This window comes from Suncus etruscus, chromosome 7, assembly GCF_024139225.1.
Source record: "Suncus etruscus isolate mSunEtr1 chromosome 7, mSunEtr1.pri.cur, whole genome shotgun sequence".
NCBI lineage: Eukaryota > Metazoa > Chordata > Mammalia > Eulipotyphla > Soricidae > Suncus > Suncus etruscus.
Window position 1 is genome coordinate 121,788,912 of NC_064854.1, and position 118,717 is coordinate 121,907,628.

Genomic DNA, 118,717 nt, shown 5'->3' on the forward strand with positions numbered 1-118,717 from the left:
GTGAAAAATACTTAGGGGCTACTCCCGACTGTCCTTTTTTGGGATGCTCTGGCAGTGCTTGGAGGATATGCAGGGCTAGGGATCAATCTGGACCTCCTGCATACAATGCAGGTATTCAGCCTGTGGAGCTATCTAGCCTCCATTCGGATTAAAAATTTTTTTATTTGGCTACTTCCAGTGAATCACAGGTCTTACTTCTGTTTTCTGGAATAACTCGGTGATGCTCAGAGGATCATATTGGGTGCCAGGGATTTAACCCAGGTCAGTCATGTGCAAAACAAGCCCTTATTCACTGTTCTATCTTTCTGGCTCCACTGTGGGTTTTTTCCTTTTTTCTTTTTCTTTTTTTTTTGGTGTGTATGAGTGCATACCAGGCAATGCTCAAGGGTTATTCCTGGCTCTGCACTTAGGAATGTCTTGATGGTTCTTGGGGGACAATATTATATGCCAGAGACCAACCACTGGTCAACCATGTGTAAGGCAAACAACCTACATGCTGGGCTATTGCTCTGGACCCCATCTGAGTGTTTTTGTGTTCACTAATTACTTGGTCCTTTTGAATCGCCAGTTATTCTGCTCAAATAAAGACAAGATCAAACTGAAATGTGATTTTACAGTAGAATGAGTGTCTTTATTTAGTTTTTGGGACACACCTGGCAGTGCTCAGGATTTACTTCTGGTTCTGTGCTCAGAAATCGCTCCTGGTAATCTCGGGGGACCATATGGGATGTCGGGATTTGAACCGGGGTCTGTCCTCCTGTGTTGGCTGTGTGCAAGGCACCCTGTGTGTCTTACCACTGTGCTATTGCTCGGGCCTCAGAACGAGTGTCTTAAAAAATATTTTTTGTTTTGGTTTTTGGGCCACATCCGTTTGACACTCAGGGGTTAGTTACTCCTGGCTATGCGCTCAGAAATCGCTCCTGACTTGGGGGGACCATATGGGACACGGGGGGATCAAACTGCGGTCCGTCCTATGCTAGCGCCACCTTCCCGGCCCCTAAAAAAGATTTTTAATTGAATCACCATGAAATAGCTACAAAATTGTTCATGACTGATTTTCAGTCAATGTACAGGGCCTTTCACCAGCATACATTCCTGCCACCAATGTCCCGTTTCCCTCCTGTTCCCCCATCCTCTTCCTGCCTGCCTTGTGGCCAACATATTCTTTTTATTTCTTTTCCCATTTAGACACTGTGGTTTGCAATATTGTTACTGAAGGGGTATCATTGCATATCACTTTATCTTCTTTCAGCACCCAGTTCTTGTCCAGAGCAATTATTTCCAACTGTCATTGTCACAGTCCCTTCTCTGCTCTAACTGCAGTTCCCTATTTGAGGCATGCTTCCTACTCTTGGCCTTGTCTCTATTGTCTCTGGATATTAATACTATCATTTTTTTCAATATCCTAGAGAGAGTGCTCTTTGTGAAAAATAAAATCATGCTGTCACAGAATGACTGCTAGCTCTGATTATAGCCATGTTAGAGGGGTCAGTAATATTGCCAGACTGAAGATGTTCCCCACTGGGTCTCATTAGTAAGAGTAATTTTCCCTGGCAAGGGATATTTTGTACGTCATTGCATATCATTCCCAACAATTTAAATACTGTTCTATGATGATTAATTTATGTGCCAACTTGACTGGGCCAAAGTGTCTCTAGATATTTGGCCAAACATTATTCTGGTAGTTTTTGTGATAATATTTTTCTTTTTTACTTTTCATGTTTCTGGGCAACATGTGGCAGTGCTCTGGCCTTACTCTTGGCTCTGTGCTCAGATATCATTCCTGGCAGGCTCTAGAGATCATATCACAAGCTGGGGATAGAACCAAGTGCCCATCCTGCTGTACTCTCTCCAGCCCCTCTGTGAGGGTATTTTTAGGTAAGATTAATATTTAAATCAATGGACTGAGTAAACTGAGTAAAGTAGATTGCCTTCCCTAATGTGGATGGGCCCCTTCCACTCAGCTGAAGCCTAAATAGAATAAAAAGCCTCTCCTGGGGCCGGAGAGATAGCATGGAGGTAAGGCGTTTGCCTTTCATGCAGAAGGTCATCAGTTCGAATCCTGGCGTCCCATATGGTCCCCCGTGCCTGCCAGGAGCAATTTCTGAGCATGGAGCCAGGAGTAACCCCTGAGCACTGCCGGGTGTGACCCAAAAACCACAAAAAAAAAAAAAAAAAAAAAAAAAAAAAAAAAAAAAAAAGCCTATCCTCCAAAGAATTCTCCTGCTTAATTGTCTGTCCTCACTGGGATACTGCTTTTCCTGGTTGAGCCTTCTAGATGGGATCTCTGTCAACTCTATGGTACTCAAGCTTTTTTTTTTTTTTTTTTTTTGTTTTGTTTTTTTGAGTCACACCCAGGGCTCTCTGGGGTTACTCCTAGCTTTGTGCTCAGAAATTGCTCCTGGCAGACACGGGGGACCATATGGGGTGCTGGGATTCAAACCACTATCTAGATCTGCTGAGTGCAAGGCAAATGCCTTACCAACTGTGGTATCTCTCTGGCCCAGTACTCAAGCTTCTGATCAAACTAAAACTAAACTATCAGCTCTCCTGGTTATTCATCTTGCCAAATTTCTTTTGCCCATCTCCATAATTATATGACCCAATTCCTTATTGAATCTCTATACACACATAAACTCAGTATTTTTTCTTTTCTTTCTGGAGAATATTTACACACATACCCAGGCTTCCTTTCTTTTCTTTTCTCCCATTTTTTTGACCACACCCAGTGATGCTCAGGGGTTACTCCTGGCTATGCGCTCAGAAGTCACTCCTGGCTTGGGGGACCATATAGGATGCCAGGGGATCAAACTGCGGTCAGTCCTAGGTTAGCTTGTGCAAGGCAGATGCCCTACTGCCTGCGCCAACACTCAGGCCCCTGGCTACCTTTCTCATTTTTAAATTCTCATACCTTAACTACAACAACTTATTATCTTCCAGATGAGTGCTATGATGGCCAGGTATCCTGAATTAAGAGAAACACAACACAAGGCAGCAGCAGAAAATTAGACATGATTTGTCAGCCTTTATTAATCAAGTGTGAAGCCGAGCCCTAGAGTTTCCTTTAAAAAAAAACCCAACCTTATGCAAACAGTGACTTATGTTCAATACTACAGAGTAAGAATTGATCACTTTCAAATCACTTGTTCTTTTAAGATTAAAACGTAAGTGTAAAATGGGTTAAAATAAAATTCTCCCCAATGATTTAAAAAAATGATTCCAAATTGAAAGACATTGCAAACACTATGTATAGGACTCAGGACAAAAAGAAGAAAGAAAAACCCATAAAATATGTTTACCTTTGAGGTAGCACAATAATGCTAAATTAGATTTCTTTATTACAATGATTTAAGAAAAGAATGAATAATCTCTCTTTTGCTCAAGGTGGGCTAAATGGATCTGAAAATCCCCCATGAGGTTAGTGACAATATGCTTTTTTAAATTTTTTTTTCTTTTTTAAGTATAAAGATAGCCCTGCAGTGTGTAAAAGGAAACCCACAGGAAGGCTGCTTCCCATAAAATAGACATTATAATCACTGAGGAACGTCAGCAGTCAAGACAGAAGGAACAAGAGGTAATTTCAGTGAAGAAAGACAGACCCCGAAAACAAAAAACAAAAACCCAAAACAACTTGTTATCTTGGCAAGATTCGTTTACAAGTGCATGTCAAGAACAAAAATCCAATACCAGTTGACTGAAAACAAAAGATAGAAGATGACATTCATGGATCTTTTACTCAGGGTGTGGCTGGGCACCAGTGGTACCTCTCATCGACTACTCTGAGCAAAGAATCTGGGCAATAAAAGGATGAACATAACTTCGTCTGGCTGGAGTACCGTTTCCTGCCATTTTGATGCTGAGGTGGCTTACTTATTAAAACAGAAAAGCTCTAAGAAAACTTTACCTTGATGTCTGATTCTCTAGCAAAGATATATATGTAATAAAAACTAGGGAGTATAGAAACCACAAGGATAGAGCACATGAAAGTTTCCTTCACACAACTGAGAGGAGAGTGGGGAGCATAAACTGGGGGCCAGAGGAAGGATAATACTGCAGGATGAACCTCAAGGCTCTTAGAACATTCTCTTTTATTTAAAATCAATAGCAAAGCCAGAAAAAGTAAAAGAAAAAGGGGCAAGAAACTCTAATCTGAAGAGAACAATAGAAAACAAAGGGATCTCTTCTTGATACACTCATTCCTAGTTAGCATCAGTGCAGGGCATGTTGACGCCACAGCCCTAAGTTGGATCTGGGCTGCCATCTCTGCTTCCCCAGGCTGAGAAGAGTATCAGACACTAATATTTCTGGCGATTTGTCCATGGCTGTGTCCTATTTTTCTCAGGCTGCTTCCTTTTAAAAGATTCCCTTCTGCAAACTAAACCCGAGAGGCTCGTGAATGCATTTGGAACCTATGTTGGTGATCTGATAACCCACAGGTTAAGCTCTAGTTATGGCAGGAAGACAAATTTGGATGAATTTTATGTAAAACAGAAACTTGCTCCGAGTCGGGATTATCAAAAGAGGTCTTAGTGAAAAGGAAGGCTGAAAAGGTTTATTCATACAAAAGGGAATGTTGAAAAGGCCCATTCCTAATAGCCTCGAGGACTGAATCTGCTTGAAGTTCATAGTTAGCCTAAGCAATGCTGGTATGGGGACTGCCTATGGGCAGCTGTTCAGTGTTCAAACAGGATCTTCTGGATCTGGGGCTGTACCTCTGTGCCATTCCTCAAGTCCACTGTACATAGCTTTTCAAGAAATAAGTATAGTTCTTATCTTCTAAAGCACAAGGTCTACTTTCTTTGATATTAAAATAACACCATAGAGGGGCCGGAGAGATAGCATGGAGGTAAGGCGTTTGCCTTTCATGCAGGAGGCCATCGGTTCAAATCCCGGCGCCTCATATGGTCCCCCGTGCCTGCCAGGAGCAATTTCTGAGCCTGGAGCCAGGAATAACCCTGAGCACTGCCGGGTGTGACCCAAAAACCACCAAAAAAAAAACAAAAACAAAAAAACAAAAACAAGAAAAAACACCATAGAGACAAAAGAGCCATGGAAAATCATGGGGGAAAACATGGGATTTCACAGTGCTAGTTGCCTGTTTTGGAATATTTGTTCCAATCTTTTATATTTCTGAGACTTGCAATTCAAGTTACCTAAAGCAGCTCAGAACAAAGTCCTGCTTTTGCTTCCTGGACTCAACAAAAACAAAAAACTAGTAAAGGTTCTTGTAGATTATCAGTTTGGAATTCTTTGTTTTGGGAGTTGGTGGTGGTTCTGGGGATCGAATGCAAGGCCTCATTTCATGTACGACAAGCCCTCTACTGTTGAGCTACATCCACAGGTCTCAGAATAGAAATCTCTTGACCACAATGTCCATGGCAAAAGCAAAAGCCCCTTTCTTTAGAGAACAGTGGAAGATGACCATGTAGGATCCATCATTATCCATAACAGGAATGCCTCCAGGTCCAGCATGTCATCACTGAGTTAAGTTAAAAACATCTAAAAACACATAAACACACACACATCTCATCAGAAAGGATCTCGTGTGTGTGTGTGTGTGTGTGTGTGTGTGTGTCCCCACATTCAGCAATGCACAGCGGTTACTCTAGCCCTGCCTCAGGAATTACTCCTGGCTAGCTCAGGGGACCCTGTGGAGTGCTTGGGATTGAACCTGGGTCAGTCATGTGCAAGGCAAAAGCTCTACCTGCTGACTATACTCTTGCTCTGCCCTAGTTTACTTTTTAAAAACTAACAAAAGGAGCTGTTCTTTAGGGTGAATGTCTGTACCAGCTGGCAAACTCCAAATATCTGAATACGTCCAAGGGAAATTTCTGAGAGAAAAAAACTTATTGTTTGTTTTTGGGCCACATTCTGGCACTTCTGGACCATGTGGGTTGCTAAAGATTTGAAACACACGTAAGTCAAGTGCCCTATCACTGTATTATCATTCAAGCTTGAGGGGGAAAAATTTTAATTAAAACCTGCTTCTTTTAAGAGTTTAAAAACTGGTGGTTCAACAGCAAAGCTGTGCAGGTCTGGAGTAGAAGGAAAGGGTTCTCCAAATAGACTCTTGCTGGCACACAGCTGGCAGGGTAACTTGAAGCAAGAGATGGCAAGAGCTGCCCAAGAAAGTATTGGGTGAGAGAAAAATGATGCCCCTTAGACCCTGGCTCCTTATAAATGGTTAACAGCTCATTCATGCAAACTGCACAGCAAGAGAGTAAACAAAATAACACCCAATCCCACCCCGAACCCAGAAAATATTCCCTAACTCTTTGCTACCTGACAAGTGTGCTGAATCCAAATTTTCTGTCTAATGTGGGTCCAGGAGTGAAACAGTGTGCTTTGGAGAACTGAAAGGCTGGGCCCTGATATGTTTTCCCTAAACATCACTGTGAGTTTGGAGAGAGCTGTAATGTGTGCAGGAAACAGATGGTATAATAAGATGGTACGACAATGCCACAAAAATCACAGACCTCCCTTGCATCTGCCACCATTTCCCCACCATAAAACCGAAGGCTACAAATGAGAACAAATGTGGACTTTCTTAGGAGACAAATGAGGGGGATCAAAGGCTAAAATATGCCCTCCCTTGAGAAAGGTCGTGGGCGGGTATCTACAATTACACAGTAGATTTGTACAGATCTGTGGTGTCTTCCAAATGCAACAGTAGCAGCAAGAGATGAAAGGAACATGTTTACACTTTGGACTTTTGTATCAGGCACTTAAATTGTTGGAGCGACATGCCATTTTGAACCAAAGATGTAAAAACGGGGTGGGTGTCATCATGACAAATGGTCTAATAATGAACTTTCAGAAGCATTGTGGAGGTGTGGGTGGAACCTCTGACCATCCTTTAGTGCTGACTTTCAAGTTTTATAAATGCCCACAGCCATAACTCTGGCAGTGGTGGTGGCAACAGCAGGAACAGTTCTGTTGTGTGTGTTCTGTGGCTGACTAGAAGGTTTTGGTGTCACACTGAGAAGGCTCTGAGGTGTGGCACGCCTATTGGCCAGGATCAGTCAGATCCATGCTGGAGCCAAACATTTTCACCAGCTGTTCCTCGTAGTTTGAGATGTTTCTCTTCATGATGTCCATGCAGGGCCCGAGAAGCCTCTCAAATGCTTGTACATCCATAACTGCAATGTTAAAGAGGAAGGAATAGAATGAATTCTATGCAACAATAAACTTACTCTTATGTAAAACCTTTTTCTTTTTTTTCTTTTTTTGGTTTTTGGGCCACACCCGGCGTTGCTCAGGGGTTACTCCTGGCTGTCTGCTCAGAAATAGCTCCTGGCAGGCACGGGGGACCATATGGGACACTGGGATTCGAACCAACCACCTTTGGTCCTGGATCGGCTGCTTGCAAGGCAAACGCCGCTGTGCTATCTCTCCGGGCCTAAAACCTTTTTCTTTTTTATATCTGGACCATACTAGGTGTCGCTCAGGTGAATTAGTCAGTTCCAGGAATAGAACTGAGAACTTCCAGATGCAAACTATATGCTCCAGTCTTTTCAGCTACCTTCCAGTTCAAAACTTTTCTTTTTTCACCTTTTCTTTTTTTTTGGTTTTTGGGCCACACCTGGTGACACTCAAGGGTAAGTTACTCCTAGCTATGCACTCAGAAGTGATTCCTGGCTTGGAGGACCATATGGGACGCTGGGAGACAGAATCTCAGTCTGTCCTAGGCTAGCGTGAGCAAGGCAGATGCCTTACTGCTTGTGCCTTACTGCTCCGGCCCCTCAAAACCTTATTTTTTCTTCTTTTGGTTTTTGTGTCACACCCAAGCAGCGCTCAGGGGTCACTCCTGGCTCTATGCTCAGAAATCACCCCTGGCAGGCACAGGGGACCATATGGGATGCTGGGATTCAAACCACCGTCCTTCTGCATGAAAGGCAAACGCCTTACCTCCATGCTATCTCTCCGGCCCCGCAAAACCTTTCTTATACATATCCACTCATTCATGTTCTAAGGGATTTGATTTTGGAATATGGGGCACTTGGAGATAGAAGGATACTTCTGCATGAATGTATTAGGACCATATTACCAAGCTGCAGCACTTATTTATGTAGCTTGAACTTGCCTCTATTATTTCTCTTTTCATACTTCCAGGGAGTCACTTCTTATTTGGGGCTCATAATCAGTACTCAGTAATGTTTTGTTTTTTTTTTTTTAATTTTTATTGTGACCAAAGTGCATTACAAATCTTTCACTGCATTATTTATGGTACACAGTGACAATGAATGAGGGGCATTCCCACCACCATTGCTGTCCTCCCTCCACCCCTGTTCCCAGGATGTATTCCTTTATCTCCCTCCTTTACCCCCCAGAATGCTAGTGCAACTGGTCTCTACTTTACAGCTTGTTGTAGATTGAACATCCATTCCACCGTCATTGGAGATAAATAGGATAAAAAAAAAAGGGGAGAAAAAATTTGGTAACAACTTGTGGCCCCACCCCTCATTCTAACCAGGTAACTTGATCTTACCTGCTATAACCCTCCCATTTCTTGGGAGGGGTCTTGGAAAGGTTATATAAGACCTTTGACCCAGGGCCCGGAGAGATAGCACAGTGGTGTTTGCCTTGCAAGCAGCTGATACAGGACCAAAGGTGGTTGGTTTGAATCCCGGTATCCCATATGGTCCCCCGTGCCTGCCAGGAGCTATTTCTGAGCAGACAGCCAGGAGTGACCCCTGAGCAACACTGGGTGTGGCTCAAAAACAAACAAAAAACAAACAAACAAACAAACAAACAAAAGACCTTTGACCCAGGGGATTAAGGTCTTTTTGGTCTTATGCCAGGATGGAGGTTGGAGGTGACATGGATGAAAGAAGTTAAGATGCAGGGCTAGGGCCCGGAGAGATAGCACAGCAGCCAGGAGTAACCCCTGAGCAACGCTGGGTGTGGCCCAAAAACCAAAAAAAAAAAAAAAAAAAAAAAAAAAAAAGATGCAGGGCTAGCTAAGAATAGCATGAGTAAATGGTTAGCAGCCACATTGGTTGGCCAGGGCAATAAAGATGTTCTCTCTCTGGAAGCCTGCCTGTGAGTAGTTCAATACCCGTAGCTTTCCTGGACCCAGACCCACAGGTGAATGGGGGATGGAGCCACGTGGCCTGGGATGGCAGAGAAAGGCCCCTCCCTCCATGCATCCACCATTCAGCTCCATCCTAAGAACTGTTTTGCAACAAACTACCAAAAAAAGAAAGAAGAAAGAAAAAAAAAAAGAGAAAAATAAAAGAAAAAATAAAAAAGCACTCGGCAAATAAAAATAAATCATCATATAATAACCACAGGAGTGAAAAAGAAAGAGAAAAGTGGAAGAAAAAAGAGAAGGAAAATAAAGTCAAAAATTACCAAACCAAAACAAGAAAAAGTAGGGGTGCTGGAGTGGGAGGGTTTGGCGTTCCCCCCACTTTTTTTTTTTTTGCATAGGCACAGTAAGCATTGGGGAAGAAAGGGAATTCCCATGGCCTAGGAGATTCAGGGTTTCTCCATCCCTGAAGCATACCATCATGGGATCAACCCCTGGCTTCATATATGCTCATTACACCATCCCAAAGGCTTTTTAGTCAGTAATGTTTTTTAAAAGAATATTTTTGTGGGCCCGGAGAGATAGCGCAGCGGTGTTTGCCTTGCAAGCAGCCGATCCAGGACCAAAGGTGGTTGGTTTGAATCCCGGTGTCCCATATGGTCCCTCGTGCCTGCCAGAAGCTATTTCTCAGTAGACAGCCAGGAGTAACCCCTGAGCATCGCCGAGTGTGGCCCAAAAACCAAAAAAAAAAAAAAAAAGAATATTTTTGTTTCTGTGCTATACCTGGTGGTACTCAGGACTTACACCTGGGAGGCTCAGTAGACCATATGAGATGCTGGGGATCAAAATCAGGTCAGGTTTGATCAGGCAAGTGCCCTGTCCACTATACTACTGCTCAATGCCCAGGTAAAAGAATACTTTAACCTAGACCATGGACTGTGACTCAGTGGAAGGGTGCTTGACTTGGGGCATGACATCACAAGTTTTAATCCTTGGTACCACCCCACAAGCCAAGCACAATTACACACACGCGCGCACACACACACACACACACACACACACACACACACACACACACACTTTCACGCACAGAAAATTGTAATCTCCAATACATTGCAAATAGGTATGTGAGAAAACTGCAACTAAGTGTGAGGTTCTTGTGAGTACTGTAATTAAAACTGCAAACAGGGCCAATGACGTGGGTCAAGTGGCAGATTACAGGTTCTAAATGGGCAAGGCCCTAAGTTTGATCCCTAGCACTGCTAGATATAAGCCCCACAACAACAATGACCTAGTTACCCATTTCTTTTTTTTGGTTTTTGGGTCACACCCGGCAGCGCTCAGGGGTTACTCCTGACTCTATGCTCAGAAATCACTCCTGGCAGGCTTGAAGGACCATATGTATGCTGGGATTCGAACCAGTGTCCTTCTGCATGCAAGGCAAATGCCCTACCTCCATGCTATCTCTCCGGCCCAAAAGTTACCCATTTCTTATTGCCTAGATGTCAGTTTATTTTTGGCAGGAAAGAAGTCCAGGCTTCTCTCAATAGGAAAAGAATACTGCACATTAAGGGCTTGGGAGGTAATTCAAATGATAGAGCACATGCTTAGCAAATATGAGACCCTGAATTCAATTCCTGAGCAACGTTGGATATTGCACTGACTACTGCAAGCACAGTTGGGAATGAGCACAGAATCATCAGGCCACACATCACTGTCCTGACTGTAGTCCCTAATAAAAAAAAATGACTAAGGACTCAGAGAGGTAAGTACAAGCAGGGAAGGCATTTGCCTTTCACGTAGATAACCCAAGTTTGATCCCTGGCACTGCATATGGTCCCTCAAATTCTACTAAGAGTGTAGAACTCGGAGTATGCCCTGAACACAACTAAATATGTCCCTAAGCCAACAAAACTGGCTGAAATATTTATCCCACTTAGCCACTAAGGATAAGAAATGTGAAGAACAGCGGCGTTTGCCTTGCAAGCAGCCGATCCAGGACCAAAGGTGGTTGGTTCGAATCCCGGTTCGAATCCCATATGGTCCCCCGTGCCTGCCAGGACCTATTTCTGAGCAGACAGCCAGGAGTAACCCGTGAGCAACGCCGGGTGTGGCCCAAAAACCAAAAAAAAAAAAAAAGAAATGTGAAGAAGGGCCCGGAGAGATAGCATAGCGGCATTTGCCTTGTAAGCAGCCGATCCAGGACCAAAGGTGGTTAGTTCGAATCCCAGTGTCCCATATGGTCTCCTGTGCCTGCCAGGAGCTATTTCTGAGCAGACAGCCAGGAGTAACCCCTGAGCACTGCCGGGTGTGGCCCAAAAACCAAAAAAACAAAACAAAACAAAAGAAAAAGAAATGTGAAGAAACAATGTTCATGAAACACTTTCTTTCCCCAAGGAAACACTTTTAAAGGGTTGATATATACATAAAAGTACAGCCACCTAGGAAAAAAGTCTTAATGCATACAAGCTTTTTCTTACCTAAGCATTTGACATTTCCTACTGCATAAGCTGAAGCAGCTCTGGGCTTGTTGGTGACTAGTGCAAGCTCTCCGAAGTATTGCCCCTTATGGCAGCGGGCAATTTCCACCTCCTGGTTTGAATCTTCTTTGTTTGCTTTAGTCTAGAAAAGGTAGAGAACAAGAAATAGGTTGATTCCAGATTCATAGATGGGATGTTCATTAGCAAAAAGGCTTGCATCTCTTTTTCAGTACATTTAGCACAAATATCGAGAACCATAATCTGCAAACACTAAAATGTATAATGCAAACTGCATGGCTTAGTCTCAGTGGTTTGGTTCAGAGGAGTTGGTTTTTACATGGGGCTTTATTTGCATCCTAATTCCTCTCAGGAAATTACTAAATATCCAGAGGTAATATTCAGATCATTTTCTTTGGAAGATTTATATGTACACATTTCACATTTCCCATTCTGGAGATTGCCTAAATGGGGTTGCTTAACGTGAGATGTGTAACTCCTTTCGTTTACGCAGAGCTCTTTTCCCTCTAGAGAAGTCCACAAACACTCTTGAATAAAAATCTCTCTTCCTTTTTTTTTTTTTTTTTGGGTCACACCTGGCAGTGCTCAGGGGTTACTCCTGGCTCTATGCTCAGAAATCGCTCCTGGCAGGCTTGGGGGCCCATATAGGATGCTGGGATTCGAACCACCATCCTTCTGCATGCAAGGCAAACCCTTACCTCCATGCTATCTCTCCGGCCCCTCTCTTCCTCTTTATGTTACCATAAATAAAGCTATTTTACTTTATGCATACACAAAACATTTGTATGTATTCAATACCATGGACAATACATTAGAATGTTAATATAGTAACGTGATATACTTCTATATTTTTATGTATTATAAATACGTGATGCTTTTTTTAAGTAGATGTTGACTTATGAGGCACAAAATAAAAGACAAGGTCTTTGCTAAGTGTGTGTGTGTGTGTGTGTGTGTGTGTGTGTGGGCGGACAGGGGTGAGTGAGTTGGGACCACATCTGGTGGTGCTCAGTGGTTACTTCCAACTCTGTGCTTTGGTTCTCTCCTAATGATGCTCAGGAGACCATGTAGTGCTAAGGGATTGAACTCAGGCAAGCAAGGCAAGCATCTTAATCCCTACACTATGCTCTATGTTTCCCAGTTCAAATTCTTTTGAATTAATGAAATTATCTTTCTTATGTAAGGAGTTACAATCCTGGGCTGCTTCTCTTTATTTTGATTGATTGTACCTTTCTTCAACAATAATTTATAGAAAAAAATTCATTTTAGTGTCTCCTGTATTTTTTTTTTAATTTTTGGGTTACGCTAGAGGGAGAGAGAGAGATGCAGAAAAGTCTCACTCATCTATATCTTTGCGTTTTAAGAAAAATAAAAGACATTCTTGCAATAATTTTCAGAGACAGAAGAGAGGATTGCTGGAAGTTCTGCTCACTTCGTGAAGCTCACCACAAAAAGTGATGAGTGCAGATAGAGAAATAACTACATTTCATTCTTAGAACTATGAACCACTAAAGATGTTCTGTAAAAGACTTCACTATTAAGTAGGCCAATTTAGTATTAATTCATTATTATTCTTTCGGGAGGGGGCCCACACCCAAGAGTACTCCCAATTGTGAGCTAAGAGATCACTCTTGGCAGTGTTTAGAAAACCATATGGGGTGCCAGAGGTTGAACCCAGATATGCCATAGGCAAGGCAAGTACCCTACCTGTTATTCCTGGCAGGCTCAGGGACCATATGAGATGCGGGAATTGAACCCAGATCTCCCCTGGATTGGCCGCATGCAAGGCAAACACCCTACTGCTGTGCTCTCTGCCCACACCGCCATTCCTTTTTAAAAGATATTTATATATTCCTTTTGTGTATGGATTGGTGTAGGGTGTTGTTTGGGCCACACCTAGAATGCTCAGTAGTGACTCCCAGCTCTGTACTTAGGGGCTGTCCCAGCAGTGCTCAGTACGTGCCTTAAGCACTTGTATTATCTTTCTGGTCTTCTGTTTTCTCTTTATTTATTTATCTTTTGTTTTGTTTTTTTGGGCTACACCTGGCAGCGCTCAGGGGTTACTCCTGGCTCTATGCTCAGAAATCGCTCCTGGCAGGCTCAGCGGACCATATAGGATGCCGGGAATTGAACCCAGGTCTGTCCTGAATTGGCCGCATGCAAGGCAAACACCTTACCTCCATGCTATCTCTCGGGCCCCTTCTCTTTATTTATTTATTTGTTTGTTTGTTTATTTTGTTTTTGTCACACCCGGCAGTACTCAGGGGTTATTCCTGGCTCCAGGCTCAGAAATTGCTTCTGGCAGGCACGGGGGACCATATGGGGTGCCAGGATTCGAACAGATGACCTCCTGCATTAAAGGCAAATGCCTTTCCTCCATGCTATCTCTCGGGCCCCTTCTCTATTTTTTAGAGGGGGCACTAGGTATCAAATTCTGGGTATCAAATGTCTTCTACCAGTGAACTATACCCCAATTCCATATCTATATCTATATTTTTTGGTGAGGCTACCTCTTACAGTGCTCCAGGCTTACTCAGGAGAGTTCAGGGGAGCATATACGGTGCTAGGACTGAAACCAGAGTTCGCTTCATGCAAGTAAGCACTTTAATCCCTGTGGCATCTCTAAAGTCCCAAATTCTATTCTTTTTTTTTTTTTGGTTCTTAGGTCACACCTGGCAGTGTTCAAGGGTTACTGCTGGCTCCATGCTCAGAATTCACCCCTGGCAGACACAGGGGACCATATGGGATGGCGGGATTCGAACCACCATCCCTCTGCATCAAAAGCAAACACCTTATCTCCATGCTATTTCTCCGGCCCTCTAAATTCTATTCTTAAAAAAAATTTATGGGGTCAGAGCAGTGGCACAAGTGGTAGGGCGTTTGCCTTGCATGTGTTAACCTAGGACAAACGGGTTCCAATCCCCTGGCATCCCATATGGTCCCCCAAGCCAGGAGCAATTTCTGAGCACATAGCTAGGAGTAACCCCTGAACGTCACTGGGTATGGCCAAAACTTTTAAAGATGGAACTATGGTTATGATGAATTCATGGAGATAATTTTTCCTTCCATCACCAGGTCATCAGTTTTCTGTGTTTCCAACCATCAAGTGATTATAATAGTAACTGTTTTATGGATTCCACTGCTTTTGTTTTGCTTAGTTTGATTTGTTTTTGGTCACACCCAGCAGTGTTCAGGTCTTACAGCTTTGCGCTCAGGATCACTCAGTAGAGCTCTAGGGAGCATGTGCTGTGCCAGGAATTGAACTGGGGTCAGCTGTAAGTAAGGCAATCATCTTAACTCCCTGTACTATTCTTCAGGACCTCAACTTCAGAGCTTTAAAAGAAAGGTTTTTTTGTTTTTTATTTTTATTTATTTATTTATTTATTTATTTATTTATTTATTTATTTATTTAGTTTTTTGGGCTACACCCATTTGATGCTCAGGGGTTACTCCTGGCTAAGCGCTCAGAAATTGCCCCTGGCTTGGGGGGACCATATGGGACGCCGGGGGATCGAGCCGTGGTCATTCCTTGGCTAGCGCTTGCAAGGCAGACACTTTACCTCTAGCGCCACCTCGCCGGCCCCTGGTTTTTATTTATTTATTTTTTTGCCTTATCTCCATGCTATCTCTCCAGCCCCAAGAAAGTTTTTTTGTTTTTTTTTTTTTTAGTGTATATGTGGGAGATTTGGGTCACATCTGGCGGTGCTCAGGGGACCATCTGAGGTGCTGGGGGATTGAACCAAGGTCAGTTGCATGCAAAGCAAATACCCTACCTTTTGTGTTCTCTGTTTAGTACCAATCTAGACCTTTTGTAAAAAATAGTAACTATTCTTAGCAGTTTTTTTTCCTTAGAAATCTCCATACTGTTTTCTAGAAACGCTGGACTAGATATGGCATTCCCACCATCAGTGAATGGGAGATCCTTTCTCCCCATATTCCCTCCAGCACCGATTTTTCTTGTTCTTTGTGATGTGTGCTAATCTCTGTGGCATGAGATGGTACACCTCATCGTTGTTTTGATTTGCATCTCCCTGATGAATAATTATGTGGAACATTTTTTCATGTGCCTTTTGGCTATCTGTATTTCTTCTTTGAGGATAAGGAACTATTATGCTGAGTGAAATGAGCCAGAGGGGGACAAAGACACACAGAATAGTCTCACTCATCTGTGGAATTAAAAAAAAAAAAAGAAAAAGAGTGTTCGCTTCAGCAGCACATATACTAAAATTGAAACGATACAGAGAAGATTAGCATGGCCCCTGCGCAAGGATGACATGGAAATTCATGAAGCATTCCATATTTTTACTGTTTCTACCACTAAAAGAAAAAGAAAAAGACACCAAGAATACTCGAGACAATAGAGATGAGGGCTGGAAGGACCAGCCCATGATATTAAGCTTACGACAAAGATTGGTGAGTACAGTTAGAGAAATTACTATACCAACCACTACCATGATAATGGTACTGAGTGAGAGAAATAGAATGCCCGTCTCAAAGACAGGCAGGGGGTGGGCGAGGAAGGAGATGGGAGCCACTGGTGGTGGGAAGGTAGCACTGGTGAAAGGGGGTATACTTTTTATAACTGAAACCCAACTAAAAACATGTTTGTAGTCATGATGCTTAAATAAATATACTAATAAAAATAAATTAAAACAAAGAACAGCCTTCCTTCCTTCTTAAATATACTAATAAAAAATAAATTAAAACAAAGAACAGCCTTCTTTCCTTCCTCCTTCCTTCCCTTCCCTTCCCTTCCTCCCTAAACTCCCTCCCTCCCTCCCTCCCTCCCTCCCTCCCCCCTTCCTTCCCTCCCTCCCTCCCACCCTCCCTTTCTTCCTAAAAAAAAAATAAAACAAAGAACGAGGCTGGAGAGATAGTATGGAGGTAGGGCATTCGCCTCGAATGCAGAAGCAGGTGGTTCGAATCCCAGCATGCCATTTGGTCCCCGGAGCCTGCCAGGAGCAATTTCTGAGTGTAGAGCCAGGAGTAACCCCTGAGCGATGCAGGGTATAACCCAAAAACAAACAAACAGAAACAAAAAACAAAGAACAAATGAGGACAAGAGGTGGTGATATATATATATATATATATATATTATACTTAGCAGAGCTGGTAATGACCTGGGGACTACTTTCAGAGACATTCAGCCTGGTAGTGGAGTCTGCTAGTTGGATGTTGAGTACATAGGCCTGTGGTGAGGTGCAGTGCTAAATGGAACATGTTCGACACGTTCAAGGGCCTCAGGGTGCCAGTGATTCAATTCAGGGCCTTGTGTATGCAATGCATATATTCTACCAATCCTTCCACATGCACGTTTTTGGGGGGCTCACACCCAGCTCTGGGTTTACTCCTGGCTATGGCTTACTCTTAAAGGTGCTTGGGAAACCTATCAGCTACTCCAGTAGCTGCTGGAGATCAATCCAGATTAGCCACATGTGAGGCAAGATCTTTCTATACTGTATCTCTTCTGCCCCTCTACATGCACTAAAAAGTACATGTGGACTGAAGAGTTAGTATAGAAGGTAAGGTGCTTGCCTTGCAAGCAGTGGCCAATTCTGGTTTCTACCCCAGCACATCTTTATAATCCCCTGAGCTATGGTCGGGTCACTTCTGAGCATAGAGGTAAGGCATTTGCCTTGCATGCAGGACAGTGGTTCAAATCCCGGCATCCCATATGGTCCCCCGAGCCTGCCAGGAGCGTCAATTTCTCACATTTCTGGGCGTAGATCCAGGAATAACTAACCTTTGTGTGATCCAAAAACAAACAAAATAAAACCTAAAAGAAAAAATAATTTCCCTGGAAAGATAGGCACAGCAGGTGAAGTGGAAGCCTCAAGCCTCAATCCTGAGGGATTGGGGAGTGCGGGTCTGGAAGCAAAAGCTGATACAGGAAATAATCCACACAGATTGAAGGGAATAAAAGAAGTTCAGGAAAATTCCACCATAAATCTTCCCCTCACTAGAAAGAGAAACCAGCAGGCAGCTGTGGAAACAAGGCCAAAAACAGTTTCTCCCAGAGACTCAAGATTTTTATTGGGAAGAGAAAGAATACCCCTGGGGTAGAGATCAGTTAAAGGAACAATCCAGAGGTACTTCTAGTCCTTGAGTGACAAGCACCAGCAAAGAATAATTTCATTCTATGAAATGAATGAAATGAAAACTGGCTGTTCTATCAGTGGGTAGGGTGTTTGCCTTGCACACAGTCAGCCATAGTTTGATCCCTGGCATTCCATATGGTTTCCCTGGAGTGATTCCTGAAGGCAGAACCAGAGTAACCCTTGAGTGCCAGCAGGTGTGGCCTGAAAAAAATTTTTTTCCCCAATTTCTTTTTTTGTTTTGTTTTGTTTTTGGGTCACACCCAGAAGCGCTCAGGGGTTACTCCTGGCTCTATGCTCAGAAATCGCTCCTGGCAGGCTTGGGGGACCATATGGGATGCCAGGATTCAAACCATCGACCTTCTGCATAAAAGGCAAACGCCTTATCTTCATGCTATCTCTCCACACCCTCCCCCCCCAATTTCATTTCTAAATTGTTGTTTGTTGGGTCATGCCCTATAGTGCTTTGGGCCTATTCCTGGCTCTGCACTCAGGGGTCACTCCTGGATCCTGTTAGCACCCCCCAATTTCTATTAAAAGTGTTGCTTACCTTTTTCTATTGATCTTTAGGCTAGAATTTCTCAAATCATTAATTATACAATAGAGACAAAGACTTTAGAAATAAAATGTCTACTAAATCCTTATCAATGAATAAACTTAAATATTAAACTTTGCCAATTACAAAGCACACTTAATAGTGATGGTTTTGGTATGTTAAACATATTTCTTTTTTTTTTTCCTTTTCTTTTTTTGGTTTTTGAGTCACACCCGGCAGCACTCAGGGGTTACTCCTGGCTCTATGTTCAGAAATTGTCCCTGGCAGGCACGGGGACCATTATGGGATGCCGGGATTTGAACCACCGTCCTTCTGCATGAAAGGCAAAACGTCTTACCTCCATGCTATCTCTCCAGTCCCACATATTTCATATTATTTAAAGTAGTTACTTTTGGAGCTTGTATCTGATCTTTCTTGGTATAAGCTGTACCATTATCATACATAAACTCACCTTGCTTTTAATTAAGATGCTTACTTCACCGGACTCTATAATGTAAAAGCTATCAGCTTTATCGCCCTGTAAAAGGAGAGGAAGGCAGATTTAATGCATATTTATGTATAGAAGGACAAGACATTGACCAATTTCTCATCACCTGGGTTCTGATCTGCATTTATCTTCCAACTCTTCAGATAAATAATTAGCATGATGATCCTAATCACCAAGGATGTTAGCCCAATTATGTAAAAGACATACTGTTTACTTTCTAAGATTTTTTTTTTTGGGGGGGGTCACACCCAGCTGTGCTCAGGGCTTACTCCTGGCTCTACGTTCAGAAATCACTCCTGGCAGGCTCGGAGAACCACCATCCTTCTGCATGCAAGGCCTTACCTTCATGCTATCTCTCCGGCTCCTACTTTCTAAATGTAATACTTACAGTTTTCATCATACATATATGCTCAGGATGTTAATTGCACAGAACACTGCTTTTTTTGTTATTTTTGACCCACCCCCGGCGGTGCTTGGGTCACTTCTGACTCTGTACTCAGCAATCACTCCTGGAAGGCTTGTGGGGGACTATGGGATGCTGGAATCTAATCTGGGTTGGCCATGTGCATGGCAACAAATAATAAGGTAGGTCTGCAGTGCTATCGCTCTGGCTCCCCAACATTGCTATTTTTATTGTTCATACTGACCTGCCATTGCAATTTGTGACCAGGAACCGGTAGCCAAGAATGCTAGAGAGACAATATCGAAATGGGTCTTGGCAAACCCTAGGTTGTAAGGCCCAGAGATAATCTCTGACCATCAAAAACAGCCTCTTCAAAGAGCAGCATTGCTCTGGAGAAGGCACACCTTGAAGGAGGTGTCTCAATGTGAGCTGATGCCACCCTATGTGCTTCAGGCTTTTCTTCTATTTGTTTTGATTTGAAAATCTTTCACTGAACCAGCCACACGGGTAATTATGTAAACAAATAACTTAGTTAAAACTTGCTATGTGCCAAGGACTGCTCCAGCATGCAAGATATATCAGTGGACAAAACAAATATCCTAACATTGTGGAACTTACAGTCTGGCAAGGTAAACATATTGAACAAAATCAACATAATAATAAGTAAATTATACTGTTGTGCTAGAAGGTGGTAAGTATTATCAGAAAATGTAGGGCATGGAACAAGGGATCTAAATCGCTGAGGGAGGGAATGCAATAGAGTTTCAGTATGAAAGAAATGAACAAAAGCTGGGAGGAGGCCAGAGTGAGGGAAGCAGACATTGGAGAAGAGAGGTGTTAAGCACCTTACTTTCTGAACCTTATTTTTGGGGGGTAAAGACTATTTAGATTGGATAGTTCACTAATAATCAAATGCTCTCATTCCACTTGATTCTTCTATCTTCTATGACTGCACCGAGGATGGACATAGGACTCAAGCCTAACTACTTGAGAATTTCCTCCTCCTAGCCCAGTTCTGGGATCATGGATATGCACACCACCCAAACCACAGCCATTAGCTATCTTTCCAATACTCTTGCCAGAATCATGGGCAGAGAACCTTTCGTTTACAATTTAAAATGCAAACACAGTAAACAAGGGAAATATTCATTATATGATCTAGTCCAATGTGTTAAGATTCTACTGTAATGCCAAATTAACATGAGAAAAAGACACAAAGCAAATACTAAGGACAACTTACAAACTGAGTCACAGTCACTGAAAAGTCTAGTTTGTGTTTGATTTAAAGTGGCAACTTGTATCAAGCAAAAAGGGAAGGTACACAACCTTCAATATTCTCCTGACTTTAACTGTGATGAATAAAAGTTTCTTCAGGTTAAAAAAATAAAAAAGACACACAAAAAACAAACATTAGAAGTCAGGGCCCGGAGAGATAGCACAGCGGCGTTTGCCTTGCAAGCAGCCGATCCAGGACCAAAGGTGGTTGGTTCGAATCCCGGTGTCCCATAGGGTCCCCCATGCCTGCCAGGAGCTATTTCTGAGCAGACAGCCAGGAGTGACCCCTGAGCATCGCTGGGTGTGGCCCAAAAACAAAAACAAAAACAGAAGTCAGGGAAAGGGCCCGGAGAGATAGCACAGTGGTTTGCCTTGCAAGCAGCCGATCCAGGACCAAAAGGTGGTTGGTTCGAATCCCGGTGTCCCATATGGTTCCCCGTGCCTGCCAGGAGTTATTTCTGAGCAGACAGCCAGGAGTAACCCCTGAGCACTGCCGGGTGTGACCCCCCAAAACCCCCCCCCCCAAAAAAAAGAACCCCCCCCCCAAAAAAAGAAGTCAGGGAAAAGAGAGGCAAGAAATATCATGTACATTATTGGCTTTAGAAGACTGCAGAGAAGAAGTGTGCCCTAGGTCCTTACAACATGAGTTCCCAAAAGTGAGAAGACAAATAACTGACTCAAGAAATGAGTCAGTTCCAGGAAAGAATTTGTCATGATTATGGCATGACCATTCACCTGAGTTATTATACGGTCTCCATCTTTGTAGATCTTCTCTCCGATAACATCCACAATCTTCAATCGTTCTGAAACCTGAAATGTAGATATGCTCATAAATTATAAGGAAGCTACCTCAAATGAAATAATAAAAACATCTTGCTAAACAATATCCATACAGCTCAGAAATGGATTACAAAATTATGATGTGAAAATATAACAAAAATCCTTTGTTGTTGTTTGTTTTGATTTTGGGACCAGATCTAGTGTTTCTCAGTGGTTGCTTGAAAGACATATGTGATACCAGGAATCAAACTCAGGCTTCCTGCATAAAAAGTGCGTGTTCTGGGCCCGGAGAGATAGCACAGCGGCGTTTGCCTTGCAAGCAGCCGATCTAGGACCAAAGGTGGTTGGTTCAAATCCCGGTGTCCCATATGGTCCCCCGTGCCTGCCAGGAGCTATTTCTGAGCAGCCAGGAGTATCCCCTGAGCACCGCCGGGTGTGGCCCAAAAACCAAAAACCAAAAAAAAAAAAAAAAAAAGTGCGTGTTCTAGCTCCTTGGGCTATTTCTATAATTCCCAGGTTAATTTCAACATCTTTCCTAAGTTTTACCATCTCTAAAATCAAGTCATTATTCAAATAGACTATACCTCTAGTGATTTAAGTAGGGGTACAGATTCAATAAATGCTTCAAACATCTTCCTTTTTCTTGCATTGTTTTTCACTATGATTCTTCTAAAAGTCACACGGTCCTGCAAGAAAAGATGACAAAAGCTCTATTAAGTGCCTGTGTAAGAGAAAATATGTGGTTTAATTAACAGCAAATGTAAGAGGATTGTAGAAGATAGTGGATCAATTGAGTTTCAATAGCATTTCAATCTGAATCATCACAGGAAGAGAAAGGCCTGTAGCCCCAGACAGATTTAGTACACAATGGATGCCACCTATGGGTCATATATAGAATAACAAATTCTGAAGTGATCTTCTTTAATCACTATTCTATGCGAAAAGATGCACCTTCAGATAAGGGAGATAAAACATTAGATGGTTATTATTTCCTCAAGGTTTTTATTTTTTGTTGTTTTGTTTTTGGGCCACACCTAGAAACGCTCAGGGGTTATTCCTGGCTATGTACTCAGGAATCGTTCCTGGCTTGGGGGACCATCCTAGGTCAGCCGCTAGCAAGGCAAATGCCCTACCGCTGCACCAGTGCTTTGGCCCCTCCTTCAAGGTTTTTATAATCTCAAAGGTGACGGTAGAAAATAAACAGAAATTTAAAAAACATACAGCTCGGGCTAGAGAGATAGCACAACCGTAGGGCGTTTGTCTTGCAAGCAGCCGATCTTGGACAGACCTGGGTTCAAATCCCGGCATCCTATATGGTCCCCCGAGCCTGCCAGGAGCAATTTCTGAGCGCAGAGCCAGGAGTAACCCTTGAGCGGTGCCGGGTGTGACCCAAAAACAAACAAACAACAAACAAAACTCTACAGCTCAAGACAAGTTATGAGATATGCTAGGTGAGCCAAATACCACAAGAATTATGAAAAGGGAGAAGGTAACAGTAGGTTGGAGTGAGTGGTTCAAGGACAGTTTTGTTCATTATTTTTTTTTGTTCATTATTTTAAAAATAAAGAAGAGGGGGAATAGGAGAGAGAGAGAGAGAAATATCTGTCATTTAGGCAGACAGGGGAAAGGTGGGAGGGAAACTGAGAACATTGGGATGAATGTGCACTGGTGAAGGACAGGCATTGAATATTGTATGACCGAAAATCATGAACAACTTTGTAATTGTTTATCTCACAGTGACTCTATTAAAATTTCATTTTAAGAAAAATATAGTTTGGGGGCTGGAGAGATAGCATGGAGGTAAGGCATTTGCCTTGCATGCAGAAGGTCAGTGGTTCGAATTCCGCATTCCATATGGTCCCCTGAGTCTGCCAGGAGCGATTTCTGAGCATGGAGCCAGGGGTAACCCCTGAGCAATGCCGGGTGTGACCCAAAAACAAAAACAAACAAATATAAACTTGTCTGGAAACGAAAAGAGGGGTATAATTTAAAATAATTTCGAGAAGAGAAGAAACTGAAGATGGAAGGCAGGTATGTGGAAGGTCCAGAAGGTCTCAGAAGGTCACTGTTGCAGACTAGGAGAACAAGCAGCTAAGGTATGTGTTCCAAGCCAGGAAAACATTATTTACTTAGTTTTAGGCTCCTAAACAGGTAAATACCAATATCAACTTCAACTTAAATTAACTCTCTTACACATAAAGCTTTAAGGAATAAAAGAGTTAGAGGATGACATTGGCTTTATAGGGCTTGCAGAATAAAAACAGCAAGGGGGGAGTTTTTGCCAGCATGGGGTTTGGCAGGCCTCTGCCATGCCAAAGGCCTTTTTAACCAGGCCTAGGAAGGATGCAGGGCTTGGGTCACCCAAGCACCCTTCCACCTCCTTCCTCCAGAACTCCAGGGCTTCTCCTGGGCCACACGTCTGGGGAGTCAGTGGGGTGGGTTCCGACTAGGAGCTTAAAGGTTACCCCAGGCTTTCTCCATTTCCCACCAGGCTCCAGAGGGAGGGTTTGTGTGAGGGCTTTGAACTTCCGGGCTTCCAGCTCTTGAAAGATCTCTTTCCTTCCTGGGAGCCGGGAGTGCTTGCTAGCAACTTTCCTTACTAACCCTGTCCATTGTGAAACCACTCGGGGGAACGTAGACAAATATTTGGATATCATTGGATTTAATCTGTTTGTCATATTCAGAACGACGCTCAGAAGCTCATTTTATTCCTTTACTCCCTCACTCCCACTTATTACTCCACATTTAACCATTTTTTTTTTTGTACTAGTGATTTTTGTTTTGGCCAAGGTGGATTGCATATCTTTCACATTATGTTTTGGGGGGAGTTGAAAGCTTCAGCAGGCAACACAGGAACGACATGGCTCCATGCGCTCTTCGCTCTTTATGAAGCAGATTATTATCCTCTCTCAAGCTAACTGCCAGCCAGCTCCCAATATGAAAAAATAGACTCTCCGCCTGAGAAGAAACCAAAACTCTGTTCCTATCAATCTATTATCAGTGGACTCCTATCTTCCAACTCCCTTCACTGGGTACCTGTGCTTGCTACCAAAATCAGTTTCCAAGATGCCCCAGTCACAGACATTTCCTGATAAGAGATGCTGTGAGCTGTTTACAGACTCCAGATGGCCAAATCACAGACCAAAGCGGTGTCTTGGAAACAACATCTTTCCCCTCGACTATTTCTTTTTTTTTTTTTTTTTGGTTTTTGGGCCACATCCGTCGGTGCTCAGGGGTTACTCCTGGCTGTCTGCTCAGAAATAGCTCCTGGCAGGCACGGGGGACCCTATGGGACACCGGGATTCGAACCAACCACCTTTGGTCCTGGATCGGCTGCTTGCAAGGCAAACGCCGCTGTGCTATCTCTCTGGGACCTCCTCGACTATTTCTAAAACATAAAAGGGACACGTGTATCTCCTTTGTATATCTCAGATGTATTCCCTTAACATCTGTAACTCTTTTTTGAATATCCTCTTATAGAGTGACAATTTTGCCCACTGTTTTTTTTTTTTATTTGATTGTTTGCTTTTTCCCCTTTGAGATGTTTTATAAGCAATGGTGGTAGAAGAGTTTCTCTGTATAGAATTCATATTTGAGGGGCCGGAGAGATAGCATGGAGGTAAAGCGTTTGCCTTTCATGCAGGAGGTCATCGGTTTGAATCCCGGTGTCCCATATGGTCCCCCGTGCCTGCCAGGAGCAATTTCTGAGCCTGGAGCCAGGAATAACCCCTGAGCACTGCCGGGTGTGACCCAAAAACCACAAAAAAAAAAAAAAGAATTCATATTTGAACCAAGTTATGGGAAATGTTGGACTTGACCTGTAGGCCTCCAGATGCACCAACAATATCTTGTGGCATTGCTTCTCTTTTGCATAGGCTCATTAAAATGGGAAAATATGCAACCATATGCAAACAAGTTCTTATCTAATAGAGATGGGAACACAAATTTGGTAATGTAATTAGGCCTTTTACCCTGAACATTGGCATAATGATTTGGCTCAGGCCTCAGAAGAATGGGCATCGCCCACACACACTTGAACAATGGATAGCATCTATGGAAACAACCACAATTGTCTATAACATTACCAGGATGCAAACCTCTACCAGGGAAGACCTACCACTGCTTTGGCATTGACTTGCTCCAAAGAGTGCTCTCAACACCCAGATGACTCAGCAACAACCTGCTTGCAGGGCAGATCGCTCTGCATCTAATGGTGTGCTAAAACTAGATGATGCTCCACATCAGCCTGACTTTGATGAAAGAAATGCACAGAATCCAGAATCTTTTAATATAGGAACCTGATACCAACAACAGCTAAAGTGAAAAATTTCACCGGGACCACAAAGAATGACTTGGGTTGGATGGACTGGTATGCCTGAGCCCAGAGTCGATCTTATGCCAATAAACTTCTGGGGTGAGGCCTTCTTTTAATCAGGCCAAGGATTTTTTTCCCGTTTTCCCCATATTTTTCTGGGCCTATGCAAACAACAGTGATTGCCACTGTCACACTTTTACTATAGTTTTTTTTTTTTTAACACTTATCCTTTAAGGAAAAAAAAAAACAGTTTACTGAACTTAAAAACAAATAACTGTAATAGAATGCCTGTCTCAAATACATGCAGGGGATGGGAAAAGGGGAGGGGGCAATTGGAAGGGGGGAATGTTACACTGGTGAAGGGGAATGTTCTGTTTGTGACTGTAACCCAATTATAATCATGTTTGCAATCATGGTGCTGAAAAAAAAAAAGCAACAGGGGGTGGGATGGGGGTGGGCGGAGAGATAGCATGGAGGTAAGGTGTTTGCCTTGCATGTAGAAGATGGGTGGTTCGAATCCCGGCATCCCATATGGTCCCCAGAGCCTGCCAGGAGGAGTGATTTCTGACCGTAACCCCTGAGCGCTGCTGGGTATGACCCAAAAACCAAAATAAATAAATAAATAAATATTGTAGGGTTGGGGTTCAGTGGTAGAATACATGCTTCACATGTATGAGACCCTGGGCTTAATCCTCAGAGCTGCAAAAAATAAATTTTTTAAAAATATGGGGTCGGAGAGATAGCATGGAGGTAAGGCATTTGCCTGGCATGCAGAAGGTAGGTGGTTCGAATCCCAGCATCCCATATGGTCCCCTGAGCCAGCCAGAAGTGATTTCTTTTTTTTTTTTTTGGTTTTTGGGTCACACCAGGAAGCGCTCAGGGGTTCCTCCTGGCTCCATGCTCAGAAATTGCCTCTGGCAGGCACAGGAGACCATATGGGATGCTGGAATTCGAAGCATTGTCCTGCATGCAAGGCTAATGCCTTACCTCCATGCTATCTCTCCGGTCCCCAGGAGTGATTTCTGAGTGTAGAGCCAGGAGTAACTCCTGAGCACTGCCAGGTGTGACCCAAAAACCAAAAAAAAAGGGCCGGAGAGATAGCATGGAGGTAAGGCGTTTGCCTTTCATGCAGGAGGTCATCGGTTCGAATCCCGGCGTCCCATATGGTCCCCCGTGCCTGCCGGGAGCAATTTCTGAGCATGGAGCCAGAAGTGGCCCCTGAGCACTGCCGGGTGTGACCCAAAAAAAAAAAAAAAAACCACAAAAAAAAAAAACCAAAAAAAAAAAACCAAAAAAAAAATAATTCTGCTCGTTTCTCTAATTGATACACTGATTTAGGGATTTTTGAGCCACACCTGGCGATGTTCAGGGGTGACACTGGCTCTGTACTCAGGAATCACTCATGGCAGTGACTGGGACCTGGGTTGGTAACAAGCATAGCAAATACCCTTCTTGCTAACTGGTATATTTTATCATCAATACTATGGTAACTCTTCCTACAGCAGAGCTTAAGCATACCTTCCACTGTGGTTTCTGTTGTTCCCTGGCTTATGTACTTATTAACTATCTTTCCTTCTTTCTGGTTACTTGAAGCCTTCCTAGAATTTCATTTTGATTTAGAGTGCTCTTCGCGCTGCATTTTATACTCTGTCCTAAATTGTGCTGTAGTCTGTTCACTGTATTTTAATGGTTATTATAGAATATGTGCAAAATATATATAACAGTCTCCTGATATGAACATCTTACTAGTTTGAGTCCAAGTATTTTTACTCCATTTAGGTTCTTCTGTATCACCTCTTTGAGTATAATTATCTAAGTATTCTTTCATAGATATCAATAATATACACTGTTTAATGCTTCTAACAATTTAAACAACTGAAAAAGAAGACACTCTTTTATATTTACCCATACATTTATTCTTTCTTTTGTTCTTCATTTTTGATGTTCCAAATTTCTTTATCACTTTCTGTTTGAAGAAACTTCATTTAGTCATTCTTTTAAGGAAGGCCTATTGATGAGAGACAAAGTCTCTTAGTTCTACTTGAAAATGTCTTCATTCCTGAAGACATACTAATGATAGTTTTGAACTTGAAATTTCTTTCCTTTCAACACCTGAAAAAATGCTTTCCCACTTTCTGGCTTCTGTGAGTAGGGAACTGATGTCATTCAAATAGTTTCTCTTATACATAATGCATTGTTTCTCTCAATTTTCTTTTACTTTTATTTTCTTTGGTTTTTATTAAGTTATGCCCAGTAGTGTTAAGGGTTACTCCTGGCTCTGGATTCAAGAATCACTCCTGACAGTGTTCAGGGGAACCATATGGATTCTGGGGATCAAATCTAGGATGGCCAGGTGCAAGGCAAGCTCCTTACCTGCTATACTCTCTCTCTGGACCTCAATTTCTTTCTTTCTTAGATTTCCAAGGTTTGATTATTATGTATCTTGGCTTAAATATTTTGTAGAGTTTCTTGAATCTTACTATGTGTCTTGGCTTATTTATTTTGTAGAACTTCCTGAATCTGTAGCTTGAATAATTTCCAGTTATTTATTTATATAATCTTTTACAGTTCCTCTTCCCTGAGACTCCAATAATACAAATACTGGCTCTTTTGTTATCCCACATTCTCTGTTCAATGCATTTCTGTTTATTTTCCTTCTCATGTTCAGACTGGATAACTAGGAAACTGATCTTACTTTTCTTTTTTCTTTTTTTTGGTTTTTGGGCCACACCCAGCGGTGCTCAGGAGTTACTCCTGGCTGTCTGCTCAGAAATAGCTCCTGGCAGGCACAGGGGACCATATGGGACACTGGGATTGGAACCAACCACCTTTGGTCCTGGATCGGCTGCTTGCAAGGCAAACACCGCTGTGCTATCTCTCCGGGCCCTGATCTTACATTCTACCTTCAAGGCTACTGAACTGATTCCTTCCTTTCATGTGATTTCTACTGTTAAGCCTATTTAGAGTTATTCTGGTTATTGTTTTCCGGTTCTACAATTTACATTTGGCTCTGCTTTCTGTCTTCTTTCTCCATTAAGATTTTATTTTATTTTTTCTACTTGTTTCAAGCGTGTAATTGTTTGCTGAGGCATAGATTATAATGCTTTGAAATTCTTGTCAGGACCTGTTATGTCAGGAAGAATATCTCTTTACACCTAGAGGCTGTAAGAGGTCAAGAATTAAAATAGAGCAGCAGAGCCATTTGTGATTCCCAGTGCCACAATAATAACAAAAGTATACAACCCCTGAATAGAGTGGAGCCCAAAGTATTTAAGCACTGCACCAAGGGGCCAGGTGCAAACCAAAATGCACAGAAGAATCACAGACATGTGTGAGACAACTGACAAACACCACAATTAAAAGTGCAAGCATTGCTCTCCCTTCTCCTCTCCTCTCCCCCTTTTTTTTTTTTTTTTTTGGTTTTTGGGCCACACCCGGTGATGCTCAGGGGTTATTCCTGGCTGTCTGCTCAGAAATAGCTCCTGGCAGGCACGGGGGACCATATGGGACACCGGGATTTGAACCAACCACCTTAGGTCCTGGATTGGCTGCTTGCAAGGCAAACACCACTGTGCTATCTCTCCGGGCCCTCCCTTCTCCTCTTAAAGAAGAAAAAAGAAAAAAAAAAGTGCAAGCATTATAACCAATTGTGCAACTCCTCCATAAGTACCACAATCAAGTGTGAGAACCCCAGTAACTTCAACAGTAAGAAACAAAAAAATGGGGCCGGAGAGATAGCATAGAGGTAAGGTGTTTGCCTTTCATATAGAAGGTTTGATCCCGGCATCCCATATGGTCCCCCATGCCTGCCAGGGGCGATTGCTGAGTATAGAGCCAGGAAGAACCCCTAAGTGCTGCTGGGTGTGACCCAAAAAAACAAAAAAAAAAAGAAAGAAAGAAAAAAAAAGAAAAAATGCTGAGCTAGGAATTTAACATAGTGGGGCTGAGAGACAGTATAGAGGGTAGGGCATTTGCCTTGCATGTGGCCAACCTAGGTTCAATGATCTGCATCGCATATAGTCGGTTCCCTGTGCCTGTCAGGAGTAATTCCTGAACCAACAGCCAGGAGTAACACCTGAGCACTATTGGGTGTGACTCAAAAAGAAACAAACAAAAAAAGAAAAAAAAGAAATAAAAGGAAATCCTGTCAGCTAATTCCAGAAACCGTGACATCTTGGTGCTGGAATTTGTTGTTTTCTCAAAAAAAAAAAAAAATTGTTTTGTTGTTGGTTTTGGGCCACACCCAGTGACACTCAGGGGCTGCTCCTGACTATGCGCTCAGAAATCGCTCCTGGCTTGGGGGACCATATGGGACACCGGGGGATCGAACAGCGATCCGACCGAGGTTAGTGTGAGCAAGGCAGATGCCCTACCGCTTGCACCACCACTCCGGCCCCTTTTCTCAATTTTTGAATGCTCTCATTCTTGACATAACAAGGGATATTTTTCTATATTATACAGAACTTTTTTTTTTTTTTTTTTTTTTTGGTTTTTGGGTCACACCCAGCAGCGCTCAGGGGTTACTCCTGGCTCTATGCTCAGAATCAGAAATCGCTCCTGGCAGGCTCAGGGAACTATATGAGATGCTGGGATTCAAACCACTGACCTTCTGCATGTAAGGCACACGCCTTACCTCCATGCTATCTCTCTGGCCCCAGGATTTTTTTTTTTTATATTAAGCTACAAAACTCTCTAAGATGTACTTTTTTTCTGCAGATAATCACTGTTTAGACATCATGTGCACAAACGTGTTATGTTCCACTTCCCTCTGGACTCCACTGATATCACCATAGGAGAGAAAGTGAATGCCAACTAGTAACATCACTTTAATTTGTCTTTTGCTGTGGATAAGGAAGCAACTTCTTGCAAGTGACACTGTGGAGGTAGGTTTAGTTTTTCCTTTCTACTTAGCGAGAATAGAGCGGCATTATTATTATTATTATTTTTTTTTGGTTTTTGGGTCACACCCGGCAGTGCTCAGGGGTTACTCCTGGCTGTCTTCTCAGAAATAGCTCCTGGCAGGCACGGGGGACCACATGGGACACCGGGATTCGAACCAACCACCCTTGGTCCTGGATCGGCTGCTTGCAAGGCAAACGCCACTGTGCTATCTCTCCGGGCCCTATTATTTTTTTTAATATGGGGGCAAGGAGAGATGTCAGGGATCAAACCCAGAGCCTCACGCATGTAAAGCACATTTTATACACTATATATATTATATATGTGTTATATTCCTAGCTCAGCATTAATTTAAAATTGAGTTTATTCTCCCGTAAATGTTTGCTGATCTATCCTTGAGTTTTTCAACCACTGGAAAACCAAGGAAATGAGCTTTTTTTTTGGTGGGGGGAGCAACATATGATGATGCTAAGGAATTACTTGAGGCCACACTCAGGAATTACTCGGAGCAATGGTCCAGGAACCATTATGAGATGCTATGAATTGAACCCAGGCTGACCACATAGAAGGACAGTACCCTTCCAGCTGTACTATCTCTTTGGCCCACTTTGCTTGTTACTGTTGCAGGGGCTATGAGTGGTAAAATTATAGGGGTCATGGCCATTCCCTGAGTGATCATGGGCCTCGTGGTGGCAGGCCTTGAACCCAAGATTCACACAATTTAAAATGCTCTATCAATAGAGCTACATACCTGGTACTAGATGTGACATATTTATTTTTGGTTTTGGGGCCACACTTGGCGGTGTTCAGGGCTTACTTCTAGCTCTGCACTCAAGATCACTATTGGCAGTGCTTAGGGGACCATATATGGAATGCTCAAGGTTGAAGCTGAGTCAATGCATGCAAGGCAAACACCCTACCCACTGTACTAATGCTCAAGCCCTGTAACCATTGTTTTGTTTTGTTTTTGTTTTGGGGTCACACCCGGCAGCACTCAGGGGTTACTCCTGGCTCTACACTCAGAAATAGCTCCTGGCAGACTCGGGGGACCATATGGGATGCCGGGATTCGAACCACCGTCCTTCTGCATGCAAGGCGAATGCCCTACCTCCATGCTATCTCTTCGGCCCTCCTGTAACCATTCTTAAATCACTGTATCTCTCATTTTTGCCACCAAAGATCTAGTTTTTACCAACCATCAACTTATTAGCTTATCCCCATCTCAGAGTGATTCATAAATTTTAAGTCAGTACACACTGGTTTACATTTAAAATGTAATTTATTCTTTATTTTCAATTAATTTGTGTGTTCCCAAGGACCAAACTCAGGTCTCCTGCTTGCAAGGCATATGCTTTACCATAAAACAATATCCCTGACTCCTAAAATGCAATATAATTTGAGGGAATCTTGTTGATATCTATGGTACACATTTAATTATAATAGTATTATAGATGGAATAAAATTACAACAAATGGCAACATTTGAAATTTGAAATCTGTACAAGATGATGATTATTTTAAGAAAGAAGAAAGTGTACTTTTTTTTGTTGTTGTTTTTTGTTTTTTGGGCCATCCCCGGTGACGCTCAGGGTTTACTCCTGGCTATGCACTCAGAAGTCACTCCTGGCTTGGGGGACCATATGGGATACCGGGGGATTGAACCACGGTCAGGGTCAGTCGTAGGCTAGCACTGGCAAGGCAGACACCTTATCTCTAGCGCCACCGCCTGGCCCCAAGAAAGTGTACTTTTAAGGTTTGATGCTGAAGACATTGTAGCAAATCTTTTCCAGGATATTACCATCAGTGTTTGTAATCATTTAAATTTACTGAGTTTTGGAATGGGCCATGATTAAGTGGATGGCTGAACACAAAGAATAGTTCTAGGATACGCAGATATGGAAAACACATTTAGCATAGCATAGCTTTCAATGGCATTTGCTTATCAAGGCTGTCTCCAGTTATCCCCTATCTTTCCACATATCTAATAAACAGAAAATGTAACAAAAGCCGACAAGTTTGCAAACTTTCCTTTATAATTTGGAGTAAAAGTTCTGAGAAATCATTTAGAGAAATAGAAAAGCACAAGAAAGTCTACAATGTCTTTTGGGTAACTATAACTTACAATGTGAAGAAACAGCACAAGAACTAGCCTCAAAAATAAGGGAATTAATATTGTGTCATGAAAAAAAGAGCCAAGTCTCTAACTCACCAGTCCCCACAGGGCACCTTCTGAAGTGGCGACAATGGTAGCAGCTCTTGGTGTGTTGTACATCAGAGCTAGTTCTCCAAAACTGCCGCGGTTATCATACTGACCAACAGAGCGGGTCTGATTATCTCTTGTTACTAAAATGTCATAGGTTCCCCTGGAAGTATAAAAAGAAACAATTCCATTTATTACTTCTAATAATAAATTTAAGACCTGGCAGGGTAGAAGATACATACGTATATTAAAAAAGTTGTTATAGAAAGCTTTCCAACAGGTTTTTTGCAAGTTTATAAAAATACAACAAAAAATTTCCCCTTTATTTGGGGGTGCATACGTGGAAGCATTCAGGGTTACTCCTGGCAGGCTCCGGGAACCATATGGAATGCCAAGGATTGAACCTTGGTAGGCTGCATGCATCATACCTGCTGTGCTATTGTTCCAGCCTCTACAACAGATTATTTTTCTTTTTTGTTTGTTTTTGGGTCACACCCAGCGGCGCTTAGGGGTTACTCCTGGCTCTGTACTCAGAAATCGCTCCTGGAAGACTCGGGGGACCATATGGGATGTTGAGAATCAAACCATTGATCATGTCTTGGGTTGTCTGAGTGTAAGGCAAATGCCCTATCACTGCTATTTCTCTGGCCCCTACAACAGATTTTTCTATCTTAACTATATATTGAGTAATCTTGCTAAACTCATTTATTAAAGTAGTTGGGTTTATTTTTTGGTAGCACTATTGGAATTTGATTTTTGTTTGTTTGTTTGTTTTTGGTTCACACCTGGCAGTGCTCAGGGGTTACTCCTGGCTCTACACTCAGAAATCGCTCCTGGCAGGCTCGGGGGACCATATAGGATGCTGGGATTCGAACCACCGTCCCTCTGCATGAAAGGCAAATACATGCCTATCTCTCCGGCCCCATTTTTTTTTTTTTTAATTTAGGACCACATCTAGCTGTTCTCAGAGATTTCTGCTGAATCAATGTACTTGGAGGTTGCTCCAATGGTGTGAGGACCATGCAGTGGCAGGGACTAAACCCAGGATACATGTACGCAAGGGATTTTGGGTTTTTCTTAAGGATACTATCACTTACCATTTCTCTTCTCTTTCAAATCTGTATGTCTTTCCTCCCTCCCTTCCTCTTGTTTTATTTTCTTTGTTTTATTGCATTGGCTAGACTCTCCAGTACAAGTGAAGATACCAGTATACACAGATATCCTTGTCAAATTCTTCATCTTAAGGGGAAAATATTATTCAATTTTTTCATTAATTAGAATGTTAGCTGCACAGTATTTTAATAAATGCCTTTAATATGTTGGAAAAAGGGCCTTTCTATTTCGAGCTTGCTAAGAGGTTTTGTTTATTTTTAATTTTTTTTTTTTTTTTTTTGGTTTTTGGGTCACACCTGGCGATGCGCAGGGGTTACTCCTGGCTGTCTGCTCAGAAATAGCTCCTGGCAGGCACGGGGGACCATATGGGACACGGGATTTGAACCAACCATCTTTGGTCCTGGATCGGCTGCTTGCAAGGCAAACGCCGCTGTGCTATCTCTCCGGGCCCGAGGTTTTGTTTATTTTTGTAAACCATGAAACATGTTACATTTTGTCTTTAAGCTGGCCATACCCAGTGGTGCTTGTCTGACATCAGGAAATCATGCAGTAAATGCCTCATGATGAATTCACCTGACAGGTTAATAACCTGTCCAGTATTTTGTTATTTGGGATGCTCAAGGGCCACCAAAGTTATACCCAGTAGTGCTGGGGGCCTTATAGTACCAGGGATCAAACTCATGGCCTCATTATATGTTAAGCAAATGCTCTACCACTTTGGGTTTTTTGTTTGTTTTGCCACACTCAGTGCTTAGGGATTACTTTTGGCTCTGTACTCAGGACTCACTTCTGAGAAGCTTGTGGTGGAGGGGACCCACCTGGGTCGACCACATGCAAAGCAAGTGCCTTACCTGCTATACTATCTCTCTGGAACACACACTAACACTTTAAATCATGTTGCTGGTCTGCAAAAAGGTGCTGAATTTTGTCAAATGCTTTTCCTGAAAATTCTGCAATAATTATGTGAATTTTCTTTGTTAGTCTGTTGAATATTAGGATAAAGGACTAATGAAAGATTTAAAATGTAATTTTTTGGGTTTTGATTCGTAATGAATGCTAAAGAAAAATGCTCATTAATGGCACTCATTTGAGAAAAAGGCGCTTTCAAAAACACCAAAGCAAACTTCTCAAAATTACTTCTAGGTAATTAATATCATACCACAAAGGTCTTAAGAATCTTTTGGTATGGTAACTGCATTTCTAGGTATTCTAAAGGAGAAAATGAAAGACACTAAAAAATTAGCTGTAAGGGGACGGAGAGATAGCACAGCAGCGTTTACTTTGCAAGTAGCTGACCCAGGACCTAAAGTGGTTGGTTCGAATTCCCGAGATCCCATATAGTCCCCCGTGTCTGCCAGGAGCTATTTCTGAGAAGATAGCCAGGAGTAACCCCTGAGCGCCCCCGGGTGTGGCCCAAAAAACAAACAAACAAACAAAAAAATTAGCTGTAAGAATGCTAGTTTCACCCATAAGGTGAAACTTATGGGGCCGAAGAGATAGCACAGCGGTAAGGTATTTGCCTTAGATGCAGGGCAGTGGTTCGAATCCCGGCATCCCATATGGTCCCCCAAGATGGCCAGGAGCGATTTCTGAACATAGAGCTAGGAGTAACCCCTGAGCGCTGCCAGGTGTGACCCAAAACCTACCCCCCCCCGAAAAAAAAAGAATGCTTCCCAGGTAAAATTTTAAACAAACTGTAAACTTTATAATCCAGGGGCTAAAGAGGTAGTACAGCGGGTAGGGCACTTGCACACATGTGGTCGATCCCAGTCTGATCCTCTGCATTACCGATAGCACCCCGAAGCTTGGCTAAGAGTGATCCCTGGGCACAGACCCAGCATTTATCCCTGAATACTGCTAGGTATATAGACCCCAAAATGTTAAAATTTAATACACTAATAGTAGGAGAAAGGTCAAATATATATCTAATCATAGTATGCAGTCAATATAAATAATGATATAGTAAAGTATTATATCTCTTGGCAAACTATTGAAAATAAAATTTAAGAAATAGTTAATGTGGGGGCCAGAGAGATAGCATGGGTAAGGCGTTTGCCTTGCATGCAGAAGGATGGTAGCTCAAATATCGGCATTCCATGTGGTCCTCAGAGACTACCAGGAGAAAATTCTGAGGTAATGAAACTATTTATGACCCAATATATAAAATACACATATGCAAATTTAACAGTTGTAAATATAATCCTTTTTTGGGGGGTTCTGGGGATCAAAATTAGGACCTTACCTATACAAGCCAGGCATCCCTCCACTGTATCACATTCCTTGATCATTTTTAATGTTTAATTAATACTTTTCAAGTCTTGGGTCTGTGAGATAGCTCAAAGAGCTGGAACATATACTTTTATGTGGGAAGCCAGAATTTGGTCCTAGTACCCCATGGACCTCCTCACCACTGGGAGCTATCTCATCCCCAGGTAGCAGCAGGTTAATAGCCTCCAAGGATCACTAGGTATGGCAAGGAAGGAAAGGGGAGGGAAAAGGAATAGAAAGAAAGGGAGGAGAAGGAATAAAAGGGGAGGAGATGGGTGAGAAGGGGAGGGAAATGAAGGAGAAGGGGAAGGGACAAAAAGGAAGGGAATGGGAGGGAAATAAAAGGGAGGGGAAGGAAGAAAAGGGAAGGGAAAGGAAAACAGAGAAAGAAAGGAGGGGAGGGGAAGGAAAGGAAAGGAAAAAAGGGACGGAAAGGGAAAGGGAAGAGGAAGGTAAAGGAGGGAGGGGAGGGGTAAAAGGGATGGGGGGGGAAGAAAGGAAGAAAAACCTTCAAGGCCCATGACTTTAGTCCTCCTTCCTTTTCTGCTTCATATCTGACAAAGCTAATGAGAAAACCTTGGTGTTTCCTCCTAACAAGAAATTAGGCGACAAAAGGGCTAGTCAGGCACCACAGTAAGCTTATCCCATTCCTTACTTTCTCACAACCATAAAAACCAAAAGCCATTTCACCCATTCCTGCTGTCTGTAGTCCTCCCAGTACCTTCACAAGTCTGTCTTGCGCTCCTTAAAAAGCCTCATTATGGGAGTTAAAGGCTTTTCTTTCTTTCCCCTTTTTTCCCCTTCACTTTAGGGTCACACTGGCAGTGCTCAGAGATTACTTCTGTCTCAGAGATCACTCCTGATGGTGCTGAGGGAACAATAAATATGGGATACTGGGGATTGAACCTAGGCCTGCCACATGCAAAGCAAATACCTTACACACTATACTATCACTCCAGCCCCATTGTGAGCTACCGAGTTTGGGAATAGCAGACATAAATCATTTCAGGCTGTAGCAAAGCAGACTCTTTGCCAACTTTCTCACAGGTCTTCTGAATAAAGAACCATCTTTTTATCCCCACTGTTACTAACATAGCACGTAATAATGATCTATTCAAGGATTTGCTCCTCCAAACAGACATTTTCTTGAGGTCAGAAATGTATTTTTCTTGGGCTGGAGCGGTGGTGGAGCAGTGGCGTTTGCCTTGCACATAGCTGACCTAGGATGGACTGTGGTTTGATCCCCCAGTGTCCCATATAGTCCCCCAAGCCAGGAGCAATTTCTGAGCGCATAGCCAGGAGTAACCCCTGAGCGTTATTTCTTTTAAATTATAATTTTCTTATTTATTAATAGCCATTTTTAGTGCACACACAAGTTAACTACAACACCTCTCAACCAAATGGGTAACAAATTATTCCCTTTGAGGACATGCACCTGATTATATGCAGGTAGATTCTTATTCAGACTACAGGTGTCTGTGGTGACTCCTATCTTGGTGAAGGAGTACAGGAAAGAGGAAAGGGGAAAGCTAGTTGCTACAGGTAATGATAAATATAAAAATATTGGGTAAAACTTACAGATTTCTATGCAGATAAGTATAACAGACAAAAGTAAAACAACGTTTTTTTGTTTTGTTTTGGGGCCACACCCAGTACACTCAGGGGTTACTCCTGGCTATGTGCTCAAAAATCGCTCCTGGCTTGGGGAATTGAACCTGTGAAAGGCACAAGTCCTACCGCTGTGCCACAGCTCTGGCCCCCTAAAACATTTTTAAAAGGTGCTATTGTGTCATCTGTACTCTTCAAATAAAACATCACTTCTAATTTTAATAATTTCTCACAGATATCACCAAACTGCAAAAGATATTCAAAGAGAGAATGCTTTCCACCTAAGATCCTGAACAAGCAAAGGGAACTAATTAAACAGGCTTAACCTAAAAAAGTTTCAGAAAAAACTGAGTAAGATAATAGTGCCCTCTGAATGTTACATTATGATTTTACTAACTGTCTGGCTTATGTAAAATAATGTAGATTTTAAGGAGACATATATAAGAGCAATGCAATGTGTTGGGGTTGAGTTAGGACACAGGCCTTGCACATGGCTGACAAAGATTGGATACCCAGTATCCTAAGCGACCTCTGAGTTCAACAGGAGTGATTTCAGAGTGCAGAGTACAGAACACTGCTGGTGTGGATTGTCGAGAAAACAAAGACAGGCTGTTGTCAAAGAGGCAAGCTTTGGGAAGCTTGTTCAAATGGCCATAAGTTCTCTCTAATCTGAGCAATATATAGGGTGAAACACTTGATCTGGATCGTAAATCTCATTTAATGTGGTCACATTAATTGCAAAACTCCCATCTCCTACCGTTCTATGACATAGAAATTATCTCCGTCATCTCCTTGGTCAATGACATGCTCTTCAACTTTGACGGTCCTTTCAAACATGGCATCAAGGACTTGAGAAAGTTGTTCCTGTCGGGTACACACAACAAAGAGAAAAGATGGCATTTATATTTGCTGGTGAAAAAGGCTATGTTTAGCTCACTTTAAAATACATAGTACAGGGGCTGGAGCAGTGGCGCAAGCCTTGTGTGTGCTAGCTTAGGACGGACTGGACCGAGGTTCGGTCCCCAGGCGTCCCATATGGTCCCCCAAGCCAGGATCGATTTCTGAGTGCATAGCCAGGAGTAACCGAGCGTCACTGGGTATAGCCAAAAAACCAAACTCACTAAAATATATAGTACAAGTCTCCTATACACAAGCAAAATCCAAGGACTATCTGGGATAAATGCTAGGTTATTAGCATTCAGCTTCTATGTCATAGCACAACTGTTAAGTCTTCTGAGGCAGCACTCATTACTTTGAAAAATTGTAATTTGGGGCTGGGACAATGGTTTAAATGAGGCTGATTTTGATCCCAACACTAAAATCCTCCTTGAAAAATGTCCAATATAGCCTTATTGGCTCCAGCTGCCTCCACGTCCATGCAGTACAGTATCACTAGAAAGAGTCCCCTTGTTTTCCAAGAAACTCTGGGGAGTCCCTTGAAAAAACACAAAACTGGGCCTGGAGAGATAGCACAGCGGCGTTTGCCTTGCAAGCAGCTGATCCAGGACCAAAGGTGGTTGGTTCGAATCCCGGTGTCCCATATGGTCCCCCGTGCCTGCCAGGAGCTATTTCTGAGCAGACAGCCAGGAGTAACCCCTGAGCATGCCGGGTGTGGCCCAAAAACCAAAAAAAAAAAAAAAAAAAAAAAAAAAAAAACCAAAAAAAAAAAAAAACCAAAAAAAAAAAAAAAAACCCACACAAAACTAAACAAGTTTACCAGCTTTTTTTGGGCGAGGAGGGGAGACACCTGACAGCGCTCAAGGGTTACTCCTGGCTCTGAGCTCAGAAATCCATCCTGGCGGGGACAGAGATATCATGGAGGCAAGGTGTTTGCCTTGCAAGCAGAAGGACAGTGGTTCAAATCCTGGCATCCCATATGGTCCCTCGAGCTGCCAGGAGTGACCCCTGAGCGCTGCTGGGTGTGACCCCTCAAAAAAAATCCCTCCTGGCAGGCTCAGGGGACCATTTGGGATGCCGGGATCGAACCTGGGTCAGTTCCATGTTAGCTGCATGCAAGGCAAATGCCCTGTTGTCTGTGCTATCTCTCTGGCCCCCAAGTTTACGAGATTTAAAGACGGAAATGGCCTTTAAAATTGGGGCTGGCGCGGTGGCGCTAGAGGTAAGGTGTCTGCCTTGCCAGCGCTAGCCTAGGACGGAAAGCGATTCGATCCCCCGGTGTCCCATATGGTCCCCCAAGCCAGGAGCGACTTCTGAGTGCATAGCCAGAAGTAACCCGAGTGTCACCGGGTGTGGTCCCCCCAAAAAAATTATCTTACGAGCAATAAAAACAACTGCTTCTGTCTGCTTAGGTATACCACTTATCTAGTTAAGTCTATATGTAAAAGTATTTAATAAATTGTCTCTACATCATGAATTATTATAATTAAAGAAGAAAATTTAAGGAAAGTATCGTATTATACCACCCCACAAAAACAAGATTTAGAGATCAATTGGCTAAATGAGTCTATTAGAAGACAGCTAAAATTCTTTCAAACATTTATATAACATACAACTACTTAAAGATGTCACCTGGATTTGTGTTAGTACAGAATACTGTCATATTGTCATATCAACAATAGCATAATGGGTAGGGAGGGCATCTGGCTTGCAAAGCCAATCATCCAGGTTCGATCCCCAGTATTTCATAAGGTCTCCAGAACACTGCCGGGAGTGATTACTGAGTACAGAACCAGGAATAACTCCTGAGCACCAGGTGTGCATCCCCCAAATAAAAAACCCCCCAAAAATAATATTTAGTTGTTAGAAATCATAACACCTAGATAAATTTTTACATGGCCCCCCCAAAAAAGTAAGAAGCAGTTTATGTATATTAGTTCTATTTTTTTTTTTGGGGCCACACCCGACGTTGCTCAGGGGTTACTCCTGGCTGTCTGCTCTCTGGGCCCTGTTGTAGAGATTTTTAGCCAATTAGTTCAATCCCCGGCATTCCATATGGTCTGGCAAGCCAGGAGCAATTTCTGAACACATAGCCAGGAGTAACCCCTGAGCATCACCAGGTGTGGCCCACAAACAAAAACAAAAACAAACAAACAAACAAACAAAAGAAAATAAAAAAGGAAATCATTCCTGGCAGGCTTGGGGGACCATATGGGATGCCGGGATTCGAACCACCATCCATCCTAGTGCAAGGCAAATGCCCTACCATTATGCTATCATTCAGCCCCTGTATATAGTTTTTTAAATTCATTCTCTCTCGCTCTCTCTTTCTTTTTTGGCCACACCCAGCAGTGCTCAGGGTTACTTTTGGCCCTGTACTCAGAAATTGCTCCTGGCAGGCCTGGGGGACCATATGGGTGGGACACCAGGGATCAAACCCAAGTTGGTCCTGGGTTGACTGCATGCAAGGTAAATGCCCTACCCATTGTGCTATTGCTCCAACCCGATAGTCTTTTTTAAAACTATATCTGGCCTCCTCCACTGTCTTTAGGACAGTGAGTTGGTTCCCTGTTTTAAATGTTTGAGGACCCCTGGCCTAAAAATACCTAAAGGCACCACTGGAGTTAAAAAGCAAAATCAAGGGGCTGGAGCAGTAAAACACATCCATGACGGACCTTGGTTCGATACCCAGCATCCATAGGGTCCCCTGAGCCAGGAGCATAGTCAGGAGTAACTCCTGAGCATCACAACAGGGTGTGGCCCAAAAAGCAAAAAAAAAAAAAAAAAAGAGGCAAAATCAAAAGTAGAGTGGATAACTAGCAACAGAAAAATGGAAAAGTTAACTGGTATCTTCACATAACTGAGTACTACTCAGCAATAAAAATGAGTGAACATACCAGTTAACTTTTCCACTGTCAGTGATCACTCCTAAACAGAGTCAGTAATAGAACTCGAATACATTAGGTGTGGTTCAAATCCTTCCAATAAACAAAAACAAGACATCAATAAAGCTCATGATGGTCAATATAAATTTTATGACTCATGTGGCTATACCTAGGATGCTAAAAACTTTTTTTTTTTTTTTTTTTTTTTTGGTTTTTGGGCCACACCCGTTTGACACTCAGGGGTTACTCCTGGCTATGTGCTCAGAAATCGCCCCTGGCTTGGGGGGACCATATGGGATGCCGGGGGATCGAACCGCGGTCCTTCCTTGGCTAGCGCTTGCAAGGCAAACACCTTACCTCCAGCGCCACCTACCCGGCCCCTACTAAAAACTTTTTAAATAAAATATAGGAAAGATATCACTTACGTTTGTTTTGTTTTCAGACCATACCTGGCAGTGCTCATAGATTACTCTTGGTTCTACACTCAGAAATCACTCCTGTTGGTGTTCAGGGGTCCATTGGGAATGACAGGGATTGAACCCAGATTAGAGGCATGCAAGGTCTTATGTGCTGTACTATTTCTCCAGTCCTTTTTTACATTAATTATTGTATCAGTGCTGGGGATTGCATCCAGAAGTGGTCAAGATTAAAATTAGAATCTCATACATACAAAGAGTACATTCTTGGGCCAGAGTGATAGCTCAGCAGTAGGAAGTTTGCCTTGCACGAGGCCAACCTGGGACAGACTGGGTTCAATCCCTGTAATTTCATAAGGTCCCCTGAGCCTGCCAGAAGCACTCTCTGAATACATTGCCAGAACTAATCTGAGCACCATTGGTGTGGCCCAAAAACAAAACACAAAAACAACAACAAAAAACCCCAAAGCAGGGGCCAGAGAGGTGGCGCTAGAGGTAAGGCCCTAGGACAGACAGCGGACCAGCGGTTGGATCCCCTGAAATCCCATATGGTCCACCCAAGCCAGGGGTGAGTTCTGAGGGCATAGCCGGGAGTAACCCCAGAGCATCAAACGGGCCCAAAAAAACAAAACAACCCAAAGCATACATTCTACTATTGAGTGACATTCTTGGACCCACCAAAAAAATCTTTGTTTTTGTTTTTGGGCCACACCCAGCAGCGCTTAGGGTTTACTCCTGGATCTAAACTCAGAAATTGCTCCTGGCAGGCTCAAGGGACCACATGTGATGTTGAGGATAGAACCTGGGTAAGCCATGTGCAAGGCAAATGCTGTGCTATTGCTCTGGCCCCTTATGAATTTTTTTTTTTTTTTTTGGTTTTTGGGTCACACCTGGCAGCGCTCAGGAATCACTCCTGGCTCTACACTCAGAAATTGCTCCTGGCAGGCTCAGGGGACCATATGAGATGCCAGGATTCGAACCACTGTCCTTCTGCATGAAAGGCAAACTTCCTACCTTTGTGCTATTTCTCTGGTCCCCTGATAAGTCATTCTTGATGGTGCTCAGGAAACTATATGGGATGCTGGGAATGGAACCTGGGTTGGCTATGTGTAAGGCAAATACCCTAACTGCTGTGTTATTGCTCCAGATAAAACTATATTAAGGGGGGCTGGAGCAGTGGCACAAGCAGTAGGATGTTTGCCTTGCACATTCTGACCTAATCTGGACTAAGGCTAGGTCCCCTGGCATTCCATATGGTCCCCCAAGCCAGGAGTGCTTTCTGAGTGCATAGCCAGGAGTAACCTGTGAGCATCATTGGATGTGGTCCAAAAGCCAAAAATAAAAAAAATCTTAAGGATGTGGGGAGTGGTGGCAAAAAAAAAATAAACGTACCTCATCAAGATTTTTGAAAAGGAGAATGTCTTTGCAAGCTTCCTGAAGTCTGCATCTCTGTTGATCAGTTTTAGGATGAACCACCTGTCAATATAAACAGAACAGGAAAAATTTTTAATTTTCCTTAAAGCCATCCCTTATTTATAAACTGGTATATTTCCATCTAAAATGTGGGGACAACTAAAAGCATGTTTGCTCTAGTTTTAATTTTATACAAATACCTACCACTATCCTGATGGTGGAAAGGCAATATAGTAGGGGTGAAGGGGTGATCCCTATTTCCGGGTCCAACCGTGGAGTGACCAATTGTGATAGACAGCAAGTCAGCTATCCCTAGAAAGGTCTCATTCACAAAGAAAGGGTTACAGATTTGTACATTCAACAAATATTAGGCATCAGGTTGTGTCAGGTGCTGTCCTACCTCTAGGCATACAGCAGTAAACAGGCAAGCAGGAACACCTATTAGTTACCACACTCAATAAATATATTAAATACTAATGATAGTGGCAAAGCAGAGGAGAAAAGTAAGGTGGGAAAGAATGAGAAAGTGTTTACATGTGGTGAGAGAGGATAACCAGATGAGGCTTCACAGAGGTGACATTTGTGTAAAACCTTTGAGGAAGGAGAGGCCAAGGGAGTGAGTCATGTGTGGGAAGAGCAACTCAAGCAAAGGGAAAAGCAAGTGAAAGGAAGGGTCTATGGAAGGTGAATAGCAACTTGAAAAACAACTACGTGTGACTAAAGCAGAGGAGCAGGGGAGAGATCAAGAGGAGACAAGATTTGGAGTTGGATGGGGGTGATGTCCAAATTAAGAAAGTTGTTCTAAGTTATGAAACTGGAACGTTTCTCATAGCAATACCTGAAACAATTTGAGATTTCTGACTGAAGGAAAGAGATCTGGATTATTTTCTGAAAGGTTCACAATAGATTCTGAGGGAAAACAGTTCATGAGAGAGGCAAGAATAGGGGCCAGAGAGATAGCATGGAGGTAAGGCGTTTGCCTTTCATGCAGAAAGACGGTGGTTAGAATCCTGGCATCCCATGTGGTCCCCCCGTGCCTGCCAGGGGCCATTTCTGAGCATAGAGCCAGGAGTAACCCCTGAGCGTTGCTGGGTGTGACCCAAAAACCAAAAAAAAAGAAAAGAAAAGAAAAAGAAAAAGAATAGAGGCTAGGATGCATTCTTTGGTGATTATCCTAGATCTAGATGGCAGTAGACTGAGTCAGGATGACAGCAATGAAGGTGCTGATAGTAAAATTCTCAATGTGTTGAAGACGGAATGTTTTGAAAATATCAGATTTTCTGGAAAATCAAATGTGGTTATGAAAAAATAAGAAGCAGGGACTGGAGAGATAGCATGGAGGTAAGGTGTTTGCCTTGCATGTAGGACGGTGGTTCGAATCCCGGCATCCCATATGGTCCCCCATGCCTGTCAGGAGCAATTTCTGAGCGCATAGACAGGAGTAACCCCTGAGCATCATAGGGTGTGGCCCAAAAAAAAAGCAAAAAAAAAAAAAAAAGATAAAAAGTCAAGAATTTAACAATACTTATAACTGCACATTTACAGTTTAAAAATATTTGCTTATTATATTCACACAATGGTAGCACTTTATTAAAATATAAGATACTTCAGATATCTTTTATAAGCTCCTCATTTTTAGAGGGTGGGTCCTCTCAAAAAATGTACAAAAACACTGTTCAAACAACTTAGCAATAGGCTGGATGATTCAATCTAATGATAATAGGATGGTTAGGGGCCACTCCAGTGCTACTGAGAGGCTTTCAAGCTATATACTTGGTGATACATACAGTGCCAGGGATACAGTCAGGATCTTTGGGCTATCGATCTCCCTAACCCCATAGGCTACGCATTTTGAAGCATACTTGCAAGATTAAAGTTTTCCTTATAACATCAGCTTTTAAAAATGGTAATTCATATTTGTTTATATAAAACTAATTTTGGGGGCCGGAGAGATAGCATGGAGGTAAGGCGTTTGCCTCTCATGCAGGAGGTCATCGGTTCGAATCCCGGCGTCCCATATATGGTCCTCCCGTGCCTGCCAGGAGCAATTTCTGAGCCTGGAGCCAGGAATAACCCCTGAGCACTGCCGGGTGTGACCCAAAAACCAAAAAAAAAAAAAAAAAAAAAAAAAAAAAAAAAAACTAATTTTGGGGGCCAAAGGGATAGTACAAGGGCAAAGATGCGCATATGGCTGACCTAGGTTCAATCCTTGGCAATGCAGATGGTTTCCAAAGCTCCTCTAGAAGTACTCTGAGCACTGAGTCAAGAGTAAGCCCTGTGCACTGCTAGGTGTGACCAACTTCCCTCTCCCCAGCACTCCTGACAAATTTGTTAAATGTACCAAATTTTAGTAACCTGAGGCTTTACAAAGCATATCAAGCACTGAGGAGATAGCTCAAAGGAGAGGAGGGGAAGTACATGCCTCGTGTGAAGGAGGACCTGAGTTCGTTCCTGGGCATCATCTGGTCCCTGAGTAAGTGCAAGGTTTGGCCTCAAATGAGCCACACAGTAGCAGCAGGCCTGAGTATCATCATATCACTAGACCCAAGCATCAAACCTTGAGGCCCAGAATTACACCACAGAATTACCACAGAAGGTAATTCCTAGATCCCCAGCACCACCAGACACTTTAAAAAAAACAAAAAACAAAAAACAAGAGGGAGCAGAAAAAGAAAAAGCAACCCAAATTAACCATAGTTTTATCATAACCACTATTAACACATTAAATATATCCTTCCAAATAGCTTTTGTTTTGTTTTGGTTTTTGGGCCACACCCAGTGGCATTCAGGGTTACTCCTGGCTCTACACTCAGAAATTGCTCCTGGTAGGCTCCGAGGAGACCATATGGGATGCAGGGTATTGAACCTGGGTCCATCCCAGGTCAGTTTAGTGTCAGGAAAATATTCTACCGCTGTGCTATCACTCTGACCCCGCAAACAGCTTTTTTTTTTTTTTTTTTTTTTTTTTTTTTTTTTTTTTGGTTTTTGGGCCACACCCGTTTGATGCTCAGGGGTTACTCCTGGCTATGCGCTCAGAAGTCGCTCCTGGCTTGGGGGGACCATATGGGACACCGGGGGATCGAACCTCGGTCCGTCCTAGGCTAGTGCTGGCAAGGCAGACACCTTACCTTTAGCGCCACCGCCCGGCCCCGCAAACAGCTTTTTTATATTGATCATTTGTAGTTGTTGTTGTTGTTATTTCGGCTTTTGGTCACACCCGGCAACACTCAAAGGTTACTCCTGGCTCTATGCTCAGAAAACGTTCCTGGAAGGCACAGGGGACCATATGGGATGCCGGAATTAGATCCACTGTCCTTCTGCATGCAAGGCAAATGCCTTACCCCATGCTATCTCTCCGGCCCCTATATTGATCATTTGTAACATAATTTGGGTGGGGTTTGTGGGCCATACTCAGTGGTAGTTGGGGGTTACTTCTAACTTGATGCTTAGAGGGCATTTCTAGCAGTACTTGGGGGACCCTGTGGTGCTGGAAATTGAACCCAGGATTTCACACATACAAAGGCAAATGTTCTAACACTGAGCTACATCCCTAGCCCAACCTTCAAACAATGCTGTTTTCATTCTTCTGAATATTTGTCAATCGGTTAGATTAAAAAATACATCCTAAAGATTTAAATTTGCACTTATTTTAATTACCAGTATGATTAGATCTGAAATGTATAAGGAAGAGAGCAAGAAACAAACAATTCTAACACCTTGCTGTAGAGTTCTTACCCGTGGATCCGTATCTTCCTCTTCCTCATCAGGGTTAAAGGCCTCAGCACAGACTTGGCAGAGAAAAAAGTAAAAAGAAAACTAAGTAAGAACTTCTGTGTGCTTTTGTTCTGTTTTGTTTTGGGGCTAGACCCAGTAATACTGAGGGGTGGTTACCACCAGCTCTGCACTCCGTAATTACTCCTGCTAGTACTCGGGATCATATGGGATGTCAGAAATTAAACCCAGGAGCATCACATGCCTTACCCACTGTACTATTTCTTCAGCCTCTTATGTGTGTTTTTACAGAAAAAAAAAGTGAATACAATTTTCTTTTCTTTTCTTTTTTTTTCGGGCCACACCCATTTGATGCTCAGGGGTTACTCCTGGGTAAGCGCTCAGAAATTGCCCCTGGCTTGGGGGGACCATATGGGATACTGGGAGATCGAACCTCGGTCGTTCCTTGGCTAGCGCTTGCAAGGCAGACACCTTAGCTCTAGCGCCTCCTCACAGGCCCCATCTTAAATTCACTACTTTCTTAAGTTGTGATATTTATTCATTTTTTATCTCTCTTAAATATTTTTCTTTTTGGGAGGGTGAGTGTGAAGGGTAGGAGCTAGGCTGCACTCAGAGACCATATGGTGGGAGATCAAACCTGAGATTTCCATACACAAATCATATGCTCCAGACCTCTGAATCATGTCCTCAGCCCCTGTAATGAGTTCTTTTCATTCCTGTTTTCAATTAACAGATGTGTAAATACCTACTAAAATCAGGCATTCTGTTAAGTAGGAGACTATCAAACATCATCTACTAAATCCTACAGTGTAGTGACAAAGACACTCAAGAGGTCTATTTCTGCTCGGCTATAAAACAGGTGTAGAAAACCACAAACACAACATATAGTAAGATAAACAAATGAAGTTATTATAAAAACAAACTAAATAGTTCAACAATTAAGTACATATATGATTTTTTTCTTGTTTTTGGATTACTCTTGGCTCTTTACTCAGGAATCACTTCTGCTGATGCTCAGGGGACCATAGGGTGCTGGGGTTGGCTGCATATAAGGCAAGTGTCCTACTTGCTGCAATATTGCTCCAGTCCATTAAGTATATACATAATTTTAAAATAAGAATGTATTAAAAATAAATAGTTGGACAGAGCTCAAGCTCTGTACAATATGATATAAATCTAAGACCAACTTTACTTTCTTCATGGGTAACATGTATGCCAGCTATCTGCAGAACTTTTCTTGTTTGTTTGTTTGTTTTTGGATCTCACCCAGTGGCTCTCAGGGGTTATTACTGGCTCTGTGCTCAGAAATTGCTCCTGGCAGGCCTGGGGTACCATATGGGATGCAAGGATTTGAACCACCATCTGTCCTGAATTGGCTGTGTGCAAGGCAAATGCCCTACCACTGTGCTATCTCACCATCCCTCTGCAGAACTTTTCTTTGTTTTTTTTTTGTTTTGTTTTGTTTTGGTTTGGTTTTTGGGCCACACCCATTTTGACGCTCAGGGGTTACTCCTGGCTATGCGCTCAGAAATCGCCCCTGGCTTGGGGAAACCATATGGGACACCGGGGGATCGAACCACAGTCCGTCCTGCACTAGCGCTTGCAAGGCAGACACCTTACCTATAGCACCACCTTCCCGGCCCCCAGAACTTTTCTTTGTAATTCTACTGCAGAGTTTTAAAAAGCATTAATCAGATAAATGACTTTATAGAAACAGATTATTCAGAAATGAACTAAGAACTGATCTGAATAATACTGTCAAATGAAATATGAGGCTTTTGTAGGTTAATAGCAAGATCAAGGGAGAGGAAGATGCATTCTCTTCCTTGAAAAATTAATGCGAAGAGTATATGCATTTGCCATTTCTGCCAGTAGAAAGGATTTCCATGACAAAAGAAAAGCTGGGCCTCCAGAGATACTACAAAGGTTAAGGTACTTGCCCAATATGTGGCTGCAGCAGTGATCTTAGTTCAAATCCTGATTCAGTGTATGATACTTGAGTACCATAAAGGTATGGCCCCTCAGCACAAGGTTAACTCCAAACCCTCTTCCATCCCCCCAAGAAGTAGAAAAGCAAACTTTCATTAATCTCCCAAAATAAAAGAGGGGAATAATATTAAAATATGAATTAAATAAATTAAATATGCTTGGGTCATACCATGCAGTGTTTAGGGGCTTTCCAGGGCGACACCTGTTAGTTCTCAGAGGTTCATGCAGATCATTAATTGAATTGACTTGACTTCCCAAGTCATCTCCCTCCATGAAATAATTAAAGCAGCTTCTATACTAAAAGTATTCTGATCAACAATCCTTGTGAGTTTTACTCCAATAACAAAATAGAACTACTGTTGGAATAGGGACAGCAATCAAAAAAATTTCTCTGCATATTAAAGTAGTAATAGATAAGTTAAAAAAATTTTATATGTTTGTTTTTGGAAAACACAAGGTGGTGCTCAAGGACTACTCCCAATTCACAGTTCAGGGCTAACTTCCTGATGGTACTCAGGGAACCAAGCATGCAGTGACATGAATAAAACCCAGTCTTTGTAGATGTAAAACATTCTGACAGTTTACTGAGCTCTCTCTCTAGCAACAGATTTGTTTGTTTGTTTTTGGGTCACACAGGGCAGCGCTCAGGGGCTACTCCTAACTCTGAGCTCCTGGGGCCTGGCGAAATAGCACAGCGGCGTTTGCCTTGCAAGCAGCCGACCCAGGACCAAAGGTGGTTGGTTCGAATCCTGGTGTCCCATATGGTCCCCTGTGCCTGCCAGGAGCTATTTCTGAGCAGACAGCCAGGAGTAACCCCTGAGCATCGCTGGGTGTGGCCCAAAAACCAAAAAAAGAAAAGAAAAGAAAAGAAAAGAAAAGAAAAGAAAAGAAAAGAAAAGAAAAGAAAAGAAAAGAAAAGAAAAGAAAAGAAAAGAAAAAAAAGAAAAGAAAGGTTCCTGGCAGGTTCAGGGAACCATATGGGATGCCGGAAATCGAACCCAGGTCCATCTCAGGTTGGCCACATGCAAGGCAAATGCCCTACCACTGTATTATTGCTCTGGTCCTGGATCGGCTGCTTGCAATAATTCAGAGACATAATGAAAAGAGGGTGTTGAACGTGATGCAATAATAACAGGATTGTAGTGGGTAGACTGTGTACAAGAAACCAGTTTGAGAGGAAATGATCAGCTTTTCCCTTGTTGTAGATAGATAGGGTTTCTTAGCCATCACACAAATGGATTGAATGTAGGATCAAGAACCATTTATATTTGGGCCAAGTAGATATCTCAGTAGACTGGTGTTCATGCTTTGCATGTAGGAGCTTTGGGTTTGATCCCCTCCATGGCATAAACCAGAAGTAGCCCTGAGCAGTCCCTAAGTGACATCCAAAATCAAGAACCATTTTGTTTCTTGTAGCCTAACAAATAAGATTCGGATCTAATAAACAATATGAATGAACTTGACAGTTTAAGAACACAGAAAGTGGAAAGGAAAGGTCCATGGCACTGAAGAGAGAAGGCAATAGATCAAATGCTTGCCTTGCATGCAGATGACCTGGGTTTGAATCCCAGCACCCCATATGGTCTCTTGAGGACAGAGCCAAGGAGTAAGCCATGAGGGGAGATGGGTTTGGCTCAATACGCCCCACCTCCCACCCCCACATGCAAAAAAGAAATGGAAGGAAGGAAGAAGTTTGTTCACTTCAATCTTACATGCCATAAGTTGCAAAAATTGCCTTTAATAATTGAGTACAATATGCTGAGAAGAAAGAATGGGTATGAGAAGGAAGAAGGTGAAAAGCACAATGGTTAAAGGCAAAGCCTGTTACAAAAGGCAGCCTGAAGGGACCAGAGTGATGATGGATGGTACAGTGGGTTGGGCATTTGTCTTACACCTGAGCAACCTGGGTTCAACCCCTGACAACTTGTATGGTTTCTCAAGTCCACCAAGAATAATTCCTGAGTTGCAAAGCCAGGAATAACCCCTGACCCAAAACAAAAAAAAAGCAATAAACAAAGGCAGTCTGACAGAAAGGACATTGCAAAAGAAAGGACAGTCATTTTAAGAAAGGACAATTGGGGACGCAGAGCGGTGGCACAAGTGGTAGGGTGTTTGCCTTGTATACGCTGACCAAGGACGGACTGCAGTTTGATCCCCTGGCTTCCAATATGGTCCCCCAAGTCAGGAACAATTTCTGAGCGTATAGCCATGAGTGTCATCAATTGTGGACCAAACCTCCCCCCACAAAGGACAATTGTTACAAGAGCTGAAAAAGAGATCTAACATAATTAAGATTCCTGAAAACTAGAATAAATAAAATAAAAATGAAAGTTTGCATTTATTGCATCCTTATACATGCCATCTACTGGAGTCCTTCTGTCGATTCTCAGAGGGGAATCTACCATGTGTGCTCCACAAAATTGGCAGTAAATCATCCCTGTGTCACACAGCTATTGAAGATCATTGATTAATTAAAATAAAATATCCTTAGTCTGTAATGACTTGGTTTGCTGCATTCTGGCATAACCAGTAATTATATCTAGATGTCGTCCAGCAAGTTAATGAATATATTATTTATTAAATTTATTAGATAATTCACTGTCTTATTCTGCTAATACCTAAGGATAAGATTTTAATTTATTTTTGGTTTTGGGGACATACAGTACTCAGGGCTTGCTTACTTCTGGCTCTGAACTCAGTAATCACTCCTAGCAGAGCTTGGGGGATCATACAGAATTCTGGATTAAACCTGGAAACTACTTTTCCACTGTACTATCATTCTGGCCCTGGAAGGATTTTTTATTGTTTGTTTTTATTTTGTGTTTTTTTTTTTTCTGACCAGACTCTGCAGCACTCAGCAAATTGCTCCTGTCTCTGTACTCAAAAATAACATCCTGGCAGAGGTTCAGATGCCTGGGATAGAACCTTTGGCCAGTCACATGCAAAGGCCATTGCACTGTCGCTCTGGTCACAAAGGAGAATTTTTTTCTGTGTGTGTGTGTGTGTGTGTGTGGTTTTTGGTCACACCCGGCAGTGCTCAGGGGTTATTACCTGGCTCCAGGCTCAGAAATTCCACCTGGCAGGCACGGGGGACCATATGGGATGCCAGGATTTGAACTGATGACCTTCTGCATGAAAGGCAAACATCTTACCTCCATGCTATCTCTCCGACCCCAGGAGAATATTTTTAAATAAAGACAACTCCAGTTCTGATACTTTTTCATATTTGTATCCCCTTCTTTTCAATTAAAAAATTGCTGCTGGGCCCAGACAGATAGCACAGCGGCGTGTATATTATTAAGAAATATCTATGAAAGGGCTATTTACATCATAGACTGGTGACAAAACTTCCTTCCCTGAGAGCCAGTAATAGTCTATTTGTATGAACCACAAACTCCAGTGCTGTAATTGATATAAAACTGATAAGTTTCATGCCAAAAGAAATCCTCTATCCTTAAAGTAAAATGAGGGAGAAAGGCGTAAGATGAAAGAAAACCATTCTAATATCTAGAACAGCACTTAAGACCAGTTATCTGGATCCTGTGTGGGATAGAGGCAGACTGATTCTCTGCTCCCCAAAGGCCCCCGTAGTCAACCCACCACCATTCAGCTTCCACCACAGCCAGAAAAGAGACTCAGCTTCATAATTAATCCGAGAGACACTAGCAGCTGTTTGCAAGTTCCCGAAGTGTGTGGCCAGATATGTGGCCTTGCACACCTCCAAACTTCACAGAGCCGACAGCCCCAGAAGGAACACAGAAAAAAATGAGGAAGTTGCTGAGAAGTCACTAAGCTCAATGAGTAAAAAAAATATACAGGAGGATCAACTAGTTTCCGAAATAGCTCAGTAAATCTTCAGATAATGTTCCACCATTAGGAAATATGTTATAACAAACAATATGAAGTAAATATTCTTTGCCCTGCTAACGGAGGAGGTGGGGGGGGCACTAGGATATTGTTGAAGAGAAGGTCATGTTGGTGGTGGGATTGGTTTTGGAACATAGAATACTTGAAACAAAATGTACTGTGAACAACTTGTAAATCATGGTGTTAAGTTTCATTAAAAAAAAAAAAAGTGGGCTGGAGCGATAAGCACAGCAGTAAGCCATTTGCCTTGCACAAGGCTGACCCAGGAAGGACATGGGTTCAATTCCCGGCATCCCCTATAGTCCTCCAAGCCAGGAGCGACTCCCAGCAATTCCCTATGTTCCCCCAGGCCTGCCAGGAGCGATTTCACAGGAGCACAGAGCCAGGGGTAACCCCTGAGTGTCACCAGGTGTGGCCCAAAAAACACCCAAATGAAACAAAACCAGGGCTGGAGAGATATTCCAGCTGTAGGGAGCTTGCCTTGCACACAGCTTTTCTGGGATCAATCCATGGCATCCCTTATGGTTTCCTAAGTACCATTAGGAAAGATTCCTAAGTGCAGAGCCAGAAGTAATTCCTGAATATTGACAAATGTGGCCCCACAACAAAACAAAACAAAATAAATTTATACTTCAGCCTTGTGAAACTCTCTCTCTCTCTGAGACAAAATTCCTCATGTAGGGGACCGGAGCAATAGCGCAGCGGTACGGCATTTGTCTTGCACGTGGCTGATCCAGGATGGACCTCAGTTCGATCCCAGCATCCCATATGATCCCCCAAGCAAAGAGCGGTTTCTGAGTGCATAGCCCGGAGTTACTCCTGAGCATCACCAGGTGTACCCCAAAAACAAACAAAAAATCCTCATGCAGGTTGGTGGGGTGGGATGGGATAGTGGGGTGTGAAGTTAGGGGACCACCTTGAAGCAGTGCTCAGAGGACTAAGTGTGCCAGGGACTGATTTGGGGTCAGTCACATGCAAAGAAAGCACCTTAACCCTTTATATTACCATCTCTCCAGCCTCTAACCCCCTTGTTTTGAATATAAATGGGTATATGGGGATTATGATGCTCTTTATCTTTGTATATGTATGAAAATCTTCACACGAGAAAGTATAAAAAAAAGATAAGTCTTCATTATGAGATGAAAAGAAATGTTGCTCAGAGGCAGAGTGAAATGCCCATGCGACTAGGTGGTAGAGCATTTGCTTTGCAAATTACGAAGTCCTAGGTTTGATCTTCAGTACCAGCAATGAATAAGTCTAAAAAGATCACATGCTTAATGGGACTGACGTGATCCTACTTGTGACATTTAAGCTTTAGCCAGCCTGTTCCTAGGTTCACTTATTCTCTGGCTTTGAAAATATAAACAGAGCACTAATGTAACTGAGGTTTTATTCTTAGTCTCCAATCATTAGGTTCAGACATCTATGGTTTAAATAACAGTAGATGTTTTCATTAATTCTACTATGATTAACTCTGTAACATATATTTTCAAAACTGGATTTTGAATTTTTTTCTTTCTAATTATTGTTTTAGTTTTGGCCATACCTGGTTGGTTCTCTGGGCTTACTGGCTAATTTTGTTCATTTTTTTTCTGGGGCCACACCCAGTGGTGCTCACGGATTGATTACTCCTGGCTTTGTGCTCAGAAACTGCTCCTGGCAGGCACAGGAATGCTGGGGATCAAACCTGGGTCTGTCCAGGGTGGGTCGAGTGCAAGGCAAACGCCCTACTGCTGTGGTATCTCTCCGGCCCCTTACTGCTAAATTTTGAATTTAGGAATTAATCCTGAAAGTGCTCAGGGAGTCATATGTGTTGCAGGTGATCAAAGTAGTGTTGGCCATGTACAAGACAAATGCCTAAATTCCTGTACTACCTATCCAGCCCATCTCTGAACTCACATCCCTATACCCCTTTCTTCTGTTTAAATAAATCTAACTTCTCATCCAAATTTCAAACTGCTTTTCTCATTTCCTATATAAAATACACTTAAAAAGGGGGCCGGGCGGTGGCGCTGGAGGTAAGGTGCCTGCCTTACCTGCGCTAGCCTAGGAGACGGACCGCGGTTCGATCCCCCGGCGTCCCATATGGTCCCCCAAGCCAGGAGCGACTTCTGAGCGCATAGCCAGGAGTAACCCCTGAGCGTTACCGGGTGTGGCCCAAAAACCAAAAAAAAAAAAAAAAAAAAATACACTTAAAATTACCTGATTGCTGAATTTTTATATTTTATGGTTCTTACAACAGAGAGCTCATCTCAGCAAAAATAATAACCTAGGTAAGGCCGAATCTATGATTGCGATACAGCCTCAAGAATGACAATAAGGGGGGCCGGTGAGGTGGCGCTAGAGGTAAGGTGTCTGCCTTGCAAGCGCTAGCCAAGGAAGGACCACGGTTCGATCCCCTGGCGTCCCATATAGTCTCCCCAAGCCAGGGGCAATTTCTGAGCGCTTAGCCAGGAGTAACCCCTGAGCATCAAACGGGTGTGGCCTGAAAAAAAAATGACAATAAGGGACCAGAGTGACAGTACAGAGAGTATGGTGTTTGCCTTAATGCAGTAGCCTGGATTCAATCCTTCGTAACCTATATGGTCTTCAAGCCCTCCAGAAGTAATTCCTAAGCCTAGAGACAGACTTATGTGCATATACACACACACACACACAAACATGACTATGAGGGAGCAGAGCTAGTATAGAGCTGGAATGGCGAACCTATGGCACTCGAGCCAGCAGTGGCACATGAAGGCCTTGCAGCTAGCATGTGAGAAGGTCCTCAATTAATAAATATATAAATATTTATAAAGACTTTTTAGATACTAAAATCTTGTTAATTAATGTTTAATTGACGTGCTTGGCACTGTGAAGAAATTCTTTGGTTTTGTGCGGCAGTTTGGGCACTCGGGCTCCAAAAGGTTAGCCATCACTGGTAGAGGAAAAGGCACTAGCCTTACAAGTGACTGACTACACCACATACCCTGAGCTCTGCCAGAATTGATCTCTGAGCACAGGGCGAAGCTCTACACACTGCTATGTATGGCCCCTATACAAAGCAAAACACCAAAATAACACTGAGGGTTGAGAGATGTATAGAAGAAGGGATACAGTACTTGCCTTGCATATGGCCAACCCTGGTTAGAGCCTTGGCTCTGCATGTCGTCCCTAAGTGCAGCCATGCATCACACCTGAGCAGCACTTAAGATTTGGCTTAACACACCAACTTTCTCCACCAAATAGATACTGCAAAAGTTCAGCCTGGTTAAGGACATTGTTTTGCCAGAGTTCTCCACCAGATGTCACGCGTTAGTAATATGAAAATACAAGGTGACAATAGATTATTCAGCACAATTTCTTCTACCAAATTTAATTGGTGCTTCCATTACCCAGAAATGTGAATCATTCAAATGTGTTTATGAGAGAACACCATTTAATTTCTATAAATAAAGAGCCTGGCTCTTGTTCACAGATCTGAGTGCTTGTGATGCCCTTCAGACTCGGGGACTATAGAGCTGGGTTTATTAGCTTTAACTGCAGTAATAAAGTAACAGACTGCTAGCTTCAAAGGCAAATTTATTTTCCCACAGTTCTTGGACTAAAGTCCAAAAGCTAGGTATTGGCAACTTTGTTACTCCTGCAGCCTCTTCTCTTAGGATTCACCTATGATTTCGTTGCCTTCTGTATAGTTCCTCTGCTTATAAAGACACCAGTACTGAATTAGGTTTCCACTCTCATGACCTCATTTAATCTTAATTATTATTATTACTACTACTACTACTACTACTACTACTACTACTACTACTACTACTACTACTACTACTACTACTACTACTACTATTAGGTTCTGTTTCTGGGGTTGGCAAGAATAGTACTTGTTAGATTGCTTGCCTTGTATGCAGTCAACCTGAGTTTTGATCCCCTATATCTCAGATGGTCCTCCTCCCAAACACCAAGAGTTAATCCTGAATTTAGAAACAGGAATAAGGAGGCCAGAGAGATAGCACAGTGATAGGGTGCCTTACGTGTAGCCTATCCCGGACAAACCCAGGTTCCATCCCCAGCATCCCTCGAGCCTGCCAGGTGCAATTTCTGAGAGCAGAGCCAGGAGTAACCCGAGGGCCACTGGGTGTGGCCCAACTGCCCCAAATAAGCCCTGAGGTGTATGGGCCTCAGGAATATGCCCTGAGATTTTCTGGATATAATCCAAAAACAAGGGACCAGAGAGATAGCATGGAGGTAAATTGTTTTGCCTTTCATGCAGAAGGTGGGTGGTTGAAATCCCGGCATCCTATATGGTCCCCTGAGCCTGCCAGGAGCGATTTCTAAGCCTAGTGCCAGGAGTAACTCCTGAGCTCTGCTGGGTGTGACCCAAAAAAACAAAAAAATAAAATAAAAACAAAGTTAGAAAATAATTAGGCCTTTGGAATTAAAGATTTTAATTCCAAATATAATTCCACTGGAGTTAGAAATTTGAGGGGGACAAAATCTACTTTGGGTCAGTCTAGATTTCTAAAATATCCGAAGCAATGTTTAATAATTTCAGCTAACAATAGCTATAGATAAAAATATTTATATAATTTGGGGGCCAGAGAGATAGCATGGAGGTAAGGCATTTGCCTTTCATGCAGAAGGTCATTGGTTCGAATCCCGGCGTCCCATATGGTCCCTCGTGCCTGCCAGGAGCAATTTCTGAGCATGGAGCCAGGAGTGACCCCCTGAGCACTGCCGGGTGTGACCCAAAAAAACCACCAAAAAAAAAAAAAAAACCACACAAATGACTTCTTGTACCATCTTGCCTAATGGACTAGACTAAATATATCAACATAAATTACACCACTTTTTATGCCTCCATTGTGATGACAACAAACAGTGCAAATCTTCAGTCATGCTTACTGGATTTAATTGTGTATCCTCATTACTGTATCACTTGTGAGGAAACACCTTCTCCCTTTTTAAAGTTAAATACAGCTCATTCTTCTGTTAAAAAATACTGTGAAAGAATATAGACCAATGAGTAGTACTTATTTATTCTTTTTCCAATACCATTTTTTGGTGGTGTTGCTGCTGTTGTGTAGAGTTTCACACATACCTGATTGTAGTTTGCACACTTGGCTGCATAGCTCACCAAGGTTGGCACTCTATTAGTTTTAGTGTTTGCATACATGCTTGGTGGCATTAAGGATTTAATTAATGCTAATAAACATGTTTAACATTAACAGGGCGGTGTATTTTCTTAATCAAGCATGTTTAATAGTGGTGCAATTTGTGGATACATGGTTTAACCAAGTAAGCCAAAAAAGAAAAGTACGGGCTGGAGCAGTAGTACAGCATGTAGGTTATTTGCCTCGTATGTGGATAACCTGGGTTTGAGCCCAAGCATCACATAGTCTCCAAGAACCATCAGGAATAATTTCTCTGTGTAGAGTCAGAAGTAACTCTGAGCATTACTGAGTATGGCCAAAAAATAAAAAATTAGGCTATATAAGAGGAAAAATATTACCAAGCTAATTTAATCCATAAAAATAAAATATTTCGGGGGGGGGGTAGGGAGTAGGGAGATCTGGGAAATTGGTGGTGGGAATGTTGCACTGGTGAAGGGGGGTGTTCTTTATATGACTGTAATCATACAACTATAATCATATTTGTAATCACGGTGTTTAAATAAAGATAATTATAAAAAAAAGAAAAGAAAATATTTCCTTCATCTAAACATGTTCATTTTTGTTAACAATCAAAGAAATACTAAATAAAAACACTGAGGTACAATTCTGCATTCTAAATTAAAGGAGTAAGCAGATTTACAATAGTAAGATGGCAACAGAAAAATAGTGTATTTCTTCCTTGAGCCTATTTTATGTCTTTAAAAAGTAAAAAACAAAAACAAAAACAAAAAAGAAACAAGGGTAGTGCTCAGTCCTTTGCAAGAAAATGCCACTGTTAACATAGTTAACTGAGAAAATAATTTTACGTTTTGCTTTGGTGGCCACGCCCGGTGGCGTTCACGTGTTACTCCTGGCTTGACACTCAGGAATTACCTATTCCTGGCAGTCCCTCATGGGGCCATATGGAATGATGACTGATCCTGGGTGAGCTGTGTTCAAAGCAAATGCCTACCCACTGTACATCGCTCTGGCCCCCTGATGAAATTATTTTATTTTACTTTATTTTTTGCTTTATGGGCCACACTTGGTGATGTTCTGGGGTTACTCCTGGCTATGGACTCAGAAATTGCTCCTGGCTTGGAGACCATATGGGATGCCAGGAGATCGAACCACAGTCTGTCCTAGGTTAGCACGTGCAAGGCAAACGCCCTACCGCTTGTGCCACCACTCCGGCCCCTGAAGAAATAATTTTAAAGGCTCCAAAAAGTATACAAAAAGTTAATGTGGGGGCCCCAGAGAGATAGCACAGCGGCATTTGCCTTGCAAGCAGCCGATCCAGGATCAAACGTGGTTGGTTCAAATCCCGGTGTCCCATATGGTCCCCCGTGCCTGCCAGGAGCTATTTCTGAGCGGACAGCCATGAGTAACCCCTGAGCACCGCCGGGTGTGGCCCAAAAACAAAAAACAAAAACAAAAAAATGTTAATGTGGGGCCGGCGAGGTGGCGCTAGAGGTAAGGTGTCTGCCTTGCAAGAGCTAGCCAAGGAAGAACCGCGGTTTGATCCCCCAGCGTCCCATATGGCCTCCCCAAGCCAGGGGCAATTTCTGAGCTCTTAGCCAGGAGTAACCCCTCAGCAGCAAACAGGTGTGGCCCAAAAACAACAACAACAACAACAAAAAAGTTAGTGTCCGTATTATCTACATTATCAAAAATAGGGAAACTGAAAAGTAGTTTTTAGAAGCTCTAAAGCTCTAAGCATAAAAAAGGATATAAAACAAGTCACAGGGGCCGGTGAGGGGGTGCTAGAGGTAAGGTGTCTGCCTTGCAAGCGCTAGCCAAGGAAAGATCGTGACTGCAGCTTCCCATATGGTCCCCCCAAGCAAGGGGCAATTTCTGAGCACTTAGCCAGGAGTTACCCCCGAGCATCAAACAGGTGTGGCCCCAAAAAAACAAACCAAAAACAAAAAAAAAAAAAAAAAAAAAAAAAAGCAAAACAAGTTACAGCTACATAATTAATTTTATATAATTACATAAAATATGTATATATGTCATGTCCCTGGTATGCATATGGTGTCCCAGAGCACTGTCAAGGGTCACTCCTGAACAGAGACAGGAATAGCCCCTAAAAACATCACTAGTGTGATCCCAAACTCCCAAAATAAATAAATATTCTATTAAAAGAAAATACATATTTGAAACAAGTTAAATTTTTATAATATTATGTAATAGTAAGTTCATTTTTAATGTGAAAAATCAGCTTACTTTTAATCCTAACTTAAAATAGCACTTTAGCAGTGTATTATAAAAGAGACACATACCTGATACCCGCCTATCAAATCGGCTCGGAATTGGAACTGAAAAAAAAAAAACAAGAAGCAGTATTAGTCATTATTATCATATGACCCCCATTTTTATCAATGCTTTATATAACTAGCTTTGATAATACGAACTAAGATCTTTAATAACAAGTTGTAGGTCATCTCTTACTCTTTCATAATCAATGTGATCACTGTAAAGTCAAACTAGAGAATAATGTATCTCTGAAAAGAAACACGTTATAACTTCAATATACAGAGGTGGCCTTTTTGTTTGTTTGTTTTTGGGTCACACCCAGCGGTGCTCAGGGGTTACTCCTAGCTGTCAGCTCAGAAATAGCTCCTGGCAGGCACGGGGGACCATATGGGACACCGGGATTCGAACCAACCACCTTTGGTCCTGGATCAGCTGCTTGCAAGGCAAACGCCGCAGTGCTATCTCTCCGAGCCCAGAGGTGGCATTTTTGTGTTTGTATTTTTGTTCTTTTGTTTGGGATCCATACCCTGTGGTTCTCAGGGTAAGTGCTCCTAGTGGTACCCAGGTACCCAGGATTAAGTTTGGGGTTATACCTGCAAAGCACACACTTTAGCCCTTTGAGCTATCTCCCTGGCCCTAAGATGACAATTCAAATTTCTGATTACACCCATGGTCCATCTAATTTTTATCTTATCTAAAGAATAAAAAGTGTTCCATCTTCATTAGTATTTTATAGTATAAAATAAATGTTCTTTAAGTGTAATTCCCCAATCATAACTAGATAATAGCTTTCAAATTTCATTAGGGATCAGGGATGTGATTCAGTGATAAAACAAGTATCTCCATATATAAACCCTGGTTTGGTTCCAACACTGCCCCTACCAGGGGTCTCAAACTTGCGGCCCACGGGCCGCAAACAGCCCTCCGTACAACATTTTGTGGCCCTGCCCTAGACGAATCTTTTTCTTGTTTTGTTTTAGTTGTTTGGGTCACACCCCCCAATGTTCAAGGCTTACTACTGACTTTGCACTCAAGGATCGCCCCGATTTTGCCTCCTGCAGCCTGCAGGTAAATTGAATTTGAGACCCCTGAGGACAAATATATTTCACTGAAAAATAATTTAAGGGGCCAGAGAGATAACATGGAGGTAAGGTGTTTGCCTTTCATGCAGAAGGACGGTGATTCGAATCCCAGCATCCCATTTGGTGCCAGCCAGGGGCAATTTCTAAGCACAGAGCCAGGAGAAACCCCTGAGCGCTGCAGGGTGTGACCCAAAAAAAAAAAAAAAAAAAAAAAAAAAGAATTTAAGGGGTCAAAATGATAATACAGCAGGTAGGGCATTTGCCTTACACATGGCAGACCTGGGTTTACTCCACAGCATCCTATATGGTCGCCTGAGCACTGCCAAGAGTAATTCCTGAGTGTAGAGCCAGAAGTAAACCCTGAGCACCACCAGATGTGGTTCCAAAACCAAAATAATAAAATAATTTAATGAGTTAGGGTGATGACTCAAAGAGCTGGTATGCATGTTTATGTGTGGAATCCTGGGTTCTATCCTTGGCACACATGGCCACTTGAGCAACACCAGGTCAACCTCAATAGGACCTCAATAGGAATGACTGTGAACACCGTGAGTATGGACATCCAATAATTTATTAAGATTACAATGAGGGGCCGGAGAGATAGCATGGAGGTAAGGCGTTTGCCTTTCATGCAGAAGGACGGTGGTTCGAATCCCGGCATCCCATAAGGTCCCCCGAGCCTGCCAGGAGTGATTTCTGAGCGTAGAGCCAGGAGAGTGTGGCCCAAAAACCAAAAAAAAAAAAAAAAAGAATTACAATGAAATAAAATACAAATTAACCATTATAACCATTAAGTTCTACTCACACTCAATAGAATATAAGGGTAAGGTGCTTGCCTTGCCCATAGTGGGTATACGAATCAGAAAAATGTATTATAGTTGTCTTTAAACATTTTTCAGGTGTTTGGGTCAAAAGTAAAGTTTCCTAAATGAATCTTTCACTACTTTTCTCTTAGCATTTCTTATGTTATATAATTACCTAAATTCCTTTTTTTTTTTTTTTTTTTTTGGTTTTTGAGCCATAGCCGGTGACACTCAGGGGCTACTCCTGGCTGTGTGCTCGCTCAGAAATCATTCCTGGCTTGGGAGCCATATGGAACGCCAGGGGATCGAACTGCCGTCCGTCGTGGGCTAGCTCGCACAAGGCAGATGTCTTAGCACTTGCGCCACTGCTCTGGCCCCAATTACCCAAATTTTTACTATTATTTGTGAGGCTTCATTCTCACTATAATTCAAACACCTTGCTCATGAACTGGGAGAATTAACATCATTAAAATGGCAATAATTTCCAAAGAACTATACAGACTTAACCAATCCCTATATGGATATCCATGACATTTCTCAAAAAAATAGATCAAACACTCCTGAAATTCATATGGAACTCTCAGCTTTATGAACAATTAATCTTTGATAAACGAGCAAGAAATAAGAAGCAAAGTAAGGAAAGCCTCTTCAACAAAAAGTGGTATTGGAAAAACTGGGTAACTACATGCAAAAAAAAAAAAAAAAAGTGAACTCAGGGGCCGGAGAGATAGTGCAGTGGTAGAGCGTTTGCCTTGCATGTGGCTGACCCAGGACGAACCTTGGTTCAATTGCTGGATTCCCATATGGTCCCCCAAGCTGGGAGTGTTTCTGACTGAATAGCCAAGAGTAACCCCTGAGCGTTACCGAGTGTGGCTCAAAAAAAAAACAAACAAAAATAAAAGTGAACTCAGGAACTTAACTTAAGGGCTACGCACAAAAGGCAAATCAAAATGGGTCCTTAATATCAGACCTGAAATCATAAGGTAAATAGAGGAAAACATACTCAGAACACACCATGACATTGAAGCTAAAGGCATTTTCTTTCTTTTTTTCTGGGGGGAGGGGTCACACCTGGCAGCGCTCAGGGGTTACTCCTGGCAGGCTCGAGGGGCCATATGGGATGCCGGGATTTAAACCGCTGTCCTGCGTGCAAGGCAAACACCCTACCTCCATGCTATCGCTCCAGTCCCTCTAAAGGCATTTTCAAAGATGAAACACCACTAACTAAACAAATGGAAGCAAAGATAAACAAATAGGACTACATTAAACTAAGAAGCTTCTGCACTTCAAAGAAAATGGTGACCAAGATACAAAGATTCTCCACAGAATGGAAGAAAATATTCACCCAGTACCCATCTGAGAAGGGGTTAAGTCTAAGATATATAAGGCCCTGGTAGAGCTTACCAAAAAAAAAAAAAAAAAAAAAAAATCTAACCCCATCCAAAAGTGGGATGAAGAATGAAAAGACATTTCCTAAAAGAAGAAATACAGATGGCCCAAAAGCACATGAAATTAATGCTCCATATTGTTTAATCATTGGGAGATGCAAATCGAAACGAGATATGTCTCACACCATAGAGACAGGCACACATCAGAAAGAATAAGAACAAGTGCTGGCATGAATGTAGGAGAAAGGGAATCTTGTTCACTGCTGGAAAGAATGTTGACTGATGGTCCAGCCCTTTTGAAAATTACAGACTTTCCTCAAAAGAAACAAAACAAAACAAAACAAAACAAAAAACTAGAAATTGAGTTTCCATGTGATCCAGCAATACCACTCCTAGAATTAGAAGCCCAAAATCGTAATGCAGTAAAATCCTTTGCATTGCTATGTTCATTGCAGCACTATTCACAATAGCCAAAATCTGGGAACAACCCAAGTACCTGAGAAAAGGTAAGTGGTTAAAGAAACTGGTACATCTACATAATGAGATACTATACAGCTGTTAGGAAAAATTTAATCATGAAATTTGCTTATATGTAGATGAATATGGAGAATATTATGCTGAGCATATGCTGAGCAAAATGAGTCAGAGGGAGAGGGACACACTCATTTGTGGAATAAATATATATATTTATTATAAATAAATAATAAATAAATACTATATAAAATATAGTATGGTAATAATATCCAGAGACAATGGAAATGAGGGCCAGTAGGACTCTGGTAGGAAGCTTGCCACAAATAGTGAGGGAGTGCAGTTAGGACAGAGAAGGGACCACTAATTTTTAATTTTTTTCTTTAGTAAAGTTAGCAAAAATTTTATATACTTTTTTAAAACTCTGTGATTACAAGGTTGTTCATAATACAGTTGGTTTTTTCTTTCGACAATTGCAAAGTTGTTCATGACTGAGTTTTAGTCATACAATATAAAATACCTTCATCAGTGTACATTTCCTGTCACCTATGTCCTCAGTTTCCAGTTGTTTTTTTTTTTAAAGGGAGAGCGTGAACACAGTCCCCCACTACCACAAATTGTGCAGTCGAGTTTCCCACATTTGGGGAAATCGCAGGGGTCAGCACACCCAGAGTGCAATAGGTGAGCCTTGTCCTGGGGAAACAACCTTCTTGATCATGGAATCATCCCTGCCAGGTAAGTGTGTTTATCTTTCTTTCCCCTATCTTCCTTCTGTCCTTCTTTCCTTCCTTCCTTCTTCCCTCCTTTCCTCCCTCCTTCCCTCCTTTCTTCCCTTCTCACCTTCCTTCCTTCCCTCCCTCTTTCTTCTTTCTTTTTATCTTTCTCTTCCTTTCTTTTTTCCCCTTTAGATGTCCCTGCCAGCTAAGTATCAGTTTTCCTTTCTTTCCCTCTTTCTCTCTCCCTTTTTTCCTTCCTTCCCTTTTTTTTTTTTTTTTTGGGGGGGGGGTCACACCCAGCAGTGCTCAGGGATTGCTCCTGGCTCTACATTCAGAAATCGCTCCTGGCGGGGCCGGGAAGGTGGCGCTAGAGATAAGGTGTCTTGCAAGCGCTAGCATAGGACGGACCATGGTTCGATCCCCCGATGTCCCATATGGTCCCCCCAAGCCAGGGGTGATTTCTGAGCGCTTAGCCAGGAGTAACCCCTGAGCGTCAAACGGGTGTGGCCCAAAAACAAAAACAGAAAAAAGAAATCGCTCCTGGCAAGCTCAGGGGACTATATGGGATGCCGGGATTCAAATCACCATTCTTCTGCATGCAAGGCAAACACCCTACCTCCATGCAATCTCTCCGGCCCCTACTTCCTTCTTTTTTCCTTTCTTATCTTTCTTTCTCTCTTCCTTTCTTTTTTTTCCTTTTTAGACACTATATTTTGCAATACTTTTATTAAGGGATATAATGCCTCCCTCTTTATCTCCTTTCAGCACCCAGTTCTTTTGGTTTTTTGTTTGTTTGTTTGTTTGTTTGTTTGTTTTTGGGTCACACCCAGCAGCACTCAGGGGTTACTTCTGGCTCTGCACTCAGAAATCACTCCTGGAAGGTACGGGGACCATACGGGATGCCGGAATTCAAACCACCATCCATCCTGGATCGGCTGCATGCAAGGCAAAAGCCCTATCACTGTGCTATCTCTCAGGCGCCAATACTACTTTTTAAAAATATCTTTATTTAGGCAACATGATTACAATGTCTACAGTTGGATTTCAGTTATAAAAAAGTAATCCCCCCTCCACCAGTGCAACATTCCCACCACAAATGCCCCGTCCCCCTCCACTTCCCCCCCCCCACCCTCTGTTTATATTCGAGTCAGGCATTCTATTTCTTTCACTCACTAGCATTGTCATGATAGTTGTCACTGTAGTTATTTCTCCAACTGGACTCACCACTCTTTGTGGTAAGTTTCATATTGTGGGATGCTCCTTCCAGCCCTCATCTCTGTTGTCTCTGTATTATTACAATAATGTCTTTTATTTATTTTTTATTAGCCCCCCCTTTTATTTTTCTTAAAGATATTTTTTATATCCCACAAAAGAGTGTGATCACTCTATGTGTATTTCTCTCCTCTCTGACTCATTTCATTCAGAATAATACTCTCCATGTCAGTAATTAAAAAAATATATACAGGGGCAGGAGCAGTGCAGCGGTAGGGCGTTCGCCTTGCACGCGGCTGATCTAGGACAAACCCTGGTTCAATCCCCCAGTGTCCCATATGGTCACCCAAGCCAGGAGTGATTTTCTGAGCACATAGCCAGGAGTAACCCCTGGGTAACCAGTTGTGGCCAAAAAAACAAAAACAAAACAAAACAAAAAACTAAACAAAATGTATATTATAGGGCTGGAGTGATAGTACAGTGGTAGGATGTTTGTCTTGCACACTGCCAACCTGAGACAGACCCCAGTTTGATCCCCAGCATCCCATATGATCCCCCGAGCCTACCAGGAGTGATTTCTGAGTGCTAGCCAGGAGTAGCCCAGGATGTATACACATACAATCTGCCTTCTCATCCTCCAAAACAGAAATGTAAGAAAAAGGGGCTGGAGCAATATATAGTGTGTGGGGCATTTTCTTTGCACACAGCTGACCTGGGCTCCATCCTAGCATCCCATATGGTCCCCCCCCCAAGTGAGTCCTCAGTGCAGAGCCAAGAGTAACCCCTAAGCAGCACTTTGTGTGACCTCAAAATAAAAACAAAAACAAACAAAATAAAATATGAGGATAAGTTAGAAACATGTTGAAAATGGCCAGGGTTATAGCTCAGTGGTAGAACATTTGCCTTAAATATTAGAAGCCTGGATTTCATCCTTGGTATCACAATAAAAAAACCAATTGAAAAACAAAAAAAAAATTGAAGATGGTTCAGATTATGAAACTTGAGTTGGAGAGATAATACAGGAACAAGGTGTTTGCCTTGTAAATGACTGACCCCAGTTCAGTTCCCTAGCTCCAAATATGGTCCTTCAGGCACTTCTCAGAATAATCTCTGAACAAAGAGCCATGAGTAAGCAATGAGCACTGTTTTAGTGGCCCCCAAAAAGGAAGGAAGGAGAAAAAAGGAAAGAGAAGAAAAAGCACAAAGCACGACAAATGTGCAGCCCCTAAAACAAAAATAGATCCAAGAAGGAGGAAACTACTCATTCATCATAATATGAATAGTCATCTTTATGCATAAAATGAGTCAATCATGTCATAGGAGCAAACAGGTAAAAAAAATCAAAAGAAAACTTCAGTTATCAATATATTACTTAAATGAAATACATATAATAGTCTCTTTCTCCTGTTCCCCAATGAAAGAGAATCAAACTCCAACTAAATGGTCTAACAGCAGTGCAAATATTTTTTTAAAAAATAAGTAAAGAAGACAGGCCGGAGAGATAGCATGGAAGTAAGGCGTTTGCCTTTCATGCAGAAGGTCATCGGTTCGAATCCTGGTGTCCCATATGGTCCTCTGTGCCTGCCAGGAGCAATTTCTGAGCCTGGAGCCAGGAGTAAGCCCTGAGCACTGCCGGGTGTGACCCAAACACCAAAAAAAAAAAAAAAAAAAAAAAAAAGTAAAGAAGAGAGGCCAGAGCGGTGGCACAAGCGGTAAGGCGTTTGCCTTGTGCGAGCTAACCTAGGATGGACCACGGTTCGATCCCCCAGTGTCTCATACAAGCCAGGAGCAATTTCTGAGCACATAGCCAGGAGTAACCCCTAAGTGTCACTGGATGTGGCCCCCCCCAAAAAAAAAGGAAAAAAGAGGAAAGAAAAGGAAAGAAGGATAGAGGAGGAGAGGAGAAGATAAGAGAGGGGAAGCGAAAAGAAAAAGTGGAAGGGGGAAGGGGAACAAAGAGACAGGGGGAGGGGAGGAAAGTGAAGGGAAAGACAGTCTTGGGCACTTTGGTGGGGTTACTTTTGGTACAGTGTAGTAAGTACAAAAAAAATCCCATAAATGTAATACTACTGTATCCATATTACCTAAACTACAAAAGAACAAAACCCAAACCCCAGTGAAGATAAATATTATTGAACAAGGTACAGTACCTAGAAGATACCTAGCTCAGTTGTAGACAATATAGAAAATACTGATTAACAAAATTAATTTCATAGAGCTATATTCTAGTTTGTGGAGCAGGGGGAAAGTTTCCTTTGTTCTTCTGAAACACATGTGCCTGTCACTCAGACAGACTGAAATGTACACCAGTTCTTAACCTAGGCCTCATCAAATTTTGTTATTTAAAGCCCACTCCCTAATTAGCTAAAATTATAAAACACATAAATCATTCACCTTGTGAATAATATTAAATAATTATAAAATATTATCATTATGTTTAAAACTAAACCATAAAAGATGAAGCCAAAAGTATAAAGATAGGGGGGCCGGAGTGGTGGCATGGATCGATAAGGTGTCTGCTTTGCCGGTGCTAGCCAAGGATGGACTGTGGTTCGATCCCCCAGCGTCCCATATGGTCCCCCGAGCCAGGAGAGATTTCTGAGTACAGAGCCAGGAGTAACCCCTGAACATCACGGGTGTGGCCCGAAAACCAAAACCAAAACAAAACAAAAGAAAACCGTCTAAAAAAAAACAAAACTATAGGGCCCGGAGAGATAGCACAGTGGTGCTTGCCTTGCAAGCAGCCGATCCAGGACTAAAGGTGGTTGGTTTGAATCCCGGTGTCCCATATGGTCCTCCGTGCCTGCCAGGAGCTATTTCTGAGCAGACAGCCAGGAGTAACCCCTGAGCACCACCGGGTGTGGCCCAAAAACCAAAAACCAAAAAAAAAAAAAACAAACAAAACTATAAAGACAGATACAAGTAAAACAAACAAATAGACTTAAAAATCTCCAGTTTCCCCCCTGAGCACTGCCGGGTGTGACCCACAAAAAAAAAAAAAAAAAAAAGGACAAGACTAAATATTAGGGCCCGGAGAGATAGCACAGCGGCGTTTGCCTTGCAAGCAGCCAATCCAGGACCAAAGGTGGTTGGTTCGAATCCCGGTGTCCCATATGGTCCCCCGTGCCTGCTGGGAGCTATTTCTGAGCAGACAGCCAGGAGTAACCCCTGAGCACTGCAGGGTGTGGCCCAAAAACCAAAAAAAAAAAAAAAAAAAAACTCCAGTTTCTTGGAGTTGTAGTTCAGCATTATAGTATATGCTTTGCACATATGAGACCATGGGTTCAGTCCCTGACATTACCACACAAAAAAGACAAAATAAGAATTCCCTTTTCAGAAAAAAAAAAAATCACTTAGCAACTAAGTTCCCTGTAAATTCACCCTTTTTTTTGAAACCCCCCCTTTATAAAAACAAACAAACAAAAAAAATAAGTCCTTTTCTGGGGCCAGAGAGATAACACAACAGTAGAGCATTTGCCTTGTAAGCGGCTGACGCAGAACCATCGTTTGTTCAAATCTCGGCATTCCATATGGTCCCCTCTGCCTGCCAGGAGCTATTTCTTAGCACAGAGCCAGGAGTATAACCCCTGAGCGCCGCTGGTGTGGCCCAAAAGCCAAAAACAAAAAAACAAAAAGGAAGTCCTTTTCTACAGAAAAAATATGTCTTCCTGTTCAACAGATTCTCTAAGCTGTTTCCACACAATCCATGAATACAAGGAGCAAGGGGGTGGGGGAGATTTTGGGCACCTCAAACAAGGTGGAACTGAACAAAAATATTTGGGAGGATAGTGTTGTGTACACACAAGTACTGGTTACAGTATGAAGGAACTAAACTAAATGGAGTATTTACAGACTGGATTCCCTATTTTTTTTGCGGGGAGGGAGGGCTAAACCAGTGGTACTGCTGGAAATATTTGGGGGGTCAAGCAGTGCCTGAAAATCAAACCCAAGGACTCCCAAATGTAAGCCACGTACACTGTTCTTTTGAAACATCTCAGTACATTTTACCTTATTTTAATGAGGGCCACACCCAATGGTAGGTGCTCAGGAGCAGTGAATGCCAGGGATCAAACACATTGCCTTGCACATATTAGGCATATGATCTACCATTTTCCTCTGGCTCTCACATACTACAATTGGTAGAGGAAGATAGTGACTTAGGCTAGCTGTGTGGCTGCAAAACAGGAGAAAAATCATGAATTCCAGAGCCTTACTGAAGATGAAATCTATTGTTCAGAGACAGAATCAATGTTTGCTCAATAAACATCAAGTAATAGAGGGCTGGAGAGATAGTGTACTGGGTAAGGCAGTGTTCTTGACCTCTGTTCAATCCCCAGCACCCCATATGGTCCCCTCAACCCAGAAGAAGTGATTCCTGAGAACAGAGCCAGGAGTAGGCTATGAACATCACTAGATGTGGCTTCAAAACAATCAAATAATATAAATCTACAATTACAAAAGACAAAGTCTTAAGAAATAATTTAATCTATATGAATAAGGGCACTGTCATGGATCTCAAAACCATACAATGTCAGAGTTGTAAAGTATCTAATCCAATTATGGCAAGTAGGTTTCATCTCACAAGGCAAGTTTATTTGATGTTACTAAATTGATTCCACCTGAATCATCCTTGACTCCTTCCTCTTTTTATTACTCACATCTACTTCATTAACAATGCCATCTGTTCTCTCACCCACCTATTTTTTTGAATCACTTTACCCTTCTCCATCTCCACTGTTATCCTAGTCTGAAGAGCATAATTTCCTGCCGGGATGATTGCAGCAGCCTCCAAACTATCTACCCACAGTCATTCTTGCTCCACACATCAATCTATTCACACAGTTCTCAGAATGATATTAAAATTTTGGATGAATATCTTGGCAGTTTCTGACAAAATTTTATATGTGAACTGCTTTTAATCTAGGCAACAGTCCCACTTCTAGGAGTGTTTTAGAAAACCATATGTATGCATATATCATACATATACATATAGTAATCTTATGTATATATGTAACATATACATGTGTGTACATATAGATACGGGCATTCATTGTACTAGATACATAATAGCAAAAAAAAAGAAAAGAAAAGCTGGTTTACAAAAAGAAACAAGTTCTGGACCTATAACAGTGCCACTGGGTGTGGCCCAAAAACAAAACAAAAAAATCTCAGCTGGGGGGGCTGGAGAGATAGCATGGGTTTGCCTTTCATGCAGAAGGATGGTGGTTCGAGTCCCAGCGTCCCATATGGTTCCCCGTGCCTGCCAGGAGCAATTTCTGAGCGTAGAGCCAGGAGTGACCCCTGAGCACTACCAGGTGTGACCCAAAAACAAAAAACAAAAAAATATCTCAGCTGGGGATATGGGCAAAGTAATTTCTCTTCTTAAATAAAACAGCTGCATTTTTTTTTCCAGGGGAGCTGAACATTCTAAATAGTGCTCAAGGTCAATTCCTGGGTCTATGCTTAGGCATCACTCTTGATAGTGCTCGGGGGATGATATGTGGTGCTGGGCATCAAACGTGTTAGTTGTACACAAGGACAAGTATATTAACCCTAAAACTACTTCTCTGGCCCCTATTTTTCTTAAAGTTGTGTGTGTGTGTGTGTGTGTGTGTTTGGGCCAGCCACACCCTGCGGTGCTCAGGGGTTACTCCTGGCTCTGCACTCAGAAATCGCGCCTGGCAGGCTCAGGGGACCATCTGGGATGCCAGGGATTGAATCTGGGTCCATCCTGGATTGGCTGCGTGCAAAGCAAACACCCTACCGCTGTGCTATAGCTCCAGCCCTAAAGTAATATTTCAATTGAGATATAGTTTGCATACAGTTCATCATTTAAGAGTTCTAAAATATTTCATCGATGTAAAAAGAATCCCTATACCCATGAGCCCTCTCTCCACTCCCCCAATCTCCATAAGCCTTAGGCTACCATTAACTTATTTTCTCTAGGGGGCAGAGTGATAGAAACAGGAAGGGCACTTGCCTTGCACACTGCCAACCTGGATTTAAACCTCCAGCATCCCCGATGGTCTCCTGATTTGGCAGTCAGGAATAACTCCTCAGCACTGCCAGATGTGGCTCCAACCCCCCCCCCAAATTTATTTTCTCTACTATAGATTTTTCTATTCTGAATATTTAATATAATGGAATATATAATAGTTAATATTATAATATTAATATATTAATAATATAACGGTTAATAAATGGAATATACTATGTGGTGATTTATAGCACAGCATCAGTATCACCAAGTGTGACCCAAAGAAACAAAGTAAAGGGATAAAAAAGCAGAGAAACACATACTTCCTTGTGGAGTTTATAATCTGATAGTGATGACGATCAATAAACAAACATCCTAGAATATAATAAAGATACAGAAGGCTCTAAAGCATATTGATCGAAAAAAAAAGAGCTCACCACTTACTTTTGAGGCTACAGGCAGCTGTGAACAAAAAAAGCTTTTGCTACTTTATTCAAAGCTTTATGTTTTATTTACACTTCGTATTTTTAGCTCTAAATATGCTTGTATTTAAAAAAATACCCTGAGAAATTGTAAACACAACTGTCTTCTAACAGGAAACACTTGTTTAGTTTTGTATTAGTCACGGTAGTAAAATCAGACAAAATAGTCTATACATATTAAAGCAAAACAAAATAAAAATAGGGGCCAGAGCAATAGCCCGTGGGTAGGGCATTTGCATTGCATGTGACCGACCTGCTTTCGATCCCCAGCATCCCAAATGGTCCCCTAGTCTGCCAGGAGTGATTTCTGAGTGCAGAGCCAGTAATAACCCCTGAGCGCCAATAGGTATGGCTCAAAAACCAAAAATAAATAATAAATATAAAAGACAGGGACTGGAACGTAATTCTGGTTATAAAAGGAAGTTTCGGGGGCCAGAGAGATAGCATTCGCCTTACATGCAGAAGAAGGCTGTTGGTTCAAAGTCCAGCGTCCGTGTTTTTTACACTGACTGTATAGAAAGAGGAGGTACAGTAAATGCACCCCATATATACCTCACCCCAGGCTCTTTGCCTGGTCTGTATTGTAACTTGGGGGACAAAAAAAAAAAAAAAAAAAAGCCCAACATCCCATATGGTCCCCTGAGCCTGCCAAGAGAGATTTCTGAGCGTGGAGCCAGAAGTAATCCCTGAGCGCTGGCGGGTGTGACTCAAAAAAACTAAAAAAAAATTTAAAAACATTAAAACAAAAGGAAGTTTCTTTCTAGTTTCTGAATACAGAAGAAAAAAATCTGAGTGAAGGTTTGAACTAAAGAGCCTCAATTCTTTCCTGAAATTGACCAAAACCATCTGCAATCTTCAGAAATTTGTACATAATTTAAATAACTATGATCCATCTTAAACGTACAGGTGAATGTAAAGACAGAAGTTAAAGAAAGGAAGTTATTAAGGAATCTAACAGCCAGAGCAATAGCACAGCAGTATGGCATTTGCCTTGCAATGGGCCAACACAGGACGGACCCCCGAGAATCCCTGCATCCCATAGGGTACCCTGAGCCTGTCAGGAATATTTTTTTTTGTTTGTTTTTGTTTTTGGGCCACACCCAGCGGTGCTCAGGGGTTACTCCTGGCTGTCTGCTCAGAAATAGCTCCTGGCAGGCACGGGGACCATATGGGACACCGGGATTCGAACCAACCACGTTTGGTCCTGGATCGGCTGCTTGCTATCTCTCCGGGCCCAGGAATAACTTCTGATTGCAGAGCCAGGAGTAATTCCTGAGTGCTACCGGATGTGACCCCCCCAAAAAAAAAGAAATTTAATAGCCAAAGGGCTGGAGAAATAGTACAGAGGGCAAGACACTCATTCTGCTTGCATTAACTCTAGTTTAACACCTGTTTCCAGGGCCGAAGTGATATCACAGTAATAGAATGTTTGCCTTACACGTGGCTGACCAGGACGGACCTGGGTTTGAGCCCTGGCATCCCTTTTGGTCCCCTGAGCTTGCCAGGAGCGATTTCTGAGCTCCAAGCCTTGGGGTGTGGCCCAAGCCCCGGCTCCCCCCCAAAATCCTGTTTCCAATTATGGTTCCCCAGCACTACCAAGAAAAGTACCTGAGCACCACTAAATACACCTCAATCTCACTCTCCTCCACATATGCAACCCCCCAAAAGAATGCTGGTTTCACTAAGTAGGGTGGTCAACAAACTTTATAAAACTTTCCATTTATTTGAAAATAGACTTTTGGTTTTTATTCGAAAAGTTTTTTGGTTTCTAGTTTCAGAAAGTTACATTATGAGGGAGAAAGATAGTAGAGATAGGGAGCTTGCCTTGGACATGTCCGACCCAGATTCAGTCTCAGGCATATCATGTGGTTTACCCGAGTCAGTCAGGAGTGATTCCTATGTGCAGAGCCAGGAGTAACCCCTGAGCGATCCCAAATCCAAACTCCCCCCAAATAGCAACAACAACAACAACAAAAAGTTCATTTTAGGGCTGAGAATGTGGCTCAAAGGTCGAATGCATGCTTCTCATGCATAATGAGCCTGAAATTCAGTTCCTGGCAACATACACACATTGTGGCTATTTATTCAGAATTAGGATTAACTGGGCTAACATTCAATTTAAGACAGAGATCTGGGCTGGGAAAGAGTTAAGGTGCTTGCTTTGCATACAGCTGACCTAGTTCCATCCCCAGCACCAACTGGTCTTCCAGCAACATTAGGAGCAACTCCCAAACACAGAGCCAGGACTTAGCACCACCCCCTCCAGCACCCAAACTTCCCACCACACCGTCCCCCTACCCCAAAAAAGACAAGAGATCTGAGTAGATATTCAAGAAACTTACATTTTAAATTGGCTTTTGCTTTTTTTAGGCCATACCCAGCTGTGCTCAGGGCTTATACCTCGCTATGCACTCAAAAATCACTACTGGCAGTGTGTAGGGGACCATTTGCAATGCCAGGGACCAAATCCAGGTTCGCACCTTGCAAGATAAGTACCTTATCCACAATACTATCTCTTCAACCCAACTTGGTTATATTTTTTATTTACTCTCCCACTTTGTTACATTTATACTTTTTTTTTTTTTTTTTTTTTTTTTTTTGGTTTTTGGGCCACACCTGGTGGTGCTCAGGGGTTACTCCTGGCTGTCTGCTCAGAAATAGCTCCTGGCAGCATGGGGGACCATATGGGACACCAGGATTCGAACCAACCACCTTTGGTCCTGGATCAGCTGCTTGCAAGGCAAACGCCGCTGTGCTATCTCTCCGGGTCCTACATTTATACTTCTATAAAGTTCAAGAGATAAATCTACTCCAAACTCATCAAAAAATGGGAATATGAACAGAATACAGATGGCCAAAAAAAAATACAGATGGCCAAAGGACACATAAAAAATGTTCCATATCATTTATCAATAGAGAGATGCAAACCAAAACAATGAAGTATTACTTCAAACCACAGAGAATAGCACACATCAGAAAAGAGTAAGAACAACCAGTGCTTGGGGCCGGAGAGATATAGCATGGAGGTAAGGCGTTTGTCTTTCATTCAGGAGGTCATTGGTTCAAATCCCAGCGCCCCATATGGTCCCCCATATGGTCCCCCGTGCCTGCCAGGGGCAATTTCTGAGCCTGGAGCCAGGAATAACCCCTGAGCACTGCCGGGTGTGACCCAAAAACCAAAAAAAAAAAAAAAAAAAAAAGAACAACCAGTGCTGATGTGGATGCAGAGAGAAAGAAAAGGGGTGGAATTATGGGAAGGTACCTGAAAAATTGATGGTGGGAAATGAACATTGGTGAAGGTGTGGGTATTGGAACGTTGTATGATGGAAACTAAATTATCAACAACTTTATAACTCTGTATTTCATGAAAATTTAATAATAATTATTAAAAAGGGGGAAAAAATCTCATGTGTACCAGAAAGACTCATTCCTATAAATTAATAACAAATTATAGAATCAGGGGCCGCAGAGATAGCACAGCAATAAGGCGTTTGCCTTATTGGGTTGGATTACTGGTATCCCATATGGATTACTGGGTTGGATTCCTGGTATCCCATATGGTCCTCTGAACCTGCCAGGAGTGATTTCTGAGCTCAGAGCCAAGAGTAACCCCTGGTTGCCACCAGGCATGGCCCCAAAACATAACAAAACAAAAACAAAACAAATTATAGAATCAGAGCAGAGATTTTTAGCAGAAAAATTGAGATAGTTCTAAGCAATTTAGAGCAAAAATCATTGCTAAAGTAAGAAAAAGTCCTTTTTTAATTTTATCATCTCAAACTTCGTATTTATAAATATTGTGTCATGGATTTCAATATACTGTAGGACGTTTTAAAAAATGGTTGAAGTGGGCCCGGAGAGATAGCACAGCGGCGTTTGCCTTGCAAGCAGCTGATCCAGGACCAAAGGTGATTGGTTCCAATCCCGGTGTCCCATATGGTCCCCTGTGCCTGCCAGGAGCTATTTCTGACCAGACAGCCAGGAGTAACCCCTGAGCACCACCGGGTATGGCCCAAAAACCAAAACAAAAAAACAAACAAACAAACAAAAAAAATGATTGAAGTTGGGGCCGGAGTGATGGCACAGTGGTAGGGCGTTTCCCATGCACGTGGCTAATCCAGGAGCGATTTCTGAGTGCATAGCCAGGAGTAACCCCTGAGTGTCACCAGGTGTGACCCCAAAACAAAACAAATAAAAAAAAAAAAAGATTGAAGTTGGACTAAGAAGATAGTACAATGGGTAAGGTGTTTGCCTTGCAAGTGACCAAATGGTCCCCTGAAGCACAGGACTGAAATTCCTGAGTGCAGAGCCAGGAGTAACCTCTGAGCACCAATAAATGTAGCAAAAATGAAAAGAAAAGGAAAAACAAAAACAAAAACAATAAAAAATAAACAAACCAGAAAAACGGTGGGTTTTTTGTGAGGAAATTAAATTTGAAAATTGGAAAGAACTTTCTTTTCTGGCTTTTGTGCTACACTTGGAGGGGCTCAGGAATTACTCCTGGCAGGCACGGGGACCATATGGGATGTCAGGAATTGAACCCAGGTTCATCCCAAATTGGCTGTATACAAGGCACAGCCTACCGCTGTGCTATCACTCCAGACTCTGACAAGACTTTTAATTTCTAATTCTACTGTCATGATATTCAGAAGTTAATGGCATGTTTATGTGAAATTGAAGCCAGCATGAAGTGTATAGACACACATACATCCATTTAAATTTTCTGTTTTGAAGACATAGTTTTACTATTCAGAAACTGGAAGAAAATCTTCCAAATAGATAAAACTTGCAATTTAGAAATCAATTTTCTTTTCTTTTCTTTTCTTTTCTTTTTTTTTTTTTTTTTTTTTTTTTTTGTGGTTTTTGGGTCACACCCAGCAGTGCTCAGGGATTATTCCTGGCTCCAGGCTCAGAAATTGCTCCTGGCAGGCACGGGGGACCATATGGGACGCCGGGATTCGAACCGATGACCTCCTGCATGAAAGGCAAACGCCCTACCTCCATGCTATCTCTCCGGCCCCTAGAAATCAATTTTCTAACCCAAAGGTGCCATTACATTGTAATCCAGAGGCACTGCCTAACATGGACTGCTATCTTAGAGTCGAGAGATGGATAAATGGACCGAAGTGCATCTTTGGATCTAAGTGGCCTAGATTTGATTCCTGGTTCTGTATGGCCATCCAAGCACAACTGCAAACACCAAGAAAGAAAACATTTTTTGAAAGTTGAGCTCCAAAAGATGATTCCATAGTTTACTTAAGGTCATGAATTTAAACTTCAATTTCACCTGCAAGCACTGAGACAAAGGAAATACTGATAGCCTTTTCATTAGGGAGTTTCAGTTTAAAAAAAAAATCGGGGTGGGGGGAATTAGTAAATGTTTAGAAAGGTTCCAGGCAAGTGAGAAGGCCAGATTTGAGCCTCCTAATATTAGGCATGCACTGAATGGATCCTTTGAGGAATGTCTCTGTTGTTGTTTTCCAAAAAGTCTGTGTGTGTGTGTGTGTGTGTGTGTGATGCTGGGATTTGAACCACAGTCCTTTTGCATGGAAGGCAAACACCCTACCTCCATGCTATCTCTCCGGCCCCCACCCCAGACTTTTTAAGAAGGTTGTTTGCTTCAAGAATTGTCTTCCAACATTTGACTTTGAGTCTGTGTTTGCTTTATTTATGTTTCTTAGAGGCTGTAGAATGTTGTGTTCAATTTCCTATTCCATCCTGGTACTCTGTGTCTATTAACTGGTACATTTAGTCCCCCGACTTTGAGAAAGTATTGTTGTAGGTTTTATGCATCTTTCTATGAGACTGTGATGTGTTTGTGAAATTTATCTTGTCTTAAAATGACCCCTTTAATTCTTCTTGTATAGGTAGTTTCGAGTCTATGATGTTACTGAATTGTTGTTTATCCATTAGGTTGTACATCATTCCTTCAAACTGAATGAAGAGTCTGGGTTGGTAATACATTCTTGGTGAGGTGTTCATTTCACTGAGTTTTCCATTATATCCCATCACTATCTTTGTTTGGGCCTTTAGTAAATTTGCTGTAAATGTGAAGGATGCTCCTCTGTATAAAATTTCCTTTTTTGATCTTGCTGCTTTCAGTATTCTATCTCTATGCTTTTCATCATTCTGATTAGGCTGTGTCTCATTTTTATTTGGGTCCTTTTTACTGGTACCCTTTGGGCCTCCAGGATGTGGGTGCACACACTCTCCAGCTCTGGGAACTTATATGCACTAATTCTTTATACAAGGAATAGCTCTTGAATTTTCAAAAGATAAAAGCTATACATCACACTAAACCTTACTCTGTCATTTTATGATATGTCATTCATAATATTTGACAAAAGTTTGGAGTATAAAGCAATATAAATGTCATAAGAGGTGAAGTCAAAAGAAAGACAGGTTTGAAGTCTAGCTACAACTTAACCTCTCTGGTATCCACAAAAATTCAATGAGAGCAGTACTATTTTCCACAAATGATTCAGAAGGTGCTCAGTGACTCTAGGAATGAAGAAACACAAGGCTATACAATTATTAAGGATAGGGTCAAAGTGATAGTACAGGAGGTAGGGTTTTTGCCTTGCACGTGGCAGGCCCAGATTTAGTCCCTGGCATCCCATACAGTCCCCCCCCCCTCCCCAAGCACTGCCAGGAGTAATTCCTGAGTGCAACCAGGGGTAAGGCCTAAGTACCAATGGGTGTGGTCTCAAAACAAAACAAAAATTAAAGATATGAGCCTTGTATTTTTTTTAATTTATATATCTTTAAAGGTTTGGTTTTGGACTGGAGAAACAGTGCAATGGGTAAAGAAGCATGCCTTGTCCTCGGATGAGCCAGGTTGGATCTCTGGTACTCCATCTCGTCAGGAATAATTAATAAGTGCAGAACCAGGAGTCAACCCTGAGGAGAGCTGAGTGTGGCTCCATCTCCAAAAGAAGCTTAGTTTCACTTTTTGTTTCCCCCACAGTTGCTCATTGGCCCTACATACCCTAGCTAAACATTTGTTTTACTTCTTTTTTTAATATAGTTTTGGGTTTTTTTTTTTTCCTTTGAACCATTACTGCAATGTTCAGTAATCACTCCTGGTGGTGCTTGGGGGACCATATGAGATGCCTGAGATCAACCCAGGTCAACTGCGTGAAAGGAAAGTGCCCTACCCACTGAACTATCTCTCTGGCTCCTGTTACAATTTTTTATAATTCATCACAACTACTATGCCAAGCATTTTCGAGATTCCAGTTAATTAATTTCTGCTCTAAGTTTTACTACATCTTGTTGAGAAGACTAAGAGAACTGTCCTTTAAAATAGAATCTCTGGGGCCAGAGATAGCACAGTAGGTAGTGCATTTGCCACGCATGAGGACAACCTGGGTCAGATCCTCGGCATCCCATACAGTCCTCCCTGCCAGGAATAATTTCTGAGCACAGAGGCAGGAGTAATTCCTGAGTGCCACAGAGTGTGTCCCAAAAACAAAAAATAAAATAAAATACAACTTCCCCCTAGGTCACATAGCAAGAAGCATTAAAGCCAGAATTTTGGCTCAATTTTATTTGACAGCGAGGAAAAGCATGCCATGATTAAATATAGTGCCTGTCATATATTTTTAGAGGAAAATCCACCAGTTTTACAGGAAGTGCTCACTTAACAATCTGAACAAATTCTTGGAAACCATCACTTGAGGAGTAACTATAGAAAGAAGGACGCGGGGCCGGGCGGTGGCGCTAAAGGTAAGGTGCCTGCCTTGCCTGCGCTAGCCTAGGACGGACTATGGTTCGATCCCCCGGTGTCCCATATGGTCCCCCAAGCCAGGAGCGACTTCTGAGTGCATAGCCAGGAGTAACCCCTGAGCGTCACTGGGTGTGGCCCAAAAAAAAAAAAAAAAAAAAAAAGAAAGAAAGACGCCTGGCCCTCAAATAACATTGCTTTATCTATTTCAGCCAGGATTGATATTTTTTCATCAGTGTTACAATGAAATAGAGTTGTAAGAAATGACTTTACTGCATCCTACTGTATATCAGAATCCTGTTTCCTCCTAGAGAAATCATCACATCATGTTGCCAGTCTGCAACATGGATGACAGGTTCTCATGCACATTTACTCTAGTAAGCTCCCAGGTACCCTAGTGCCTCCAGAGAATTAACATCTACAGAATCAAAACAGTATGTAGAGAAAAGACTGAAGGTCAAAAACGAAACAAACAAAACTGCCCCTTTTTTAAATTTTATTTTTATCTCCTAGATAAGGGCTTCCAACTCTTTCATAGAACCCTGGGGCCGGAGAGGTAGCATGGAGGTAGGGCATTTGCCTTGCATGCAGAAGGACGGTGGTTCAAATCCTGGCATCCCATATGGTTCCCTGAGCCTGCCAGGAGCGATTTCTGAGCGTCTGGCCAGGAGGAACCCCTGAGTGCTGCCGAATATGGTCCCCCCAACCCAAGAAAAAAAAGGACAGAACTAAATTCTCAAGCCAAAATCAACAATTGAATCAAGAGATTGGGGGGGGGGGGGCGGAGAGATAGCATGGAGGTAAGGCATTTGTCTTTCATGCAGAAGGACGATGGTTCAAATCCTGGCATCCCATATGGTCCCCAAAGCCTGCCAGGAGGAATTTCTGAGCAAAGAACCAGGAGTAACCTCTGAGTGCCGCTGGGTGTGCCCCTCTCAATAAATAAATAAATATTTAAAAACCTGCTGGGAATGTAATGCAGTGGTAGAGCATTTGCCTTGCCTGTAAGTGAAGTGCTGGGTTTTCCAGCACTGCTAGTAATAATAGTAATAATTGTTATGATTGAGTCCCATCTCTCCAGTGGCCTTATTGTGGTATACTTTGCATTTTCTACTAAGTAACTGAAATTATCCTGTAGGTGTGATCTCTTTCAAACCTAAAGTCTTTGTGCGACTTAAATCCCCATAGTGCTCCCACCATTTCAACATGGCCATAGGGCAGAGCATATGATCCAAGCTGAGAAAACCAGAATTTCCACACCACAGCAAAAAAACTTGCTCCAGAGCTGGGAATCTGAGCCAAAACACCATGGAGAGGGTGTTTGCCTTGCACATGGCCAACCCACGTTTGATCCCAGGCATTCCGTAGGGTCCCATGAGCCTGACAGGAGTAATTTATGAGCTCAGAGCCAGGAGTAACCTATGAGCACTGCTGGGTGTGGCCCAAAACAACGAATAAAACAAAGCAACAAACTACACTCCTAGCAGTGAAACTTGTTTCCCAGACTTCCTTGTATAGAGATGAATGCCATAGAAGTTTTTATTTATGCAATGAGTATTACAAAGTGCCTAGAAAGTACTGAGTGAATTATGAGCATGACATTTAAGTTATGCTCCTTTTGTTCAAACATCTAAGTGTCACTTTACATATGATCTATGTGACCTTGAGCTAGTTATTTAACGTCTGTGCCTCAATATCTTCATCTATAAACCTGAACTATGTTCTCTTACAGGGTTCCTGCTGTGCAAGAAGAAAATATGAAGAACTAGTTGATGAAGACAAAAGTAGTTGGCTTAGATTAATGGGACAGACAGAATTCCAGGCAAAAGGAAAAGCATAAGCAAAGGAGAACAGACATGGGTAAGGAAGAGGGTTGAATTTGCTCTTTGCATAAATCTCTCCTTTCTAGAGCCATCATCCATTGCGAACTTAATGCCAGCTGAAATTCCACTCCACAGGCAAGACCTAAATGCAAAATAGAATGAGTCACCTTCTCCAAAATTTTTTCAGTATCTGCTCCACCAGACTCCCTACATGGTCAAGGCAGTGCCACTATCTTCTCCTATCAGAATTGTAACTACTCCTCATGTTCTCCTAAACAGAAGAACTTTAACGGAATTTTTTTCCTTTGTTAGAGATATTCAAGAACTAGCTTAGTGGGCCCAGAGAGATAGCACAGTGGTGTTTGCCTTGCAAGCAGCTGATCCAGGACCAAAGGTGGTTGATTCGAATCCTCATGTCCCATATGGTCCCCCCATGCCTGTCAGGAGTTATTTCTGAGCAGACAGCCAGGAGTAACCCCTGAGCAACGCTGGGTGTGGCCCAAAAACCAAAAAAAAAAAAAAAAAAGAACTAGCTTACTCTGAAAACAGTTAATAAAAATAAAAATGGGCCGGGCGGTGGCGCTAGAGGTAAGGTGCCTGCCTTGCCTGCGCTAGCCTTGGACGGACGGCAATGGCCTCCCAAGCCAGGAGCAACTTCTGAGTAGTACATAGCCAGGAGTAACCCCTGAGCGTTACCGGGTGTGGCCCAAAAACCAAAAAAAAAAATAAAAAAATAAAAATAAAAAAACTAAAGCATTTTTCCTTCATTTTCCAAACAAATGATTCTAGAAGGCTGGTATTGCTTGAGGGACCATATGAGATGCTAGGGATCTAATCTGGGTTGGTTGTAAGCAAGACAAGTGCCTTAACCGCTATACAATCTCCCCAGGACCAGTGGAAGTTTTTCTTCATAGAAGCTTTACAAGTAAGGTATTGAAAAAAGGAATGATAGAACCGGAACAACAGTACACAGCGTAAAGCACCGGCCTTTATACACAGCCAACCGGGCTGTGATATCTGGCATCCCATATGGTCCCAAGTAACAGCAGGAATGATTCCTAAGAGCAGAATCACAAGTGAGCCCTGAGCACAGGGAGGGAAGGATGGGGGGAAAGAAGAGAGCAAGGAAGAGAGGAAGGGAAGGAAGAGAGGGTGGGAGTGACAGGGCTAGGAAACAGTTCAGCAGGTTGAAAAGCATGCTTTGCTTTGCAAGACAAAAGCCTCAGGTCTGATCCCCAGCACTTCTGGGTGCCCCAAGATCCACCAGAGTAACATCAGATTCTATAGTACAGGGACATAGTGTTCCCAATAAGAATGCCCTTATGGGGCCAGAGGGACAGCACAGCGGGTAGGGCGTTTGCCTGGCACACAGCAGACTTGGAACTGACACGGTTTGAATGAAAGCATCCCATATGGTCCTCCAAGTCTGCCAGGAGTAATTTCTGAACACAGAGCCAGGAGTAACCCCTGTGTGGCTCAAAAACAAACAAAAAAAGTGTGTGTGTGAGAGTCTGTGTACGCATGTGCAACACACACTGGGTTTCATGCAAGCAAAGTATATCTTCTTTTTTTTTTTTTTTTTTTTTTGATTTTTTGGGCCACACCTGGTGACGCTCAGGGGTTACTCCTGGCTATGCGCTCAGAAGTCGCTCCTGGCTTGGGGGACCATATGGGACGCCGGGGATCGAACCGAGGTCTGTCCTAGGATAGCGCAGGCAAGGCAGGCACCTTACCGCTAGCACCACCGCCCGGCCCCTTCTTTTTTTCTTAAATTTATTTATTTAGGTTTTGGGGCCAAACCTGGTGGTGCTCAGCGGTTACTCCTGGATCTGTGCTCAGAAATCGCTCCTGGCAGGCTCCAGGAACCATATGGGATGCTGGAAATCAAAACCTGGTCTGTCCCGGGTAGGTTGCATGCAAGGCAAATTACCTACCTGCTATGATACTGCTCCAGCCCTGCAAAGTGTACCTTCTATCTCTGGCAATCCCAGCTCCCAATTTTTCTGTATAAATTAATAGTAGCTGCTTCTTCACTTTATTGCTTTTTTGCTTAGCTAAGGTTTTATAGAATTGTCTATTTTCAGATATTGGGGAAATCTGTATGTTAAAGAAAAATGTTTATATATTAATTTGTAAAAACTGGTTCCTGGGGCCGGAGAGATAGCATGGAGGTAAGGCGTTTGCCTTTCATGCAGAAGGTCATTGGTTCAAATCCCGGCGTCCCATATGGTCCCCCGTGCCTGCCAGGAGCAATTTCTGAGCATGGAGCCAGGAGTAACCCCTGAGCACTGCTGGGTGTGACCCAAAAACCACAAAAAAAAAAAAAATTAAAAAAAAACAACTGGTTCCTTGTTTGGAAAACGAAACACACACAAAAGAAAATTCATTTCAAGAGCCATAGCGATAGCACAGCAGTAGGGCATTTGCCTTGCATGCAGCTGACCTGGGACGAATCAGGTTCAATCCCTGCATCCTATATGGCCCCAGAGCCTGCCAGGAGCGATTTCTGAGCATAGACCCAGTAATAACCCCTAAGCGGCACTGGGTGTGGCCCCCTCAAAAAAAATAAACCCTTACTTTAGATGGCAGCTGAATTTTGGGGGTCCCCAAGCTACACTTCTAACTGACCAGTTACAAACTCAGAGGTCCCATAATTCTTACCCTTTCATTAACTAGAACGCAAAATAACTCGAGCTTTATTCTTCCTATCAGTTATCTGTAAGTGATACAAATCATGACTATTCAAATGAAACACAAAGCATGAAGTTTATAAAGGTCCTAAACTGGGGCCGGAGAGATAGCATGGAGGTAGGGTGTTTGCCTTGCATGCAGAAGGACCGTGGTTCAAATTCCAGCATCCCAAATGGTTCCCCGAGCCTGCCAGGAGTGATTTCTGTGCATAGAACCAGGAGTAACCACTGAGTGCTGCTGGGTGTGACCCAAAAACCAAAGTACATAAATAAATTAATTTTTGAAAAGGTCCTAAACAGTTTCTATGCTCTCTCCTCTTAGAACAAGTGACACAAATTATGTGTTCACCAACCTCCTGAGTTTCACTTACATTTTAGTGTTTAGAGTTTTTATTGTGGTTTCATACTCTTTTTTGTGTGTTTTGTTTTTTGGGAAACACCTGGTGACGCTCAGGGGTTACTTCTGGCTATGCGCTCAGAAATCATTCCTGGCTGAGGCCAGAGCGATGGCAAGGAGTAGTAAAGACGTCTGCCTTGCCGGTGCTAGCCTAGGCTAGGACAAACCGCAGTTCGATCCCCCCTCATCCCATGTGGTCCCCCAAGCCAGGAGCAATTTCTGAGCACATAGCCAGGAGTAACCCCTGAACGTCACCGGGTGGAGCCCAAAAAATCAATAAATCGATCCTGGCTTGGGGGACCATATGGGACGCCGGGGGATCAAACAGCGGTCAATCCTAGACTAGTGCGGGCAAGGCAGACACCTTACTGCTTGTGCCACTACTCTGGCCCCTGGTTTCATATTTTATGACTGAATCATGGACCATATGATTAAACTCAATCCTCAGTCCCACCCATGCCACAGTGGCTAGACTGCTTCATGGTTCTAACACCCTAATTTCATAGTTGTACATTCTGATGAACAAGCCCTATCTTGAATTAGCTCTTACCATAAATTCAGGTGTAATCCAGGGACTTAGAAATAACAAAGGCATTTGTATCACTTGAAAAAGTCTAAGAGCTTTATAAACTGTTCCAGGAATTTGGGTCAAAGGCCAGATATTCTTTATTATATAGCAACAACAAACTGGATCAAAAATATGGTTTGAAGGACTGGGAATGGGATTTTTTTTTTTTTTGGCGGGGGAGGTGTGAAAGTTGGTTTTTGTTTTTGGTCATGCTAAGTAATGCTCAGACATTACTCCTTGCTTTGTACTAAAGAATCATTTCTGGTGCTCAAGGGACCATATGGGATACCAGAGAGTAAACCCATGTCATCTGTGTGCAAGGCAAATACCCTTACCCACTGAATTATCTCTCCTTCCCCAACTGGCATATGTTTTGCATGATTCCCCTCCTCCCCAGCATAACTGTGAATGGACCCCTCTCAAAAAAAAAAAAAAAGCTGATAGAACTCCCTAGTTAATTTATAATAAAGTCAAACTTAGAAAAAGGTATCTGGGGCCAGAGAGATAGCATGGAGGTAAGACATTTGCCTTGCATGCAGAAGGACGGTGGTTCAAATCCCGGCATCCCATATGGTCCCCTGAGCCTGCCAGGGGCGATTTCTGAGCATAGAGCCAGGAGTAACCCCTGAGCGCTACCAGATATGATCCAAAAACAAACAAACAAAAAATCAGAAAAAGATATCTAGGGGCCAGAACCATAGAACAGTAGGTAGGACACTTGCTTTACATGTGGCCGACCCCGGCACGATCCTGGTACCCCATATGGTCTTGAGTCTTCCAGAAGTGATCCGAAGCGCCAAGCCAGGAAAAAGCCCTGAGCATTGCTAGGTAGGGATGGGAGGAAAAAAAAGAAGAAAGGAAGGACTGATTTCTAAGGATGGAGAAATAGTTTAATGGTAGATTATCTGCCTTACATTTGTGAGGTCCTGAGTTCAACCCCCACTACCACTTACACATAAAAGACATCATGGGCTGGAGGGTAGCACAGCAATAGGATATTTGCCTTGGATGCAACTGATTTAGAATGGACCCAGGTTCGATTCCCAGCATCCCTTGTGGTCCCCCGAGCCTGCCAGGAGCGATTTCTGAGCCCAGACCCAGGAGTAACCCCTGAGCACCACCACCAGGTGTCGCCAACAACAAAAAAAGAAGACATCAAAGATACTAAGAGTGGCTATGGTGTAATCGGTAAGGCGACTGCCTGCCTTGTACGCGGCTGACCCGACGCAGACCGCGGTTCGAATCCCCCAGCTCCCTGTGGTCCCACGGGCCTCCCAGGGGTGACTTCTGGCTGAAGTGGTTAGCCAGGAGGAGCCCCTGAGCCATGTGACCAAGACAAGAAAGGGGAAGAAACCAGAGTCTCTCACTCCCCCTTTTTATGGGCCCAGAGAGATAGCACAGTGGTGTTTGCCTTGCAAGCAGCCGATCCAGGACCAAAGGTGGTTGGTTCGAATCCCGGTGTCCCACATGGTCCCCGTGCCTGCCAGGAGCTATTTCTGAGCAGAGAGCCAGGAGTAACCCCTGAGCACCGCCGGGTGTGGCCCAAAAAAAAAAAAAAAAAAAAAGATACTACTCATCTACTATACTACACGTCATTGATGGAGGTTGGGAGTTAAACTCAGAAACACACATGTACAGCTGTCTCACTGAGCCACATTACAGAACCTACACATTTTAAAACTTGGGGTGCATAGGGGCCTGAGAGATTATATAGCTGACAAGAAGCTTGCAATGCATTCTGCTAATCTGGGTGTGAGCCCTGACACCATATATGGTCACCTGTACTCTAACAGGTGTGACCCCTAAGTACAGCCACATGTGGCCAAAAAAAAAAACCAAAAAACCGAAAACTATACAAAATAAAATATACATATAATATATCTAAGAACTATGAGACCCAGGATTTCATCCCTGGCATCAATAAAATGAAAGGGAAAAAAGGGAGTGGAGAGATAGTACAGTGGGTAAGGTGCTTGCATACTCTAGTTCAGTCACTGGCACCCAATATAGACCAATGAGCACTTCCTGGAGGGATTCCTGAGTGTAAAGCCAGGAGTAATCTCTGAGCTCTACCGGCTATGGACCAAAAACCAAAATCAAACAAAAAGTTTCTTTAACAAATGGTTTTGGGATAACTGGATAGCCCCATGTCTACAGACTATGCCACCCTCTTAATTCCAGGACTGAAGTAATAGGCATTTGGCCATCCAGACATCCCCAAACCACTGCCAGGAGTGATCCTTGAGCACAGAACCAGGAGTTACCAAAGTACTGGAAGATATGTATATTATATGTCAAATTAGGAACATCCAAAGTATTATATTAAAAAAAACTCACATCAGAAGGGGGTACCCAATCTAAAAACTGGGTAGAAGATTTGAATATTTTGACAAATATGACAGTCAAAAACTGTCAATAAGCATTAAAAAATGCTTATTGTCACTGATCAGGGAAATGGCTACTAAGGCCACAATAAAAACAAGTATAAAAATGATTTTATGTCGGGGCCGGAGCGATGGCGCAGCATCGAATTTGCCTTGCATTTGTCTCGCAGGCTGTTGACCCAGGACGGACCGCAGTTCAATCCCTTGGCGTCCCATATGGTTCCCCAAGCCAGGAGCAATTTCTGAGCACATAGCCAGGAGTAACCTCTGAGCACGTCGGGTGTGGCCAAAAAAATCTTAATTTGGGCCAGAGAGATAACACAACAATAGGGTGTTTGCCACGCACGCAGCCAACTCAAAATTGATAGTGGTTCCATTCCTGGTATCCCATATGGTCCTCTGAGCCTGCCAGGAACAATTTCTGAGCACAGAGCCAGGAATAAACCCTGAGCGCTGCCAGGTGTGACCCAAAAACAAACAAACAAAAAAAAATCTTAATTTATTGATTCTGAAAATTAAGAGCCTAAAAAGTCACAACCTAGGCTGGAGTGATAACACAGTAGGTAGTGCGGCATTTGCCTTGCACATGGCTAACTTGGGTTCGTTCCCAGCATTCCCTACGGTCCCCAGAGCACTGCCAGGAATGACCCTCTAAGCACCACCAGGTGTGGCAAAAAAAAAAAAAAAAAAAAAGTTACTACCTAAACTTTAAGGTCATACTTTTCCTTTTTCCCTAAGCTTTTAAGCCACACATAGTGATGCCCAGAGCTTACTCCTGGCTCTGCACTCAAGGATCATTCCTGTTGGGCACAGAGAAACCCTACGGGGGGGGGGGGCGGGGGGGAGTGATTTAACCCAGTCCAGCTGCACACAAATGTCCTTCCAGCTGTACTATCTCTCTAGACCCATCTTCTACTTTTATTTTATTTTTAACAAGTAGTTCTATGTTGATCAACCTACTCTTTCCTCTCAACATCTGATTCTCTTCTCCTAGCCTTAGTTCTATTGTTAGAGTTCAGTTCAAATGTATTTATTTGCCATTATTTATTCCCTTTCATTTTGGGGGAGGGGTCTGGGATTGTTTGGGGTGAGCAGTACTCAGAAGCTATTTCTTGTTCTATGCTCACGGACTGCTCCTGGCAATGCTTGGGGATCATTTTTGGTTGGAAATAAAATTGGGGTCAGCTGCATGCAAGCCCCCCCATTTCTTTTTCTCTATATATTCAGGAGTCATATCATCTGACATTTTTGTTCTTTGACTTTTTTTTGTGTGTGTGTGGTTTTGGGTCACACCCGGCAGTGCTCAGGGGTTACTCCTGGCTACATGCTCAGAAATTGTTCCTGGCAGGCACGGGGGACCATATGGGACACTGGGATTAGAACCGATGACCTTCTGCATGAAAGGCAAACGCCTTACTTCCATGCTATCTCTCCGGCCCCTGACTTCATTTTCTTAATAAGGTATCCTCTAGTTCCATGTTGTAGCAAAAAGAAAAAAGAAAGAGATCTAGCCATCTTTGTTGGGCATTTGGGTTGCTTCTAGATCTTGGCAATAGTAAATATTGCCATATTAGGTCACACCCTGCCTTTATCCAAAACGAAGGCATTTCCCCAATTTCCTCTTCCTTTTCACCTATCCCTTTGATATGTAAAAGTCCACCTGAATCTCACTCAACCCTCTCATGTCCCTCCCATCTGTTGAATTTGTACTGAGATAATAAAGGTCTGTTTGGCACACAGAGACCATGAGGCAAGAAGCCACTGACTTCATGATTCTCTCCTGACTGGTTTGGTTTAACTCTTCACGGCCACCCTTCTTCAGACACGCTCACCCTGGGTTGGAAATACAGTGCGTGGGGTGATTTCACAATGTGGGGTAATTTCACAGTGCCACAACAAACATAGGTGTGCACGTACCATTTTGAGCTAATATTATTATGTTCTTGGGTCAAGGAAAGAGTTGCTGGTTCAAATGATAGTTCAGTGTTGGGAGGAAAGGACCTCAGGGGACCTGTGTACTCAGGGGCCACCTATGATGAGACTTGGGAAACCATATTTAGGAGGTGGGCTACACCTGATGATGTTTAGAAGTTACTCCTGGATCTGCAATCAAGAATCACTACTGGGGCCGGAGAGATAGCATGGAGGTGGAGCGTTTGCCTTGCATCCAGAAGGACGGTGGTTCGAATCCCGGCATCCCATGTGGTCCCCCGAGCATGCCCGGAGCAGTTTCTGAGCATAGAGCCAGAGTAACCCCTAGGCACCACTGGGTGTGACACCCACCAAAAAAAAAAAACAACAACAATAATAAAAAGAATCACTCGTGGGGAGGGCAATTCATCCAAGAGGCCAAACCAGGTTTGATCCCTAGCAATCCATGGTCCCATACAGCATTGCCAGGATTAATTCCTGGATGCAAAGACAGGAATAATCCCTGAGCACGGTCAAGTGTAGCCCTCAGGGGTTACTCCTGGTTCTGGGCTCAGAGATTACTCCTTCGGACTGGAGTGATAGCATAGTGGTAGAGTGCCTTGCATGTTGTGCTCCTGGCAGGTTTGGGGGACCATATGGGATGCTGGGGGACCATATGGGATGCTGGGGATCGAACCCAGGTCAGTCCCAGGATGGCTGAGTGCAAGGCGAATGCCTTACCACTGTGCTATCACTCTCTGGCCCCTCTTTTTCCATTTCAAAATATTTTTGTTGAGTTCTACAAAGTTTTGTTTCTGCTGAATTCTCTAAGTGCATTATATCTTTATTATTAGTTCTTTCTCGACTGTATAGTGTGTATTTTCTCAAATCAAATTTTTTTGGGAGGTTGGGTTTTTGAGCCACTCCTTTCGGTGCTCAGAGATTACTATTGACACTGCACTCAGAAATCAATTCCTGGCAGGCTCAGGGGACCATATGGGATGCCAGGGATTGAACCTGGGTCTGTCCCAGGTCAACAGCATGCAAGGCACTCTACCACTATGCTATCACTCCAGTCCGAAGGAGTAATCTCTGAGCACAGAGCCAGGAGTAACCCATGCCCACTGGATGTGGCCCAAAACATAAAAAAATATACACATTGGGGGCCGAAGCAATAGCACAACAGTAAGGCATTTGTCTTGCACGTGGCCAACACAGGACAGACCCCCGTTTGAATCCCAGATCCCATATGATCTCCTGAACCTGCCAGGAATGACTTCTGAGCGCAGATCAGGAGTAACCCCTGGGCGCTGGCAGGTGTGACTCAAAAAACAAAAAATAAAAGTGTATGTATATCTATCTATATATGTATATCAATTTTTAGTAGCAACACAATTGTACTATTGGTTTCTTTCTCCCAATCAGCCTCCAAAGAGAGTTCATTTTAATAACTCTACCAGGAGTAATTCCTGAGTGCAAAGACAAGAATAAGCCCTGAGCACCACTGGGTATGTCCCAAATAAACAAAATGAAAGAATCAAAGATATCTTAAAGTTGAAAGTATAAACAGTACTTTTTTATTGAGGGGCTGGTGGGTAGCAGATATAGGGGGTGAAGAAGTGGTGGGGAGCTAATTCCTCCATCTTTCCATTGCTTTGTACAGAACAATGAGATTTCCTACAAGTGAGGCATTCTCTGGGCCCTTTGGCTCTCAATAAGGCAGGCCAATTTCTTTTTTCCCTTTCTCTATGGAGAGAGTCAAGTACATTCAGCTGAAAAATTACCTTCCAAATATAAAAAAAAAGAATTATTTTGCTGCTTTAGAACTGCAAAATTATTTGGAATGTCTTACAAGCGGTTGCTACAACAACAAAAAAGATAATTACATCATGACACGTTTTAAAGACATTTTTCATTGTGCCCACAATTCCCTTCAATGTTCCCAAAGATATTCAGCCTTTAGGAAGAGGCAAAGGCAGTTTGATGAAAAGACTGGGTTGGGAGGGTAACAAGGGAGAAAGCAGCCTTTCAGTTGAAGATAAGCCCTCAGTCTAAAAAATCAGCTTGGGCAAGGTTGTCCCAGGAAGCGAGAGTAGCCAGATGAGGAGCTTCAAACTGCAACCAGTCAAGCAGTCTGTGACAGAACCTCTATGTTGAGGTAGGTCAGTGTCAACCTTGCATGCAGTCAACCCTGTTCAATTCAAAGCACCTCATCTGTCCTCCAGGCCCATCAGGAGTAATTCCAGAGTAGAGAGAGCAGAGATAGGAGGAAGCCCTGGGCACAGCCCACTCCCCCTCCAAAAATCATAAGTGCTCCTTTTTGATGCATTTCAATTTGTCTTCCAAGTCATCAACTGTCTTTCTCATTTTGGCTACTAATCTCTCTGATACCTCAGCAAAAGTTTCTGCTTCCTTGAATTTACCAGTCAGAATCTTTATCTCTTCCTTGCATTTTTCTTTCTTTTTTCTCAGTTCAAAGTTTTGAGCATCCAGCACCTGTTTCACCATCCCCATCCTGGGGAGCATCCCAAAATGGTGGCTGGGTTCCCCCTAAGCAACATCCGTACAGAATTTTGTGCTAATTCTGGTGGATGCATTCTTTGTTTCGGTGCTGCAGGAGCACTCCTCGGATTCTTCTCTTTTCTGCCATCATTGGCCCTACACTATTTATAACAGCTAAAATATGAAAGTAGCTCAAGTGCCCATCAACAAATAAAGAGAATACGGTATGGTTATACAATAGAATTCTATACAGTTAATTTTTAAAAAGAAAGAAATTGTGCAACTCAAAAAAAAAAAAAAACCGGGCCCGAAGAGATAGCACAGCAGCGTTTGCCTTGCAAGCAGCCGATCCAGGACCAAAGGTGGTTGGTTCGAATCCCGGCATCCCATATGGTCCCCATGCCTGCCAGGAGCCGTTTCTGAGCAGACAGCCAGGAGTAACCCCTGAGCACCGCCGGGTGTGGCCCAAAAACAAAAACAAAAACAACAAAATGGGGCCGTAGATAGCGTGGAGGTAAGGCATTTGCCTTGCATGCAGAAGGTTGGTGGTTCAAATCCTGACATCCCATATGGTCCCCCAAGCCTGCCAGGAGCATTTTTTCTGAGCGTAGAGCCAGGAGTAATCTCTGAGCACTGCTGGGTGTGACCCAAGAAACAAACAAACAAAAGAAAAAAGAAACTGGAGAGAATTTCATGAAGTGAAATAAATCAGATGCAAAAGTTATGTATTGGGGAGGTCAGAAAAATAGTACAGAAGTTAAGGTACTAGCCATGCATGTAGCAACCCAAGTTCAATCCTCTGTAATTCATAGTCTCCCAAACCCCACCATGAATAATTCCCGAGTGCACAGCCAGGAGCAATCCTGAGCATTACCAGGTGAGGCCCAAAAACAAATAAACAAAAAACAAACAAAACCCAAACTTGTTTAATCAATGCATTACAAATTTAATTGTCCTACACTGGTTTATTTGAATAAATAAATAAATAAATAAATAAATAAATAAATAAATAAATAAATAAATAAATAAATAAATAAAAAAGGTTTGTTTTGTTTTTGTGCCTCATCCAGCAGTCTTACTCCTGGCTCTATACTCAGGGATCACTCCTGGCACAGCTTGGAGAGTCAACTGGGTGTGGGGACTGAACCAGACTGGCCAGGGGTAAGGTAAGCTCCCTAGCCACAGTACTATCGCTCCAGTCCAGTTCGCCCCAAAAATCTTAATCCAAATTTCTACAGCAAGCTAGGAGCTTGCTTTGCACACAAGCCAACTCAAATTCAATCCCTGGCATCCCATATGGTCTCAGGAGTCTGCCGCAAAAAAAAAAAAAACACAAATTTTTGGGTTTGTTTTTTTTTTTGTTTTTGTTTTTGGACAACACCCAGTGATGCTAAGGGTTACTCCTGACTCTGCGCTCAGAAATCGCTCCTGGCTTGGGTGACCATATGGGACACTGGGGATTGAACTCAGGTCTGTCCTGGGTCAGCCACATGCAAAGCAAATGCCCTACCACTGTGCTATCACTCTGGCCCCAAAACCCACAGATTTTTACATCAGTATTCACAGTATAATAATACACAGTATAATAATACCTCAAAATATTTTGGTTGCTGTCTGGAGTTTGAGCCCAAGCATCACATCTTAAATTTTTATTGGGAATTATAGGGCATAACCAGGGTGTTCAAAATTGACCCCTGATATCAATGTACTGGTGGAGATTGTGGAGATTGAAGCAGTCAACCTCATATAAGGCAAGCATCTTAACTCCACTACTATTTCACCATCAGTCCGAAAAACTGTTCTAATAAATTACTAAACAGTTAGTAGATCTTGGAATGCAAAAAAAAATATATTTAAAAACAATAAATAAAACTATTTTTGGGGCCGGAGAGATAGCATGGAGGTAAGGCGTTTGCCTCTCATGCAGGAGGTCATCGGTTCGAATCCCGGCGTCCCATATATGGTCCTCCCGTGCCTGCCAGGAGCAATTTCTGAGCCTGGAGCCAGGAATAACCCCTGAGCACTGCCGGGTGTGACCCAAAAACCACAAAAAAAAAAAAAAAAACTATTTTTATTTCTTAAAATCATGTCAGTGAGGGCCCAACAGATAGCACAGCGGTAGAGCATTTACCTTGCATGCAGCTGATTCAAGACGGACAGTGGTTCGAATCCCAGCATCCCACACGGTTACCCTATGTCAGTCAGGAGCAATTTCTGAGTGCTGCAGGATGTGACCAAAAACAAAAACAGGGGGCCGGAGAGATAGCATGGAAATAAGGCATTTGCCTTGCATGCAGAAGGTTGGTGGCTCGAATTCCGGCATCCCATAGGGTCCCCCAAGCCTGCCAGGATCAATTTCTGAGCGTAGAGCCAGGAGTAACCCCTGAGTGCTGCTGGGTATGACTCAAAAAATAAATAAATAAATAAATAAACTACAAAATAAATAAGCCAACTAGCAAGCCAATCTATTTCAAAGGAAATAAGAAACGAATATAAAATTGAATAATAAGTATAAGTGGATGAGGTAAGAAACGATGGCGAGCACTGGATGATTGCTAATAGCTTAAGTGAAGGCAGTGTTTCTCAGCTTTTTTCTGAGTGGCCACTTTTGACTTCCTGGATGGTCCCCTAGTTGTGTACCATAACCCGTTGTGATTTTTACCTTGTTCCTTTATAATTTTCTTTGGGTCCACATGGGCTATATAGGCCCCAAATAATAAATGTTATTTTAAATGGCTTGCCTGGCAAGTGCAAAGTGATAAATTCTAATCCCAAAATCACTACATGTACTGAGGTGATCAATACAGTCCCACTGTTTGTAATATCCTTTGCAAAAAAGGGTCCAGAAAATTGCTCAGTGGTTTAACACTTGCTCAGCAAGCCTAAGACCATTAATTCAAACCCAAACTCCACCGATATACGCTGAGTCAATCCTGCCAGCTCTGCTGTGAGGAATCCCAGATGAGAAAAGGCCTGAAAGAAGGCTCGAAGCTTTGGAAACACCCTGGGCAAGCACTTGCCTGGCAAATGCAAGGTAGGTAGCTCAATACACCATGGTCTGGGATCCCCAGCCAGAGAAAAAGTTTAAATTCTTTTTTTGTGCGGGGAGCGGCACTACACCATGACGCTCAGTGGTTACTCCTGGGCTATGCGCTCAGAAATCGCTCCTGGCTTGGGGACCATATGGGATGTCGGGGGATCGAACCAGGATCCATCCTCAGTTGGTGTGTACAAGGCAAATGCCCTATCGCTTGCACCACCGCTCCAGCCCCTAAATTCTTTATTTTTTTTAATTTGGATTTTTGTGCTACAGGTGCTCTATTGCAACTCCTGTAAGGGCTCAGAGAATCTTATGATTCCAGGGGTTGAACCCAGTCTCCTAAATACAAAGCACTTCAGCGCTGTGAGTCACTTTCCTGGTCTCTAAGAAAACAAAACAAGGGGCTGAAGAGTTAGTGATTGGGCATTTGCCTTGCACGCGGCTGACCAGATAGACCTGGGTTCGATTCCCGGCATCCTATATGGTCCCTCAAGCCTGCCACAAGGGATTTCCCAGCGCAGAGCCAGGAGAAACCCCTGAGTGCTGCCAAAAAAACCAATGGAAAGATAAATAAATCACAACTGTTGCTTTCAAATATCTGGCTATCTCCAGAGCTCCTAAATATAAGTTAGTGATTCCCTCATTGTGACAAATTATTTTTCATCATAATGGTGATCGTTTTATTTGTTTCTAAGAAAAAATAAAATTTCTATAAGAAACAACAAATGAGGGGCCGGAGGGGGTGGTGCAAGCGGTAGCATAGCCTGAAGTGCATAGCCAGGAGTAACCCCTGAGTGTCACCAGGTGTGGCCCAAAAAGCAAAAAAAAAAAAAAAAAAAGAAGAAGAAGAAGAAGCAACAACGAACAAATGAAAATTCCAACAAATAAAATAATTGGGAAATGTCTTGTTTTCTCACGTAAGATAGTGATTTATTGGGGCCGGAGAGATAGCATGGAGGTAAGGCGTTTGCCTTTCATGCAGGAGGTCATCGGTTCGAATCCCAGCGCCCCATATGGTCCTCTGTGCCTGCCAGGAGCAATTTCTGAGCCTGGAGCCAGAAATAACCCCTGAGCACTGCCGGGTGTGACCCAAAAACCACAAAAAAAAAAAAAAAAAAAAAAAAAGATAGTGATTTATTTTTTTGATATTTGAAACTGGTTGCAATAAGCTATTTTTCCTTTTGTTTTTATGTTTATTTTTTATTTTGGGCCACAGCCAGTAGTGCTCAGGAAACCATATGGGATGCCAGAAACTGAACCCTACCTGCTATACTATTGCTCTGGTCCCTACCTTTATTTTTACACAAAAGATTTTGAGGGATGGAGAGTGCAGCTCAAGGACATAGCACTTTACTTGTATGTGTGAGACCCTGAGTTCACTCCATGACACTGGAAAAAAATATTTTAAATTGACAGCTAAAAATAGAACCCTCCCACAAAAATGTTCTAGATTATGGAAAATCATTTTAAAATTCATTTGGGGGCCAGGGCAATAGTCCAAAGAGTTGGAGCACAATTCTTTGCATGACAGGGCACCACATTTACTTCTTGGACACATGTACACACATACACACATTCTTTCGTATATCCATGGCAAAGTACAAAACTAAAAAAATCAAGACTCTAAAGAGATCATTTTCGGGGCCGGAGAGATAGCATGGAAGTAGGGCATTTGCCTTGCGTGCAGAAGGTCGGTAGTTTGAATCCCGGCATCCCATATGGTCAGCCGAGCCTGCCAGGAGCGATTTCTGAGCGTAGAGCCAGGAGGAACCCCTGAGCATTGCCAGGTGTGACCCAAAAACCAAAAAAATAAAATAAAATAAAAGAGATCATTTTCCTTTCGCTTTATCATTCATTTCTATGTGATTCAAGTGAAAGACAGACCTAGAATCAAGGACATACACATAAAATCTTAAACCAAGACAAAAAGAAATAATCCTCCAAATTCTGATAAAAGACTTTTGAAATATAAAATTCCCTTTTTCCCCCCGATGTTCTAATTGAGTTCATTCGTTATCTATCTCACTCTTACAGGTCCTACCTCTCCATACTCCTTTCCCTTGCACATAAAGTTGATTTCTTTTCTTGGTTTTTGGGTCACACCCGGCAGCGCTCAGAAATCGTCCCTGGCAGGCATGTGGGACCATATGGGATGCCGGGATTTCGACCACCATCCTTCTGCATGCGAGGCAAATGCCCTACCTCCATGCTATCTCTCTAGTCCAACCCAATGTTGTATGCTGAATTTGTTTCAGTACTTACTGTCATCTCTTCCCAAGTAGTATTACTGCTATTGACCCTTCCTGAACCATTGCTGACCAGTTAACTCCTCTTCTGTTTAAGCTTATGCTCTTAGAGTGGTTCCTGTTAGTCTTATTAGCAATGCAGGTTGTTTCGTAGTATCTGGTGTGTGCCATGAGAATGGAAAGACCCAGGGGTAACTCGCAAAGAAAAGGACTCCAGTAGGTTTGTGTTAGAAACAATCAACTGCCATTTGGTTAGGGCATTTGTGTGGGGGGAGGCCAGGTCAGGGGACAAAATTTTCACAGTTTGATGTGAAAAAAGACCCTGGCACCATTGTGTAGACCATAGAAGCATATGCATTTTATTCAACTTGTACTAAGAAAATTTAAATTCAGTACTAATGGGTCAGAGAGATAGTACAGTGGGTAAGCCTTGCATATGGCTGACCCATTTTGAACCCAAACACCGCAAACGGTGTCTCTCTCTCTCTCTCTCTCTTTTTTTGGTTTTTGGGTCACACCCAACAGTATTCAGGGGTTACTCCTGGCTCTATGCTCAGAAATAGCTCCTGGCAGGCTCAGGGGACCATATGGGACGCTGGGATTTGAAACACCGTCCTTCTCCATGCATGGCAAACACCCTACCTACATGCTATCTCTCCGACCCCACAAATGGTCTCTTAAGCATGGCAAGGAATAATCCTTGATGACAGAGCCAGGAGTAACCCCTGATCATTGCCGGATGTGGATTCCCCAATCCGTCTTTGAAAAACAAATAATGGTCAATGATAGAAATTGTGAATGTCAAAAAAAAAAAAAAAAAGTTGTGAATGTCCATCAAAAGAAAAAAGGATACACAGGGCCCCCTGGGCCCTGCCCAGGAATGGCCCTGGAGGAGTCCAGGAGGGAGGAGGACTATTGGGGGTGGCCCAAGTCTACAGCCCCTCCTCCAGGCTTGATGGAGGATCTTCCCATGGAGCATGGAGGCTCCCAGCCTCTTCCCCAAGTCCGCCCCTCTTGTGCCGGGTGGGGGTTGGGAAAGGCCTGGGGTCCCCTTTGGACTCCTCCTTGGCACCCACCTCGCTGGCCCCCTGGGTGGATGCCCAGGGATGCCCCTAGAGTCCAGGAGGAAGGAGAGGGAGGACTGTTGGGGGCAGCCCGAGCCCCACCCCACCTACCCCCCCCCGACAAGTTTGGTGGGGGGTCCTTCAGCATGGACCCTTTCTGCTCCCAGAACAGAAAAGAGTGGCCTTTAAAAAAATAAATACACAACACATTTCTATATATTTCTACAATAAAATAGTATTCTGCGATAAGAATGAAGTGCATTACCAAGGGTGTGAACCCCCAGAAGGGAGTGCAACCTAGTGTCTGTGAGGTTACAACTAAGCATACAACACCCAAGTATCACAACAACAAAGGAAAAATTAAATTTGAAGTGCATTACGGGGTGGACCGGGGAGATAGCATGGAGGTAAGGCATTTGCCTTGCACGCAGAAGGACGATGGTTCAAATCCCGGCATCCCATATGGTCCCCCAGGCCTGCCAGGGGTGATTTCTGAGCATAGAGCCAGGAGGAACCCCTGCATGATGCCGCGGTGTGACCCAAAAACAAAAACAAACAAACAAAAAAGGCATTACAGGGAATGGAATGATAGCACAGTGGGTAGGGCATTTGCCTTGCACAAAACCGACCTGGGCTCTATCCCAAGCATCCCATATGGTCCCCAAGCCTGCCAGAATTAATTTCTGAGTACAGAGACAGGAGTAATCCATGAGTACTGCTAAGTGTGGTCCAAAAAATATAGGTCTAGGTCCAGGTTCATCAATAGAGGCCTTGCGTAAATGATGTCCTAGATTTGACCCATAGGCACTACTGTATACACCTATAAACAAATCTACATACCTGAAATATATAGGTAAATCAACAGACATAGCTATAGAAGTATGTATGTATATATAGCACATATCTTTGGGAGGAGACCCACCAATATAAACCCTTTATTTTGTGTAATTATAGACATGAATCAAGTCGCAATGCCAATTCACTGTTCTCAAGAGGATGTAGAGTAATATGTAAATCTTAACACTTCAGGCTTTCCCACGAGTTTAATAGTCAATATAACACTTCATACTTAGTATTATGTTTGATATCAAAGCTGTTATCAGATTTTTATAGGGGCCTCTGTGGTAGTGGGGGGGAGAGTGGCACACACTTCTAGCTACCGTGCACTCTAAGGGTTTTAGTGATGCTCTGCAATAATCTTGAACTGCATCTGGCAGTGCTGGGAAGTCATTCAGCACCAGGAATTGAATTTCATGCCTTGTGCATGTATGGCACAAGCATCCCTTTGAGTTATCTCCCTGGCCATCACGTTTTTTGAGTGTTTACATCAATATACAATTTTTTTGTTTTGTTTTTTGGGTCACACCCGGCAGGGCTCAAGAGTTACTCCTGGCTCTATACTCAGAAATCGTTCCTGGCAGGCTTGGGATGCCAAGATTTGAACGACTGTCCTTCTGCATGTAAGGCAAACGCCATGCTATCTCTCCGGCCCCCAACATCAATATACAATTTAAAAAAAAACTGCTAGGCTGGAGTGATAGTGCAGTGGGTAGGGCACTTGCCTTGAACACAGCCAACTCAGGTTCAAACCCCAGCATCCTATAAGTTTCCTGAACACTACCACAAGTAACTCTTGAGCATCGCTGGGTGTGGGCCAAAACAAAAAAGCACGAACTACTGGTTAGTTATACAAAATCTTTTTTCTGTTCTTTTGAGTCATACCAGTCATGCTCTGAGGTCACTCCCACCAGGGCTTGGGACTCAGAATGAATCTGTGATCCCAGAGCTCCCATATGCAAAGCACGCACTCCAATCCATTGAGCCAATTCCTCAGCCTACCAACAAAGAATCTTGCTAAGCAATTTCTTTATTAGGTTACAGTGCCAGCACTACATTATCCAAATTCTAATTTTAGGTAGCATGGATTTATTATCCTAATATTCCTAATTATTGGATATGCGATGTTTGTCTTTCTTTTTTAAAGGGGACAAGATAAATTTTTATTGAATCTGAAGAGAAAGATGTGAAGGGAAAGACAGAAGTAGGGCCCGGAGAGATAGCACAGCGGCATTTGCCTTGCAAGCAGCCGATCCAGGACCAAAGGTGGTTGGTTCCAATCCCGGTGTCCCATATGGTCCCCCGTGCCTGCCAGGAGCTATTTCTGAGCAGACAGCCAGGAGTAACCCCTGAGTACCATCGGGTGTGATCCAAAAACTAAAAAAAAAAAAAAAAAAAAGACAGAAGTATATATTCAAGAGAATAGGGCTGGAGCGGTAGCACAGTGGTAGAGCATTTGCCTTGCATGCAGATAACCCAGGACAGATGCAGGTTCGATCCCCAGCATCCCATATGATCCCATGAGTCTGCCAGGAGCGATTTCTGAGTGAAGAGCCAGGAGTAACCCCTGAGCAACGCTGAGTGTGGCCCAATAAACAACAACAACAAAAGACAGTAAAAAAGAAAAAGAGGGGGCCGGAAAGATAGCATGAAGGTAGGGCATTTGCTTTGCATGCAGAAGGACGCCAGTTCAAATCCCAGCATCCCATATAGTCCCCCAAGCCTGCCAGGAGCGATTTCTGAGCGTAGTAGAGTCAGGAACAACCCCTGAGCAGGGCCAAGTGTAACCCAAAACCCAAAACCAAAAAAAAAAAAAAAAAAAGCCACAAAAAAAAATAAATAAATAAAGAGAGCAAGAATAGTGGCTTCTCCTGAGTGGAAATAGGCAAGCAAAGAAAGAGACAAGCAAGCAAGATAAGTGTTCAAAGGAGAACACAGGCTTGAAAACAAGCCTTTCTTTTAAAAAACTATTAGGAGCTGGAGCAGTGGTACAAACGGTAAGGTGTCTGCCTTGCCGGTACTAGCCTAGGACGAGCCTCGGTTCGATCCCCCAGCGTCCACTATGGTCCACCAAGCCAGGAGCGATTTCTGAGCGCATAGCCAGGAGTAACCCCTGAGCAGGCCGTGCCCCCCCCAAAAAAAAAAAAAACCACAAAACTATTTTTAGTTTATTTTTAGTTGGAGTGATAACACAGCTGGTAGAGACTACAAAGTCAAAAAAAACAAACAAACTTTAAAACAGTTTTAGTGAGGGAATAGGACAGCAGATAAGGCACTTGCCTTGAACATGGCAGGCCCAGATCAATTAGAAGCCAGCACCCCATGGGCCCTCTAAGCTGAGCCAGGAGTGATCCCCGAGCACAGAACCAAGAGTAAGCCTTAAGTACCACTAGGTAAGGCCTCAAAAACAAAGAAAAATTATGTAAAGTATGTTTAAGACAAACTTTTACTTTATATTTTTATGTATTTCCCTTTGGGGGGATGCAGAGATAGATTCTAGAATATCACACATGCAAAGCATGTATTTGGGCCAGAGTGACAGTACAACAGATAGATAGTACAGCTTGTCTTGCAGGTGGCGGCCATTCAAGATTCAATCCCCAGCACCATATATGGTCGAGCCTAACAGAAATGATCCCTGAGTGCAGAGCCAGGAATAAATCCCGAGCATCAAGTGTGGCCCAAAAGTAAAAGTAGACAAAGCATATATTCTACTAAGCTACTTACCTGACTCTCAACAGTTCCTATTTTAACCACTTAATTTCATAGCATTAAGTTCACTCACAATATCTGTAAGCATTACTACCATACAATTTCAAAACTTTATCATCCCAGAAACTGAAACCATTAACTCCCAATACTCACTCCCCGTATTCCACTTTCTTTTTTGTGTGACTTGCATAAGACCAAAGACCAGACTGTATTACCTTTATTGTCTTTTGCTCTCAGGACTAATTACAATAGACACAATATCACATATAAACTCAAAATCAGGTCTACTCATCTGACTCTGAATAAGATTTTTTGTTTGTTTGTTTTTGTTTTTTGGGTCACACCCAATAGCACTCAGGGGTTATTCCTGGCTCTATGCTCAGAAATCACCTATGGCAGGCACAGGGGCCATATGGGATACCAGGATTCGAACCACCATCCTTCTGCATTAAAAGCAAATACCTTACCTCCATGCTATCTCTCCGGCCCTGACTCTGAATAAGTTTTAATTAAAAATAAATATTTCCTGGGGTCGGAGCGATAGCACAGCAGTAAGGCTTTTTGCCTTGCACATGACCAACACAGGACGAACCCCGGTTCAAATTCCGGCATTCAATATGGTCCCCCGAGCCTGCCAGGATGATTTCTGAGCACAGAGACAGGACTAACCCGAGTGCCACCAGGTGTGACCCAAAAACCAAAAATTATATATATTTCCTGATAAACAGCCTCTATGTCTGCATTGGGCCAGTTCCATAGGCACTTTATTCTTGAAAAAGATGTAAACCAATCTGTAAAATAGTACAGGGACACCAGCCACACAGTTGAAAGCTGTCAATCTCAGAAGGAGAGGGTCAGCCAAGTCCCGCTATGCCGAAGACACACCTGCTGTACTCGTCATCCACAATCACCACTTTACAATGGCCCTGCTTCACTACTCTTCTACAGCTCTCTTGAAACATCAATCTGACCAAAACTCCGGGTATGGCAGTATTTGGGCTCACATCACCAGGACCTTTTTGGAGTGACTGCAGGCACACTCCTCCACCCTTTTGTACTTAATGAATGCCCTCCTTGCTGCAGAAAACACATCCCAGAAAACTTGCAGTTTTAGCAATAGCGCTTGAAATTTCTGGACTGTGGGGCCAGATGAAACTGCATAAAAGCTCCAAATTTGTAATAGTTTTTTCTCCACCTGGCAGGTTCAGGGGACCATATGGTTTACCAGGAATTGAACCAGGTCCATCCTGGGTGGGCAGCGTTCAAGGCAAACACCCTACCACTGTACTATCACTCAAACCCCCAAAAGCTCCAATTTTTTTTAAATATTGTCATACACTAAGGAATACATCAATGTAGACATCAGTGTTTATCTGAAGCCACCTAACGTTTAGAAACAAAAGAAGTAACAATGATCAACTACCAGCAAGAACTTACTAAACCTTCTGACAATGACTTAATGACCTCCTTGTGAAATAATATATTCTCTTTTTTTTTTGTTTTGTTTTGTTTTTTGGGTCACACCTGGCAGCTCAGGGGTCACTCCTGGCTTCAGACCCAGAAATCGCTCCTGGCAGGTTCGGGGACCATATGGGATGCTGGGATTCAAATAACCATCCATCCTGGGTTGACTGCATGTAAGGCAAATGCCCTTATCACTGTGCTAGCTCTCTGGGCCCCTTTTATTCCCTTTTTGTTTGCTTTTTGGGCCACACCCAGTGACACTCAGTGGTTACTCTTGGCCAGTGGTCCTCAAACTATGGCCTGTGGGCCACATATTGTATGTGTATCTGTTTTGTTTCTTCATTTCAAAATAAGATATATGCAGTGTGCATAAGAATTCGTTCATAGATTTTGTTTTTACTATAGTCAGACCCTCCAATGGTCTGAGGGACAGTGAACTACTGGCCCCCTGTTTAAAAAGTTTGAGGACCCCTGCTCTTGGCTATGCGCTCAAAAAGCGCTCCTGGCTTGGGGGACCATATGGGACCCCAAGGGATCGAACCACAGTCCGTCCTAGGTTAGCGCGTGCAAGGCAGATGCCCTACCACTTGCGCCACCACTCCCCACCTTTTTCCTTTTATAGTTTTTGCTTTCACTTACCTGGAAACAAATGTTTTATGATCAACTGCAAAAATTTAAATGGTCTTTAAATAATTTATAATTCTTTTTTTGTTTGTTTGTTTTTTGTTTTTTTGTTTTGGTTTTTGGGCCACACCCGGCAGTGCTCAGGGGTTACTCCTGGCTGTCTGCTCAGAAATAGCTCCTGGCAGGCACGGGGGACCATATGGGACACCGGGATTCGAACCAACCACCTTTGGTCCTGGATCGGCTGCTTGCAAGGCAAACACCGCTGTGCTATCTCTCCGGGCCCTAATTTATAATTCTTAAAAAAATGTTTCAGTGTTTAAACATTTAACATTTGAAAGAACTATATTATGAACAACTTGGTAAATCGTGGTGTTTAAATAAAATTCTTTAATACAACATTTTAAAATTTATATTTATTTCCATAAAATGCAATATAATATTTTTATAATCTAGAATGATGTTCTTTCATTTTTATTCAAGTACGTGGTTTATGAGTTTCCACATTATTATCTATTTTCTATTTCTATGAATTTGCCTACATACCTGTCAGTGGAATTTTATGTTTAATCTTTTGTGTTTAGTATTTTTTTTATTTACATAACGTTTTCCTTTTTTATTTTGTTTTTGGATCAGACCTGTTATTGCTCAGATCTTCTGTCAGCAGTCAGGGGACCATATGTGGTATCAGGGATCATACAAAAGTCACTGTTAGGTCAAACAAGTGTCAACCCTTGTACTATCTCTACTATGCTGCATAATGTTTAAAGTTCAGGGCCGGGGAGATAGCACAGAGGTAGGGTGCCTGCTTTACACACAGCCAACCCAGAATCCAGGCATCCCATATGGTCCCTCAAGCTTGCCAAGGGCAATTTTTGAGCACAGTGACAGGAGTAACCCCTGAGCACTGGCGGGTGTGACCCAAAACCAAAGAATAATAATAATAATAATAATAATAATAATAATAATAATAATAGTAAAAGTTCAGCCATGATGCAGCATGTATCAGAATATCATGGCTAGCTGGAGCGACAGCACAGTGGTAAGGTGTATTGCCTTGCATGTGGCTGACCCGGGACAGACCTGGGTTTGATCCCCCCCATACCCTGCATCCCATATAGTCCCCCAAGCCTGCCAACAGCAATTTCTGAGCACAGAGCCAGGAGTAACCCGAGTGTCATTGAGTGTGGCCAGAAAAGCAAACAAAAAAACCCCTGAATATCATGGCTTTTTAAGAATGAGTATTATTCCACTATATATATATATATATTATATAATATATATATATATAGTGGAATAATACTCATATATATATATATATATATATATATATATATATAATTTTTTATCTATTCATCAATTGCTGGATCACTTGCAGGGGTTGTTTCTATCTTGATTTTTTTAAAATGACCCTGTGAAGAACAATGGAACAAAACTATCTTTGGACTCCCAGCTTTCAATTCTATGAGTTTCTACATTAGCAATGGAACTACTGGATCATACAGTAAATCTATTTAACTCTTTGAAAATCCATCAAAGGGGCCGGGCGGTGGCGCTGGAGGTAAGGTGCCTGCCTTGCCTGCACTAGCCTAGGACGGACCGCGGTTCGATCCCCCGGCGTCCCATATGGTCCCCCAAGAAGCCAGGAGCAACTTCTGAGCGCATAGCCAGGAGTAACCCCTGAGCGTCACAGGGTGTGGCCCAAAAACCAAAAAAAAAAAAAAAAAAAAAAAAAAGAAAATCCATCAAAAAGTTTTTCCACAGAAGCTGGACCATTTCATAGTCCCGTCAACAGAAAATAAGGATTCCAACTTCTCTGTATCCTCAACAAACACATGCTATTTTCTGGGAGTTTTGTCTCATAAGCATCACCTGTGCAATATATATATTTTAGTCTATTTTATGTAAACAAACATTCACCTGTACTGATTGATTTTTATCATTGTAAATGAACAAAAACATAATTTAAGAATACCGATAAATTAAACATAGCAAGCCAGAGTGAGAGTTCAGCAGATAAGGCACTTGCCTTGCATGCACATGACCCAGATTCAATCAATCCCAATTCAATATAATCCAAAAAGGACTGCAATGAGTGATCACTGAGCACTGCTGGGTATGACCCAAAACAAAAACAAAACGAAAAAATTAAAGGTGTATAAAGGTTTTAAGTCAACTCAACTTTGAAGAAGAAACCAAAGATGCAGTTATTCCTGAAGTAAAAGCATAAAAAAAAGAAATCTCTGGCAGACCACTGTCACTGTCCCCGTTTTAATGAGTGAATCTGAAATCAAACAGGCTTACCAACTTGTCCATGGCCACAAAGCAACACTGAAGTAAGAGATCTGGGAAATGATTTGATTTCCAAGTTTATGGTGAAAAAACAAAATTTAATGCACAGTGTCAAGGTAGAGCAATTTCTACTCTTAGCATGAGTAGACAGCGGGAAGTTCACTGTTTGCCAGAACATCAAGAGCAAGCAAAAGCAATGGTCAACGTCTTGCTTAAGTAACTAACTTCATGCGTCTATGACTTGAACTTGCTTCAAACGAGAATTCCATTTTTTTAAGCATGGTCTAATAAAAAGGCATCTCTAACTTTGTCTCCCCAACGTTTCACTGTTAAATGTTGATGGCTCAGAAGTAGGGTATCACACACTCTATATTGTAGCAACCAAGGGAAATGGAAATGCTTTCTGAAGTGCTTGCTGAAACCTGATTTAGATAGACTGTAGTACTTGTCTTCTTTCCTGCACCCCATATTCCATATTACTTTCATCAATGGAACCCCGTCTGTTAAACACTGGGGGCCGGAGAGATAGCAGGGAGGTAGGGCATTTGCTTTGCATGCAGAAGGACGGTGGTTCAAATCCCTACGTCCCTCCTATGTGGTCCCCGGAGCCTGCCAAGAGCGATTTCTGAGCATAGAGCCAGGAGTAGGCCCTGAGTGCTGCGGGGTGTGACTCGAAAACCAAAAAATAAAAATAAATAAAAAAACATTCCCACAACTAGTATTTGAACAAATGCACACTCGGGTATGAAGAGGTTGAAATGACGTGGGCCTGATAGATTGCTCAAAGAGTTGGAGAGGGAGTTATATATGTATATATTGTGTGTGTTTCTGTGTGTGTCTTGGAAAGGAGGAGGAATTGTGTTGTGTGTGTGTGCTGGGGGTGTGTCTGTGTGCGTATATCTTGGAAAAGAGAGGGAGTTGTGTTGGATGTGTGTGTGTCTTGGAGAGGAGGAGAGGGAGCTGCGTTGGAAGTGTGTGTGTGTGCTGAGGGTGTGTCTATGTCATGTGTCTTGGAAAGGAGGAAAGGGAGTTAAGCTGGATGTGTGTGTGTGTGTGTGTCTTGGAAAGGAGGAGAGAAAGTCGTGTGTTGAGTGTGTGTGTGCGTATGTGCGGAGGGGTGTCTATGTGCGTAAATCTTGGAAAAGAGAAGGAGTTGTGCTGGATGTGTGTGTCTGTGTGTGTGTGTCTTGGAGAGGAGAGGGAACTGCGTTGGGAGTGTGTGTGTGTGTGCTGAGGGTGTGTCTATGCGCATGTGTCTTGGAAAGGAGGAAAGGGAGTTAAGCTGGGTGTGTGTGTGTGTGTCTTGAAAAGGAAGAGAGAAAGCCGTGTGTTGGGTGTGTGTGTGTGTGTGTGTGTGTGTGTGTGCGGGGGGGGGTGTCTGTGTGCGTATATCTTGGAAAAGAGAGGGAGCTGTGTTGGATGTGTGTGTCTGTATCTGTGTGTCTTGGAGAGAAGGAGAGGGAGTTAAGCTGGGTGTGTGTGTCTTGGAAAGGAGGAGAGAAAGCCGTGTGTTGGGTGTGTGTGTGCACGTGTGTGCGGGGTGTGTGTCTGTGTGCATATATCTTGGAAAACAGAGGGAGTTGTGTTGGATGTGTGTGTCTTGGAGAGGAGAGGGAGTTAAGTTGGATGCGTGTGTCTGTGTGTGTGTGTGTGTGTGTCTTGGAGAGGAGGAGAGGGAGTTAAGCTGGGTGTGTGTGTGTGTGTGCGTGTCTTGGAAAGGAGGAGAGAAAGTTGTGTGTTGGGTGTGTGTGTGTTGTGTGTGGGGGGGGTGTCTGTGTGCGTATATCTTGGAAAAGAGAGGGAGTTGTGTTGGATGTGTGTGTCTGTGTGTGTGTATGTGTCTTGGAAAGGAGGAGAGGGAGTTAAGCTGGGTGTGTGTGTGTGTGTGTGTGTCTTGGAAAGGAGAGAAAGCCGTGTGCTGGGGGTGTGTCTGTGTGTGTATATCTTGGAAAAGAGAGGGAGTTGTGTTGGATGTGTGTGTGTCTGTGTGTGTGTGTCTTAGAGAGGAGGAAAGGGAGTTAAGCTGGGTGTGTGTGTCTGTGTGTGTGTGTCTTGGAAAGGAGGAAAGTTGTGTGTTGGGTGTGTGTGCGTGTGTGTGTCTTGGAAAGGAGAGAAGGTCGTGTGTTGGGTGTGTGTGTGTCTTGGAAAGGAGGAGAGAAAGTGTGTTGGGTGTGTGTGTGTCTTGGAAAGGAGGAGAGAAAGTGTGTTGGGTGTGTGTGTGTCTTGGAAAGGAGGAGAGAAAGTCGTGTGTTGGGTGTGTGTCTGTGTGTGTGTGTGTGTCTTGGAGAGGAGGAGAGGGAGCTGCGTTGGGAGTGTGTGTGTGTGTGTGCTGAGGGTGTGTCTGTGTGCATGTGTCTAGGAAAGGAGGAAAGGGAGTTAAGCTGGGTGTGTGTGCGTGTGTGTGTGAATGCGTGCGCAAAAGTTGAAGCACTTGTGGGCGACTTCAGCGACTTAAGCTCTGGGGGGTCCGTGCCTCTTCTCGCGTCCGTCCGTCCCCGTTCCTTCTCCTGCGCTCAGTCCCCCAGCAGGACCGTCCTGCCCGTTCCCGGCGGTCCAGGGGGAGTCGGCGGCGGCGAAGCAGTCGGGGCTCGGGCGCGGCCCCCGTCCCCGCCCCCGCCCCCCCAGACCCCCCAAACCCAAGCCTCACCGTCCAGGAGCTCGTCGTCGCTGTCGCTGTCGCTGGCGGGCCGGGCCGGGGCGTCGGGGCCGGGGCCGGGCGCGGGCGCGGGCGGCGGGTCGGGCGCGCGCGGGGCGAGCGGGGCGGCGGCGGGCGCGGGGCGGCGGGCGTCGCGCAGGCGGCCGAAGTAGTCGACGGCGAAGTCCACCAGGTCGGCCGGCTGGCGCCGCAGCACCTCCACCGTGTAGCCCTGCAGCAGCTCCGTGAGCCCGGGCGGGATCTGGATGTGGCTCATGCCGCCGCTGGGAGCCGCGGGGCCGGCGGGGCCGAGGCGGGGGTCCGGGGCTCACTCCCGCGTCGTCGGCGGCGTCGGCCTCGGCGGCGCCGTCGCTGTCACCGCGGGGAAGCGGCCGGCGAGCGCGGCGGGCGGGGCGGCGGCCACCCGGCTTGTGACGCACGCCGCGCACGCGCGCGTGCGTGCGTGCGCGCTCCCGACGCGCGCCGGCCCGCAGTGCGCGTGCGCAGCTCGCGGCGCGGGGAGGAGGGAGGGAGGGAGAAGGGGCGGGGCTACCCTATGGCCCTCTGGTATATTTCAACTCGTCCTGGGCACCGGAGAGATGGCACGGAGGAATGGCATGCAGAAGGACGCTGGTTCGAATCCGGGCATCCCCTAGGATCCCTCGAGCCTGTCAGGAGGCGATTTTTTTTTTTTTTTTTTGGTTTTTGGCCCACACCCGGCGGTGCTCAGGGGTTACTCCTGGCTGTCTGCTCAGAAATAGCTCCTGGCAGGCACGGGGGACCATAAGGGACACCGAGATTCGAACCAACCACCTTTAGTCCTGGATCGGCTGCTTGCAAGGCAAACGCAGCTGTGCTATCTCTTCGAGCCCCCAGGAGGCGATTTCTGAGCATACAGCCAGCAGGAAGCCCTGAGCAATGCCGGGTGTGACTCCCCACCCCCCCCCCCAAAGTCAAAGAATGTCTGATGAAGTGTGACAATACACTAAAGCAGAACCCAGGCTTGTTCCTTGCTGGACACATTCTAAGGGAAAGAGTTCTGCAATAAGCACAGTACATTCAAGGACCTCGGGAGCTAAGATTGCTTCTGCTTGGGCCCAGAGACACAGCATGGAGGTAAGGCGTTTGCCTTCCATGCAGAAGGACTGGGGTTCGAATCCCGGCATCCCATACGGTTCCCCAGACTGCCAGGAGCAATTTCTGAGCGTAGAGCCAAGAGGAAGCCAAGAGGAAGCCCTGAGTGCCGCCAGGTGTAGCCCAAAAAGAGCCGAAGAAAAACAAATGACTCCTGGCAGGCTAGGGGACCCTCTGGGGTATGCCAGGGATTGAGCCTGGGTTGGCTGTGTGCAAGGCACATGTCCTACCCACTGTGCTATTCTTCTGGCCCCAGAATTGGGAAACATTTTGCCATAAAGATTTCAGGCAGGGGGCCGGGCGGTGGCGCTGGAGGTTAGGTGCCTGCCTTACCTGCGCTAGCCTAGGAGACGGACCGCGGTTCGATCCCCCGGCGTCCCATATGGTCCCCCAAGCCAGGAGCGACTTCTGAGCGCATAGCCAGGAGTAACCCCTGAGCGTTACCGGGTGTGGCCCAAAAACCAAAAAAAAAAAAAAAAAAAAAAAAAGATTTCAGGCAAACTCTGTTATCCTTGGAGCCAGAGAGAGAGCACGGAGGTAGAGTGTTTGCCTTGCATGCAGAAGGACCGTGGTTCGATCCCGGCATCCCATAGGTTCCCCGGCCCTGCCAGGAGTGATTTCTGAGCAGAGAGCCAGGAGTAACTCCTGAGCGCTGCCGGGTGAGACCCAAAAACAATACAAACAAACAAAAACATTCAGCTCGTCCCAGTAGCACATGAATGAAGTAATGGAGTGGAGCACCCGCTCAGAGGAGTCTCAGCTTACTCGAGAGCACTTCACAAGCATGCTCTCTGCACCCACACTAAAGGCCTTTGGTTTGCCTCTGGGACACCCTTGAGCACCTTGTGCTTCCAGTTGTGGTGGAAAGAAAAAGGGAATGGCAGGTACTTTAGATGACTCGGTATACCCAGGGGTAGGGGTGTGTGTAGGAAAGTCATCTTGACCATTGAGGGCTGCTTGCAAGATTGGACCAAGCTCTGAGGTTGAGTGGAAGGTGAACAGGGACTGACGGACTTGACTACCAGGCCCTTCTGAAGGGTCGGGCCTGGTTAGTACTTGGATGGGAGACCAGGCCTTTCTGAAGACTGGGAGGAAGGTTCAAGGAGAAGGAAGGAGCAGACCAGACCATGCAGACTGGAGGGGTTGGAGAAACAGCTCAGCAAACTCCACAGGGAGGAGAGGAAATGCAGGACAAAGCTAGAAGGAGGGTCTGCCTGCTGCTTTCGTGGGCTCTCCCACCGGGATTCATTCCCATGACCAGGGTGAATATGTGACCTCCTCTCCCATCACAACACCCCTGGCAAGCTGTGCTGGGTCCTGGGCCACAACACTGCTCAATGCTTTTCAACTAATCCCAAGACACTTAACTTGGGGAGGGGTAGGCTCTTTCCCAACGTTGCACCCTCACCCACAGAAGACTGGAAGGGAACAGAAGATGGTGGAGACTTTCTGTTATATGCACAGCCTGACCAAAAATCCAGTGGGCGTAAAAGAGTCCTCCCTCCCCGGTAAAAAAAATAAAATGATAAAGTGACCAGCGGTAGGCTTGGGAATTTGAAAGGCATTTGGGAAAGCTAAAGAGTACCTAGTAATTAACAAGTATTAATTAAAATCCTTACTAGGTCTTCATATGAGCTTGGCACGTACCCAGGAGCTCAAAGCAACTGGGACTTCAGCAAAAGCACCTGATTGCTGCTGGTGCAGAAGTCAGCCCAGCCTCTGTCTAAGAAGCCAAAGAGCCAGCACCTCCCTGGACAACTCCCTGAACCCTTGGGAGAAGTCTTGGACCATCAACTTGGTGAGGGAAGGGGCAGTGTCCAATTTGTTCCCTGCTAGTTCTTGAATTTTTACTAAATTTCCACAATTCAAGCAGAACCAGTTACAACAGTTCTCCTGACTTCATAGTCTCAGAATTTGATCCCTCAATCTCAAACCTCTACTTGTAGACTATGAAGATTTAACTGAGGACAAGCAGTGAGCAACTGGAAAGGCATGGTTCCTGGTTCGGTTTGGTTTTATTTGGTGATTTGGGGCCATATTCCAGTGGTGCTCAGGGATCCCTCGTGTCAGTGCTGAGTAAGAACCTTTCCCACCTTTTTGTTTGTTTTGTTTTTTGGGTTACACCTGGCAGCGCTCAGAGGCTACTCCTGGCTCTATGCTCAGAAATCACCCCCAGAAGGCTCGAGGGACCATATAGGATGCCGGGATTTGAACCACCGTCCTTTTGCACACAAGGCAAATGCCTTCCCGCTGTGCTATCTCTCCGGCCCCCCTTTCCCACCATTTTATCTTTCCAGTTTTTCTACTCTTTTAGTGTTCTTGGGGGACTGGGGATCAAACCTGCTCAGGGATTGTTCCTGGCTCTGCACTCAGGAATCACTGCTGGCAAGCTTATATGGAATGCAAGGATTGAAACCCAGTTTCTCCTATCTTTTTTTTTTTTTGGTTTTTGGGCCACACCCAGCGATGCTCAGGGGTTACTCCTGGCTATGTGCTCAGAAGTTGCTCCTGGCTTGGGGGACCATATGGGACACCGGGGGATCGAACCGCGGTCCTTCCAAGGCTAGCGCAGGCAAGGCAGGCACCTTACCTTTAGCGCCACCGCCCGGCCCCTGTTTCTCCTATCTTAAGTATCCTAATCTTTCCAAGGTTTCTGGAGTCAGCCCATACCCAGGAAATTAGGTGTGACTCCCACTATTAACACCCCACCTAGGGGTCTGCCACACTTCCTGCACAATTAAGACCCCCAACTTCGGGGCCGGAGAGATAGCATGGAGGTAAGGCGTTTGCCTTTCATGCAGAGAGGTCATCAGTTCGAATCCCGGCGTCCCATATGGTCCCCCGTGCCTGCCAGGAGCAATTTCTGAGCCTGGAGCCAGGAATAACCCCTGAGCACTGCCGGGTGTGACCCAAAAACCACAAAAAAAAAAAAAAAAGACCCCCAACTTCAATAAGGTAAAAGAAACGACTACAGATTTGAGAACAGAAATGCAATTTCTCCCAATCCTCAGCACCCCATATAGTCAGTCCCTCAAGTCCCCCAAGGAATAAGCTCTAAGCACAGCTGGGTGTGGTCCCACAAAATGAAAATTAAAAAATAAAATGGTGGGGCAGAGAGATTAGCACACAGGATGGATGGTGATTCGAATCCTGGCATCCCATATGGCCCCCCAAGCCTGCTAGGAGTGGTTTCTGAGCGCAGAGCTGGGAGTAAGCCAAGCATCGCCAGGTGTGACCCAAAAACAAAAATAAAATAAAATGGTGGGTGAGGCCAAGAGACAGTACAGCGTGTGTATGTATACATTACCTTGCATGTGATTGGAGACCAGCACATTTGATACCCCAATATTACATATGATCCTCCAAGCCACACCAGTAGTGGGGGTTCTGAGCACAGAGCCAGGAGTAAGCCCTGAGCAAATCAGGTGCCTCCTCCTCCCAAACAAACACACTAAAAAGGAATCCTTGGAGTCCAAGGAGGTAGTTCAAAGCGCAGTTCAAAGGGCTGGAGCTCATGCTTTGCATTTGGAAGCCTCAGGTTCAATTCCCATCACTAACTGATTCCTCCAATCACAACAGGGCATGGCCAAAAACAAAATTATAAAAGACATCGTTGGGGTCAGAGAGAGAGTACAGTGGGTAGGGCAATTACCTTGCATGCAGCTGACCCAAGTTCAATCTCTAGCATCCTAGATAACTCCCAAGTACCACCAGGACTAGTAAGTCCTGAGTTCAGAATAAGAAAATAACCCCGGAGCATCACCAGGTTTGGCCTCAAAACCAAAACAAAAGACACCCTTAGGGTAATAAAAGGTGAGCTCAATGGGGAAGTAGCTGCCTAGTGTGCATAGCTGTATATTCAATCCTAGATACCACAGTAATTAAAAATATAATAAACAAATAAATAAAAGGCATACTTAGACCTGAAAGGGATAAGGGTCACAGAAAGTAGGAACCCCTAGCTGAACTGCTCCTCATCTGCCTACTTAAAAATACTTAGACAAGGGCCCGGAGAGATAGCACAGCGGTAGGGCATCTGCCTTGCATGCAGCTGATTCAGTACGAATGGTGGTTCGAATCTCAGCATCCCATATGGTCCCCTGTGCCTGTCAGGAGCAATTTCTGAGCGTACAGCCAGGAGTAACCCCAAAACAAAAACAAAATAGTTCTGCAGAGATGCCCAAGAACCCTTACTAGTGCCCAGTGCCAACCCTCCCACTCACTACCCGGTGCAACCAACATCTTGTAGACTACCGCACTAACAACTACAGGCAAACATGAACATATGGGGCCAATTCTCAGATATTTATAACCACTAAAGCAAAGTAACAGATGAGACACAAATATAATCCAAAAGCTATATGTTTCTGGTCAGATTTAAAAAGGAGAACAACAACTACTATTTCCAAGGAAACAGCAGATTTTACAGGGGGTGGTATTTAAAGGGCTTTGTTTTGAGGGGGCAAGAGTGATAGTACAACAGACAAGGTGTTTAGGGTGTTCGCCTTGCACACCAGCCAGTTGGAGTTCAATTCCCAGTATCCCCAGACTCTCAAGCACTTTCAGGAGTAATTTCTGAGCAGAGTCAGGAGTAACCACTGAGCACCATCAGGGGTGGCCAAAAAAATTTTTTTAAAAAGTTTGGTTCTGGGGCCAGAAAATAGGACAGAAGGTAGAGTGCTTTGTAGGCAGCTGAAACAGGTTCAATCCTTGGTACCCTGAGGACAGCCAAGAGAAAGCCCTGAGCATATCTCGATGTGACCCCCCCAAAAAACCATGAAAAAGTTTCAATCTTGGGGCCAGAGAGATAGCATGGAGGTAGGGTGTTTGCCTTGCTTGCAGAAGGACGGTGGTTCAAATCCCATCATCCCAATATGGTTCTCCGAGCCTGCCAGGAATGATTTCTGAGCTTAGAGCCAGGAGTAATCCCTGAGAGCTGCCGGGTGTGGCCCCCCCCCCAAAAAAAAAGTTTCAATCTCTCTTTAAGGAGAGAGGGTCTGGAGCAATAGTACAGTGCGTAGAGCACTTGCCTTCCATATGACCAAACCAGTTTCAATCAATCCCTGGCATCCCATATGGTCCACCAAGCCCACCAAGAGTATTTTCTGAGTGCTGAGAAATTCATGAGTGGTCCCTGAATATTGCCAGATATGACCCCAAAAGAAAACAAAACAATAAAAGGTTTCGTTCTTTAATAAGGAGGGAGGGCTTAAGTCATAGTACAGGGGATAGGGCATTTGTCATGTATGCAGCTAATCAGGTATCAGTCCTCAGCACCATCACCCCAAGTGGTCTCCTGAGCACCACCAGGAGTGATTCTCTCAGTGCAGAGCCAGAGTAAGCTCTGAGCATACACAGTGTGGCCCCAAAACAAAAATGAAGCAAGGAGGGAAATAGCCAAACTCTTCAAGGCTCCTCTAGAGGCCTATCGTTGTTACTGAGCATACAGCTTCCATATCTTCTGTCCTCTACTGCCCTTTGCCTCCTAGGGGTACTCAGCACCAGCAGGACCTATCCTCCTATCTGTCCAAAGGACTGCTTTTCTAAGCCACTCCAGTGTCCCAACCTTTGTCCCAGGAGCTATTGGTCATCTGATCACCTCTACATGCCAGTTCCCCTCAGCCCCCCTCCCTGACCCCTGACCCAGTCACAGCTAATTTAGAATCTACCACTGTCAGTTTCTATTTCATTTTAGGAATATTTATGAACAGGGCCGGCCGGAGCGATAGCACAGCGGGTAGGACATTAGCCTTGCACGCAGCTGACCTGGGTTTGATTCCCAGCATCCCATTCACCAAGCCTGCCAGGAGTGATTTCTGAGTACAGAGCCAGGAGTAGAGAGAGAAATGTTCATGAACCTTGAATTGTTAAAGGAATTGGGGCAAGGGTTATATTTCCTGTCCCCTAAACTGCTGATCAACCTTCATAATGCCTCCCTCCTGAATTTACTGCCTTTATTTCAGAAAGTTTTGTCTTTCTTTTTTTTTGGGGGGGGAAAATGGGGGGAGGAGGTCACATCCAGCAGTGCTCAGGGCTACTCCTGGCTCTGAGCTCAAAAATCGCTCCTGGCAGGCTCAGGGGACCATATGGAATGCCGGGATTCGAATCACCATCCGTCCTGCTTCAGCTGCGTGCAAGGCAAATGCCCTACTGCTGTGCTATCTCTCTGGCCCAGTTTTGTCTTTCTTACTAAACAGCCATGCTTTAGGGAACAGTCAGTCAATTCCTAGGCTGTGTGTTTCTGTAACTAAGATACACCGCCTCTCTGTTTCTCCTAAGAAAACGTCACTCTCTGCAATAACAGGGCAAGGACAGATCCTAAGAAATAAGGAAGAGCCTTGCTGGTGAGGTACAGGTGTATATGATGAGCAGAGCAGGGCTAAGATAAAGGGAAGTCCTAGACTCAACTCAGGTCTGTTGGGAATATCTGACTCCTGTGACCTGACCCGACTCACAGCCTGGTTATTCAGGCTTGGACTTTATGGTACAGACAGGCTTTTTGGAGTTTGGCTCAAGCAGCCCCACAGAGCCTCCAAACTGTCATAAGCTTTTCTTCAGACCTGGGGAATAACCTCAGTCTGTTAGCCCTACTCTAATAGCTACTTGCCAATGATCTTGCACAACAGTTTACCCTAAGCTTTACTTCTGAAAGTGGAGATAAAAATCCCCATACAGGGGCTGGAGAGGTGGCACAGTGATAGGGCATTTGCCTTCCATGCAGCTGACCCAGGGAGGATGGTGTTCGAATCCCAGCATCCCATATGGTCACCTGAGCCTGCCAGAAGTGATTTAGAAGCACAGAGCCAGGAGTAACTCCTGAGCGCCATCAGTGTGACCCAAAAATAAACAAACAAACCCCCCCCCCACAATTTCTTATACAAGATACATTACATGGCAATGAAGAGATCTAAATGAATTCATATCAAAGCTAGAATAGCTAGTGGGTTCCAGTCTCAAAAGAAATGAAGAAATGGGGGGAAAGAACTATGGGTAAAGGTGACTGGGCAGGAGAGTTGAAATGGTGTTGCAGTTGCTTCGAACAGATTGCTATTGCAGCAACCTTCTCCCTGTCCCTTGCCTTTGACCCAGCTATAAGCTTTCTCTCAGCCCGTGGACGGCTAATATCATTGGCTAGTTGTAATAATCACTATTTGGTTTCTTTTTTTTCCTCTTTTTTTTTTTTTTTTGGGTTTTTGGGTCACACCCGGCATTTGCTCAGGGGTTACTCCTAGTTCTATGCTCAGAAATCGCTCCTGGCAAGCCTGGGGGACCATATAGGAGACCGGGATTCAAACCGATGACCTTCTGCATGAAAGGCAAACGCCTTACCTCCATGCTATATCTCCGGCCCCACTATTTGCTTTCTATATAAGGCTATCTGTTAGAGAAATTGCTGGGGAGAGCCCCTATCTCTCCCTAACCCTTACCCTCAGCAGGGAGAGATGTATCAGGAACAGGTGGCATTTCAAAGTGCCTCATAAAAAGGAAGTACTAGCCTGGAGGGAGTTACCATCTGCTGTTTCTTTCATAAATGTGCCTGCAGGGGCTTCCCTATTTGACTTGACATCGGTTGAAAACCCAAAGGAGTAAAAAAATCCACCATCCCTAACATCAAGGAACCAAAACATTCTATTTTTAAATGGAAGCTGTTTCTAAAAGGGCAGATTATCCCATAGCAGACTGTAAGAGTGATCCTGAGCCAAGGGAATAGTTGGCATTTGGCTGGAATGCAAATGCATAACAGGGGGCTTCCTGACAAAGGTCAAGGTTTCAGAACTTGTCTCAGGAATGGGTGGTGCTCAAAAGAGCTTCGGGAGACATACAAAGTCATGAAAATCAGTGAAAGGTTAAACAAAGATTTCCAAAGAGTGAGAGGGAACAGAATTAGGCCTAAACTATTACTATTATAGTTTATAGTTATTATAAACTTATTATTATTATAGTTTATAGTTATAGCCCAGGCAGGGGGCAATAAATAATTTTCATTTCTAAAATATGTTTTTGGTTTTTGAGCATACCCGGTGACGCTCAGGGGTTACTCCTGGCTACATGCTCAGAAATCGTTCTGGCTTGGGGGACCATATGGGACGCTGGGGGATTGAACCATGGTTCGTCCTAGGCTAGGGCAGGCAAGGTAGACGCCTTACTGCTTGTGCCACTGCTCCAGCCCCTAAAATATGTCTTTTGTGGGTCTAGGGATTTAGCTCAGCAATAGGGCACCCTGGATTCAATCCCTCTCACTGCAAAAAAAAAAAATTTATTTTGAGGGATGAAGATTATACAGTGGGTGGGGCCGGAGAGATAGCACAGAGTAGGGAGTTTGCCTTGCATGTAGCCTACCCTGGACAGACCTGGGTTCAATTCCCAACATCCCATATGGTCTTCCAAGCCTGTCAGGAGTGATTTCTGAGTGTAGAGCTACGAGTAAC

The 118,717-nt window shown here is 43.4% G+C and overlaps 1 protein-coding gene and 3 non-coding genes across 4 annotated transcripts; 2 read left to right on the forward strand and 2 right to left on the reverse strand.

Moving 5' to 3' along the window:
* Positions 1-6,617: 6,617 nt before the first annotated feature.
* On the reverse strand, positions 6,618-109,431 carry PRKAR2A (protein kinase cAMP-dependent type II regulatory subunit alpha). Its single transcript, XM_049777694.1, has 11 exons — positions 109,233-109,431; positions 60,135-60,170; positions 46,874-46,926; positions 43,118-43,201; positions 38,285-38,391; positions 32,548-32,701; positions 21,710-21,811; positions 21,081-21,155; positions 18,632-18,697; positions 11,512-11,653; positions 6,618-7,139 (listed from the first exon to the last, which is right to left on the reverse strand). The coding sequence occupies exons 1-11, from the start codon at positions 109,429-109,431 to the stop codon at positions 7,006-7,008; spliced, it is 1,152 nt and encodes a 383-aa protein (XP_049633651.1). The 3' UTR covers positions 6,618-7,005.
* On the forward strand, positions 15,727-15,833 carry LOC126015045 (U6 spliceosomal RNA). The gene has a single exon (XR_007497949.1). It is a non-coding gene; the product is annotated as a U6 spliceosomal RNA (small nuclear RNA).
* Positions 64,432-64,595, reverse strand: LOC126014717 (U1 spliceosomal RNA). Its single transcript, XR_007497717.1, has one exon. It is a non-coding gene; the product is annotated as a U1 spliceosomal RNA (small nuclear RNA).
* Positions 72,706-72,840, forward strand: LOC126014820 (small nucleolar RNA SNORA51). Its single transcript, XR_007497807.1, has one exon. It is a non-coding gene; the product is annotated as a small nucleolar RNA SNORA51 (small nucleolar RNA).
* Positions 109,432-118,717: the final 9,286 nt, after the last annotated feature.

Bases quoted from the DNA above. Each gene is read 5' to 3' on its own strand.
- PRKAR2A (XM_049777694.1), bottom strand. From the start codon at position 109,431: ATGAGCCACATCCAGATCCCGCCCGGGCTCACGGAGCTGCTGCAGGGC. The intron at 46,927-60,134 runs GTATGTGTCTCT...TTCTCTGCCAAG, and splicing joins ATTTGATAGGCGGGTATCAG to TCTGTGCTGAGGCCTTTAAC. The intron at 18,698-21,080 runs GTGAATGGTCAT...CTCCTTTTACAG, and splicing joins GAGACCGTATAATAACTCAG to GGCGATAAAGCTGATAGCTT.